This window comes from Trachurus trachurus (genome assembly GCF_905171665.1).
Source record: "Trachurus trachurus genome assembly, chromosome: 5".
Taxonomy (NCBI): Eukaryota; Metazoa; Chordata; class Actinopteri; order Carangiformes; family Carangidae; genus Trachurus; species Trachurus trachurus.
Genome location: NC_139896.1, coordinates 6,152,332 through 6,275,628, shown reverse-complemented (window position 1 = coordinate 6,275,628; position 123,297 = coordinate 6,152,332). Strand labels below are relative to the sequence as shown.

Below are 123,297 nucleotides of genomic sequence, written 5' to 3'. Positions count from 1 at the left end.
TTAAAATGTACTTCAATGTCAACACCAAAACAAACTGTTTTTTTTGTTTTGTTTTTTTAATCTACTGTGCATTTGTATAAATTGGCATCATCCGATAAATTTAGCTTCGACATCACAGGAAAAATGTTTATTTAAAGCTGAACTCCACCCCCCCCCCCCCCCCCACAAAAAACAAAAAAACAAAAATAACTGCGACATCTCAGTCATTATTATGAATCTGTTTGACTTGAATCAAACTTTCATCATAAAGAACCAACGACACCAAAGTTCACAACACTAGGATCCTTTTTTTTTTTTTTTAGGTTTTTTAGGTGAAATGCACCTTTTAACCTGTTTTAAAAAAAATTGTATTAAATGTTTGTGTAAGTGACAATCAAGCCACTTGTATAAAACCTTTGACCATTGACCCCCTCCTCCTCCTCCCCCCTCACAACGTTTCAGCCGCTCTCCGTGGCTGCTGATGTTGCACGGCTGCTATAAAGACACCAAAAACCAAAACATCTGACACCCGACATCACACGTTCACTCCTCCAGCTCCTCCGCTCGCGCTCGCACTCGCACTCGCTCGCTCAGAGACTCGATCATCAGATTTCTGACCCGTTGATGTTCGTTGGGGAAAAAAAGAAAAGAAAGAAAGAGTGTGAAGGTTTTTGGTTCGTGTTGTCCCCTAAAAACTTTGTTTCATGTTCTGTGTTGAAAGTGCTCGCCTGTAGTAAACCACAAAAGTAACTGGGATTTTATTTATAAGTAGGCCTACACGTATAAGATACACAGGGATGGATTAGATTAGATTAAATCAGATTTTTTTTAAAGGTAATTCAGCCAAAAGTGTCATGAAATCACAGAAAATTCCCCAAGATGATGATTTCACTACTCATACACAGTATTTATTTATCTTAAAACACCTTTTAATGTCTTATGAAGTTAAATTATAGTCCAAATACATTCATCTGGGTAGGTTCTTATGTTCAGGCTGTGTTTTTTCTGTCAGACCTTGACACTTTCGACTGCTGCAGAACATAAGAACCTACCCAGATAAGTCGTATTATAGACGAAAACAAATCTAACCGCTGCTACAGTATAATAGAAAACTTTACTTTTGCCATAGCTAGCTTTTGTATTAATAGTATTTCAATTTCATATGAACCAAATACATAAATATGGGACTTTACTTCGTCCTGCAAAAACACAGTATTTTATTTATAAGTACACAGATAAAATGGATTAGATTAGATTAAATCTGATTTTTTTTAAAGGTAATTCAGCCAAAAAGTGTCATGAAATCACAGAAAATCCCCAAAATTAGTATTAAAATGATGATGATACACAGTATTTCTTTAACTTAAAACACCTTTTAATGTCTTATAAAGTTAAATTATAGTCCAAATACATTCATCTGGGTAGGTTCTTATGTTCAGGCTGTGTTTTTTCTGTCAGATTTTAGAGATTAGAGATTAAGTTTATTTGACCTTGACACTTTCGACTGCTGCAGAACATAAGAACCTACCCAGATAAGTCATATTATAGACAAAAACAAATCTAACCGCTGCTACAGTATAATAGAAAACTTTACTTTTGCCATAGCTAGCTTTTGTATTAATAGTGTTTCATATGAACCAAATACATAAATATCAGAATAACAGAATAGATTCCATGTTCTGCTGCTCCTTTTATCTGGTTAATACTTTTATTTGCTTTATGTTGGGGGGAAAAAAACCTTATATTTGATTTTAATGACTTGTTAGAGTTAATTATTACAAGAGGCCAAAACCTGGTTCCTGTCTGGACTGTGTGAAGTTCAGGACGTATTTTAAAAGCTGTTTTTGTTGTTTTTGACTGTTTTTACTTGAATATCGACGACTCAAACTAGTTAAATGACGGAATATTTTTTATTTATTTGAGACAAAGAGAGTTAAAAACTGCACTAAAAACTGTTTTATTCCCTCAAAGAGTGAGAAACCAAGGCAGCAACCACTGCCCCGTGACAAGATGCAGCTCTGGTCGAGACAGCCACACAGACTTTAAAGGGATAGTTCACCCAAAATTCAAATAAAAAAAATTCGAGTCCTCCGTGCCTTCTCGGAGTTACGGGGGGGTCCGCGCAGCAGTATTTGTCCATATGACGGTTGTGAATGGTGCTCACTTTTCTTCGCCCAAAAAGACACACCAAAAAACATCCAAATACCTCCATAGTGCTCGTCTGTAATGTCCCTCTTGTATTGAAGCCCCAACATGAGAAATTGTTCCGCCGGTCAGTGCAAATTTGCGCTGACACAGGAAGAGCAGTGAACTGAGACACTGGGAGCTTCCGCTACAAACAAGCTTAAAATATAGATTTATTAAATTTTTTTCGGAACAATTTCTCATGTTGGGGCTTCAATACAAGACGGACATTACAGACGAGCACTATGGAGGTATTTGGATGTTTTTTGGTGTGTTTTTTTGGACGAAGAAAAGTAAGCACCATTCACAACCATTATATGGACAAATACTGCTGCACGGAGCCCCCCGTAACTCAGAGAAGGCACTGAGGATTCTCACAGCTCTTAGTTGACATGAGGGTGAGTAGAAATTTGAATTTTGGGTGAACTATCCCCTTTAAACTGCATCAGTCCCTCCTAGATTCACAGCCTTTGGGCCTTTTGACTCCAGCTGATCAATGATGGAAACACGATGATCAGTGAGTCGATCACAGACTCTCACAGTTTCAGGGCTGCAGCCGCTGACGTTTTTACTTTTTATAGCAATAGACACTGAGATTCAGAGAAAATAAAACAAAAGTTCAAGCAATAGCACTGATTTTTTTTTTCTATGTCAACATTTGCACATTTCCTTTTACTCACGATGGTCCCACCAGGCGTTGTTAGTGATAAAGATGGTTTCTGTGGTTCTGAATATTTTATTTTCCTCATTTTTATTTTGTTTTTTATGTTTTTTTTTAATCACAAATGCATTGCATGATAGTTTTCGTGGCGCTCTTGTTGTTGATTAGGCCTTGGACACAGTGTACAGTGGTATTGACCTGTGCATGAAGCTACACTTGCTCCTCAGTGTTATCAGCATCTTCCCCTCATGCAGATTCATTAGCCGCCCCCACACACACTTTCTCTCACACACACTCGCACACACACACGCTGCATTAGCATGTTTGTTCTAGTTGTTTCGATTTATTTCATGTGGTAGCATTACGTCATCCACTGTGTGTCTGGTGGTGAGAACACAAAAACCAGTTGTGGCGTCCGTCCGTCCGTCCATCCTCCTCCTCCTCCTCCGAGCATGAGCAATATGTACGGTCACTTCTTTATAATAAGAGAGGAACTCTTTAAAATCCTCATATGCTGTTGAAGAAAGCATGACAATGACTGTGTTATCATGAGCATTAATTTAAAACCATAAAAAGATTTAACCCTAATGTTATAATTTTATTTTTACACATGGAAAAGGAACTTCTGAATGTAAAAACAAGTTCAGTATCCATGTGACTTTTCAGTTTACTGATAGAAAAGCACACTATTTACAATTACAAGACTGTATAAAGCAATATATGGCAAAGTAATGTGTTTGTAATAATAAAGCACCGTGTTTAAAATATATGTGTGTGTGTTATCTTCAGAGAAACAGTGAGACAGCAACGATCTTCAAGGACAAAGTGGGTAAAACAGTGGAGCCTTTTAATTGATGCACTCTGCTCTGCTGTACAATTCATTCACTACTGACTTCGTTCTGTTTTTAGTCGTCCCTGAAGCAAAAGTGACGGTAATGAGGATCGCAAACCAGCGTTTTTCAGCTCGTTAGTGCTCTCCCATCTGCTGCGTCCCACCTGGACACTTCCAGCACCGGAAACCGAAGCGGAGAGAGAGACGAATGAGAGCGGTGGGGGATCAGAGGCCCAGGGTGGAAAAAAGAAAAACCCTCCACAGACACAGTCGGTGGGTGTGGGCTCTAATTAGAAGATCCATTTAAAAGCTTTATCACCTACTATCACACTTTTCCTGAGATCTTCACTTTCTTTTTTTAATTTTGTTTTATTTCCGCCTTCAATCAATCCCAAACTGGTGAAGTTTTATTAAACATCATATCCTCAGAAGTACTTAACATTGTGCCAAAAGGTTCTCAATGCTGGTGCCAACAACGCCCTACATTTTAATCTTCAGAGAAAAAAAGAAAATATATACGGTATGTACACTTTGACTGGGATGTTTCCACATTAGAAACGAGTCAGAGGCTATAATTACATGAATAGGTCCATCTCTCGAGTTCTTTGTACAGTATTTAAATACAATATAAAAACAAAAGTTGTGTGTAAGACTTTAAAAAAAAAAAAGAGAAAAAAAAATGCAAAATGAAATGTGAAAGCTTCCATAGTTAGAAATGATCAAAATAAAAATGAAAAAGACACTGGCTCTGGAGGAGAAGTCATGGATTTGAGTAGTTTGACATTTTGGGATTTGCGCCTTTTGCTTCTTTTTTTTTGCTTAAAGTTAAAGGGACAGGTCAACATTTTGGCAAATTGGCCCATTGCCTTAATCCCTATAGTTTTAGGAGTAGGTTCATTACCTTTAATTGTCGGTGCAGGCTATTTTTAGAACGGCGGAGCTGTTTAGAGCTAGAGTGCAGGTCACAACTTGTCCATGAGAGCGTTTTGGAATTGTTGGATTGTGTATTTGATGAGTTTTAGAGCTCACGGCTCTAAAAATAGCTTGCATCGACAATTAAAGGTAACTTATTCCTAAAACTATAGGGATTATGGCCAATTTGCCAAAATGTTGAACTATCCCTTAAAAGTAAAACACTGACACACACTCAGCAGATTAGTTTAACTTTACACGACGACTGCAAACGGGAGAAGAAACTCTGTACCAGCTCCTGAAATATCACTTAAAATATCTTTTCTCATTGTTTTACACCTGTGTTTTTGTTCAGATTAAAAGGAGCCATTCGTAAATTTTGCTGATACTTCATAGCCAACAGCTTTTTACCTTCTTACTTACAAATACACAACTTTAAACCAATGTATTTGACTTGTCTATAATGATTTTTTGGAGATCTGATTTCAAAATATAAAACACTGCATCCAACTATCACACTAGCACTAGAGTGACAGGATGTAAAACGATAAAGTCGACATCGTTCCGTCAATGCTGCACATTTTTCCAGGACTCTTCACGTCACGTCCCCACAAAGCAGTGACAGTGTTGTTGGGTATTTTGGGGTTTTTTTAGAAACAAAGACACATCCAGCTGTCAGATCACAGCTGGAGGATGACAGCTTGTCCCCGAAGTGGCCACTGTGTCTGCATAGTACATCATGGTAGAAGGAGAGGGAGACAAACAACACTAGTACAAGCTTCAGTGTGTGAGGCTGAAGGTGGGAACTTTATCACGAGGTAAAAATAAAATAAAAAATAATAATAATAACACCTTTCTGCACATGGAGCCTGTTGAGTTTTATATCCAGCTACAATATGAGGAAAAACTTGCTGTGAACTGGAGCATTTTACATTTTACAACTGTAGCATGATGGTCATGATGATATTTGCTGCACATCTTAATGTTAAATGTGTTATTTCCTGTGGGTGCAAAGGAGAAAATATACTGTAAATCTTAAAATATTCTTTAAAAAAAAAAGGGAACAAGATGCTCATTAATGAACTGAATTTTAACAAAGAAAAAAAAAATCTATCTATACTGTATTTGTAAGTTTCAGAGATAAGGATGTAAACCGACATGAGCTTCCACAACATGTGTCTTAATATGCCGAGTTAACGCTGTCCCACATTTAAAGGGATAGTTCACCCCAAATTCAAATTGCACTCATTATCTACTCACCCTCATGTCGACTAAAGGGCTGGGAGAAGTTTCAGAGTCCTCCGTGGCTTCTCTGAGTTACAGGGGGTCTCGGCGTAGCAGTGCATGTCAATATGACGGTTGCAAATGGATCCCAACTGTCTTCGTAACAAAAAGACACACCAAAAAACATCCAAATACCTCCATGCTGCTTGTATGTAATGTCCGTCTTGTATTGAAGCCCCGACATGAGAAATTATTCCGAAAAAAATTAAATAAGTATATGTTTCAAGCTTGTTTGTAGCGGAAGCTCACAGCACTTCTCTTCCCGGTCCGTCCAAATCTCGCGAGATTTGCGCCAGCGTCAGTGCAAATTTGGACGGACCGGGAAGAGAAGTGCTGGACATGCAGTGCTGCACAGAGCCCCGCTGTAACTCCGAGAAGGCACAGAGGACTCTGAAACTTCTCCCAGCCCTTAGTCGACATGAGGGTGAGTAGATAATGAGTGCAATTTGAATTTTGGGGTGAACTATCCCTTTAAAAGGACAGATATGAATAAATAGATCAGTTCATCTGATGTGTCCGACATCGACGCCGATGAAGTGTTCAAGTCCCGTTTCTTTAACTCTCCTCAGCGTGGCGTCGACAAAAAAAAAAGAAGAAATTTCACAGGTTCGACTTGGGTCCACTGTTGACGGGGATGGCCCTGAGCTCAGTCCGCATGCACAAGTACTCCCCGATGACAGCCATCAGCGCCATGCAGGCCACGTTGACCAGCCACCAGGACAGCGCCGCCGGCAGATGGGCGTTATAGATCCAGCAGCCGATCATGTGGAAGAAGTGCACGGTGACGGTGAAGTCCAGGCACTGTTTCCCTCGGCGAATGAAGAACCACAGGCCGAGGGCGCTGCACGGACAGAGAGAGACACGATGTCAGCAACTTTCTTTTTTTTTATGTTGCACGTACAGTAAAGATTCAAAGACGACCTCCTTCATCTAAACTGAAGAGGGTCGAATCTTAACAGTCTTTGTTTCTAATGGTGTTATTTTTAGTTGTGAATAAATCCTTAGTGACAAACAACAGCATTTCATTAAAGGGATAGTTCAACATTTAGTCAAATTGGCCCATTGCCATAATCCCTATAGTCATAGCAGTAGGTTTGGTTCGCTACCTTTAATTGTCGGTGCAAGCTATTTTTAGAACGGCAGAGCAGAGCCACGAGCTGCTCAGAGCTACGCTACGGAGGCTAATGGGATTTCTTGGTTTCCCTCATCAAACTCATCAAATACACAATCCAACAACTCCACAACGCTCTGGTGGACAAGTTGTGACCTGCACATTCACCACGCTATTAGATAATAACAGAACGTTACAAGACCAAGTCGTTTTAGAGGTAAATTCATGCAAAACCGCTGATGTGTGTTCCCGTCGGAGCCATTTTTCATCAGCGAGTTTACCTCTAAAACAACTCTGTCTGGTAACGTTGTGTTATTATCTCATAGCGTGGTGAATGTGCAGGTCACAACTTGTCCACCAGAGCGTCGATGGATTGTGTATTTGATGAGTTTGATGAGGGAAACCAAGAAATCCCATGAGCCTCCGTAGCGTAGCTCTGAGCAGCTTGCGGCTCTGCTCCGCCGTTCTAAAAATAGCTTGCACCGACAATTAAAGGTAACGAACCTATACTGCTATGACTATAGGGATTATGGCAATGGGCCAATTTGCCAAAATGTTGAACTATCCCTTTAAGCCATTTTCTTTTCTTGTAAGTCATGTCATGGGACTAAGAGCCTGTCCACACGATTACAGGTTTCAATGAATCCGTATACGTTTTTTAGTATACGTTTAGGTGTTTCGTCAAGACAGCAAGGCCTAAAACAATAACTTACCAGGTGAGAGAGTTCAAGACAAAAGCCATCATTGACAGCCTCCCTTGTATTGTTGCAAAGCCGAGGGCCTGAAACAGCAGAACAAACGTTTAATACTGGATCTTCCACCAATAAAAACACGCTGTTGGTTTCACAGAGAGAGAATATCTCATAACCGACCTCATAGCTGAAGATCTGGTCCAGAGACCGACTGGTTTGGACCAGACTGTCCACTCCCGCCAACCACAGGCCCAGGAAGCTGTAGTAGATGCACTGCATCAACACGATCTGACTGACGATGAGGACCGGGTCCCAGATGTAGCTGCGGAAGTGACTGGCCATCGCGGACTGAGGTTTGCACAAACAGGCCCAGAGGATGTGAACAGCTGGCTCCACTGGTTTCAGGCCGGCCCATCCGATGTGACCCGTGTGTGACTCAGAATCTGAAACACATGAAGTTACAGCCAATGAAATGCATTAGTCAACCGCTGCTGAAGTAAAAAAACAAAAAAAACAAATTCACATATAGGATGAGTTAAAGTTGTTTTTATAAACACAACATAAAGTTTGATGCTAGATCACTATATAAATAACTATGGGTGGGAATCTTTTACTATCTAACGATACGATTCGATTCTGATTTTTGGGGCTACGATTCGATTCAAAATCAATTTTCGATTCAAAACGATTTGATTCATAATGTTTCTGCTTCAGTCTATCGGTGTGCAAAGGATCCTCATGATCTACTCCTGTCTGCTTTGCAAGACAAAATGACTAAAGTGTCTTTTTCACATTTGAGTTTTAAACATTTATCCATGCTTAGATGGAAACTGTTGCATAAAAGCAATATCACATATTACTTAAGTAACAAACATTAAAAGTGCCTCTTTATTTTAAAAACAATAGTGCGGTTAAACAGCTGCCTTTTAAATTCTAAGGAAATTGATTTTCCTTAGAATTTGTTTCATTGTTTTATATTTTTAAATCGATTTTGGGACATTTTATATCGATTCTGAATCGTATTAAATGAGAATTGCGATTCTTATGTGAATCAATTTTTTGGCACACCCCTATAAATAACATAATAACCTTTTTCGGCTTATAATTAATGTGTAATCCTTAAGATGATTTAGACATTTGGTTTTCTTGGGTATCTGGAGAGAACAGAACCTGTGATTAGTTCAGTATTAGTTCACCACAAACAGTCCTTATTCTACCTGACATATAATCAATACAATCTGGTCCCATGTCACGTTTGCAGTTTAAAATTTAACATGTGAAACAAAACTGAGAAGAAGCAACTTTGCACCTGAGAGGTATTTATCATGTGATGGTGACTCTGTTTCCAAAATCACATCATGATTAGTGTGGCAGGATTTAAAGCGAGGGGAAATAAGTATTGAACGTGTCAATAGACTTGCATGGTGAGCATGCATAGAGGTAAAATGTTGTTCTTTTTTAGTTCTGGATAACGACACCAACAGATAAAACGGTGCATTCAGACACATAAACCAGCTGATATTACTTTGTACTGATAGGGACCAGGATTACTTTCTAAATACTGACTCCTGCTGCTTCCTTGGTTTTCCCTCTTTACATTTTTGCACCTCCTTCTTTCTTTTCTTCATGTGTTCAATACTTAGGCTATGTGTCATGATTTCACTTTATTACACATTACTTAATTTATGGACGTAAATGTTTGGATTTCTTTGTATGTGTGCATTTATCTAGGTTGTTGCCTACATCTGGTGAAAATTTCAACTCAACAGCTCTGTTAGAAATATGTTTTCTGACGCGTTCAATACTTATTTTCCTCGCTGTATGTAACGTTACATACAAGTGGGCTGTTGAAGTTAAATCCTTATCAATCATGTGAGATGAAGTCAGCAACATGAAGATAAACGCAGACAGAGTCACGATCCTCAGAGACAAAGACAGATGTTTGTCAGCCTACATCCACAAAACAACTGGATCATAGGCTACATGTGTTAGTTATCTATGATAATCGACCCAGTTTTAAATATATATATAGAGATAATCACATAAGATCCAGACAGAAAACACTTACTGTTGATTAAATTAGTCGCTTCAGTGCGTGATATGAGGATGTTATAGCTGAGAAAAGTTCATTTAGTTCAAGTCTATTCCTGATTAACCAAGATACACACAACAACCGTTCAGCTAAAAGCTAAAAGCTAAAAGCTAACACACACACACTGAGGCCGGGTACCACGTCGTTTCTGTGTCGTGGCTGTTTAAATCCGCGATGATGATGACACAAAAACCACAATGAACACAGACATTTCACAATCACACGTGTTTTTCCTTTAGTCAGCAGTAAAAACAACACGGGTGATGACCAACAGGTTACAGCTCTGCTAGCAGCAGCAGCAGCAGCAGCAGCAAAGCGGTTTTCTTTCGTCGTAACGTTAAACAACATCAACACTATTAAAAGACAGATTATACAAACCTGAAAAGACGAACACAAAGATCTCAGGGCGACATATTCATATAAAAAAACCCCTTTCGTTTCTTCACCGTTTTCAGAAGCTACACCGCTCTCTCCCCGGTGGGGCCTTGTTGTAAACCGACTGGCTAACTCTTGTTCACAACACGGAAGTCACGGCGTCCAACCCGGAAGTAAAACTTTAATAAACTTCCGCTGTATTTTCAACGTAAAATACCTGCATCGAGACATTTCTTTTTTTGTTTTTTTGTTTCTCCAAAACATCAAGGGAGAGAACATCCAATAATTTAGTATATTAATACACTACCTACATATATAGCGTTTTATAAACAAGATATACCTACTGCAAAAAACTAGACTACACCACTGGTCTGAACGGTCTGAACTTATCTTTTTTTGAGGTCACATTTGCATGTCATTTTCAGTTTTCCTACTACATTTCAGTATCATAGGAACATTTTTTTTTTTTTAAAGGAGCATTATCGCAAATCCAAATTCTTAATTCGGCCACTAGATGGAGCCAGGCGGAGCATATCAGATATAAACAAGTGGGCAGCTGTCAGAGAGAGAGAGCAGCCTCGTTTTATGCTATTACTGCTGTATTTGCGATAATGCTCCTTTAAGATCTGCCATGAATAGGCAATTGTTAAGCTCAACTGGGTAGATAAAGAAATGCACTAACTAAAATGAGCATAGAGGTCATGTTCTGCCATGATGATGGGCAGATGTGAGAGGAAGGATGAATGACTAAAAGGATTCATGTGAAGTACAGAAGAGTCTGATTTGATTTGATTTTATTTTTATTTGTCTCAAACAAGCACATCAAAAGACAAACAATCTATGTAACAAGAAACAAAACAATAATGATACTGTGCAAGTTTGAGAAGGGGCTGAAGGAAGCAAAGCTTATCAAGTTCAGCCCCCCTTACATTGTGATTCATGTCATACAGTAGCCTACTGTACATCTGTAGTTCCATACAGGAGGTCATTCGCAGAAACCCGATAAAAACTCCAAGAATGTTTCCTTTTCGCTTCTGCATTATCCTGGTCACAGGCGTCCACCCATGCCAGCAGCAGCAGCTAATACGACTTATCACTGATCCACTGACATGTGAGTGGTGAGAGAATGAGGAGGGACGGGACAGTTTTGCTCTGCTGTCATTCACCATCACCATGACCCTTGGACACCTCATTCTGTATTTCTCATAGTTTCCTCTTTTCTTTAACTCTAATGTGAAAAATAACACACCAAAAACAGCAGCACACACACACACACACACTTTATCAGTGTTTATGTTCGCACAACAATAAGCGCTCGACATAAACAATAACAGAAACAGCCCTGTGGAAGGACTGGATGCTAACACACAGTCACATGGAGTGTCAAACAAGACGACCGGTGTGAAAGTGAAAGACGAAATGTGGTGAATCTGTTTGTAAAGACGGATCAGTTTCCTCTAAAGGTGTCAGTTGCACGCCATGCAGACACAAAAAAATGTACATGAACATACAAAACATTCACAATGTCACCCTGAGCCGAGCGGAGGCGGAAGACAAAAACCCATGGAGGACAAAACAGCTGAACAACTGCTCCACTCCACATCCAATTATTGTCAATTTGTAAATTCAAAATTCGTTTGTAATCTGGTGTTCCGCTGTGTGGTTTGTGCCGCAAAGAGAAAAAAAAGAAAATGGGGGTAGTTGACTCAACTGGATACCATATCAGCAGTTTCAGGTAATGTGCTGCAGCAGTTGCTTAGTAATCATCATCAGAATTTCGTTTTTTTTTTCTTCTTTTTTTTCTTTTCACACACTCACGGCAATTAACATATGATCGTCTCCAAATCGGACGTGTGTCAGATAAGATTTGAATGATTCAGCTTCAGCCTTCAGGGAGTTTTTTTCATCAGAAGAGAAAAACTCACGTGGTGTCAATCACAAAAACAAATTAATCATCAAAAATGAATCACCATTTAGAGTTTTATTCTAATGTTTCTAAATAAAGCAACGAGCCAATAATATAAATTATTAATAATCGGCTTATTAGAACATATTATTGCCACACTGACTTCTTATTCATCCTACCACAGCTCTCCATTTCTGTGAACAGCTGTCTCATTAGTTAGTGTGACTCTGGTTTTATCACTCAGCAGTTTCTCTGGTCAATTCTGGTACACGCCAGTTTTGAGTGATACTTGTGGGCAAAGGGAAGAGCCACACTGACTAAGAGCTAAAAATGAGAGAAGCTGCTTGGTGAAAAAGATTAAAAACAAAACAAAACAAAACTGTATGTCACGATAAATGACAACTCAAAATCTCTCTTGCATACACAAAAACAAAGCCGCAGAGTGAGTGGGATATCTGCAGATGTAGAAGCATCTAAAAATGCAACTTTTACTTGTTAATTATTGGTTTGGTCTTATTTGAAGCCAATTTGAGGTGTTTGACTGTGTGGTAGTTATGCAATGCAATGATGCCATATCAAAATTACAAAAAGTCAGAAGTTTTTTTTTTCCTTGATGATCAATAGCTATAGGAGCCTAAATGCTATTTTTAGTTGATTAGTATTTGGATAATAATTTAAGTTTACATTTAAAAAGAGGTTGTTGTTAATTATGATAAAAATGGGTTATTTACATTATTTACAGGTGAACAGTTAATATTAAGTTACTATTTAATTCATTTCACTTAAAAATGTGTGGAGGTTAAAAAATCGCGCATGTAACCTTTAATGCAGATTGATACGTGTGTGCGTGATTCACGTGAAGCAGTCAGTCAGGTCAGTCGTCATGGAGTGGAGCCACACAGTTTTTTGACCTCTCTGCCTCTACCTCTGCCTTTACCTCTGCATTTACTCAGCATTTTCTAGATATTTGCTCTGGCCTTTTTTATTTTCATCATGCTGGATTGTATCTTGCTTTGTTTTTCGGAGTAAATTATGAAAAGGAACGAAAGAATCGTGTGGAGTTTTTTTTTGCCTTTGAAGTGGATGTTACGAGGGAGGAGAGCGTCAAGCTCATGGCTTCATTGATTAGGAACCTACATTAGTCAAAAAACTTGCTCTTCGTGGATTAATGGAACGTGGAACTGCCTGACGGAAAACGGAGGACAGAAGAAGGAAATGTCACGGAGATTTTTGGAAAAGAAAAAGACACAAGCTGCATGAGGGAGCTCGTCAGCCTGGCGTCGGATCGTTAATTGACGCTCGTCAACTCGCCGGCGCATGTGAGTAAAAAAAAAAAAAAAAAAAAAAAAAAAGGAAAAAGAGGATTGTTGTTCGGCTGAATAACAAAGTGAGACTTTGTGGTGCTTTGGCATTTTTATTGAATAAACGTGGAAATACTGGCTTACTATGGATGAACAAGACAGTGAAAGAAGGACAATAAAAATGACTGAGAAGGCCATTGAAGATCAAAGCCAGGAAGGAGCAGGCACGCAGGTACAAGCTATCACAGATAACTAGCTTGACAAAACATATTGAACAATTAATGGAAGACGATGCAAATGTGGACACTGTAAAAAATAAGCTCCGTGTTGATTTTACTGGCTTGCATCAGGAATTTGTGAACCTTAATTCTGACCTTCAGAAATTAATGGATGAAGTGGAATTTGTGGATGATCAAAGGAGCTGGTTTGATCCAAAGATTAAAATAATGGATGACTTTTTCTGGAAATGTGAGGATTGGATGAAAGATGTTTTGAAACGTGTTGAGCAGGCTGAAGAGTGTGACAGACAGGTAACACCTGCAGACAGTAGGTCTACATCAAACAAAAGTGACCACTAGAAGTCGAAGTAAAGCTACATCACATAGTGGAAGCTCACTTTCATCAGCGTCTTCAGTCAGATTAAAGGCGGAAATGGAGCAAGCATCGTTAAGAGCAAAGGCTGCAGCTTTACGGGAGAAATTGGCCATAGAACAGGAAGAAGCAGACTGGCATGCAGAGAAAAAATGCAGGGAGGCTCAAATTCAAGCTGAAGAAAAGCAGCGAGAAGCAGAGTTTGAGGCCCAACAAAAAAGAATCGAAGCTTCAATAAAGGCTAGAAAAGAAATGCATGCAATGCAAACTGCACTGGCTGAGTCTGATGCTAAAATGGAGGTCTTACAAAAATACGAGAATGTACAAGAAGATAGTGGCACAGTTAAAGCTTATGATAAGGATGGTAAAACAGACACAAAACCCATCTTTCAACCACCATCAAGACCCACCGTACCAACACCCAGGGTTAAACAAAATACTCCAGCAGCAACTGATCAATTGGCTACGTCTGCACCAAAGACTGAAATTAAAGACCCACAGGGACCAGTGCTTGATGGGCTTTGCCAAGCCATCTCTCAGCAAGCCAACGTGACAGAGTATCTCGTGAAGAGTCACAAAGCATCTAGACTTCCGGATCTGAAGATCCAAACATTTACAGGCGACCCACTGGAATACAACTCCTTTATTAGGGCCATTGAACATGGGATTGAAGGCCGCACAGGTGACAATCGTGATCGTCTTCAATTTTTGCTACAGTATACAAGTGGACAACCACACGAGTTGGTTAAGAGCTGCATCCACATGGAGTCTTCAGCAGGATATACTAAAGCAAAACAAATGTTAAAGGAGTTCTTTGGTGATGACTTCAAGATAGCGTAAGCATACATAAAAGAGGCTTTGGATTGGCCCACAATCAAGCCAGAAGATGGAGTTTCTCTTCAATCCTTCGCATTGTTCTTAACAGGCTGCTCTAACACAATGACAGATATTAGCTACATGGAAGACTTGGACAACACAGCTAATATTATAGCTGCTGCGCAGCGATGGGTCGGGTCCGGGCTACTTTTGGGCAAATTTAGGCAGTTCTGAGCAACAAACAGGAGAATAGGAAGACAAGACAGTTGACCTTATAATGTTCAATTTGCATCAGTTGAGGATTGAACCCACAACTTCTGGAACCAAAGACCGTTGTCTATCACACTGAGCTAATTGACAAGTGACAGTTCCATAGTGGCTTCACAAATTGAGTAAGCCATTCACTGTCGTGTAGGCAGATTTGAAACCACAGTAAAAAGAAAAATCAGTTTTTGAGGTAAAATAATATGTATTTGTCAAACATCTATGAGTCTAAGATGTTAGGAGCCTTCGCACATGGAACAGTCCAAGCTATTTGGATTTTTAAACTTAGAGGCTTTCTGTGATGCCACCATTAGGACAATTGTCTTGTGTTTCGTGTTGAGAACATCTGACATTTTGATCTGTCATCATCATCAACATCATCACCCTTACTGGGTCTCGAACTCACAACCTCTGACACCAAGAACCAGCTCCTAACTCGCTGAGCTAATTGGCTGGTAGTGAGACCTGCTGTGTAGCTTCATTTATCCACTCAGGTGAGTCAGTGCCCGGGCAGCTGTTGTGATGAAATGGTCAAAATGTCATAAATTCAGTCATCTAAACAAAAATCTGATAATACATAAATTGCATCTTGACAGCATGGAAATGTTGGTGATTTGTTTTTAATGATAAGTGTTTTGCTTCATAAGAGAAAATCTGATGTTTATAAATTCCACTCTCACATTGGCTGCAGTTGTTCCCATGAGAGCAGCATTCAAAATGTTCAAGAAAATTCAGTTTTTGAGATAAAATTCTGATATTTGCCAAACTTCATCAACCATGACTCCAGAATATTCTCAATTTTTTTCAGGAAGATTGTAAATGTATTTATCAAGAATTTGATGGTATATGTTTACAGTAGTGTTTACAGTCAAACGTTTTCATGCACTGTAGGCTCAATTTTTGCTTAATCAAAAATCCGAGAAACAAGTTTTGTGGAGGACAGTCTGGAGATGCTCTGTAGCAAGTTTGGTGTCAATTGAGCAAAAATTGTAGGAGGAGATACATTTTAAAAGTTTTACAGTTATTGAAAAAAACAGAGTGATGGACTTCATAATTTGTAATAAGTTTAAGTGGACAAAAGTTTCAGCAGTATTGAGGCAACATTGTGGTGAAGTTTCAACACTGTAGCATCTACCGTTGGTTTGGTAGGAATTTTTTAAGTTTTTAAATTTAAACGCTTATTGTGCCCCCCCTAGGAGGGGGGGGCACAATAAGCGGGGAAGACCTGCCAGACACTGTGGTCAAAAGTTGGAATAAGTGGATCTCAAGTTTGCCACAGCTTGAGAAATTTGGAGTCGACAGATGTGTCAAGTCGAAGCAGTTTGGTGCGCCAGTCTTCGCGCAGCTTCATCACTTTGCTGACGCGAGTGAAGATGCCTACGGAACCACAAGCTACTTACTGCTGCGCTTTTCAACTGGTGAAACTCAATCCACCTTGATCCTGGCAAAGACAAGGGTTGCGCCCTTGAAGTCCCCAACTATTCCCAGGATGGAATTGACTGCGGCCACGGTCGCAATAAAAATGGACAAGCTTCTGAAGAAAGAGCTTGAGTTGGAGCTTCACGATTCGATCTTTTGGACCGATAGCACGGCTGTGCTAAAGTACTTGAACAGTGAGAGCACCAGATTCAAGACGTTCGTTGCAAACAGGGTTTCAGCAATCCTGGATCACTCTCAAACATCTCAGTGGAGATACATCAACACCACTCTGAATCCCGCTGATCTCGTCTCAAGAGGACAGACTGTGGAAGCATTTTTGAAAAATGAGAGCTGGCTTTCAGGACCAAGTTTCTTACTCAGCTCACAAGACCAGTGGCCTAAAAATCCAGATCCTGGCATGCAGGATATCAACGACCCAGAGGTCAAAAGAGTGACTCAAGTGCATGTCATTCAGGCACAAGAGCTCGAGGATTCCATGGATCAGTGGATGAACCACTACTCTTCCTGGACAGCGTTGAAGCGCGCTGTGGGATGGTTTCTGAAACTTAAGGATTTACTGAAAGAGCTAAAGGAAAAGAGAAAGGAACTACAAGCAGTAGACGGAGAAAGCAGGATGACGGAATTCAAGAAAGCCGTTAAAGGAAAGTATCTGACTTGTGACGACTTGACTGAAGCAGAAACAGAAATTGTTAAGTATTGTCAGAAGCAAAGTTTCAAAGAAGATTTGGCTGCGTTAAAGGAACATCAAAGAGTAAAGAAAAGTAGCTCACTCTTTAAGTTAAATCCAGTACTCCAAGATGGAGTTATGAGAGTCGGCGGAAGGTTGAGCCGTGCGGCGATGCCTGATAACTCCAAGCAGCCAGCCATCTTGCCCAAGGATTCACACATCACAAGGCTGGTGTTAAGACACATTCATGACATTACAGCTCACGCTGGAAGTATCACATGTTGGCTCAGCTACGGCAGCGATTCTGGATCCCTGGAGCCAGTGGAGCCATCAGAAGGTTCCTGTCCAAGTGCGTTGTCTGTAAAAGACTACATGGAGCCGCAGGCAAGCAGCTCATGGCAGATCTACCTACATGCAGGGTCCTGCCAGACGATCCTCCTTTTACAAGAGTCGGCGTCGACTACTTTGGTCCGTTCCTAGTGAAAAGAGGAAGAGTCCAAGTAAAGAGATACGGCGTTATCTTCACATGTCTTGCTATACGAGCCGTGCATCTGGAAGTTGCATCATCACTCGACACTGATGCCTGTCTTAACGCAATCAGAAGATTCCTTGCCAGAAGAGGACAAGTAAGAGAGATGTATTCAGATAATGGAACCAACTTTCGGTCAGCCGACAGTGAGTTGAGAAAATCGATCAAGGAATGGAACACCCACAGGATTGAGAAACACTTGCAGCAGAGAGGTGTTCAGTGGAATTTCAACCCGCCGGCAGGTTCTCACCACGGAGGCAGCTGGGAGCGGTTAATCCGTTCAGTCAGAAAAATCTTGAACATCACAGTTAAGGAGCAACTGTTGGACGAAGAGGGTCTCCATACCTTACTTTGTGAAGCTGAGGCGGTCATAAACAGCAGGCCCATCACAAAGGCATCAACAGACCTCTACGATTTAGAGGCCCTCACACCCAACCACCTGTTGTTGCTCAAAGTCAAACCCGAGTTACCACCAGGAGTATTTGATAAGGATGACCAATATGTTAATCGCAGATGGAGACAGATTCAGTACCTCGCGGATGTCTTCTGGAAGCGCTGGTGCAAAGAATATCTGACACAGCTCCAAGAACGTCAGCGATGGTCTTCACCTGGAAGAAACTTCTGTGTCGGCGACGTGGTGCTGATCGTGGACGATACGTCACCCAGAAATTCCTGGCCACTTGGAAGGATTGTGGAGACTTTTCCTGATGGCAACGGGCTTGTTCGTCAGGTTAAAGTGAAGACCAAGACCAACGAGCTTTGTCGCCCTATAACAAAGCTATGTCTTCTTCAGGAATCAGAAGATAACTGATGGACTGTTATGAAGATCTCATCTTAAATGGGACTAAGAACAGCAAGCCTCTTTCAATAAGTGATGTTATAAATGTGTTATAGTAAATGTTATTCAGGCTCCTTTAATTTAAGTTGACACTTTTGGAGTAATTGTTTCAAGGACATTGATAACAATTAGGGGCCGGTAATATAGGAGCCTAAATGCTATTTTTAGTTGATTAGTATTTGGATAATAATTTAAGTTTACATTTAAAAAGAGGTTGTTGTTAATTATGATAAAAATGGGTTATTTACATTATTTACAGGTGAACAGTTAATATTAAGTTACTATTTAATTCATTTCACTTAAAAATGTGTGGATGTTTAGAGGTTAAAAAATCGCGCATGTAACCTTTAATGCAGATTGATACGTGTGTGCGTGATTCACGTGAAGCAGTCAGTCAGGTCAGTCGTCATGGAGTGGAGCCACACAGTTTTTTGACCTCTCTGCCTCTACCTCTGCCTTTACCTCTGCATTTACTCAGCATTTTCTAGATATTTGCTCTGGCCTTTTTTATTTTCATCATGCTGGATTGTATCTTGCTTTGTTTTTCGGAGTAAATTATGAAAAGGAACGAAAGAATCGTGTGGAGTTTTTTTTTTGCCTTTGAAGTGGATGTTACGAGGGAGGAGAGCGTCAAGCTCATGGCTTCATTGATTAGGAACCTACAATAGCTAATTATCAATAACACCAGCTCGCCTCTTACGAGGATAAACCCATGTGTGTGTAATGTATGATGCTGAAAGAGATTTTCCCCTTGTGTGTTTGCTGTAACCCGTTTCTTCCTGTTAGTCCCGCCCACACCTTTAAAATGGAGACAAGATGAGTCAAAAAGTATGCACTTCCTCTGAGAAACATACAGAGAAAAGGTCAAACTTACGTCAGATTGACTCCAGGCAGCAGCAGCAGCTCATCATCACCTGAGGACCCACTCTGCTCTTCTACACTCTCGTCTGCAGCCAGAAGATACCAGCTCCACCAGCTCCACCAGCAGCAGCAGCAGCATCATGAATCCTCGGTCTGTCCTCCTCCTCCTCGTCCTGCTGTCTCTCTTGAGCGCAGCATCTACGCCGATGTGCAACAACCAGTGCTGTAGATTCGTGGAGGGTTTCCCTGTCAGGCTCAAGAAGCTCAGAGAGGACTATTCCCAGATCAGAGACTACTATGTGAGTACTACTACTACTACTACAACCTGAAGCAGCAGCTGCTACTCTGCAGGAGGTGCAGCATCATGTGGACAGAGCTCAGCAGCCAGGCGTCCTGTCAGTGCTGCTGGACTGTCAGTCAGTCAGTCTGTCTGCAGCCTCACACTCACTCAGCTTTTGTTTTTCTTTCTCTTTAGGAAGCAAACAATGACTTAGACACATTTCTGCTGGACCAGACCGTCGAGGATTCTTTTAATGTAAGTTTTTTTTTTCTATTTAAACGCTCCAATAAGTTCATAAGTTGTGTTAAATAATATTAAAAGAGAGAGAGATAACAGAGAATACGCAGAGCCTCTAACTTCCGACAAAAGCAAGCATCCAGACCAGGGCAGAGCAGAGCAGAGCAGAGCAGCCTCCGACTAAAGAGTTAATGTAACCGGCTGGTCGCTTCCTTCCTCTTCTTCAGAGCCAGTTCGGCTGCTACGCCATGAACAACATCTTGGACTTTTACCTGAGCACGGTGCTGCCGACGGCCATGGCGGAAGTAACGGAGCACACCAGGAGCCTGAAGCCTCACATGGAGTCGATACAGCAGATCTTCGATCAGCTCAAGAGCGATGTGACCAAATGTGTGAGTATATATCCGCAGGCAGCACGTGTGTGAGTGTGTGTGTGTCCTCCTACGGCAGAGCAGCAGGAGATGTAAATACGTGCAGCAGTCAGTCAGTGGCGCGTGGGTTCAAGAGCTGAGGACGAGACTGTGTGATTGATTGATGTTGTTGTTGAATATTTTAGTGATCAAAGATAAGATTGATCCGAAACTTCGTAGTCTAAAGTCTCAGTTTTGACTGTAAACTGCACGTCTGCTCCACGAGGGAGTTGAGTTGTGTTCACTGCACCGAGGGGGGTTAATGTAGACACGTGGGTCAATTGACTGTGTTGCATCCAAAATCTGTCCCAGCATTCCCCAGTAGAAATAAAAATAAGAAGGAGGGAGGAGGAGTTTACGGGATTTTAATCTGGCATTAGATAGTAATTCCTAATTTTGCATCATCCAGGAGGGATGTAGAGAACATGAGGCTCATCAAGTGTTTAATATCTCATGCTGCTCATGTCTCTCACCACTTTTAAGGGATTGCAATAGACAAATCCCAAACTACAGCCCCTTAACTCATTTGGGTGCCAGTAGACACTCAGAGAAGGGTTTTAACCCCATGTTGTAACATCATCTTTCTCTTCTTTCTTCTGTCAACATTAATCTTCAGTGCAAGAATTTCTGTTGAGCACATGCATGCTTGTTTTTTGTTGTTGTTGTTTTACATTGCATGTTAATGAAGTGAAACATGTGTTTGTGTGCAGTTGCAGAGTAAAGGCCTGTATAAAGCCATGGGCGAGCAGGATGTGGTGTTTAACTACATTGAGGGATACCTGGCGTCCAATCGGCACGGAAACAGAGCGACCTCAGCCTGACGATGAACTCAATTACTCCTCATAATTGTCTTTGTCCTATGGACATAGTATGTTTTCTGTAGGCGACCATATTGAGTCTGACACCCATTAGACCAAAATGGTCACTGCTTTTATATATTTATTCATATTCCAGTGTATATTTGTTATGGATTTTATCAAAGTGTTCTACTTTATTTTTGCTAATTAAATAAATTGCTGACTAATAATAATGCACGCCTCCTTTGAATTCTTTTTTTATTTTATTTTTTAAGATGATGACAGCTGTTATCATATGCTGAGTGTCTCACATCCTGCAGAGCTGCAGTCAGTATGTGGGAACCACTAGAGTGTAAACTCAGTCGGCTGATGTACTAACCTCAAACGTGACCCATATACATTTACCATTTACCAGTTTGTTAATTTATTTATTTCATTAATTTATCGATCATAAAAACAAAAATAAAATAAAATACTGTAACTCATGAATGAAAGGGGGCAGAAAGAAGCAAACTTATATTGTCTACCCCTTGTTTCAAAGAATCAATTCACAACTCAGACAAAATACATCCAAGCAAAGAAGAAATGGAGGTAGAGGAAGAAAAACATCAACAAAACTCTTAACTTACTGTAACTGTAAGTAGCCAGTCTCACCCTATTGGCATATGCATATTTGCACACACACACACATACACAAGCTCACTTGATCACACTTTGATATTCACTGTATAAAAACAGAAGTAGTACTACACACAGCACAGGCCTGAGAAACTACTGTATCTGTGTGCCGTTGGTGTGTTTACAGAAACTGGGCCAAAGGTAGAGAACTGTTTGTCAGGGCTTGAAGTCATTGTCTACACCACCGCACACTGGGACGACTGTCATCATAGCTAGAGCCTTATTTTCCCCTATAACATTTAAGCAGTGGGTTAGGAGAAGTATCACATCCTTCTGTTCCCTCATTTCAAATAGTAGATTTCAGATTCACATTTGGACTGGAGAAGCAGGGCTTTCACATCCACAAAGCAAGAATGGGAGAGGGAGTCAGAAATGCAAATATCAGAGGAGGCCGGTTGGAAATATGTGAGACACAAGCAACCTCTGCAAACTCTGGCTGGAAGAATGTAGTGAGATTTTTCATAACTCCTAAGATAACAGCACTGCAAACAGGTTCACAGAGCCGAGGCCTCTGTTGGAGACAATGTGGAACCTCTGTGGCTAACCACTTTCATGTTTTTTGGGCCTGTCCAAAAATCCAATCATTTTGGAGGGAGGTGTCAACTGAGATAAATAAAACAATAGGGGTGGATCTAGGTTTCTCTTTTATTAATTAATATCTCGGTAAAACCCCAGAAACAGTCCCACATAAGGACAAATACTTATTGAAAATTCTTCATGGGATCATTCAAGAAATTTATTGTATGGAGAGTCTTACTTTTGTTTTAAGACTTCAGTTGGAGAAATGTATTGAACGCTGGGAAAGATGGATTGTATATGCACCCTAAATAACATGACTTGATACCATGATGTATATGTATGTATGTATGTATGTGTAAAAGAATATTGTTACTTTAACTGTGCCCATGATGATCTCATGTTCCTTTTAAAAAGTATATATATTTTTTTCCTTCTAAAACTGGCTGTGTCTGCCACAGGGTGCTACCTTTTCACATATGGACGAAGAACTAAACTGAGCATACAGGCAAACAGAGTGAATCAGATGATTCATAACTTGTTTCTGGACTGGAGATGTTGGAAGTGTTGCAACTGCATGTCACAACCATCCCCGGTCTCCCCTACTGTCGTTCGTGTACCGGTATGTGACCGCAGCCTTCGGTTAGAGCAGGTGATTGGCCCTCACCTGCTGCCAGTATCTGAATTCATGCATATTTGTGTGACTACAGCCAATAGACACAACATAGGAGTTAGTAATAGTCTTAATAGTCAAGCTCAGCATCATGGAAACCACACAAATCCCTCCCCCTTTGTTCCTAATCATGATGTGACTTTCAGGTTTTTCACTTGATGTTTTTCTCTCCGGCTGAAACTTCATCTCTCGTGTCCTGTGGCTCCTTGTGGTAAGATGGCAAATAATGTTTTATTTATTTATTTTTACTTTTTTAATTAATAGTTGTCTGTGAATGAACACAGACAGTACTGATGAAGAAATGTCATAAAATTTGGCATAAAAAAAATTAAAGTTAATGTTAAAGCTGCAGCAGTTTCTCTGTCTGGTGTTTCAGGGTTGAACAATATGTAGTTATAATTTTTTTTTTTTTTTAAGTTTTTTTTTTTTTTTTTGGAAACTCTTTGTCTATTAAAGGGATAGTTCAACATTTAGGCAAATTGGCCTATTGTCATAATCCCTATAGTCTTAGGGGTAGGTTCAATAAGTGAGACCAGGGATGGTGTGTAACAAAGTGATGGTTGTAACAGCAACTTGTATAAGATGAAAGAGCAGGTTCTTAGATAAAACGTGAGTCATTTCATCAATGTTTATTTCACCGTGCTGATATAGATATTCAAACAATGGCTGACAGGGGTGCGGACATTTATGTTTCAAAGAAAACAGGATAAATGCAATTCAAATTGTGGTTGGATATAGGTTAAAGGTTGAATATGAAGAATGAGCAGAATACCACCGTCTATTGATCAGAGATGGGAATTACAACAACAGAAAACTAATTCCAGCTGTCGGTTGCAGGACTCTATAGGGACGCCGCTCTGATCAGAGTAGCAGAGAAGAACTATGCAGGATATTTACCTTATGTTTCATTTTTACCTTCATTAAACAGCTTCGGACTACTTGTGATGTTAGATAAATGACTTGTAACTTGTTACAGAGAGAGTGGAGGCTCCTTCCACATCATGGCAGGAAACCAAACCTGCGATCAGAGCCTCTGACCCGGTGTCACAAACCGTAATCTCTTGTTTATGACAGATAAGACTACATTAATAAACACATCGTAACATGTATATGATAATCCATCGATCCACTGAATGATTATCAAAGGCTTCGTTGAAAACAAATGCACAGGACCGGGAGGAAGCTTAGCAAAACAGCGGAGAGGTGGCGGCTACTAGCTTGTACGATGTAAACAGGAAGTCATTGACGAACCCGTCAAAATATCTTTAATTAATTAATTCAGACTAAATATAATTTTTTATGGAAAAGCAATACTTAAATGAAAATATATTATTTTTGAAAAAATAGGCTAAAGCTTTTAATAAGCATTCTGCCATTCTCCATATTCAACCTAACCCAGACTCTTGTAGCCATGAACAAGTGTAACGGGTGTGCCACAGTCACGAGGTACCAGTAAGGAGAAGTGACAGGTTGTGGCGGTACTGGAACTAAACTCACTCACCCATAAAAGACGTGCTAACCAATTTGCCAAGCGGTTGTCAACCTCTTGGCGAAACGGTTAGCATCGCTCCAGGGTGAAACTGCCTTCTGTCGACGGCTGAAGGCAGTTTCACCCTGGAGCGGTTAGCATCGTCGCCCGCGGTGCGAGAGGCCGCGGTTTCGATCCTCGCTCAGGGCAGGTCGCAGAGTACACAGACACACCGGTTACACAACCTTACCCTACAGCTACGAATAAATCATTAGCACAAACAACCTGCATGAAAGATATCTACATAGACACACAATAACCGTGATGTAAGTTTGATGAGTTTAACTACAAAGCAGGCGAGGCGATGCTATGACAAAATGTGACAAAATTATGTCAAAATTAGTTTTTTCCCTCTAAAACTGGCTGCGTCTGCCACAGGGTTCTACTTCTTCATATGGAAGAAGAAGGACTAAACTGAGCATACAGGCAAACAGAGTGAATCAGATGATTCATAACGTGTTTCTGACTGGAGATGTTGGAAGTGTTGCAACTGCATGTCACAACCATCCCCTGTCTCCCCTACTGTTGTTTGCGTATGTGTTTGTCCTTCAGTGTCTGCGTTGATGTATGTTTGTGTGACAGCAGCCTATACTGACTACAGTCTATAGACACGACAGCACCGGTAAAGGTTTTTGTAATTATAGAAATAGTTTTAATAGTCGAGCTCGGTATCGAAACCACACAAATTGTTCCTATTATGATGTGGCTTCCAGGTTTTTCACTTGATGATTTTCTCTCCGGCTGATACTTCATCTCTCATGTCCTGGGCTCCTCGTCGTAAGATGTCAAATAATGTTTTTTTGTTTTTTTTGTTTTTTTGTTTGTTTGTTTGTTTGTTTTAAATTAATAGTTGTGAAAACAGACAACACTGATGAAGAAACGTCATATATTTTAACATTAAAGCATTTAAAGTTAATGTTAAATCTGCAGCAGTTTCTTTGTCTGGTGTCTCAGCCAGGGTTTAACAACAATCTGGCTCATGTAAACTTTAGAAAACTCTGGGAAATCTTTATTTTTATTTTTTTCTCGCCTGTTGATATAAATATAATTTTTTTTTTATAATGTCTGGAAATTCTTAGTCTATTAAAGGGATAGTTCAACATTAAGGCACATTGGCGCAAACTTTGCGCAATTCGTAGACTGTTGAGAAAAGTAATAACATAGCAATCCCGATCAAACCGCACGTTTTGAGAATCAAAATTTAGTACGGAAGAGGAATAAGAAGAAAAAAATCCACAATATAAACAATAGGGCTTGGGGCTTCGCCACTGCTCGGTGTGCTTGCCCCGTGGCCCTAATGAGCAGTAAACGTGACAGATTGTTGTAAAACCCTGACACCAGACCAGGCAGAGAAACTGCTGCAGCTTTAATATTAACTTTAAATGTTTTAATGTCAAATTTTATGACATTTCTTTGCCATAAAATTCTACGTCAAGATGAAAGAGCAGGTTCTGACCAGTATCGATACCGCTGACGTTTGAGTTAGGTAACTTGTATAAGATGAAAGAGCAGGTTCTTAGGTAAAATATGAGCCATTTCATTGATGTTTATTTCATACCACCATGCTGGTACAGTTAGTCAAATAATGGCTGACGGGGGTGGGGATGGTTGTAAAACCTTTTATCTTTGTTGTTTTATTAATTGTCAACCATCTTTCCTGGAATTTTACACGGATTATTAGCTGTGAACAAGTTGTGACCTGCACATTCACCACACCATGAAATAATAACGTATAATTATGTGACAACAACAACTCTGTCTCGTAATGTTACATTATTTCATAGCGTGGTGAATGTGCAGGTCACAACGTCTCCATGAGAGCTTTTTGGAGTTGTTGGATTGTGTATTTGATGAGTTTGATGAGGGAAAGGTGAAAGTACCATTCACCTCCATTGCATTAGCTGAGCAGCTCGTTTCTCTGCCCCGCAGATCTCAAAACAACATGCACTGACAATTAAAGGTAATGAACCAACCCCTATGACTATAGGTAGGGATTATGGCAATTGGCGAATTTGCCAAAATGTTGAACTACTGTATCCCTTTAACAGATTTCCGGAATCTTCAGCTAGTGAAAACGTGTGGGGTGGACATCGAGGTGATGCCAACCCATAAACATTTGGTTGTACACCTGGATGACAAGTTGGATATGGTCCTTTAACATGGATGCACGCTACTGCAGTCCTGCAAATCCACATCCTGGCTTCGTGTTGAGTCTAGTTTTTTTTCTTTATGTGCACACCAAAGAAACCACACAAAAAAGTGAGTGAGTGAGTGAGTGAGTGAGTGAGTGAGTGAGTGAGTGAGTGAGTGAGTGAGTGAGTGAGTGCTGCAAAATAGAATCTGAACGCTAGATGTCACGGTTCTACCCCCAAGTCTGATCCAATGCTTACCTTCTTCCCGACCCGGACATGTGCATTTGTTTTCAACAAAGCCGGTGAGAAATCAATCCATAGAGCAGTGGATAACCATTTGTTATGTTATCATCATGGTTTTATCTGTCATAAACAAGAGATTACGGATTAGTATTGTGTTGTGTCACCGAGACGAGAGCTGGGACACCGGGTCGGAGGCTCTGATCTTGCAAGGTTGTTTTTTGTCCAAGAGACACTAGGTGGAAGGCAGGGAGCCTCCATTCTCCCTGGAACTAGTTACAAGTCATTGATTTAACCATCACAATTACTCAGAGGCTGTTTAATTAAGGTAAAAAAAAATATTGTATAGTTCCTCTTTAATGTTTGATCCTCTCTTCACAGAACAGACAGAAACACTGTGATGCTGAGAGGTCGTACGAGCGTGACAATAACACGGCAGCTCACAGAGATGATGATGATGACGACAAAACCATGCTTCAGTTTACACAGGACACTAGCAACTGTGCACCGAGCAGTTCGTAAGAATAGTTTCTGTTCTCTTTTGTGCTCGTCTCTCAGTAAAGGCAGTAAATGTTACTTTTACTCCAAGTAAATCTGCAAGTTCACTGTCACGGACTTTATAAAGGCTCAGTTGTTAATGTATCTGATAATCTGAGGTATGAAATTTTACTGTGCAAAATCATCACAAAATGTGTTTTAGAACGAAACAACACAATAGTGGCTACTTGTCTGCATTATTACAACAAGTCTATTGTCGACATCCTCTCCACCAAGGAGGTTGTGGAGAAGATGTGATTAGTTTCACTTACAAAGTCAAAATTTCCAGATTTCCAGATTGCTTTTTGAACACTTCAAAACAAATGTATAACTAAACATCAAAATGAGTAGGTAATGAGTACTGAATCATTACTTAATCATTAGTTACCCTTTTTGTGTACCTTAAAGGAAAGTGAGACATCAAAATTAGTAGGTAATGAGTACTGAATCATTAGTTACTATTTTGTGTAAGGTACACAAACATTACAGTAGTTACTGATGAACTAATGAGGAACCAAAATAATCATTTGCCTCCCTGTGCACCAAAATAACTTTTGTCTTCACAGGCACCAAAATAAGATTTCACCTGCACAGGTACACCAAAATAACATTTTTTTTATGTCCACACACAAGAAAATGACATAGAATGTAAAAAAAAAAAAAGAGAGAATAAAAAAAACCTAGCATAGCATCGATGCTATGGTCGGTTAGCAGAATGTAGCATCGATGCTACACTTGCACATGTTGTACAAAACATTAAATAACTTATGAACCATTTATAATAAAGACCTGTTAACTGCATCTGAATCACGGGATTCTTTGCTTTCCGAGGGTCCTTGAATGGTGCCTCTATGAAAGCATGCTCAAGTGTTGCATTGATGCTAGCTCGGTTTAGCTCTGTTCCCTTACCATGTGGTTACATGACGCATAGGCCTATATCGTCCCTTGTTGTCATAGAGGCACCATTCGAAAAATCCCACGATTCAGATGCTGTTCACAACTCGTCTCTATCATAAATGGTTCATAAGTTATTTAATGTTTTGTAAATCATGTGCGCGCGTAGCATTGATGTAACGTTCGGTTAACCAAACTACGGTCAGTTTTAGAGGGCTAAATTCACTTTGGACAAAGTTATCTTACAGTAAATTTGAGGAGCAATCTTACCGAATTTGTATTAGAGATACCATTAAAATGTAGCCTACTTATACAGTCACCTCATCCTAAGGTACACAAAAAGGGTAAATAATGATTAAGTAATGATTCAGTACTCATTACCTACTCATTTTGATGTCTCACTTTATTATAAGGTACACAAAAAGGGTAACTAATGATTCAGTACTCATTACCTACTCATTTTGATGACTCACTTTACTATAAGTTACACAAAAAGGGTAACTAATGATTAATTATGTTCATTTTGTCTTCTCAAATATATTAGTTATATTTTTCTTGTGTTCAGACAATGAATGTCATCCGACGTGCTGCTGACGTGTCATTTATCAGCTATTTATCAGCTATTTATCGGCCAGCTGAAAAATGACACGTCAGCAGCACGTCGGATCATTAGTTCTTCATTAGTTCCTCATTAACTACTCTAATTTTGTGTACCTTATTGTAAAGTGTTACCAAAATCACACTGTATCTAACCCTTCTGATATGTGACGTCAGTGATACTTTTCTACCTCCTGCAGGTTCGGCCCGGTGGAGCAGCAGCTACGCTCCGGCCCCTGTGCTGGCAGCTGCTCCTGCTCGAGGCCTCGTAGACGAACAGATCGACATCAGAGGACGTTTCCTGCCTCCACACCGTCCTGTCACTGTGTGTGCACGGATGCACAGCGAGGACGACGACCTGTGGGAGGCGTTTGCACATTATAACACAAAAGCAGATGGAACTATCAACTGTGAGTCGCTCTGAAGATTGCAGCACAGTATATTCACTGTTATGGATAACATATGAAAAGAAACAAAAACAGAAATCTGTGCAAGTTTGAGGTCACTGCTTATTCCTCATCTTGTCCTATTTCTTACTTTCTTAAAGGATAATTACGTTTTTTTTACAATCTGGACCTTATTTCTAGCATAAAATATGATCATTTCCTAACCCAGATAACTTTGTTGTCATTACAAGTCGTTCCAATGAAATTAGCTCCAGCCGAGAGCCGCGTATATCCGTATAATGCGAGAACATGGGGCACGCAGAATGCCGCCTCTAAATAACACATTATCCGCTGCGAAACTCGTTAATTTCACCAATATTTTGTTATGATATGCTAGTGCTATTCCCCTCTGAGTCCGGGGTTAGCTGTTATCAACATCCGGGGTCTGTAGGTTGACCTACTGACCTCTGACCTGGATGGTGTCATCTCTGAGCGCCGAGCGCGGCTTGTTGCTACCGCTAATGCTACGGTTCGTTTCTGCGTGTTTCCGACTTGTCAGAACAAAATGAGCAGCTGGATGAAGTTCAGCTTCCACAGGCTTCCTCTCCGCAACCTGGACTCACTAAAGCTCCGGCTAGTTGAGATAAAAATGGACCCGATTGCCGAAGCAGAATGATTATTATCAGAATGAGCCGTGCAGCGCTCAGAGATGACATCATCCAGGTCAGAGGTCAGTAGGTCAACCTACAGACCCCGGATGTTGATAACAGGTCAGCCCGGACTCAGAGGGGAATAGCACTAGCCTATCATAATAAAATATTTGTGAATGAACGACTTTCGCGGCGGATAATGTCTGATATTATTGCACCGTTTTGTTGAGCTGCTCTTACCTGTTTCTTACCTGTGATCTTCCTTTTCTAACAGTGACCCAGGATCCCTCAGTTGGAGGTTCGTATTTGGGCTGTGAACCAATGGGACTCTTCTGGGCTCTGCAGCCGGCTCCGGGAGGACGAGAAGGTTTAAAGTAGGTGATAAAAACAAGCAGCTTCACATACAGCCTCCACCTATATTAGAAGTCTGTTTCTTGATCATGCAGCTGCAGCAGCTTTTTATTCCCTCGTCCCTAAGTGATGCTGTTTTCCATAGACTGAGTAAGAAAAATGTGGAGACTCCATTCGTGGTGCGTATGTCCTTACTGGATGGACACGTGTCCCCCAGCGAGGGGCAGAGCACTGAGCTGGCTGCTGCCACCACCGAGCGCTGGTACATGGCTCCAGGTGTGAGGAGGATAGACATCCGTCAAAACGGCGTCGTTGGGACGTTGTTCTTACCTCCTGGTGAGTGAGAAATTTAAAGTTTCATGATCAAATTCAGAGCTTTTATAAACACATGACATGAAACCTTCTCTTCTTCCAAAACTAAACAGTTGTTAAGTGATGACACCTGTGCTGTGGTTGTGTTTCAACTCCCTACAACCTGTGTTTACTATAATGCAGTGATTCCCAACCAGTGATAGGTGGAAACATTTATTAATTTATTCCCAAAATGATAAGTAAATATTCCCGGTCATTTCATAATGTTACTAAAATGGTACCTGCCAAGACCACAGTTACATGTCCAGTTACTGTTGCTCCAGACTCAGGAGAGGGTTTAGGGGAGCTGCACATTATGTTATTCTTATCTAAGTTTATGTTTAATTTAAATTAAAAAGAAACACATTTAAAAGGGGAATTATTATTTATACTATTGCACAAGTGTAAAATGTCTTTACACAACAATTTTTATTTCATAATTAGTTGTATTATGTTTTATATGAAAAAAGGTTGGAAACCATTGCTATAATGCACCGAGGAAACATCACAGTGCACAATGTGTTTTAGCAAATGAAATTTAGAGTTTTGCAAAAATGCGATCCACAACTTACAGTTCAGAAAAGCTGTGAGACAGGACAGGAGTTTGGTGGATGGGCGGTGACCTCTGTGTCCTCTGCTGGCGTCCTGCAGGTCCCGGTCCATTTCCAGCCATGTTGGACCTGTGGGGAATGGGCGGGTTTCTGGTGGAGTACCGCTCGGCCCTGCTCGCATCCAGAGGCTACGCCAGCTTGTCCCTAGCCTACTCAGGGCACAAAGACTTACCAGGCCCACGAGACCGCATCAACGTCGGGACTTCGTATTATACTGTAGGAAAAGAAAACACGTCTCACGCTGCATGTGGTTAGTCTGTCATTTTCCTGAGTTGATCCCATTTGTTCTGTTTGGACAGACGGCCTTCAAGCTGCTTCGAGATCATCCTCAGGTCTGTGCAGACAGAGTCGGGATCATCGGTCTGTCGTTTGGAGGCTTCGTCACTCTCTCCATGGCCACTGAGACTGATGTCAAAGTACGTCAGAGAGACCAGTGTCACCAGCTTCACCACAACACTACACACACCAGATACATGAAATAATGTTGTTTTTTATGTTCTGCTCTCCAGCCGTCCTGTTTGGTTTGTATTAATGGGCCAATGGCCAGTAACGTCAAATTCTCCGGAGACGATGCTGAAAGGTAAATTGTAATTATCCCATTATCTTTTAATAATAATAATAATGAATTTTATTTGAGAAACCGAAGAGGAGTGCTGCATGGAACGAAGGAAGAACTTCACTCTTATTGCCATTGAGTTTGAGCTTGTTGTTTGACATCCAGTTTGTAATGGTTTGTAGGCTGTCCATAAGGAAGCGTTTTTTATAGGGGGTGATGCAAAGTCCGGTATCGTCGGCGTAACAATGAAAGTGGATACCAAAATGACGGAAAATATTGCCATAAGGGAGGATTTACATTCCTCAAAAAAAGTCTGGAAACACTTTTGCAGCCCTTTAAAACACCAACTGGTGTTGTATTTTATATCGTTGGATATTGTAAGGATGGTGCATTTGTGGAATGAGAAACGCAGCTAAACGTGTGGGTAGCTAACCCAACAAATTATATATCAAAATGTGCGTCTTGATCGGGATCGATGTGCTATTACTTTTCTCAACAGTTTACAAAAACTGTGCAAAATTTTGCATTAAAGTCAATGGGACAGGCGGAAAAAGAGAGAGAAAAAGAACAATCATTGGAGTTTTTCAAATGACTACTGCCCAGGCGTACTTTCACTTAGATAATTAATTTGAACTTTAAACAGTAGACACAAGTCTTGTGTATTGGCGTATTAATCCACGTTTTGATAGGTCATATAGTTTTTGATCAATCCCTGATCAATGACCCAATATGAGATTATAATGGGTGTGTATTGCACAGAATGTTCGTGTCAGAGTGTGTGACATCATCGCTTAGAGTGGGAGAAGTTGTCTGAAATCGTCTGAAACTTTTCTCTTTCCACACTCCTCCCGGCCACAATTTACACTCACCACACATGATTTTTTCCAAATTTGTAGACAAACTTGTTCTCTCTCTCACCATGTGCTCAAAATATCAGAGAGACTTACAGAATTTGAATTGTCAGCCTCTAAGTGTGGCCACATCTGTCTCTGCTCCTCATTGACTCCAATACAAAGATTTTCTGAGAGAAGCAGAACGGACCCCTTTTAAAATCGCCAGTGTCTCCAAAATATTTACTGTAGAAACACCAAATCGTACCAAATCTTTCAGGAAGTCCTTACAGCACTGTTGATCTGTGTTTTTTTCTGATAGGAGTTACCGTTTTGTCACAGTACGCCTAAATGTGAGACCAGTGCAGAGGCAGAAAATTGCTCTTTTTCTAGACATTTCTGTCTGTCTCAGCCTGGGGGGCCTCTATCGTCATTGGCAACCACCTCAAGTTGCCGTGGTAACCTCTGAGCCTCAGGCCAGAGCTCGTTAACTTTATAAACAATCCACCTGAAGCTCATTAACATGTTTATAAACAATCCACCTGGAGCCACACACACCAACACATACAGGTAGCTTCATGTGATTACAGTTACACACACACACACACACACACACCAAAACACACAGCTAACATACACATGCGAGCATATGCGCGCACTCCTCTCCCACACACACAAACACACACAGTTAACTTCATGTGATTAAAGAGATACACACACAGAGAGACACACACATCACCAGCACACAGGTGACTTAATGTGGTTACAGCTCCTCCATATCAGTGCTTATAGAAAGATGATCATGTGTCTGTCTGATCAGCTCTGTCTTGACCTTAAGATCGTGAGTTTGATTCCCATGTTGACAGAGATGGTATGCCCGGCAGTAGCCCCCTCATGGTCCTATCAAAATATCCCAGAGGAATTTTTTTTAGTTCATCTAGGCTACCTGAGTCCCAGAATATCACAACAACAGTTTCACTCTCAAATTTCCTCTGTGAACTTGTGTTCATGTTTCAGTGAACAGAAACGTTGGACGTACGATGATCAAGGCTACGTCACTTTCAAAGAGGTCTCGTTGCCCTCCAACTTCCCCCCTGAGAACAAAGTGAAGGTGATTAACCCTTTCTGCCTCTGATCTTTGCACCAACACACACAGTTAGACCTGCATTAAGAAATAATGTATCAATTATCAATGGGTATCAATTTTGCAAACTCCAGCGTGATCGTGTCTTTGCAGATGGAGAACCTCAACTGCCCATTGCTGTACATAATGGGAGAAGATGATCTGAGCATTTCACTCTTCGAGAATGCAAAACTGGTGCATTGTCTCATTTACTTTGTTTTGTTTGAATAAGTTTGGTATGTTTATTGTTTTTATGACACTGTTTTACTGTTCATCAGATCGAGGATACTATTAGGGCCGCAGGTAAATCCCACCTGTTCACTCGACTGTCCTACCCCGGTGCAGGTCACCTGATCGAACCGCCTTTCGCTCCAAACTCAAGACTGTCCTTATGGAGCGTCAAACCAAAGAAATGTGAGCCTCATTTTCACTCAGTCACATCTTATTTATAGAATTTATACTTAAAGCAGAAGTGAGTGATATATTTGTGTTAATATAAGTCTTAAATAGTTATATCTTCCGACAGCAATCACTTACATAGAGTGTTTGGACTGAAACACGGGTCTCTCAGTCCCTCTGCTCTGCTCTGAGCCGAAGAGAAAACATTTATCGTATCCTACAGTTTTTATCCAATGAGGAGAGAGAACGGCATGCAGGGCTGTGTGTGCAGCCAAGGAACGCCGTGAATGTGGTGACGTAGCGACGAGGACTGTTATGGTGCGTTCAAGGAAACTCGTATTTTTCCGACCGTGAAGTGGTACCAGTTCGATCTGGTACGAGTTCACGGGTCGGAAGTTACGAGTGGCCGTTATAGTGACTTTCACCGGTAAAACAGGTCGGAAAAACACGAGTGGGTTGCCTGGAACGCTACAAAGTCGTAAGTTGTGACTTGAAGCTGTAATTTACGATTTCAAAAGCCGGCCTGGAACGCAGCATTAGCCAAAACGACTGGATCACTCACTTCTGCTTTAACGGTCGGACCTTTTAATTTTTTTTCTCCCCTCCTGCAGTATTCACCCTGTGGGGAGGTCATCTCGCTCCACATGCTGCTGCTCAGGAAGATATCTGGAAGAAGATCCTGGATTTTCTGGAGAACAACCTGAGACAATGAACCCGGTGGTGGTGAAATTGACTCGAAAAATACCTGAGGGAATTGAGGGAAGAAAAAAATCAAACTTTTTCTGTCAAAGAACCAGATTGTCCACAAGGGGGAGATGTTTGACTGTTCAGCACCAAACTGAAGCATCAACAGAGAAGGAAAAAAAACGTCCTTGTTTCATCAAACATATGCTGCATTAGTCATGATTTTTACATTTTTATTTTATGCAACTGTGACGAAGGTCTCGTCATCAGACACTCAAACAAAACAGACAATTATGCAATTCTCCACAGTTCAGTGAATGCATCACAGTTCTACTATTATCTTGGTCCTTCCTTCCTCTGTGCCAGGGTTATTTCCTTATTTATATGGTGAAAGCAGCTACCTGTGCAGATGGGTTAATGCTGTGTCTCTGAGTTGGAGGTGGGATTTTGTCTTTGGTGAAGTTGATTAATGTATGTGTAGGTTATTTCTATTGCACTGATGGGTTGTGTTTTTGATTTAAGGTGGAACCTGATTGTGAAGTTGTGGAGGGCAGAAATATACCGTAATTTCATATTCTTATTTGACATTGGTTGGTCTTGGGTTGGGAGGACCTTAGCGCTTATAAGGCTCTGGCCAATGAGGTGAGTGAGTGATGGTGAGAAATGGCCACACATCTGAATTGTGGATTTGATTTTGCTTTGGATTTTGTGGTTTCACTAGCTTTTTCCCTATAAATAAAAGCACAGCTCAAACACCATGTGTGACTCGACATCTTTTTTTTTCTTCTTTCTCCTGAACCAAAAACAAACGCACATTAATTGTTGTTTAAGTAAAACTTTAAACAACTTCCGCTGTATTTTCAACGTAAAATACCTGCATGGAGACATTTTTTCCCTCCCTGTTAAACAGTCAAATTTCAGCAAACAACAAGGGAGAGAACATCTCATATTTATTATATTAACACACTACCTACATATGTAGCATTTTATTACATTTAAACAAGTTGTTTTCATGCACGGACAACATTTATTTTGAAATTTCATCACACCGACATCCCAAAGTGGTCATGACCCTCCATGGCAGGGGTCTTAAACGTATTTTAGGCCAAGGACCCCCAACCCAGTGGTGTAGTCTATGTGTTACGCAGTATACCCACTGAAAATGCATTAATATTTCAGTATACCCACTACAACAAAACTATCTAACTATTCAGGCAAACAGAGTGAATCAGATGATTCATAACTTGTTTCTGACTGGAGATATTGGAAGTGTTGCAACTGCATGTCACAACCATCCCCGGTCTCCCCTGTGTATGTGATTGTCCTTCTGCATTGATGTAAGTTTGTGTGACAGCAGCCTATACTGACTACAGTCTATAGGAGCACTGGTGAACGTTTTTGTAATTATAGAAATAGTTTTAATAGTCGAGCGCGGTATCATCAAAACCACACAAATCCCTCCCCCTATGTTCCTATCATGATGTGACTTTCAGGTTTTTCACTTGATGTTTTTCTCTCCGGCTGAAACTTCATCTCTCATGTCCTGGGGCTCCTTGTGGTAAGATGGCGATTGATGTTTTTTTTGTTTTTTAATTAATAGTTGTGAAAACAGACTGATGAAGAAACGTCATATATTTTAACATTAAAACATTTAAAGTTAATGTTAAATCTGCAGCAGTTTCTTTGTCTGGTGTCTCAGTCAGGGTTTAACAACAATCTGGCTGTGTGTGTCTGTTCAGTATAGGTATGTATAGGTGTAAACTTTACTGTAGAAAACTCTGGGAAATCTTTATTTTATTTTATTTTCTCACCTGCTGATTTAAATATATGTAATTTTTTTTTTAAAGGGATAGTTCAACATTTAGGCAAATTGGCCTATTGCCATAATCCCATAGTTTTAGTGGTAGGCTCAATAGGAAAGACCGGGGATGGTTGTAACAGCATCATTTTCACCAACAAGGCACAACATTAGAGTTATGTGATCAATATCATGTGTACCCACTCACTCCCTGACATTGCATGTGAATTTGTATGGCTATATGAAGAAGTGTGTAGGTTTTACAGCCAAAAACCTTTTTTTTTTTAGATAAGAAACTAATCTTTTGCACCAAATCTAAATTTTGACCCGTATTGATACCGTTGAAGTTAAAATTAGGTAAAACTTGTATAAGATGAAAGAGCAGGTTCTTAGGTAAAATGTGGGTCATTTCATTTCAAACCACCATGCTGGTACGTCAAACAATGGCTGACAGGGGGTGGGGATGGTTGTAAAACCTTTTATCTTTGTTGTTTTGTTAAGTGTCAACCATCTTTCCTGGAATTTTACACGGGTTATTAGCTGTGAACAAGTTGTGACTGTCGTGTCGTGGGAAAGGGCGTGAAAAATTACGACAAGGTGTGCTAGCAGGTGTAACAGATGTGCACTCACTCACCCATAAAGGACGTGCTAACCCGACCACTAAGTCATTGACAACCTCTTGGCGAAACGGTTAGCATCGTCACCTGCCGTGCAGGAGACTAGGGTTCGAACCCAACCTGGGGAAGTCCGTACCGAGAAACATAATGCAGAGGGCCAGATATGACATCGGCTACACAGGATGTGGCCATTTATTAGCATGCATTCTCCACGCTATGAAAAAATCATGTATAATTATGTAACATTACGACTCATGAGGCCAATTCTCGGAACTACTTGCATTTTTGAAATTACTCCCCCCAGCAGTCATGTCTGGAATGTAGTTCCGGCATTTGCCCCGAAAACAACTCCTACCCTATAGGGATTATGGCAATAGGCCAATTTTTTTTTTTTTTTTTTAATTACAACTATTTAAATGAGACACCAGGCAGAGAAACTGCTGCAGCTTTAATATTAACTTTAAATGTTTTAATGTCAAATTTTATGACGTTTCTTTCTTTGCCATAAAATTCTACGTCAAGATGAAAGAGCAGGTTCTGACCAGTATCGATACCGCTGACGTTTGAGTTAGGTAACTTGTATAAGATGAAAGAGCAGGTTCTTAGGTAAAATATGAGCCATTTCATTGATGTTTATTTCAAACCACCATGCTGGTACAGTTAGTCAAATAATGGCTGACAGGGGTGGGGATGGTTGTAAAACCTTTTATCTTTGTTGTTTTATTTGTCAACCATCTTTCCTGGAATTTTACACGGATTATTAGCTGTGAACCTGCACATTCACCACACCATGAAATAATAACGTATAATTATGTGACAACAACAACTCTGTCTCGTAATGTTACATTATTATTTCACAGCGTAGTGAATGTGCAGGTCAGAACTTCTCCGTGAGAGCGTTTTGGAGTTGTTGGATTGTGTATTTGATGAGTTTGATGGGGAGCATACGTCAGTCCGACTGCCCAAAAGTCTGACGGCTCATTTCTCCGACTACCTATTCTACAGTGTTAAGGTTAGGTTTAGGGTAAGGTTAAGGGTTAGGGCCACTTAAGTCGGAGAAGTGGGAGGTCGGACTAATGGACGCAAAAATAAAGAAATGTATGGTCGGAGAAATGGGTAGTCGGACAGACGTCATGCGCCCGAGTTTGATGAGGGAACGGTGAAAGTAGCTGAGCAGCTCGCGTCTCTGCCCCGCAGATCTCAAAACAACTTGCACTGACAATTAAAGGTAATGAACCAACCCCTATGACTATAGGAATTATGGCAATAGGCCAATTTGCCAAAATGTTGAACTATCCCTTTAACAGATTTCCGCAATCTTCAGCTGGTGAAAAGTGGTGGACATCGAGGTGATGCCAACCCATAAACATTTGGTTGTACACCTGAATAACAAGTATGGTCCTTTAACACAGATGCACTCCTGCAAATCCACATCCTGGCTTTGTTATGTGCACACCAAAGAAACCACAAAAAAAAAAAAAAAAAAAACCTGTGTTGAGTGAGTGAGTGGCGCGTTTGTATTGTGTTGTGTCACCGAGACGAGAGCGGGGACACCGGGTCGGAGGCTCTGATCTTGCAAGGTTGTTTTTTGTCCAATAGACGCTAGGTGGAAGGCAGATAGCCTCCATTCTCCCTGGAACTAGTTACAAGTCATTGATTTAACCATCACAATTACTCAGAGGCTGTTTAATTAAGGTAAAAAAAATCTTGTATAGTTCCTCTTTAATGTTTGATCCTCTTTTCACAGAACAGACAGAAACACTGTGATGCTGAGAGGTCGTACGAGCGTGACAATAACACGGCAGCTCACAGAGATGATGATGATGATGACGACAAAACCATGCTTCAGTTTACACAGGACACTGGCAACTGTGCACCGAGCAGTTCGTAAGAATAGTTTCTTACAAAGTGTCTACAACCAGAGATAGATCTATAAAAATCACATATACTGTATCTAACTCTCCTATATGTGACGTTAGTGATACTTTTCTACCTCCTGTAGGTTCGGCCCGGTGGAGCAGCAGCTACGCTCCGGCCCCTGTGCTGGCAGCTGCTCCTGCTCGAGGCCTCGTAGACGAACAGATCGACATCAGAGGACGTTTCCTGCCTCCACACCGTCCTGTCACTGTGTGTGCACGGATGCACAGCGAGGACGACGACCTGTGGGAGGCGTTTGCACATTATAACACAAAAGCAGATGGAACTATCAACTGTGAGTCGCTCTGAAGATTGCAGCGCAGTATATAGGACGAATCGCCTTGTTGTTTACAACTACTTCCGGGTAGAAAACCAGCATTCGAACAATAGTGACGGACGAGAGTTTAGCTATATATATATACTTTTTCATGTCACTATATCGCCGTTTAGACTAATCTGTTGTTTGTAAAGTTTATAAAACCAATGATTGGACAAACATTACTATTTACGTGTGCACATTTTTGTAATTAGTCATGGTTATCAGAGATTAGCTGGGCTAACGGTTACTGTTTAACTTTAATAACTCAGTGACTCAAAAAACGGTCCATGAAAACATATTTTCTCCAGCGGATATCTGAGTAGCAACATGATTGAGCTAAATGGAGTAGTTTCATGTCGTGTCCGACAATGGGAGGGTTTTAACAGCGGACGTCCTGGTGTTAGCTTAGCTACCGCCGTTAGCTTAGCTACCGCCGTCAGCTGTCCCTGTCAGCTGCAGCCACTGATGCTTTCTAGACACCGTGATTCCCCCAAACTGAATAAATACAACACAAAACGCACACACAGAAATAGTAATGTTTCTTCAATCATTTCAGATTTGTCTAAACGGTGATAGGGCGTGAAAAATATGATATATATAGCTAAACTCTCGTTCGTTACTATTGATCTCATTCAAATTACGTGCTGGTTTTCTACCCGGAAGTAGAATGTAAACAACAAGGCGATTCGGTCTATTCACTGTTAGGCTACATGTATATTATCCATAACTTATGGATAATATACATATGAAGCCTATATAAAAAGAAATAGAAACAGAAATCTGTGCAACTTTGATGTCACTGTTTAAAAGCCACTTTTACAGATCTGCTTTTATGTGAAGTTATCAACTTCTTGTTATTCCTCATCTTGTCCTATTAATTTGTTCTAGTTCCCGAACATCCTCAGTCTCTTTGTTTTGTTCTTATGTTCCTTTGTCATAAATGTTGTATAAATATTTGTATCTCTTTCTATTACTTTTGTTTCATTTTGATATTATTGCACCGTTTTGTTGAGCTGCTCTTACCTGATCTCCCTTTTCTAACAGTGACCCAGGATCCCTCAGTTGGAGGTTCGTATTTGGGCTGTGAACCAATGGGACTCTTCTGGGCTCTACAGCCGGCTGGAGGACGAGAGGGTTTAAAGTAGGTGATAAAAACAAGCAGCTTCACATACAGTCTATGGTATGATCATTTTAAAAGGTCAAACAGCATCGTCCCTAAGTGATGCTGTTTTCCACAGTTTGAGTAAGCAAAATCTGGAGACTCCATTCGTGGTGCGTATGTCCTTACTGGATGGACACGTGTCCCCCGGCGAGGGGCAGAGCACTGAGCTGGCTGCTGCCACCACCGAGCGCTGGTACATGGCTCCAGGTGTGAGGAGGATAGACATCCGTCAAAACGGCGTCGTTGGGACGTTGTTCTTACCTCCTGGTGAGTGAGAGATTTAAAGTCTCATGATCAATTTCACAGCTTTTATAAACACATGACATGAAAACTTCTCTTCTTCCAAAACTAAACAGTTGTTAAGTGATGACACCTGTGCTGTGGTTGTGTTTCAACTTCCTACAACCTGTGTTTACTATAATGCAGTGATTCCCAACCAGGGATGGGTGGAAACATTTATGAATTTATTCCCAAAATGATAAGTAAATATTCCCGGTCATTTCATAATGTTACTAAAATGCTACCTGCCAAGACCACAGTTACATGTCCAGTTACTGTTGCTCCAGACTCAGGAGAGGGTTCAGGGGAGCTGCACAGTTATGACTGTTACTAAGTTTATGTTTAATTTAAAACTCTGGTCAAAGCTCTCCGGGAGGTGGGAGTTGAAGACCTGACAGGGGATTCTGCCAGACGTTCCCAGCAGACCCTCACGATACGCTTGGGTCTGCCAAGTCTGTCCAGCTTCCTCCCCTGCCAGCAGATCCAACTCACCACTAGGTGGTGATCAGTTGACAGCTCAGCCCCTCTCTTCACCCGAGTGTCCAAGACATACGGCCAGAGGTCAGATGACACAACTCCCAAGTCGATAATTGACCTCCGCCCTAGGGTGTCCTGGTGCCACGTGCACTGATGGACACCCTTATGCTCGAACATGGTGTTCGTTATGGGCAAACTGTGACTAGCACAGAAGTCCAATAACAAAACACCGCTTTGGTTCAGATCGGGAAGGCCGTTCCTCCCAATCACGCCTCTCCAGGTAACACTGTCGCTGCCCACATGAGCGTTGAAATCCCCCAACAGAACGATGGAGTCCCCGGTTGGAGCACTTTCCAGCACCCCTCCCAGGGCCTCCAGGAAGGCCGGGTACTCTGCACTGCTGTTCGGCCCGTAGGCCGAGACAACAGTGAGAGACCTATCCCCGACCCGAAGGCGCAGGGAAGCGACCCTCTCGTTCAGCGGGGAGAACTCCAACACATGGCGGCTGAGCTGGGGAGCTATGAGCAAGCCCACACCAGCTCGCCGCCTCTCACCGTGGGCAACTCCAGAGTGGAAGAGAGTCCAACCTCTCTCAAGGAGTTGGGCTCCAGAGCCCAGGCTGTGCGTGGAGGTGAGCCCGACTATCTCTAGCCGATACCTCTCAGCCTCCCGCACGAGCTCAGGCTCTTTCCCCCCCAGCGAGGTGACATTCCATGTCCCTAAAGCCAGAGTCGTTGTCCGGGCATTAGGTCGCCAGGGTCCCCGCCCACGGCTGTCACCCAAAACACATTGCAACGCCCCCTCATGGTCCTTCCTGTGGGTGGAGGCCTACTGGAAGGTGGGCCCACGTCGCTCTTTCGGGCTGGGCCCGGCCGGTGTTATGCCGAGAAGTTCCTGCTTGCCGAAATCTGCACGCCGCACAACAAATGTGGAACTGGATCATTCATTACGGGGACGGGGATGCAGTATTCGGCACAGCAGTTTTTGGACCTGCCGAGATTTGCATCCCCTGGCTGTTTTAGCCAATTACACTACTTACACTACTACATGTATGAAATGCATGTTCATATGTATAAACACCTAAACCGTACAATGTGCGTAACCCCAGCAGAGCAGGCACTTCTCGGCATGTGTTGAAAAGTGCCTGCTTGCCGAGATCTGCATGTCGCTCGTGGAATGCCAGGGGATGCAAATCTCGGCAGGTCCAAAAACTGCTGTGCCGAATACTGCATCCCCATGTGTTTCACTGCAGATACCTGGTGGTCAAATGGGGTTATGCACATTGTATTGTATTTAGGGGTGTTTATGCATATGAACATGAATTGCGTAGCAGTGTATTTGGCTAAAACAGCCAGGGGATGCAAATCTCGGCAGGTCCAAAAACTGCTGTGCCGAATACTGCATCCCCGTCCCCGTAATGAATGATCCAGTTCCACATTTGTTGTGCGGCGTGCAGATTTCGGCAAGCAGGCACTTCTCGGCATAACACCGGGTCCCGTGAGCAGAAACCCGGCCACAAGACGCTCGCCTGCGAGCCCCAACCCCAGGCCTGGCTCCAGGGTGGGGCACGGTGACGCCGATCCGGGTGACGTGAGCTTCCTTGGTATTACTTTTCTCATAAGGGGCTTTGGAACCGCTCTGACCCGTCACCTAGGACCTGTTTGCCTTGGGAGACCCTACCAGGGGCATTAAGTCCCCGACAATATATCTCCTAGGATCATTCAGGTGCTCAAACCCCTCCACCACGGTAGGGGTTGGTGGCGGTTCAAGTTGTTTAACTACATGAAGATGAGAATTCCAAAGTATGGAGCCTCTGTAAGCAAAAGAAAACTGAGTATGTGTAGTGCGGCAAAAAGGGGGATGAAGTTTACCAGTGTGTCTTGTGTTATAAGAATGGACCTGAGAGTTAACTGTAAAGAATTCATGAAAGGATTTGGGCAGCAAATGGGAAAGATGAATATATTTATAAATAAATATACATGATTGAAGTATATTAATATTGTAGACTGACATTATGTGAAGATTCTTAAACAGAGGGGCAGATGAAGACAAATAATTAGGGAGGGTGGCTAATCTAACAAATTTCTTGCGCGATTTGCGCCGCAAATCAGAACACAAGATCAACACGCAACTTGCAGTTCAGAAAAGCTGTGAGACAGAACAGGAGTTTGGTGGATGGGCGGTGACCTCTGTGTCCTCTGCTGGCGTCCTGCAGGTCCCGGTCCATTTCCAGCCATGTTGGACCTGTGGGGAATGGGCGGGTTTCTGGTGGAGTACCGCTCGGCCCTGCTCGCATCCAGAGGCTACGCCAGCTTGTCTCTAGCCTACACAGGGCACAAAGACTTACCAGGTCGACGAGACCGCGTCAACATCGGGACTTCGTATTACACTGTAGGATTAAAACAAAAACGTCTCACAGTACACATGGTTATTTTGTCATTTTCCTGAGTTGATCCCATTTGTTCTGTTTGGACAGACGGCCTTCAAGCTGCTTCGAGATCATCCTCAGGTCTGTGCAGACAGAGTCGGGATCATCGGTCTGTCGTTTGGAGGCTTCGTCACTCTCTCCATGGCCACTGAGACTGATGTCAAAGTACGTCAGAGAGACCAGTTTCTGTTCCTCAGCTCACAGCTTCACCACAACACTACAAACACCAGATACATGAAATAATGTTGTTTTTTATGTTCTGCTCTCCAGCCGTCCTGTTTGGTTTGTATTAATGGGCCAATGGCCAGTCTTGTCAAATTCTCCGGAGACGATGCTGAAAGGTAAATTGTAATTATCTCATTATCTTTTAATAATATTAATAATAATGAATTTTATCTGAGAAACCGAAGAGGAGTGCTGCCCGGAACAAATGAAGAACTTCACTCTTATTGCCATTGAGTTTGAGCTTGTTGTTTGACATCCAGTTTGTAATGGTTTGTAGGCTGTCCATAAGGAAACGTTTTTATAGGGGGTGATGCAAAGTCCGGTTTGGTTTGAGTGTAGTCGGCGTAACAATGAAAGTGGATACCAAAATGACGGAAAATATTGCCATAAGGGAGGATATACATTCTTCAAAAAAAGTCTGGAAACACTTTTTCAGTCAATAATTTCTCCCCTTTAAAACAGCAACTGGTGTTGTATTTTATATCGTTGGATATTGTAAGAATGGTGCATTTGTGGAATGAGCACCGCAGCTAAACGTGTGGGTAGCTAACCCAAAAAATTGTGTAAAAACAGAACTTTGTACTGTAGGGGATTTCGGCACATTTTTTGGGGCCGCTACCCACACGTTTAGCTGTGTTGCTCATTCCACAGATTGTTTGATTGACCAAGTTGTACTTCATTGCAATTGTGACTAATCAGGCTTTCCAATGATATGAAATACAACACCAATTGGTATTATTAAAGGGGAGAAATGATTAACTGAAAAAACATTTCTGAACTCTTTTTGACGGGTGTAGATGATAAAGGGTAGGGGAGCAATGATATACCGGTATACATGTAGCTAAGTCCATTGCTTTAAAGGTTGGGTCTGGAGTTTTGTGCCCAAAAATAAACATTAGACTTATACAAATGAAATCCGTCTTAATCATCACCTATGGGCTTCGTGTCACATTCAAAAACACAAACGCACCAAAATTCAGAAAACACATGAAGTGTTTCCACAGCCAAAAAAAAGTGATGGACCAGGCTAAAAACTAATGCTAAGCTAACAGTACATATTATTGATAGTACTGTATGTGAATAATCATGAGATATTGGTGTTATAATAAGACCAAACAAACGCAACACAACTTCTAAAGTCAAGAAGCTTTTAACTAAAGTGCCCAGAAATACTTCCTGTTGTGAATTTTTGCACCAAGTTTTTGTGTATTTGCTGATATTTAATTTAGATGCACCGTAGATTTTAATTTTACAGAGTAACAGTCCATTTAACTCTGCCAAGGAATTCATGTTTCATGTTGTGGAAGAACACATGAAACTTAATGATTTTCTGTGAATGGGGGTATTTCTTATTAATTATCTGTTGCTTGGCACTGACGTTAATGCTGGTCTTAACTGTCTGAAGTTGTTCTGCTTCATTTTTACACAAAAATTAATTTACCTGCACCAAACTGGGTGGAGGAATGGGAGAAAATAAAAAATATTTCACCTTGTTTTTTTTGGTGCAATAGCTTGGACTTTAGAAGAATTTTAACACCTTTAATTCAGAATCCCAGATTATCACGACAATATGCAGTTTCACTCTCAAATTTCCTCTGTGAACTTGTGTTCATCTTTCAGTGAACAGAGACGTTGGACGTACGATGATCAAGGCCACGTCACTTTCAAAGAGGTCTCGTTGCCCTCCAACTTCCCCCCTGAGAACAAAGTGAAGGTGATTAACCCTTTCTGCCTCTGATCTTTGCACCAACACACACAGTTAGACCTGCATTAAGAAACAATGTATCAATTATCAATGGGTATCAATTTTGCAAACTCCAGCATGATTGTGTCTTTGCAGTTGGAGAACCTCAACTGCCCATTGTTGTACATAATGGGAGAAGATGATCAGAGCATTTCAGTCTTCGAGAATGCAAAACAGGTGCATTGCCTCATATTACTTTGTTTTGTTTGAATAAGTTTGGTATGTTTATTGTTTTTATGACACTGTTTTACTGTTCATCAGATCGAGGATACTATTAGGGCCGCAGGTAAATCCCACCTGTTCACTCGACTGTCCTACCCCGGTGCAGGTCACCTGATCGAACCGCCTTTCGCTCCAAACTCAAGACTGTCCTTATGGAACACCAAACCAAAGAAATGTGAGCCTCATTTTCACTCAGTCACATCTTATTTATAGAATTTATACTTAAAGGGACAACGAGGAGTTTCTATTTGGTTATTAAAAAGTCTCACGTTAATGTAGATGAATCTACGCTACCCACACTTGTTAAAGCAGCACTAAGTAACTTTTCAACCTTCATAAAATATTTTCATAACTTTTGTGATGATACATCGACTTACAACAAGTTGAATGACACCTCTGTCGTGGTCTGAGGGGGTCTGTATCTCTTTCTCTGGCACTAAGCAGCTTTGAGGAGCATGGTAGGAACCTGGCTCTCACTTTACTTTCACTTTCACTTTTGCGAGTCACAACAAGGAGGGAACAGGCAAAACAGCACTTTAGCAATGGATTATGTTTGTGTTTTCACTTTGAAATGATCCACTGGAAACAGAAACTTAGTTTTGATGTCTTCTGTTAATTTTAATGCAGGATATTTACAGGGCTTCACGCTAGTGTTCATGGGAAATGGAGTCTTCCTTCAGGCAAAACACTACCGCTTTGGTCCACAGGCGCCGCCAAACTCAACCAAAACTGAAAGTTCTTTAGTACTGCTTTAATGGCTCCATTTTCGATAAATATATCGTTTTGTCTCTATCTTTATTCTGTTATTTTATTTAAAGCAGAAGTAAGCGGAATGTTTGTGTTAATATAAGTCTTAAATAGTTCTATCTTCCGACAGCAATCACTTACATAGAGTGTTTGGTCTAAATGTAGTATGAAAACACTTCGCTTTCCAAAACTCCTCATTGTCCCTTTAACGGTCGGACCTTTTAATTTTTTTCCTGCAGTGTTCGCCCTGTGGGGAGGTCATCTCGCTCCACACGCTGCTGCTCAGGAAGATGCCTGGAAGAAGATCCTGGATTTTCTGGAGAACAACCTGAGACAATGAACCCGGTGGTGGTGAAATTGACTCTTTGCGATAGAAAAATACCTGAGGGAAGAAAACACTTTTTCTGTCAAAGAACCAGATTGTCCACAAGGGGGAGATGTTTGACTGTTCAGCACCAAACTGCAGCATCAACAGAGAAGAAGAAAAAAACGTCCTTGTTTCATCAAACATAATATGCTGCATTGGCATCATCTTTACATTTTTATTTTATGCAACTGTGACGAAGGCCTTGTCACTGCTAATAGGTGGCACATGGTAAATCAGACACTCCAAGAAAACATAATTACGCAATTTCCCACTGTTACTGTGGTCAGTGAACGCACCACAGTTCTACTATTATCTTCCTTCCTCTGTGCCAGCAGGTGTGTTAATGGCCAGCCATACTGTGTCTCTGAGTTGGAGGTGGGATTTTGTCTTTGGTGAAATTGATTAATGTGTGTGTAGGTTATTGTTATTGCTTGTGTGGAGGGTAATTTGACTTTGGTTGGTCTTGGGGTGGGAGGAGCTTAGCGTTTATAAGGCTCTGGCCAATGAGGAGAGTGAGTGATGGTGACAAATGGCCACACATCTGAATTGTGGATTTGAGTTTGCTTTGGATTTCCACGTTTCACTATCTTTTTCCCCTATAAATAAAAGCACAGCTCAAACACCATGTGTGACTCGACATCTTTTTTTTCTTCTTCTTTCTCCTGAACCAAAAACAAACGCACATTAATTAATTGTTTTTTGTGACAATGACAAACTTTTTTTTCATCACTGAACAAATTATCCACTCCAATAATACTTCATTGAGCTGTAAACAATAACTTATCAGTAATGTTAATTTGTTTACTAGGCTGGGTTTATTTATGGGGCTACCGCGGTTAGCATAAACAGATAAGAGGTTGATCAACTCGCATTTGTACTGTTTCAGCTATAGGCTAACCGGTAGCCCCCTCAGAAAATTCCTAATATAAATTGATAATGTCTATGTATATCTTTGCAAAAGCCAGGTGCCAGTGCTTAGGTGCTGAAGAAAGCCATCCAATTGACTTAAACGTCGCATTCAAGATAATTTGATGTTTTTTACAGGGTTGTCCATCTCACAGGTGACTGACTTTTTTCATTTTTGTAAAAAAGATCTGTTAATTAATTGGTTGCAATCAGAGTGTGAAGAGGATTTCAAACAATTTTGTAAAAAAAAAATGCTCCAGAATAAGATATCCAACCCTACCTTTAAAGGGATAGTTTAAATTTTGGAAAATTCGCCTATTGCCATAATCCCTATTTAGGAGTAGGTTCAGGAGTAGACGCGATCTTCTCAGCTAACACAACAGAAGTACGTAATACACAATCCAACAACTCCAAAACACTCACATGCTCAGCGAACACAACTGGGGTAACGGTACATTGACCCCTGTCCCTCAAAACTCATCAAATACACAATCCAACAACTAGATGCAGAGTTGTTTTCTAGGCAAATGCAACCGGAACTACATTTCAGACACGGCTGCTGGGCGGAGTGATTTCAAAAGCGAAAGTAGTTCTGAGTATTTGCTTTATGTGTTGTAATGTTACATAAACTAATTATACATGATTGTTTCCTAGCGTGGTGAATGTGCAGGTCACAACTTGTCCACCAGAGCGTTTTAGAGTTGTTGTGTATTTGATGAGTTTGATGAGGGACAGGGGACCTGAACCGTTCACCTCCATTGTTTTCACTGAGCAGCTCACGTCTCTGCCCCGCCGATCTCAAAACAACATGCACCGATAATTAAAGGAAATAGGACTATAGGGATTATGGCAATGGCCGAATTTGCCAAAATGTTGAACTATCCCTTTAACACAGACGCGCTTTAGTGCATTCCTGTAAATCTGCACAGGCGACTCACTACTGCTCCTCCTCCTCCCTCTTTCCCTTCCTGTCGCGAGGTAAAACATGTCATTTCCTGTGTGTCAGCATGGGAATGGGAATGTGGCCGTTCGACACGAAATTCAAAACGACAAATAATGAAAAATTCCGTGAGAGATTTGTGGAGCTGATCAGGTTTAACCAGCGTTGTGTGTATGGCTTAGTCAGCTGTAGTCTGAGCAGTTATGTAGGACAAAGGTCAGATGTTAATTTGTAACAGAGGAACAAGTCCTACTCGACAGACTAGGTTTAATATTTAACAGAGGGACAGAGTGTCTGTGTAAAGACACGTGTGAATCTTTTGTGTTTTAATGTTTGATCCTCTGTCACCTCCTCTCTTCACATGATGCTGAGAGCTTGTATGAGCGTGACAATTTAACACAGCAGCTCACAGAGATGATGATGATGACGACGATGACGATAAAACCATGCTTCAGTTTACACAGGACACTGACAACTGTGCACCGAGCAGTTGGTAAGTGTAGTTTCTGTTCTTTACTGTACTCGTCTCTGCGGTTGAACAGTAAATTGCACTTTGACCCTGAGTAAATCTGCAGCTTAACTGTATTCAACTTGAAAGCTGCTGCTTGAAAGTTTGTGAACGCTCCAACCATATGGTGCCTGTGATTGTGGCTAAATAATTCAGTTTTGGACTCATCCAGGAGGTTTCCTCTGGTTTGTCCAAGTTTAAACAGGCTTTGTTCAAACTTTGTTCTTCCTGAGAGCAGAGGCTTCCTTCTATCAACTCTCCCATGAATTACATGTCTATTAATTTTTAGCCTGATTGTAGATGCATGTACATTAATGTTGCCGGAGAGGTCTGTAACCTCTTGCCTTTACCTGATTTACTCTTCTTTTGGTGCTTCTTGGTGAAAGTTTTGATGGCCGTCCACATCTGTCCTCTGTTTCTAGATGATTTACAGATCTTACAAAACTTTTCTTAAGGATGTTTCATATGATTGGTCTGCTTAATTGATTACTTGAGCACCCACATGTATTTCACCTGAGTCTATTACCTACTTCTACTTGACTAATATAGAATGTCTGTGACTTTTGCACAAACTCTGATTCCATGTTTCACATACTCTTTCACGTAAAAAAAAAATATGGTGGTGATAAAATAAGAAAATAATGATTGAACAAACTGCAAAATCTTAACTAGTCTAGGAATTCACAAACTTTCAAACAGCACTGTATCTGATAATCTGAGGTATGAAATGTTACTGTGCAAAATAATCATGAAAAGTGTTTTAGAAATGATTCAAAACTAAACAACACAGTAGTAGCTACTTGTCTGCATTATTACAACAAGTCAAGGAGGTTGTGGAGAAAATGTGATAGTCAAAATTTCCTGATTTCCAGTGCTTTTTGAACACTTCAAAACAAATGTATAACTGTATCTTTGAGCCAGACGCTCAGAGAAATGTGAATTCAGTCGACTTCTTAAAAAAAAAAAGATTCCACAGGTTCTGTCGTTGCTTTGAAGGAGTTTCAGGATGTAGTCTCTGAGTTTCACAGCTCTGACATCATAGAAAAGATTCATAAAAGCAACTTAGCAGAATTACAAAGTGTCGACAACCAGAGATAGATCTATAAAAATCACATATACTGTATCTAACTCTCCTATATGTGCCGTCAGTGATACTTTTCTACCTGCTGCAGGTTCGGCCCGGTGGAGCAGCAGCTACGCTCCGGCCCCTGTGCTGGCAGCTGCTCCTGCTCGAGGCCTCGTAGACGAACAGATCGACATCAGAGGACGTTTCCTGCCTCCACACCGTCCTGTCACTGTGTGTGCACGGATGCACAGCGAGGACGACGACCTGTGGGAGGCGTTCGCACATTATAACACAAAAGCAGATGGAACTATCAACTGTGAGTTTGCAGCACAGTGTTTTAGATGATATACAGTAGGCTATATTGTTTTAGTAAAGAAAAAACACAATAAGATCAAAAATCTGCAGCATCTTTTAAATCCTAATCCTAAAATCCAGTTTTAAACATCTGTTTTTACGTGATATCGTCATCTTCCTGTTGTTTTTCTATCCTCTTTTATTCCTCATCTTGTTGTTTTTCTTATTTACTGAACATCCTCAGTCTCTTTGTCTGGTTTTTATTTGCCTCTATGGCTGCCATTTGTCCCATTATCTTGATTTTATTTTTCACTGTCTTTTATATTTATATATATATATTTATTTATATTTATGTGTAAATATTTTATTATATTTAATGTAGTGTTGATTATATCTGTCTTTCCTCCCTCTAACAGTGACCCAGGATCCCTCAGTTGGGGGTTCGTATTTGGGCTGTGAACCGATGGGACTCCTCTGGGCTCTGCAGCCGGCTCCTGGAGGACGAGAAGGTTTGAGGTAGGTGATAGCAGCTACACATACAGTACAACACTTGCACACTTTATCATCACAGCCTAATTCAAACAAATCCACAATCTGACTCCATCTGTGTTAGAAGTCAGATTTTTTTTATGACACACCCAGAGCAGCTTTTTATTTCCTCCTCCACAGATTGAGGAAGAAAAATGTGGAGACTCCATTCGTGGTGCGTATGTCCTTACTGGATGGACACGTGTCCCCCAGCGAGGGACAGAGCACTGAGCTGGCTGCTGCCACCACCGAGCGCTGGTACATGGCTCCAGGTGTGAGGAGGATAGACATCCGTCAAAACGGTGTCGTTGGGACGTTGTTTTTACCTCCTGGTGAGTGAGAGATTTAAAGCTTGTGAATTAGTTCAACAGTTTTTCACAGCTGCTATGAAACACATTGTTTGAAACCTTCTCGAAACTGTGAACACCAAACTCAACAATCAAACTAAATTCACCAAACTTCCGACTCTTCTTCCAAAACAAAACAGTTGTTGAGTCTGAGCGATATCAACACCTGTGCTGTTTTTATTAGGCTACAGTATAATGCACCAACAGAACATCACAGTGCACAATGTGTTGTAGTGAATGAAATGTAGACGTTTGCAAAAGGTTTTTATTTTGTTTTATTTGTTAGGATCCCCATTAGCTGCACTCTAGAGCATTGCTAGTCTTCCTGGGGTCCACATTTAAAACCAATACATTTAAACATACATCTACAATCACAATACGAAAAAGACAAGACAAGTCAACAAAACTTATATTAAATCTGCACAATCGGATTGTCATCTACTGTACATCAAATAATGTATGTAAGATACTCCAATGTACAGTGGTTATAAAATAAAATAAAAGGGTAAAACAAATGAAGATGATGACAAGAAACCCTACGACCCTAAATAAAACCCTTTGTGTGTATGTTAGTGTGTATGCATGTGCACGTATGTTATTTTACAAATATGAAGGAGTTCCACGATTTCATTGATCTGTATTCTATAGTGTGCTTCAAAAAGTTGGTGTTTGGTGGTTTGGGGAGCAAGCTTTGGTGAAATGGACTCAGAAGACCTCTGTGTCCTGCAGGTCCCGGTCCATTTCCAGCCATGTTGGACCTGTGGGGAATGGGCGGGTTACTGGTGGAGTACCGCTCGGCCCTGCTCGCATCCAGAGGCTACGCCAGCTTGTCCATTGCCTACTTAGGGCACAAAGACTTACCAGGTCCACAAAACCGCGTCAACGTCGGGGCTTCGTATTTCACTGTAGGATAAGAAAACAAAAAACGTCTCACGGTGCATGTGGTTATTCTGTCATTTCCCTGAGTTGATCCCATTTGTTCTGTTTGGTCAGACGGCCTTCAAGCTGCTTCGAGATCATCCTCAGGTCTGTGCAGACAGAGTCGGGATCATCGGCCTGTCGTATGGAGTCTACCTCACTCTTCGGATCGCCATCGAGACTGATTTTAAGGTATGTTAGAGAGACCAGTGTCTGTTCCTCAGCCCACAGCTTCACCACAACACTACAAACACCAGATACATGAAATAATGTTGGTTTTAACGTTCTCCTCTCCAGCCGTCTTGTTTGGTTTGTATTAACGGGCCGGTGGGAAGTACCGTGAAGTATGCTGGAGATGGCAGCGCTGAAGTATTTGAAAGGTAAATTGTAATTATCTCATCATTATCTAATTATCAAGTAGCTCTATGATGAGTCCATAGCTTTCTATGAGTAGAGTTTCTACGGTGGCCCAGAGGGGTCCATGCAATGCAGATCAAGAAAACACATGTAAAAACACCAAAATTCAGAAAACATCTTAATGAGTTTGACAAAACATAAACTCAAGTGTTTCCAGACACAAAAGAGACTAAAGGCTAATGATAAGCTAACAGTAACTACATATTATCAATAATATGTGAATCATCATGTGATATTGATGTAATGATAAACCAAACAAACTCACCACAGCTTCTAAAGTCAAAAAGCTTTGAACTAAAGCGCCCCAGACTGGTCCGTAACTTTATTGTGTCCACAGAAACACTTCCTGTTGTGACTTTTTGCAGCATTGCTGGTAGTTGAAACCTCAGATTTTAGTTTTAAAGGTTAACAGTCCATTAAAGTCTGATGCCTGGTTATTTGTGAGCAGGATTGCACAAAAGTAATAAACCAATTAACACTGGACCTGATGGAGGGCCAGAGAAGAACACATACAATTTGGATGTTCTGGATGATTTTTCTGTGATTGGGGGTATTTCTTACTGCCATCTGTTGCTTAGCAGTTTTATTTTTACACAAAATAAAAGTCTTGATTTGCACCAAACTGGATGGAGGAATGGGAAAAGAAAAGTACTCCACCTTGGCAGAGATATTAGACCTATTAGTCATGAGTGAAACACAAACTGTTTTTCTGGTGTAATAACTTGGACTTTAGAAGAATTTTAACACCTTAAATCCATCTGTCTGAATCCCAGAATATCACAACCACAGTTCAAAAGGTAAAATGATTCATTTCCTCTGTGAACTTGTGTTGTGTTCATCTTTCAGTGAACAGAAACATTGGACGTACGATGATCAAGGCCACGTCAGTTTCAGAGACATCTCGTTGCCCTCCAACTTCCCCCCTGAGAACAAAGTGAAGGTGATTAACCCTTTCTGCCTCTGATCTTTGCACCAACATACACAGTAAGGCCTGCGCTGAAAAGCAATGTGCTATCAATTATCAATGGTTATCAATTTTGCAGATCGAGAACCTCACCTGCCCGTTGATGTACATCGTGGGAGAAGACGACCTGAGCACTTCAAGCATGGAGAATGCAAACCTGGTACATTATCTCATATTACTTTGTTTTTTGTTTGTTTTGTTTTTAATAAGTTTGATAAGTTTATTAGGGCCACGGGGCAAATGCACCGAGGGATAAGTTCAGCTCCAAAATGCGAACTGCAAAAAAAGTCCCATAGAGAATGAATGGGAGGAGGTAAAAAAAATGAACAAATTATTAGACTTTTTCAAATGTTTACTACTCCAGCATACTTCCACCTAAAGACTTGGTTTAAACTTTAAAATGTAGGCACAACTCTCGTCTGTTGGTGTATTATTCCACGTTTTAATAGGTATTATAGTTTTTAATCAATCACTGTTCCAATGACCATGATCATTTTTGGAGAAATGTTGAGATTATAATGGGTGTGTATTGCGCGGAATGTTCAGGCTAGAGTGGGTGACATCATCAGCTAGAGTGGGAGGAGTTGTCAAAAATTATGGGGGAAATTTTTCTTTTCACGCTGCTCCCGGCCACAAAATACACTCTACACACATGATTTCTTCCACAGTTGTAGACAAATTTGTCATCTCTCCAACAATGTGATCAAAAAAGCAGAGAGACTTACAGAATTTAAATTGTGAGCCTCTGAGTGAGGCAAGGTCCCTTCCTGCTCCCCATTGACTCCAATACAAAAACAATTTGTAGAAGGAAGGAACCCCTGTTTAATACTCACAAAGGTTTCCAAAATATTGACTGTAGAAACACCAAATTCATATCAAAGTGTTCAGGAAGTCCTCTGGATGGTCACAGTCTGCTACTTTTTCTGATAGGAGCGCACACACACAGACTTAATGCGATTACAGCTCCTCAATAGAGAACCTAAGCTGAAGCAGAAGAGAAGTTCGCCATGGGACCTTAATTCAGAAAAAAATCTCAATGTAAGTGAATGTGAGTCAAAATTTTATTACGTGATCCAATTGAATTATGTCATGAGCAAAGTATATGACCTTAAACTATTTAAAACATTGCGTTTCATGCCAAAAAAATCTGCATTTTGTCGTAAAACGGCAACGAAAGAATTTATTTTTGTGTGAAGACCGCTCTACGGAACGGACTACAGTAGGAAGATCGGGTGTCCCACAGAAGATACATCATCAACACCATCATCACGATACGCTTTCTGTTGTCTTTCTGGTTACGGATTTTCGGAATTTAATTTTATAATTGTTTTACAACAAACTGCTGATTTCTTGGCATGAAACGCGATGTTTTAAATAGGTAGAGGTCATATATTTTTCTCATGGCACAATTCAATCGGATCATGGAATAAAATTTTGACTCCCATTCACTTACATGGAGATTTTTTCCGAATTGCTGTCCCATAACGAGCGTTACTTCATGCTCTGCTTCCACTTAGACTCTCTATATCCTTGCTCAGTAAAAGATGACCATGTGTCTGTGTAATTTGCTCTGCCTTGGCCATGTTGACATTTTTTTTATGTCACTGACTTGTTGCTCTTCAGATCGAGGAGACTCTGAGGGCCGCAGGTAAATCCCACCTGTTGACTCGACTGTCCTACCCCGGTGCAGGTCACCTGATCGAACCGCCCTTCACTCCAAACTCAAGACTGTCCTTATGGAGCGTCAAACCAAAGAAATGTGAGCCTCGATTTCACTCAGTCACATCTTATTTATATAATTTATACTTCAACATTTGAACAGTCAGACCTATACTTTATTATTTATTATTTTCTGCAGTGTTCACCCTGTGGGGAGGTCATCTCGCTCCACACGCTGCTGCTCAGGAAGATGCCTGGAAGAAGATCCTGGATTTTCTGGAGAACAACCTGAGACGATGAACCTGGTGGTGGTGAAATTGACTCTTCTTTACGATAGAAAATACCTCGTTGTGCACGTGACGCGTCTGTGAGATGCTGCATTTAGCTGAGAGAGTTTTAACTGCAGAGAACTGTGGGAGGGAAAAAAAATAAAACTTTTTCTGTCAAAGAACCAGATTGACCACAAGGGGGAGATGTTTGACTGTTCAGCACCAAACTGCAGCATCAACAGAGAAGGAAAAAAATTTCCTTGTTTCATCAAACACATGGTGCATTAGTCATCATCTTTACATTTTTATATTACGCAACTGTGACGAGGGTCTCTTTACTGCTCGCAAGGCACATGGTGAATCTGACGCTCAAACAAAACACATAAATCCCCACTGTTATTGTGGTCAGTGAATGCACCACAGTGCTGCTGTTATCTGGTGAAAGCAGCTACCTGTGCAGATGGGTTAATGGTTTATTGCCATGTTTTGCACTGAGTTGGAGGTGGGATTTTGTCTTAATGTAATTTATGGTATGGTCAAATTCAGCGTTTTAGTAAACTCAGCATTTATAAGGCTCCGGCCAACGAAGCTCTACAGAGAGAGAGAGAGAGAGAAATGGCCACACACAGTGATTTGTGGTTTTTATTTTGCTTTGGATCTCCATAATCTCCTGGTTTCACTTTTCCCCCTATAAATAAAACCACAACTCATACATCATTTGTGACTCACACCATCTTATTATTATTTTTTGTCATAAACCAAAAACAAACCAACCTTTTTTTTTTGTGACAGCAACGAACACTTTTTTCAACACTGAACAAAAGATGTAATAAATAGGCTAATGTGCACAACATCGCCCTCAGTCATCACTTTTTTCTTTTAAAAGTCCCACTTCACACTTCACATCATTTCCTTGGGTGTTTTTAATGAGTACCTAATTTAACCGTTTAACTGCTGCCGGCACCCTGAGGATTGGGAGTGAAGAGTTCATGGCAGGCCGAGGTAACCATGGCGATGAGAGCGATGAACTCCTTGAAGTCGATCTCCAGGTCTCCGTTCTGGTCCAGGTCGGCAAAGAGCTCGTCCAGAGTGTCGTTCTCCTGGATTTTCTGATTGAACAGTAAATTTAACAAAGTTTAAAAAAAAAGAATATTTAGCACATTTTTCTTTTGCAGTAGCCTAGGCGACACATTGACAGTATAAAAAAACATTTCAGCTTTGGTTTGTGTGTGTGTCTGTGTTTACAACACCGGTTAGGATGTTTCACTCCCACACAGAAATGTATAATATATATCACATGTCCCTATATCAATACTGATGTTGCCATATGTCACTTATATTACAATAATATAAACATTCTCTGGACATACAGTTCATACAGAAAGTATTCAGACCCCCTTCAAATGAATTTAATTGAATTTAACATACAATAAAGCTGCAACATAACAAATGGTTAAAAAATGGAAAGGGGTCTGAATACTTTCTGTTTGCACTGTATATACGTATAATTAACAAATATCTACATGATTATTTTCAATTCAATATAAGATTTTGCAACCATATATGGTAATAATGCAGCATATATGACATTTATATTTCCTTATATGGTTTTCTTGTTAATTTAAAGCATTTTGGGAACATCTGTCCACAATATTAACACACATGCATAAACATACATATTTATATGGGCTACAAATACATGCAACTACAGGAAATAGTTCCAATTTTTAATAGGTTTCATGTATTATTCTTACATATACAGTATAAGAGAGCAGCAGCAGTCCAGTTATTGTCATCACATCCAAGTGTCTTATTCACAGCATCGCACATACACTGTAGTATATAAGAAACAGACACACTTAACATGCTGATAAAGAGTTCATTGTCCGTAACTCACCATGATGAAGTGACTCATCTCGTTGTCGATGAGCGACTTCAGCTCGGCTTTCTTCAGTTGGCACTTGTTACCGGTGTATTTGTGGAAAACTTTGATGATGGTGATCATACCGTTCTCCAGGTCTGACATGCTCTTCTTTGAAGGCTGCAACAAATCGCGCACACATTTACTCAACACATGCATCATATTAACAACACAGTTATGAAAACAAGACTGTATCAACGACTTCGAAGCGTTGAGTCCTTCTTACCTTCATCTTTAGCTGCATATATTGTCTTGTAAGGATCCTAAGTGTGAGCGGAGGCTTATCAAGCTCTGCCTCGCCCTGTTCACTGTGGACTGTATTGATCAACCACGTCCATTTACATCTACCACGCACTATGTAATGTACGACTAATGGATATCTGTGGTCAGAGATGTGACCAAAAACCATTTGCTCTCAAATGACTATGATCAAATTTCTCCTTTTTGTCTAAACTTCTGTGGGTTCAGTTTGGAGTTTGTAATATCTGAGCTTGTCCAACTATGTTCTGGAATAATTTCATGTTGAAATATGGTGAAACATGGTGAAATAAACATGCATGAGTGTGTTTTTTTAAATCAAAAAGTTAAGATTACTTCCAAACACTGAGACTGAGCTCTCAAGCTAAAAGAAAAAAAAGATAAATTAACCACTATATTGACATCTATATTATTTATTAAAGAGGATGTAGCTTCTGTAATGTTGCAAGAATGTCCTAATACAAGTGGGTGGTGTGTTTGTGGTCCACAGTTTTGCAAGACGACTTAGTGTAGAGATGGAGTTTGCTGCAGCTCTGGCTCCGTAATGAACTCTAACATATTTAGAGCTTCAAAATAATGTGATTATACTGAGATTAGGTTAAAGATCCAGTACGTGATACTCTCTCAACACAGCTATATCCATAGATAAGACTGTTCAGATATACTGACTTGAGTTGGAAATGAATTATTCCCAGATAAGTGCCCACCCGCCCACTCAAATGTCTGGATCCCAGGAGGAGGAAGAGGAAGGATGGGTGCCTTCACATCCAGATGAGAGCCATGATAACTTCTCACATATAAGGAGGTTTGTCATTATTTTCTAGTCAATTAAATTGTAAAGTGATGATGCAGTATGTAGGTTTTGGTATTTCTTTTTAATTGATGCTAGGCCTATTTTAGTCCACTTTGCTGCTACAACATGGCAAATAAAAAAAAAACTTATCTTATACAAATTGCTGTTTAAGGAGGTTTCCATACAGAAATATATTTATGCATATATCAATGCATGTGCATATGTCCTTTCTAAATTTATTGCATGTTTGTGTCTTTGCATTTGTCTTCTTGAAGGCCACAGTAGTAGTATCCTAAACAAAAAAATACAGAATATTTATGAAATTGAATAGAAATTGAGGATAAACTAAAGGGAATAGATTTTAATTATACAATAGAGGGGGGGCGGGGGGGGGACTATCTGTATATTTGCATATATTAGCATATCTCCTGCACATTTTTATGTACATTGACTTATATATATTTATTTACTATTCGACTCATTCTGTTGTTTAGACCATAATTATGCCCTGTTCAATAAAGCACAAAAAAAATCAAAAAACTTATATAGATGGAGCACTTTTTTTGTTACTGTTATATTCTATTAATTTCTGACTCTATCTTAATCACCGCTTTGTTTTTGTTTTTTCCTCAATAAATCTTTATTGACAATAATATTCAGTACAAGGGCAGTTATTAATGCACATACAAACAAATGAACAACAGCCAGGAGGGGTTATTCAAATAAATACAGCAAATAAACAGCACAAATTATATGTTTCAATAGCTTTCTTATTATTTGAGTGAGACACAGATGCTTTGGGTGTTCCGTTTCTCTTTGAAATGCCCAAAAAAAGAGAGGTTAAATAATATAATCCCTCCTTTTTGGCATTTCAAAGGGAATATAACTTATATTATAGATAGAGCACTTAGACACACACATGATACAATTTCCAACCCATGAACGTCACATTTCGACTTCTGCATCGAGTTCTTGAACGCACCCACCGAGGCTCTACTGTATTTCCGGGTTTGTCGTCACCTTGTGACACACACCGTGCGTGCGCTAGTGTCCGCACCTTGAGCCTGTTGGTTGTGTTCTGTGTGGCTGAGATGAAGCTCCCTCCCTCCTTCGTCTCTTTCTCTTTCCTCTCGGTAGGAAACTCGTCGTGACGTAAAGGAACCGGAGCGTCCGTCCGCCGGAGCGCAGCAGCAGCAGCGTTTATTATTATTATTATTATTATTATTATCGGCCTTTATATCGCTGTTTCTCGGACTCCTTTAGTCGGTCCCGTCGCCGCTGAGCTGGTGACTTCAGGTCGGACAGGCAGGAGAGAAAAACACAGCAGCCTCCACCGAGAGACAGAGAGAAGAGCAGGAGTGTGAGGTAGGTTTGGTTTGGTTTGGTTTCACTCATTTCATTTCACACCGAGGAGTAGTTTTTCTTTCCTCAAACACTGAAGCTACAACATCTGCAGACTGCTGTGCTGGCTGCACCGTGGAGGTCAGAGAGGAAATAATAAACATTATCTACTGTAATGGGGGTCATGGAGGCCTATGTGGAGCCTATATAGGTTTACAGTATCCACATAGATGGTACAGTATAGATCCTATAATGAGTCAGAGTGTGTGTGTGTGTGTGTGTGTGTGTGTGTGTGTGTGTGTGTGTGTGTGTGTGTGTGTGTGTGTGTGTGTGTGTGTGTGTGTCACTGTGAACACACCCTGTTTCACTCACTATGATTCACAGCTTTCTGAACTTCTGCAGAGTTTATGACTGTGATTGTGAAGTGCAAATATGTGCATATATTGACTTTATAAGTAGGAGTAGTAGCCTAGTCATCATATGTAGAAATGACATCATGCATGAAATCTATGAGAAACTTTATATCCAGCCCCATTTATTGTATGTTTTTGTATGTATAGGCTACTAATGTTGTAAATGTAAATGTAAATGTAGGCTACTTTATTTATACAGCCCTTTACAACAATCCTTTCAGGTGTACCAAAGTGCTTTACAGCAATCACACAATCAAATAAGATAAAAGTGTCATCATACATCATATAATGTTGACAGATGTTCCCAGAAAATAAAATACATATAAACGAATAAAATTCCTATATGCTATTTAGTAAATGTGCATGTATGAAATTATAGCTATCATTGACATGTATGTTTGTAAAATCTTGAACCAAATATACAAAAAATCATCATCATCATCATCATCTATACATGAGTAAAAGATAATTTGCATATATATAGGCTACTGTCCAATATAAATTAGATGTATGTACAAAATAATAAATAATCATAGATAAGTTTAACTATATTTAACTATGAGTGTCTCATATATGTTATGAATATGAACATATATTCTCCATATATACAGAGGATGTTTCTATTCTTATTTATGATATAAGTGACATATATGGAAACATCAGTCTTTATAATAGAGAATGTATAAAGGGAGATCGGGGCTGGTTGTAACACTTTTTGTCTCAGCTCCTATAACCTGTAGAGCGTTCATGGAAGGTCTCAAATTTTGACACACAGTCCCCTCATTTGTTCTAGCAGTGTCTTAAACTTCTCAAACTATATCACAGAATTCACAATTTGATGTCAAATGCAAACTAAAAACAGAGCCCACACCACAAAACATGCATCTATGTAACTTTATTATTGTGCATGTTCCAACACTAAAGCATCTTCCTGTGGCTCAGTATGAACAAAAAGAACTCATCACTGATTATGATGGTTAAATGAAGAACAGAGTCAGTTGTGTGTGTATCCTAACATTAGAAAGCTATATGTATTAAAGAACATTTTCTGAAGTTTTTACATGAATGTATGAATGGAAAACCCTCAGCATGAAGCAGATAATAATAATAATCCATGTAAAATTCCAGGAAAGATGGTTGAAACTTACTAAAACAACAAAGATTAAAGATTTTACAACCATCCATTCCCCTCCACCTGTCAGTCACTGTTTGACTAGTTAAATAAACATCAATGAAATGACTCACATTTTACCTAAGAAGCTGCTCTTTCATTGTATACAAGTTACCTGATTCAAACTTCAACAGTATCGATACTAGGGGTAGGAGAAAAAATCGATTCACATAAATATCGCAATATCCTTTTTGACGATTTTAATTTTTTAATTTTTTGAAATATTGTGCAATGTGCATTTGTTCGCCTTTTTTACATACAGAGAGTACAGGTTTTGAAAAGGGTTTAAGTTCACTTTATAATGGAGTATGTAAATTTGTAGGCTTCAATCTACAGTATTTGTGTGCAGATAAATGTTAAAAATGCAGACTAAAAATCGAGAGAATCGGCAATATCGTAGAATCGCAATTTAAATCGAATCGCCATCCAGAAAAATCGTAGAAGAATCGAATCGGGAGAAAAGCATATCGATAAAGATTAGTTTCTTACCTAAAAGATGTTTTTTGGCTGTAAAATCTTCACACTTCTTCACATTTATTGTCAGGGAGTGAGTGGGTTCACATGGTATCAATCACATAACTCTAATGTTATCTCTTGTTGGTACAACCCTTTGTCATATAACATTATATTGTATGTGCTGACAGCTGTTCCTCAGTGTGTGTGTGTGTGTGTGTGTGTGTGTGTGTGTGTGTGTGTGTGTGTGTGTGTGTGTGTGTGTGGACCTGTGAAACCACTTCCCTCCCTCATGCTCGTGTCTTTTTTCAGAAATGCCCTGTTTTCATTTTGGGGCTATAAATAACTCTCTGTGTGTCAGAGTGTGACCTTCCTCATCGCTGTTTTGGTCTCACTCTCACACACACACACAGAAACTCACATGAACGCACGCACACACAGTTTCCATTTGTTGACTAAACTCTCTCCTCCTCCTCCTCCTCCTCACCCACTTCCTCCTCTCCCTCCTCCTCTTTTTCCTTCACCTTCTCTTTTTTCTGCATCTCCTCCTCTTCCTTCTCTTTTTCTCCAACCTCCTCCTCCTCCACCTCCTCCACTTCGTCCTCCTCTTCCTCCTCCTTTTTTCCTCCTCCTCTTCTTTCTCCCACCTCCTCCACTTCCTCCTCCTCCTCTTACTTCTCTTTTTCTCCCACCTCTTCTCCTCCTTTTTTCCACCTCTTCCACTTCCTCCTCCTTCTCCTCCTCCTTTTCCTCCATCTCCTCCTCCCCTGCCTCCTCTTTTCTCCCACCTCTTCCTCCTCCTCCTCCTCCACCTCCTCCTCCTCTTCTCTTCTTCCTCCTCCTCTCCCTCCTCCCCCCCTCCTCCTTTTTTTTCCCACCTCCATCTCCTCCTCCTCTTTTTCTCCCACCTCTTCCTCCATCTCCTCTTTCTCCTCCTTTTTTCCTCCTCCTCTTCTTCTTTTTTCTCCCACCTCCCCCTCCTCGTCTTCCTCCTCCTCCTTCTCCTCCTCCTTTTTTCCACCTCCTCCTCCTTCTCCTCTTTTTCTTTCACCTCTTCCTCCTCCTCCACCACCTCCCCCACTTCCTCCTCCTTCTCTTCCTCCTCCTCTTTTTCCTCCATCTCCTCCTCTTTTTCTCCCACTTCCTCCTCTTCCTCCTCTTCCTCCATCACCTCCTCTTCCTCCTCTTTTCTCCCCCCCCCTCCTCCTCCTCCTCCTCCTCCCCTCCTCCTCCTCCCTCTTCCCACCTCCTCCCCCCCCTCCCCCCCCCCCCCTCCTCCTCCCCCCCACCCCCCTCCTCCTCCTCCTCCTCCTCCTCAGTCATGGCCGACCTCCTGAAGCTGCTGCTGCGCGTGGCGGAGAAAGCCGCCACCGTGGCTCGTGTGTGCCGACAGGAAGCGCCGCTCTTCCAGCTGCTGGTGCAGGAGAAAACCGGAGACGACAAGAACAAGAAGTTCGTCCAGGACTTCAAGACTCTGGCCGACGTGGTGATCCAGGAGATGATCCGGCACGACGTCGGGGCTCAGGTAGGAGGAGGAGGAGGAGGAGAAGGAGGAGGAGGAGGAGGAGGAGGAGGAGGAGGAGGAGGAGGAGGAGGAGGAGGAGGAGGAGGAGACACCACATGCAAACAATCAATCAAGATATAAAATAATGTTTGACCCACATTCATACAAGAATAAAATAAAAATAAAATAAAACATATTTTAAATGAATTGTTCAGCCTACAGTTTGTTTTCTCATCTCCCAGGTAACATCTAACCACACGTTTCATTATGTAAATAAAATATCCAGTTTTATCTGTGTGCATCTTTAATATGTAATAAAATAATATGTGCTTTTATTTGACTAAACAAAACTCTGCAGTTCCACATATCAAGAGCAACAGAAAACAAAGTGAAACTCATTTTCTATATATACTGTATATAGTATATATAAAAAAAAACAGAAAAAATGGATGCATGTAACAAATTAAAGTTATATGTTTATGTATAGATAGATAGATAGATAGATAGATAGATAGATAGATAGATAGATAGATTATTGTCATTGAAAGAACTCAACGAAATTTACGTTGCTGCCCCGCTGTGGTACCATAATAACATATCATATAAGATAAGATAAATATAAAACATAAAACACATAAAAACCTATCATATAATGAGACAAGATAAGTGTAAAAAACATATAAAACATAAAGCACATGAAAAGATATTGCACATTGAGGGCAGTGGTTTTCAATTATTTAATATATAAAAATATATGAAAATAAACAGCTTGTTTTGTCGTTACCTTTTTTTTTTTCCTCAGGTAACATCTAACATCTATTAAATAAAACAATATCTGCTTATATTTGACGAAACAAAACTTTGCAGCTCCACATATCAAGAGCAACAGAAAACAAACTGAAACTAATTTTCTATATAAAACAACAACCAACACAAAAAATGGATGCATGCAACATTAAGATTATATGTAAATGTATTTGTATAAAAAAAATAAGCAGCCTGTTTTCTTTAAAATAATATCTGCTTTTATTTGACTGAACAAAACATTGCACACATATAAAAAGCAACAGAAAACAAACTGAAACCCATTTTCACAACTCATAAATTCGCTTTTTTAGATCTCATCTGGGATATTTGTTTCTTTTTAAGTTAAATTATATATATTTAGCATAATTCTCAGCATTATATTCAGATTGTATAAATGTCAGTGACAGAGTGTTGCAGTGTAACGACGTCCTGTCTGCTCTTTTTGTTGCAGTTCCCTGAGATGCTCGGCTTCATTCAAGGAGAAGAGTCCAACAAGTTTGAAAATGGACTCGGTAAATATTTAATATTCTTACAGTGAAGTGAACACACTACGGCCTCTTGTGCCTTTTCCCGCTCAACTCTGGATGTTCATAACCTTCACCACCACAGTTTGGTCTGGAGGTGACGTCACAGCCTGTGCATCCTGTTTGACTTTAGACCACCGTGTGTTTGTGGAGTCAGTTTGGGTGAATCCACGAGCTCAAAAGGCTGCAAAAGACAGTGTTTGGATTCACTATAATTAATGCATGAGGCAAATATTTACCGGTACTATGCATGTCTGCTGCCCGCCGCTCACATTCTGCTGATAAAACTCCCATTTATCAATTCAATTCAGCTAATATGGGGTCAGTTTTAATCAATCTGTAAACATTATGGACTTAAGTTAAGATTTTTAAAACATTTACAGGCTGATAATTGTCAAAAATGCAAAATGTTACACACACAAAGCCAGATTGAAGACCGTCACACCCATGATTTCAACGAATTTCAGTTCCCTAAAATGTGAATAAATGAGTATTAATACATTTATTTCCTGCAGTTTTCTGCAAAGGTCAGTGTTCAGATTTAAACTCGACATAGTTTAACAACTTGCATTTTTCTTTTTAACACCATTACAGAGTCACAGTTGTATATTTCAGCTTGTTGTTTGGTTGCATGTTGGTCCTGCACTCTCAGGTAATAATCGGGCTTTAATGAAGTATTTTCCTCGTTTAAAGGGATAGTTCAACATTTTGGCAAATTGACCCATTGCCATAATCCCTTTAGTTTTAGGAGTATGTTCGTTACCTTTAATTGTCGGTGCAAGCTATTTTTTAGAACGGCATCAAACTCATCAAATACACAATCCAACAACTCCACAACGCTCTGGTGGACAAGTTGTGACCTGCACATTCACCACGCTATGAGATAATAACAGAACGTTACCAGACAGAGTTGTTTTAGAGGTAAATTCATGCAAAACTGCTGATGCGCATTGCTGTCGGGGTCAGTTTTTCATCAAGCAATCTCTGCATTTACCTCTAAAACAACTCTGTCTGGTAACGTTCTGTTATTATCTCATAGCGTGGTGAATGTGCAGGTCACAACTTGTCCACCAGAGCGTTTTGGAGTTGTTGGATTGTGTATTTGATGAGTTTGAAACCAAGAAATCCCATGAGCCTCCGTAGCGTAGCTCTGAGCAGCTCACGGCTCTGCTCCACTGTTCTAAAAATAGCTTGCACTGACAATTAAAGGTAAAGAACCTACTGCTAAAACTATAGGGATTATGGCAATGGGCCAATTTGCCAAAATGTTGAACTATCCCTTTTAATAAATTAATTTAACCAGAAAACAGATGAAAAAAGCAACAAAAATCTAATTTTCCTTGAACTGAACCTTCAGTTTTGAGCATCTGTGGGGTCAGAGTTGTTCCTGGTTGGTTTTAGACAGTCAGTGTGTGTGTGTGTGTGTGTGTGAGGTTAATAATAATAATCACTTCACCTTCATAGTGGAAAACTAAACGCTGAAGGGGCTAAAAATAAAACTGTGATTGAGTCGTCGTCGGCCAAGTTAAATAATCAGCGCGTAAAAGCCAACACTTCGCGGTGGCACTGTCTCTCTCACTGTGTAAATATTTGTAGCAGTGAGTGATCATCTGTGTGTGTGTGTGTGTGTGTGTTTACAGGAGAGAGCGTGACCGTCACAGTTTGCCCCACCGAGGAGGAGACCGCGGCGCTCTTGGCCACGGTGCTGGACGGCGACCACACGGCGGCGTCGCTCCTGGCCCGAGCCATCCACCAGAACCCGCCGACGGTCGACAGCAGCACCGACGGCCTGACGGTGCCGCTCAGCCCGTCTGAGCTCGGCATCTGGATCGACCCCATCGGTGAGTTGGTTTTCCCGCTTCTTCATCTTTAAAGGGATAGTTCCAACATTTTTGGCAAATTGGCCCATTGCCATAATCCCTATAGTCATAGCAGTAGGTTCGTTACCTTTAATTGTCGGTGCAAGGTGTTTTTAGAACGGCGGAGCAGAGCCGCGAGCTGCTCAGAGCTACGCTACGGAAGCTCATGGGATTTCTTGGTTTCAAACTCATCAAATACACAATCCAACAATTAGACTTTAGACTTTAGACATTTATTGTCCCTCTAGGGAAATTCTTTTTCACATGACCATTTACATTTCGTTTCACCAGACACATACAAACACACACAGATTACAACACAGTGTGACCTGCACAATGTGACCTGCACATTCACCACACTATGAGATAATAACAGAACGATACCAGACAGAGTTGTTTTTAGAGGTAAATTCATGCAAAACCGCAGATGCACGTTTCCATCGGGGGCAGTTTTTCATCAAGCAGTCTCTGAATTTACCTCTAAAACAACTCTGTTTGGTAACGTTCTGTTATTATCTCATAGCGTGGTGAATGTGCAGGTCACAACTTGTCCACCAGAGCGTTTTGGAGTTGTTGGATTGTGTATTTGATGAGTTTGATGAGGGAAACCAAGAAAACCCATGAGCCTCTAAAAATAGCTTGCACCGACAATTAACAGTAACAAACCTACTGCTGTGACTATAGGGATTATGGCAATGGGCCAATTTGCCAAAATGTTGATCAATCCCTTCAAAGCTCTGAGCGTTTTTTTTTGTTTTTTTTCACACGATCTGTATTGTTGTTGTTGTTTGTGATGCAGACGCCACCAGTCAGTACATCGAGGGCCGGGAGGAGGTTCTGGAGGAGGGTCAGCTGTCTCCCTCAGGTCTGCACTGTGCTCTGGTTCTGATCGGCGTTTACCTCCGCAGCACGGGCGAGCCGGTGATGGGCGTCATCAACCAGCCGTTCAACCACAAAGATGCTTCAAACGGAGGGTGAGTGGATGAAACAAAAACAACAACGGTCACATCTGGATTTTTTATTTAACCAGGTCGGTCCCGTTGAGACACAATGACCTCTTTTTCAAGGGAAGCCTGGCCAAGACAGCAGCATAGAAAAGTTACTACACTTACAAGACACAGAAATCACACAGCACACAGATAAATACATTACAAGATAGAAGCAACAGGACTAAAGGATTCGGATTCACATTGAAACAAGAACATGTGCGGTATGAAGCTGCTCCAATTTCTCTCACACGAGTTTTCAAAGATCCAAGGTTGATCAGCTCCTTTAGCTTTAGAGTTTTCTGCAGTGCATTCCAAGCAGCAGGTGCAGCATACTTAAAGCAGTGCTTACCAAGTTCAGTGTTAACTTTGGGCACGTTTAGTAAATAAAACTCATTTGAACGTAGGCGGTAATTGCTTTGGGATTTGGAGAGATAGTTAAATAAATAGAGGGGGAGCAGACCCAAAATAACTTCATAAATAAAAATATGCCAATGTATAAGGCGGCGTGCTGCCAGAGATGGCCACTCAACTCGGGCATATAAAGTGCAGTGGTGAGTGAGGGCTTTACATCCAGTGACAAACCTTAAGGCACCATGATACACGGTGTCCAGAGAGCGCAGACAATTTGCAGGGGCATACATATACAAGAGGTCGCCATAATCAAGTACAGGGAGGAAAGTGGCAGCAACCAACTTTTTCCTGGTAGAAAAAGAAAAACAAGATCTGTGACGGAAAAAGAATCCCAGTTTCAGTCTTAATTTTTTTACCAGGTTTTCTACATCCTGTATCCTGTAGAAACATCTGAAACCTTCATAAAGACGTCGGGTCAGGAGGAAACAGTCAGATGAGGAGGAAAGATAGATGATACTAAACAACAGGTGCAGACATAATATAATATAAAATAAACAAATTGGGGCAAGGAAGGCACAAAAACACAATTTACATACATGCAAAGTGTTACGTACAGCAACAACCTGCTGAATGAGTGAATCAAAACATCAAAAAGCTTCTAGATGGAAATTTCCATTGAGAGGTTTCTGAGCAGATCGTCTGCTGATCGTTGGTTCCATCTAGAGGTCGATCATCATCAATCAGTCGGTTCGGCTGATTGATCAGTGCTGATAGGACATTTAAAAATTTTTTTTGTTAAGTATCAGCTGTGATAGGAGCTGATGACGGGTCACACAGTCAGATTACATCATCTTTCTGCAGCAGATCTCCACACAGACAGTGAAGGTAACACCGCTGTGGACCTGAGATAATATGTATTTAAACATATTAACGCTGCCTGATACTAAATAAATGGTGTTATGTTGTTTTCTACAGGAGATGGTAGTGGGCAAAAAGGATAAAAAGGCGTTATTGTGTCTTTTTTTTTTTTGTACTTATGCTTAGTCCTTTCCTATTATGTATAATTATGCAGCTATGATAGGGACTGCTCTCAAAGAAAGTCTTGTTGTATAGAAATGTGCAATGACAATAAAGCATCTTAATCTGCTTTTTTCGTGGTATATCGGCCATTAAATCGCCTTTTTCCTGCTCAACACTATCATTTCATTATTATTATATCGGCCTTGTAAAAGCCACCATGGGTCGACCTCTAGTTTGACCCTCAGCTCCTCTGGTTCACATGTCAAAGAGCTGTTGCACAAGACACTGAACCAAAATCTCTTCTGTTCAGCAGGAGGTCAGAAGCAGCTAATAATTCATGTAAAATTCCAGGAAAGATGTTTGACAATAAAACAACAAAGATAAAAAGGTGTTGCAACCATCCCCACCCGTCAGTCATTGTTTGACTAGTTGTACCAGTATGGTGGTTTGAAATAAACATCAATGAAATGACTCATATTTAACCTAAGAACATGCTCTTTCATCTTATACAAGTTACCTCAAACTTCAACGGTATCGATACTGGTCAAAATTTAGATTTGGTCCAAAAGATTATTTTGTTTCTTAAAAAAAAAAAGTTTTTTTCTGGCTGTAAAATCTTCACACTTCTTCATACAGCCGTGCAAATTCACATGTAATGTCAGGGAGTGAGTGCGTACACATGATATTGATCACATGACTCTAATGTTAGTCTTAGGAGTAGGTTTGTTTCCTTTAATTGTCGGTGCAAGCTATTTTTAGAGCGGTGGAGCAGAGCCGCGAGCTGCTCAGAGCTACGCTACGGAGGCTCATGGGATTTCTTGGTTTCCCTCATCAAACTCATCAAATACACAATCCAACAACTCCAAAACGCTCTGGTGGACAAGTTGTGACCTGCACATTCACCACGCTATGAGATAATAACAGAACGTTACGAGACAGAGTTGTTTTCGAGGTAAATTCAGGCAAAACAGCTGATGCACGTTCCCGTCGGGGGCAGTTTTTCATCAAGCAGTCTCTGCATTTCCCTCTAAAACAACTCTGTCTGGTAACGTTGTGTTATTATCTCATAGCGTGGTGAATGTGCAGGTCACAACTTGTCCACCAGAGCGTTGTGGAGTTGTTGGATTGTGTATTTGATGAGTTTGATGAGGGAAACCAAGAAATCCCATTAGCCTCCGTTAGCGTAGCTCTGAGCACCTGGCGGCTCTGCTCCGCCGTTCTAAAAATAGCTTGCACCCACAATTAAAGGTAATGAACCTGCCAAAATGTTGAACTATCCGTTTAAGAAACTTAAATGGACTTGTGGAAATTTGGAGAAGGAAGAAAAAAATGTGTCTGCACAGGAGCTGCAGGAAGGTTCATCTGGTTTCTCTGGATTTTAACTATGATCTGATTATATGATGATGATGTTTCTCCGTCTTCTTCTCCTCTCAGTGTAAATATTCTGCGTCTGAGCTGTTGAGATGAAGACTCAAATATTCAAGTAAATATTCTCACCTGTCTTGTTCTGCAGGTGGAGGGGGAAACACTTCTGGGGCGTGTCCTTCGGCGACGTCAACGTCTGCTCCCTGTCCCGGCCCAAGGTCGACTCCGACGGCGGCGGCGGCGGCGGCCGAGGTCTCTCCGTGGTGCTGAGCTCCAGCGAGAAGCCGACGGTGAAGGACTCGCTGGCGTCGCTGTGCAGCCCCGAGCGGCTCGTCTACGCCTCGGGGGCCGGGTTCAAGATCCTGTGCGTCATCCAGGGCCTCGCCGACGCCTACGTGCTCTCCGAGGGCAGCACCTTCAAGTGGGACTCGTGCGCCCCCCACGCCCTGCTCCGCGCCCTCGGGGGAGGCGTGGCCGACCTGACCAAGAGCCTCCAGCCCGGCTCGCAACCCGGGGACTCGCAGGAACTGACCTACCACCAGCCGCACGGCGAGGGCAGAGGCGCCGACCGCTGGGCGAACCACGGCGGCCTGGTGGCGTATCGAGACTGTGCTCAGCTGCGCCGCATCGTGGAGACTCTGAGGGGGAAACTGTAAAACTGTAAAACTGTATGAGACATGTAACCAACACACACACACTGATGCAGTTATTGTTGCATATGAGATCGTATTCATTGTTTTTTCTATAAAAAAAAAAAAAAAAGAGGAAAGAAAGTTATGAAATATTTTAATTATAGTTAAAGGGATAGTTCAACATTTTTGTGAACTAGCTGCTCAGAGCTGCTCAGAGCTGCTCAGAGCTACGCTACGGAGGCTAATGGGATTTCTTGGTTTCCCTCATCAAACTCATCAAATACACAATCCAACAACTCCAAAACGCTCTGGTGGACAAGTTGTGACCTGCACATTCACCACGCTATGAGATAATAACAGAACGTTACCAGACAGAGTTGTTTTAGAGGGAAATGCAGAGACTGATGCAGAAAAACTGCCCCCGACAGGAACGTGCATCAGCGGTTTTGCATGAATTTACCTCTAAAACAACCCTGTCTCGTAACTTTCTGTTATTATGTAGGTAACAAACCTACTCCTAAAACTATAGGGATTATGGCAATGGGCCAATTTGCCAAAATGTTGAACTATCCCTTTAATACTGTCTTATTTTTAACCATATATATATATATATATTATGCAAATGTATATTTTACAGGGTAAAGTTCCAGTCTGGGCCAAATTATATTTGCAAATATTGTTTGTTTTGAGTCTTTTCACAGGTTCCCAAACTGGACTTTTTGGAAAACTTTAATTAAATCAAGTTCATTTGAGTGTTTTGGTTTCAAGATTCAGGTTAAACCGACTCGTTCGGACAGAAAAACAAGGTGTAACACAAACAGGTGACGCTCAAGAATCCAAAATATGAAAAAGCCAATTTTTTATCAAGTTTATCATCAAAAATCTGTAAAAATTCACTTAAAAAAATGAGAGAAAAAGTTTGGGAACCACTGATCTGTGTCTCGTTTAGACTGTGGTGGTGTGAGAAGAGTTTGGACAATCAAGATTCATTCAGTTTTAATTCACACCTGTGTGGTTGTTCTTCAACATTTATTATTTGTGAAGCTCAGGTCCGATAAAAGTTTTACTCAACATTCATTAATTGAAGCTTCATTTATTTTTCCCGAGACGTCGGCGCCGGCGCTCACTGCTGGACAGATGAGGAAGGTTATAACGTGACTGATCGACTGGGGTCTTAAAAAATGCAGACAGTTATGGAAAAAAGTGAGAATATTTCCAGCCCATTGAACCTGTTAAAGTCTCTATATTAAGTCAGGAAGAGAAAGAGAGAGAAACGGCTCCATGTAAGGAGCAGAGCGACACACACACACACACACACACACACACACACTCACACTCTTTCCACAGCACCAAGGACGAGTTAACAAAGGTCAGAGAGTGGAAAAGCCATATGAGGAGAAAACAGTGTGGGCTTAAACAGGAAAATGAAACATTAGTCTAATCTGCAGCAGGACGTGCGCTCTGCTCTGTCGCCGTGTTTGGGACGATCGGGGAGATTGACGATTGATGCCAGGGCCGTTGCTAGGAATTCTGGGGCCCCCTTAAAGAATACAAAAGTGGGCCCCTCCCCCTAACTTTTCCTTTTTTTTTTCTTAGACTACGTATGTATTATCGTTTTTTTATTTAGCCTTCTTTGTTTTGATGCTAATGCAGCATTACACTGCAAAAACTCAAGTATCTTTGCAAGAATATTTGTCTTATTTCTAGTCAAAACAAATCTCATTCTACTTAAAATAAGACACATCATATTAAAAGTAGCTTGTTTTTAGACACTTTTTTTTTTTACAGATTTTCACTTGGAATAAGTAGTGGAGCAAGTTTTTCTTCCTTATTACAAGCAAAAAAAACTTACTTTCACTGGCAGATTTTTCTATTTATTGTGAATTTAAGTGAAAATTATCTAAAAACAAGTTAATTTTTAGGTGATGAGTCTTATTTTAAGTGGAAAGAGATTAGTTTTGACTAGAAACGAGACATTTGGACAAGAAATAAGACAAATATTCTTGGAAAGATGTTGAGTTTTTACAGTGTACTATGAGTATTAGTCAGGGTCTTACGCAGAATAAATCAGTCATACAAAGATTAGACTACTGGGGTTTTTTTATGGGCCCCACTGGGCGCTGGGCCCCTATAATTATCATCACCTTTCTCCCCTATACAACGGCTCTGATTGATGCATCCGATAAATCAAAAGCATGAGCACAGAACAGAACAAAAAAACATTGTGCATATAGGAAATCATCTTTATTTTTGAAAACCAGAGAGAAAGCAGGAGGGGTGGAGGAAGGGGGGGGGGACGAAACCCAACAGCGATTTTTTTTTTGTTTTCGTTTTGTTTTTATTGTTTTGTTTTAAACTGTTTGCCAGCCTCAGGAACTTTACGCCACGTTACAGTTGATTCCCTACAAAAAAACCCTGATGATTGTCAGATATTTTTTGCAATACTTCTGCATATTCTGTTAAAAACTTGGAGAAAAAAAAAACAGCAACAACAAAAGAAAACGAACAAAAACAAAAAAGTGTTGGCTCTGTCTTTTCTTTTCTTTCTTTCTTTCTTTCTTTCTTTCTTTCTTGGACTTTGAACTTGCTACCTTTAACATACAGCACTGTACATTCTTAAGTCAAGGTGGACATGTGGAAAATAACATGTTCTGCTCAGCGTGGGTCCAGTTCCCCAGACTCGGACTAAAGTAAGTTATATATTTAAAAAAATGTTTCTCAAAATGAAAAGAGAAAATGCACAAGAAAATCTGGAACAAAAACAGTTTTTTTTTTATATTTTTGTCTCATATCTTAAAAAAAAAATCACATTTTACATCTTTCCTCGAGTTGTTTTTAACCAAAAATCAAGCAGAACTAGTTTTACTCTTGTTTTGTTTTGTGTGATTAAAACTTTTACAGTAAGTCAATCCTCGTCTGGGAAGCTGGCCAAAGATTAAACACAAAAAAAAAGGGGGGGGGGGGGGGGGGGGGGGGGGAGAGAGTAGGAAAACAACGTGTCACATGAAGAGAAGAAATGTGGTGAACTTAAACATCCTGGCTTCAGTGAACTCAACACTTCATCATCATCATCATCTCTTTAAGGCGAACACATGAACGCACCACGACGAAGGAAGGAAGTTTCAGATATCTTAAAGGGATAGTTCAACATTTTGGCAAATTGGTCCATTGCCATAATCCCTATAGTCATAGCAGTAGGTTCGTTACCTTTAATTGTTGGCTAATGGGATTTCTTGGTTTCCAAAACGCTCTGGTGGACAAGTTGTGACCTGCACATTCACCACGCTATGAGATAATAACAGAACGTTACCAGACAGAGTTGTTTTAGAGGGAAATGCAGAGACTGATGATGAAAAACTGTCCCTGAAGGCAACACGCATCGGCGGTTTTGCATTAATTTCCCTCTAAAACAACTCTGTCTGGTAACGTTGTGTTATTATCTCATAGCGTGGTGAATGTGCAGCTCACAACTTGTCCACCAGAGCGTTGTGGAGTTGTTGGATTGTGTATTTGATGAGTTTGATGAGGGAAACCAAGAAATCCCATGAGCCTCCGTAGCGTAGCTCTGAGCAGCTCACGGCTCTGCTCTGCCGTTCTAAAAACACCTTGCACCGACAATTAAAGGTAACGAACCTACTGCTATGACTATAGGGATTATGGCAATGGGCCAATTTGCCAAAATGTTGAACTATCCCCTTTAAGGTTCCTCCACTGCAGGGGGGGGGAGAGAAATCGACTCGAATCTTGTTTTACAAAACAAATGAAAATAAAAACGTCAGTAATTAACATTCATTTCTGACCCAAAAACAAAAAGCAGCAGCAGCAGCGGCGGCGGTGGCGGCGGCTTAGCGAGCTACACCTCCCACTCAGCTGCAGCTGGAGGAGTCTGGTTCAGCTCAGTCACTGATGACTGTTCAAACCCTCTGATGTTATTACAGGGGCGGCTGTGCAAATTAAACACAAAAGCAAAAAAACAGATGATGAACAACAGTATTCCTTACCATCTGTCAATATAATTATAATAACAAAAAAAACAAAAAAAAGTTCCTTTATCAGATGCCTGGTATCACTACAGTCGCACAATCTTCACATATCAGGTGTAAACAATGAAACAGGATTAACAGAATACTTCAAATTAATCTATGATGAAGATTTAACTGTGACTTTAATGTAAAAAAAAGAACAAAAAACAAAAAAAAACATGATTTTTTATGAAGTTGTTGTCGTTAAACAGCCGAACAGATTGAGATTAGATTCTCTGTGAATGTGCGACCTTGACATTTCGAAAGGTGAAGCACATCCAACACAACAACACTCACTAATGTTCAGATTATGAACATTATTAATTAGAAGCTGCAGAATTATTTATTATTTTAAACCGTTTATATTATAACCTTCGTGATGTATCATCAACTATGTAAAATTTTGGCCTAACGTGTCACAGCAGGCGAAAAACCGTAAAAGTGTAAGACTTTGAAAAAATATTAGTTGTTTCAGGAATAACTTAAACAACTACACTTATTATAAATCTATGCAACTGCTGCGTTTTTACTGCAAGTCCAGTAAAAGATCAGATTTATTATCAAAACACACACACACGAAAAAAAAAAAAGAGAAGAAAATTCAACATTTGTAAATCAAAGCAATGTCTGACGTTAAATTACATCAATATTTTCAGATGTATTATTATTATTAGCTGTCAGTGTTTTTAACAGGCCACCATTGAACACCAGTGGATCAACAGGGGGCAGTATTAATCTATTTCATCTTTTATTATCAACGTTTCAAAATGTCAAGGCTGAACTCACTCATGTGCTATGATTTAGATGAATTAACAACCAGCAGAACAAATAAACTCTTTTTTTTAAATCTTATCTCATCACTTGAACGTTTTGAGCCTGTTAACTCTTGAAAAACAAATCTTATATGTCTTATTTTTGCAGATGGCCACACAAACAAACTAACATCAGCACTGATCCCGGATGATGTGAGGACGGAGGAAACGACCGACTGCGACACGTTAAAACGCCATAAAAAAGGAAACCGAAAAATGAAAACCGAGTTATAATTAACCGTGTGTTTGTGTTTTTGTGTCTGTGTGCAGAATTTTCCTGTTTGTAATCGTGCTGATCCACAAAAAAAGCAAAAAAAACATGGATCAAATGTGTCAGTGGAGGCATTTTCTGAGAGTGTTTCAACCTTCTCCTGCAGAGAACCACACGAACACCAAGCTCTGGTTTAACTGGAAATACTGGTCACTCCCAGGTCACCGCTATCTCTCCCCACACACACACCCAGCTGCATGTTTGTTTGTGTAAATCTACATTAAAACAATGTGGGGGTTCAGCTGGTTCGGGTTCATTCTTGCTGCTGCTGCTGCTGCTGCAGATCTAACAGAGGAAGTTACAGTAGATCCACTCGCACACTCCACTAAACGTGATGATTAACACTGACACAGTGACGTCGCTCAGATCCTTTTTATCTTCTTCATATCGATTCGTCTCCTTTTCTCGACACTAGCCAACAAACTTTTTATATCCAAAAAAACAAAACAACCGTCAACAGAGAGAAAGAACTCAAGTGTTAAAATGCAGGTGAATAAAAATCATGCATTGCAGGATTTGGCAGGAAAATGATGAGACAATGTTTTTTTTTTCGTTACAGCATCCCGATGGAGAGGGGGAGGTGGGGAGGTGGGGCAAGGGGGAGAGGGGGTTGATGCCAAAGGCTACCGTCGACTTCCTGACCAAACTAAAAGAAAAAGGTGAAATGAGAGGTTAAAGCACCGTCACTGCCACCTCTTCTTCAGCCCTCGGTCAAATACTTTGTGTTCAATCCACAGGCTCGTTTCTCTCTTTCTTTCTCTCTTTCTTTCTCTTTCTCTCCTCTGGCTGATCTGAGTTCAGTCTTTCTTTACCCTCGTGAATCGTCTCTCCGGTTCAGATCTCGGCAGCCAACAGGCAGGCGAGAGAGAACAAACATGGCCATTATTTATTCATTTATTTATTCATTGTGTCCCTGTGTTTTCTTTTTCCCCGACCGACTTCACCTCTGGAACGGTTTCCGCACCTTCTTCCTCCTCCGGGGCGGTTTGCCTCCACTGGCGCCGGCGGCAGCAGCAGCAGCAGCAGCAGCAGCGGCGGCGGCAGCAGCAGCAGCGGCGCCGCTCTCGGCCCACGGCTCGGGCTCGGGCCGGTGACTCCCCGGCATGTGGAAGCCGGCGGCGCTCGGCGGAGGGGAGAACGGCGGCGGCGCTCCAGCAGCACCGGGCGGGTGATGGTGAGGGTATTGGTGGTGAGGGTGATGGGGCGGACCTGAGGGGAAGAAGCCCCCATTGGCGGCCATGTCGGGCGGCGGTCCTCCCTTGAAGATGCGGTTGAAGAAGTCCTGCAGGTCGGCGGGGTTGGTCGGACCCGGGGGGTGTTCGGACGGCATCCTGCCAGGAGAAGAGATCTCAAGTTTAATGACTTTAGGTTTCATGTATGAATGAATGAATGAAACAGCACTAGGTATGAGATTAGGGCCAAAGATTTTCTTGGTCGACCAATAATAGTCGTCATTTAAAAGCATATAGTTCAACATTTTGGCAAATTGGCCCATTGCCATAATCCCTATAGTCATAGCAGTAGGTTCGTTACCTTTAATTGTGGGTGCAAGCTGTATTTAGAACGGCAGAGCAGAGCCGCGAGCTGCTCAGAGCTACGCTACGGAGGCTCATGGGATTTCTTGGTTTCCCTCATCAAACTCATCAAATACACAATCCAACAACTCCAAAACGCTCTGGTGGACAAGTTGTGACCTGCACATTCACCACGCTACGAGATAATAACACAACGTTACCAGACAGAGTTGTTTTAGAGGAAAATTCATGCAAAACCTCTGATGCGCGTTGCGTTCAGGGACAGTTTTTCGGCAAGCAGTCTCTGCATTTGCCTCGAAAGCAACTCTGTCTGGTGTCTGTTTGATGAGGGAAACCAAGAAATCCCATGAGCCTCCGTAGCGTAGCTCTGAGCAGCTCGCGGCTACTCGAACCTACTCCTAAAACTATAGGGATTATGGCAATGGGCCAATTTTGGAGTTGGAGTCTCAAAATCAGCTGTAACAACATCGGAAAAAGTTGCTTTTGACCAAAAATAAAAAATAGGGACCTGCTGTGAAAAAGACTGACAGCAAGTGAGTGTCACGATTTCCTGTGTCTGGCCCTTCTTTAAAAGCCCTATAGCCCTTCATACTAACGCTTGGTCGACTATATGGCGGCAGCCCTATATTAGCTGATGATCTATTTAAACATAATCAATAATCATTATGTTCAACGAGAAACTTTACAAAATCCAAAAACGAAATATTTCAGAGCATCAATTTCCTTCACAATTAAATGTAACAATCTCAGTCAATTACAAATGTTTTTTGCAATATATGATACGAGAATGACTAAAATACAATCAAAACAAACTGAAATTAGGAAAACATGAAATACAAAGGTGCTGCTCCTCAGAGAAACTTTAGCATCTGCCTACTTCCACTGGTAAAACACCAGCTCTTAACACACAGGGAGCTCTGTGCTCTGACTGTGTAATAATCTTCTTTCATTTGCAGCTAATTCCTGAGTTGAGGCTCATTTCAAACCTCCTGTTTCTATTGTTCCTTGTGAGTCTGTTAAAAAAAACCTTTGCTTGGTTTTGTGTTCATCTCACACTGCAAAACAAAATACACATCATAAAGAGAGACACACAGCAGCAACTGCTTTAGACGCAGCTGAAGTTCAGTACAACAAAGAACAGTGAACAACACAAACCAAAGCACAAGAAGCTGTTTTGTCAGCAGAAACTGAAAAAAAATCACTTCACTAAAGAAAATTCTCCTGTTTTTCTCATTTAAGTTTGTCTTGATTCGTTATTTCAGTCATTTGTGTATCATATTGCAAAAAATCTTGGAGGATGTTTGGAAACTACCTCACTTGGTTGTATTTATAAAGTCTTTTTTCTTCTACATAAATTATCCTTGTGTATTTTTTTTACCTTGCTCAGTTCATACAAGTTGCACATTTACTTGTATTCATGCATATGCACATACGTATATATAGTTTTTTCTCTATTTAAATCATATTTAGTACATAACAATACATATTTTTGTTTTATATATATATTTGTGTACTGAGCAAAGTCTTTATATTGTTATTCCTTACTTCTTTACGTGTGTTGCAAGTGAATTTCCCACATGTGGGATCAATAAAAAGTCAGAAAAGTCAACCTGTATCTGACGGGTGGTGACAATAGAAAGCATGAAGCCAGGTGACGTACCTGTGTCGCGGGGCGCTGCTGCTGCTGCTGCTGCTGTTGTTCTTTGAACCGAAGGAGATGTGGTAGGGCACACGGTGCGTGTCAGGGGAAATGCCGATTCTCTGACAACCTGCCCACTCTGAAACAAGACGGCAGAGGTCACACAGAGGTCACACAGAGGTCACACAGAGGAACGGGTGTAAAGTATAAACTCAGTTCAACATGAACAGAACAGAACAGAACGATTTACTGGAGAGAGACATAAATAAAGGACTAAAATCTGAATGATGACCTGTGATGTCGTAGACTTTGCCGTCCATACAGGCGAAGTACGTGATGCGTAGGCCCAACATGCTGGACTCCGCCCACAGGTCCCCCTCCTCGGCGCTATGGCAACGGTTGCATTCGGCGCAGAACCGAGCCTCAGACGGTTCACGGTCCATCTCGAACCGCCTGCACACACACACACACACAGTGTCACGATTACTCATTTTCACAATTAATCGCCACAATTAAATAATCATAAAAGATTCCTAAACACCGTCACTTTCCAAAAAAGATTATGTTGGAAGTGAACCATGTCGGCAGATGTGCGCCAAAATACTTTATTCATCCCCTACATAACATAAAATTATAAGTATATGATATAAATGCCAAGTAAACGTGTATAGCTTAACAAATGGCATCATGCATTTAAAGGTGAATGCACAGATACTGGTCCATTTACCTAACATAACCTTGAATTGGTAAGAATTTAAATGTTAGCGTGTCGTTTGTAATTATTGTTATAAAAACGATTAAAAAAAAACTTAATGACTTTAACATTTCAAACACTTCCCCTGGGGGATTGATAACTGGTCCTATAATAGTGACTTAAATAATGAGTAATGCAATTATAGTTTGACTATATTTGATCATTTTACACATTCATAGTGTTGTAAAAATCAATTAATGCATAATAACCGTGATAATCGTAATACCTCTGACAATAATCGCACCAAGAAAATCTATAATTGTGACATCCATCCCTCGGTGGGACAGGACTGCGTGTTAATGAGACGTTTGTGTTTGTGTGGCGACGTACTTGTGTTTGCCTTCACACTTAGTGCACATCATGGTGTTCATGGCTTCCTTCAGATCGTCCTGCAGTTTGGTGAGAAACTCATTCATGGACCTCGAGAGCTCAGTTGCTGCCATGCGTTTCCTGCGAAAGAGAATTTATCTTCTTTTACCGTCACAGTTTTGCATAATAAACTGAAGCGAGGAGGAACAGTTTGAACAAAAGAACTTCACATCTGCAGGAAACACGGACGGATTATTATGTCAGTGGAAAACTAAAAAAGGCGCTAAATGATTTCTGAAGATACTTGATCTGTTTTGTTTTGTTTCCTTTTTTTCCCTCTGTGTACTCACAACTCATACTCTCGTCGTGTTTCTGGGTTACTGACGATATCCCATGCAGCCCTCAGTACTTTGAAAGCCTCTCCAGCTCGTGGGTGTTTATTCTTGTCTGGATGAACCTGAAAGAGAACGGACGGAGGAAAAGGTCAAAAAAGGAGCAAAAACATTTCTGTCTTTATTCGTCATTATTGCAGCAACGGAGTAATTTAAATAACCGTCCTCTTGTCCTCCTGGGTCAAGGAAGGAAGGAAGGAAGGAAGGAAGGGAAAGATGGGAGGAAGGAAGGGAAAGATGGGAGGAAGGAAGGAAGGAAGGAAGGAAGGAAGGAAGGAAGGAAGGAAGGAAGGAAGGAAGGAAGGGAACAAGGAAGGAAAGAAAGATGGAGGGAGTCAACAGATTCGTTCAAGGAAGGAAGGGAGGGAGGGAAAAAGGAAAGAAAGAAAGATGGAGGGAGGGAACAGATTAATTCAAGGAAGGAAGGGAGGGAAAAAGGAAGGAAAGATAGAAGGAGAGAGGGAACAGATTGGGTCAAAAAGGAAGGAAGAAGTAAGGACGAAGGGAAAGAAGGAAGGAAGGAAGGGAGGGGAAAAGGAAGGGGAAAAGGAAGGAAAGAAAGATGGAGGGAGGGAACAGATTCATTCAAGGAAGGAAGGGAGGGAAAAAGGAAGGAAAGATAGAAGGAGAGAGGGAACAGATTGGGTAAAAAAGGAAGGAAGAAGTAAGGACGAAGGGAAAGAGGGAAGGAAGGAAGGAAGGAAGGAAGGAAGGAAGGAAGGAAGGAAGGAAGGAAGGAAGGAAGGAAGGAAGGATTGTGGAAAGAAGGAAGGGAACAAGGACGGAAAGAAAGATGGAGGGAGGGAACAGATTCGTTCAAGGAAGGAAGAAGAAGGAAGGAAAGAAGGAAGGAATGAAGGGAGGGAGGGAAAAGGGAAGGAAAGAAAGATGGAGGGAGGGAACAGATTTGTTCAAGGAAGGAAGGAAAGAAGGAAGGAAGGAATGAAGGGAGGGAGGGGAAAAGGATTGTGGCAAGAAGAAAGGGAAAAGGGAAGGAAAGAAAGATGGAGGGAGGGAACAGATTCGTTCAAGGAAGGGAACAGAGGACGACAGGAGGGTTTAAATATAGAGATGGTGCCGATCGATCGGCAACTGATCGATCGGGTCGATATGATTAAAAAAACTGAGTGAAAAAGCATAGACAGCTGCATCACGATGACAGTAGCGCGGGAAGGGGGGAGCTGCCGGGGCTGCAGCCCCCCCTGTCAGAGCGCCCGCCACCCGTGCCGGAGTATCTTAAATGGTGCTGATTAAATAATGGTTTTAAAAAACGATTAAAGCAGAAGTGAGTGATATATTTGTGTTAATATAAGTCTTAAATAGTTATATCTTCCGACAGCAATCACTTACATAGAGTGTTTGGACTGAAACACGGGTCTGTCAGTCCCTCTGCTCTGCTCTGAGCCGAAGAGAAAACATTTCTCGTATCCTACAGTTTTTATCCAATGAGGAGAGAGAACGGCATGCAGGGCTGTGTGTGCAGCCAAGGAACGCCGTGAATGTGGCGACGTAGGGACGAGGACTGTTATGGTGCGTTCAAGGAAACTCGTAACTCGTGTTTTTCCGACCTGTGAAGTCATACCAGTTCGATCTGGTACGAGTTCACGGGTCGGAAGTTACGAGTGGCCGTTATAGTGACTTTCACCGGTAAAACAGGTCGGAAAAACACGAGTGGGTTACCTGGAACGCTACAAAGTCGTAAGTTGTGACTTGAAGCTGTAACTTACGGTTTCAAAAGCCTGCCTGGAACGCAGCATTAGCCAAAACGACCGGATCGCTTACTTCTGCTTTAATTAGGTGAATCGTGCCGCTACACTCTGGAACGTGGTCCTGATACATCTGAGTTTTGCTGAGCTCTCAGGCCTGGTCTCCCTGCCCCTCTCACCCACACACGAGCGTCCTACCGGGCTGCACAGCGCCCAGCCACTCTCCCCTCCAGAGCTGCGGGCGGTGACACACAAAACCATCTCGGCAACGACGCCGTGGGAAAAAGAAGAAGAAGAGGAAGCGCGAGGCACAACCTGACGGCCCCGACCTGACCTGACCGTGTAATTTCTACATTCTTGGGCTGAACAGGGCTCGAACTGGCGCGTCCAGTCGGGTTGGTTGAGCCGCTCTGGTCTAAGCCCATAGGGTCCATGCAGACAGGGAGCCCAGCCCGGAGGCAGAGGAGGGAGAGATTACACAGCAACAGGTGTGTCTGTGCGTGTGTGTGCGTGTGATGTGTATGATACCTGCAAACCCCGAGATGTGTAGCCTAATGTTTATTAAGAGAAACACATTTCAGGACCCTGACTTGTAGGCTGAAATATATTCATAGAAGGCTGAAAATAACAGGACATGTGTTATTATTCAGCAGTTTAGGGGGGAGCCTCCTTTCATGTATTTATATCTGACATATATTAGTGGTGGATCAGGAAAAATTCGAATATTAGGCCTATTCGAATATTTAACATGAGAGGGGTTAGAAATTCGAACCTGATTTGGGGGGGGGGGGATTGACAGCTGTTGTGTAGGTGTGTCTCTTGGTCTGGAGGAATAAAGTGAAGCAGAGTTGCTACTGGACACGCTATCTCGTCTCCTGTCCCGTTTATTGATTTTCTATATCAATACAGTATAGGGGAACCCAGAACGTCGTCGTCGTCTTTGTTACCTTTTGGTTTGTGTTGTGGCAAATATGTGAGCCTTTTGTGTTATTCGTATGCACAGTTCGGTAAGGGCGCGTATACTGTACAGAGCGCAAGTCTAAATAAATGTTGATGATTGCAAAGCAAAGACGTGTTGGATTCATTGGACCCGGAAGACGACGGACGCGTCAATTACTAAGTTCCGTACGTAAGTGTTTTATTTTAAAGGTGTACAGAAAAGAAAATTGAATTTGAGCCCACTTTGGGTCATAAAATTAATGTGTTAACTCATCTTTCAGACGTTGTAGGCCAAACTTTGTGCAAAATTCTATTTTTGAGTAAATCCGGGATGAAAGTGTGTATTTTTTTTTTCGCATTGGATAGTGCAGGCGCACGGATTATACGTCAGCCTGTACACGATTCACCAGCCACTGATATTGGATCCGTAATCCGTCATTCAACGTCTGAGACACGCACACACACACGGAGCTCGGTCTCGCCCCAAGCTTTGAATATCCCGCCCGCTCGATAACGACCAATCAAATTCGTTTTCCTCACTCGGGTAAACTCGTGTTGCAGCTCGTGACAACTCGGCGCGACAAACAGGACAAACGGCCATTTCTGTACACCTTTAAAGCAGAAGTAAGCGATCCGGTCTCACCTGGACAGCCAGCTGTCTGTAGGCCTTCTTCAGCTCGGCCTCGGTGGCGTTCACCTCCACGCCGAGCACCGTGAAGGGGTCGAGCTCGTCCTCCGGGACCTCGGCCAGCGCCAGCAGCCGCTCCAGCTCCTGACCCGACGGGCCCCGAGCCGCTGCCGCCCCGGCCGCCGCTCGGCCCGGCGACTCCGGCACACCGGTCGGAGCGGCACCGTGGCGACCGCCGCTGTCGCCTCCCTTCCCCCTCCATCTCATCCTCCTGAACCGGCTCATCGCTCTCTCCAGCAGCGACGCCGCCATCTTCCAAAACCGGGACTCCTGGAACGCCGCCCAGTAGCGCTTCCCCCGCTCGCCGCCGAGCCGGACCAACGCGCCTTTTGTCCAGCGGGAGCCGAGGAAAACCAGAGCGCAGAAAAGTCCGAAACACGACAAGGCCGCCGCCTTCGCCCACCGCGCCGCCCGGACCACTTTCTCCACCAGCTCGGCTCCCGCGCGCTTAGTCCACCTCAGAACCCGGCCGGCGTCCGCCTTCATCCCGGGAACGTCGGTGACCTTCACGAAGAGCCGCTGCCCGAGGGCGTACAGCTTCATCCCTCCCGTCTCCACGCCGACGCCGCAGTTGTGAGTCAATGTGACGATGATCTCGATCATCATGTGGACGCAGGAGACGCACCAGAGGCTCAGCGACTCCGACAGCAGCTCCTTGAACGCCGAGACCAGCTGGTTGCCGGTCCGCCGCCGCCCGCGGTTCTGCTGATGCTGTTGGTGGTGGTTGCGTCGGCGGGTCTGCTTGTGCCGACCGCCGCCACCGGATGCGACGTTGCCTTTCTGAATGGAGGAGGAAGAGGAGGAATAAGCGCTTTGCTCTGAAAACGAACCGCTGCTCTTCAGTTTGCACTTCCTTCCTCCGCTCCTCCACCCGGATTCTCCGTTCATGTGCTGCTGCTGCTCCTGCTCCTTCGCGGTTTCATCGTCTTCGCCGTCGTCGTGCTCTGACCCATCTGACGCCTCCTCTTCCTCCTCCTCCTGCTCCTCTTCTTCCTCCTCCTCAGCTTCCTCAACTTCCTCTTTGGCCTCTGTAGTAGCTCCACAATACTCTGTTTCTCCGATCCCAGAGTCTAGTTGCAGCGGCGTGGCTGGGATTTCCTGAGATTCGAGACCGGCTGCTCTCTCTCGCTCGTCGCAGTCGTCGTTAGTCTCTCTGTCCTCGCACTGACTCGGTTTGGTGAAATCACCGCCGCCGCCGCCGCCGTCGGGGATCTCCTCCTCCTCTGTAACGCCGGCGTCCATCTCCTTCTCAGCTGCCGCCTCTTCCCTCTCCATGTTCCTTCCTTTTACAGCTGTTTGACTGAAGACGCGTCGTTAAAACTTGGAAAAAAAACTCATGGAAGTTGACGTCCTAGATCCATTTTTTTTTTTTGCTTCTGTGGCAACATTTCTTTTCTTTTTTTTTTCCTCCCCAGACTCACAAGCAAAAGTGAGACTGGGGGCTCCTGAAGGTCTGTCCCGCCGGGTTCACCATGTCAGCTGCCACTTCCAGAGAGATTTTACACCACCAAGCAACTCACATCATGGATCAGGCTGCTTCCTGCAAGACAAACAGAACAGTCGACACATTAAAAACCTTCTGAAAACAAATTGCTAAATCTAAATGTGAGAGAAACAGGCCAAAGTATTTACATAGCTGTAACTATTATTCAACAAACCCAGTTATATTGAGCCACTGTGAAAAGTAATAATACAGTAATGATTAGGGGTGGGAGAAAAAATCGATTCACATAAATATCGCAATATCCTTTTTGACGATTTTTAAATCTAGGCCTTTTTTTTTTTCAAAAATCGATTTTTTTTATATTGTGCAATGTGCATTTGTTATCCTTTTTTACATACAGAGAGCAAAGGTTTTGAAAAGGGTTTAAGTTCACTTTATAATGGAGTATGTTAATTTATAGGCTCCTATAGTATTTGTGTGCAGATAAATGTTAAAAATGCAGACTAAAAATATAGCAATATCGTAGAATCGCAATTTAAATCAAATCGCCATCCAAAAAATCGTAGATGAATCGAAGCGGGAGAAAAGCATATCGTCCCTCCCAGCCCTAGTAATGATGTATCTGTACATTGTGGTGCTTCATTAAAGCACACTTTCAAATCAAAAATATAAAACTTCACAAGCCGTGACAGATTATATTTGAAAACTACAGGTTAGTTCCTTCAGTGGATTCAGAAACAAAACAAAATCTAGGCTACTAATTATTTCTGGGTATCGAACCATTGCGAAGACAAAACGAGACATTTATTTAAAGACTTAAAACTGGGGCCAACCTACCAACAGTAATAACATTAATCAGCCATGAAAGCTTTGGTTACTTACAACCCAGAGAGCAAAGATTGAGATTTAGTAACACAAACAAGGCACTTAAAAGTGTTCCCATTAACACAAAACTATATTTTTAACACGTTTATATTGAGATTTTTGTGTAAAATGAAAGCTTTTCTTCGATTATGAAGCCTTACTTTTAGGTTTTTGGAGGCGTTGTTCCTGTGTAAAGGAAATAAAACCATGACCAAATGACTAACACCATTCATTAATGATTAACTTACAGCTACACGGCCTTTTAATGTGGCCAGTCCGAAATAAAACTGAATACGTTGAGAGCAAAAGGCTCAGGCATTTCAGATTTACATTAAATCAAATTAAATTAAAGTGCACATCCTTTGCTTTGTTGTTTTGCTAATTCAGTTAGCCAAAGACAAACAGGCTTAGAGCAGCAGCAGCAGCAACAACAGCAACAGCTACACACATTTGACATTTCAGAGCTAGAAAACAAGGAAAACAAAGCGGTGAACTGTGTTTTTCCTTCTACAAACCTCGTGTTAATGTGACAACAACAGCAGCAGCAGCAGCAGCAGATGTTAATGTTAGCTAATGTTAGCAGCAGCCAGCTGGACCACAGACAAGCAGGCAGGCAGGAAGGCAGGAAGCTAAAATTAGCTAGTAGCCACTGGCCGGGCTAACCTGACTGCTATATATCGAATTAGTAATAATAACAAACGAGAATAAAAAGCGACAGCACAGCAGATGTGAGTGTTAACGCCTTTAGCAGCAAACCGAGCAGCTAGCAGTTAGCTACGAGCTAAGATAAACGCCTGAGTGACATAAATATAAATATAAAGCATGTTTTTTTTTAGTTCAGGACACTGCACGAGTCCCGTAAAAAAGCCACACTCACTCATTTTTTTTGCATTTTGCGCACAAGCAAAACCAGATGTCATAAAATGATAATATACCTCTGAGAGAAAAACTGTGTAACCTTGTTTAGTGAACAGACAGCCAAGTGTCCGTGTGTGTTGTTTTTTTTTTTTTTTCTTTTTTTTTTTGAAGCTACTTCTTCTTCTTCTTCTTCGGCTCCTTCTTTACTTCTTCCTGTTTCCTCCTCTCGTCTTTTTTTTTCACCTCCTCCTCCTCCTTACGTCTCTTACGTCGCTTCTACGTCCATTCTACGTCGGCTGTTACTGACGTCATCACGCAACAGAAAAACACTACTGCCACCTGTTGCCTAGAGGCGTAAATGGTAAACAGTTTTGGTTTTATCCATCCCAAGGTTGTTTTTTTAATCTAATTTTATTTTTATTTTATTAAATTCTATTACATTTTAATTTATTTTATTATTATTATGTATTATTATTACTGTTATTAAGCCTCTATTTCGAAAATGTAAAGTAGTAGTCTATAAACTGACAGAAGACAAAGCGAACAACAAAAAAATACAGAAAAAAACCCCAAATAGTATTATAATATTAGTATTATAATACCTGGGTCTCCACACCAGATAGTTGGACCAGTCCCAGCCTGGTCAGATGCGAGCATGAACTGATGAAGCCTCTTGGATGAGAGGTGAAACGTCTTCCTATAGACAAATAACCAAGTCCAGTTGCTTTCGATTGAAGATTTCTTTGAGATACCAAATAGTAGGCTATTAGAAATAGAAAACAAATAACATTAATAAATCATATTCATCCATACACAGTCTTAACATACTTAGTAGTAGTAGTAGTACAGTAAAATTCCCATTTTTCCAGGTAAAATGCAATTAAATCAAATCAACTGGACCTAGTTTTTGGTCTTTGAGGACATTTCGCTCCTTATCCAAGTTGCTTCATCATTTTGTGTACCAGACCGACTATAGTCTATTCAAGGCCCCTCAAGCCTCCATGACATGATTAGCACCCAGACCGTGATTAATCATTTTTTGCATGTTTTAGTCATGTAGCGTCTCACATAAGTGCTTGTATGTTTCTTTATAGTCATTTTGTATGGCTTTATGCTCATTTTCTGTCTGTTCTTCATCTAATAGTTGAGTTTGAACACTCACTTGTGGCTCAGGGGCCCTTTAGAAATATCATATAGACATATATCCTAATATAAAAGAGTGATATTGCCCTATATATCACATATATTACACTATAAATAAACATCCTCTGGCTATTTGAGGATATAGCCTGCATGTTCAAAACATATATAGCATTAGATTTCACCACCATATATGTTAATGATATTCACTTATATACATGCAAGTATATTGTACAGCACGTATGGAAATTCTACTTTCTTATATATCTTTAACATAAAAAATACTGTTTATATAGAAAATTGGTCCAATTTCTATCAGGGCTTCGTGTATAATCTTTAGGCTACATGATTTTGTTTTATACAGGCCTATAGGCTATATCATAGAAATGCAATATATGCACATGTATCACATTTGCATGTGGGCTGGGACACCCCCGTCCTCATAATTTGTGCTTTGTCCCTCAGGGGGGAGTTTTAAAGGGTTATACTCTACTAAATGTTATAATATTGCACTTCCTGTTTATTTGTGAAATGACCCTTTATACTGGAAATTAACGATAATAACAGTTGTTGTCAAAAGAGGGAAAAAAAAAGTACAGGAGTTTCATCTCCTCTTCCCACCTCTCCCATATATATGTTTTTTTTTAAAGAAAAGAAAACAGAAGCATCGTTCGTTCAGTCTAATCCACATGTGTCACATCTGTTCATTGTTCTGTGAATAAACCGACCCCTAGCTGCTGCTGCTGACTCGTTGTTCTGGGGGTCTTTGACGTGGTGAAACTCTGGGAACCCCCCATCCCCTCCGCACACGCACACAAACACACACACACACACACACACACACACACACACAAAGCTTCTGCATAATGGACAGATCTTAAAGACGTAGAGAGGGTTAATTTCAAGCCCCCACCACCACCCACCCACATCTCCAATTTGAAAGCCGCCTCTCTACCGGGAGAGGAAAGCTCTTTTTCGGTCAGATGGAGTGCTGCAGTCCGCCCCCGTCATTCTCCAGCCCACACAGACAGCAAAAAGGCAGCCAGCAACCAATACGGTGCGCCGGAGGAGGATTTCTGCCAGTGATTTCAGACGAGGTACGATATACGCAAAGGGGATTTACTACGCCAATCTGAGCCTGGGAAGCTTCTGCAGAGGAAAAAAAAGAAGAGAAGGTATAACGGGGGTAAGAAACGAATAGGATAATAAATAAAAAGTGCGATGTGTCTTTCTCCTCCTCAACATCTGGCTCGGGGGACACTTATGCCTCCGGTCGATGGCTTTTGTATCTGAACTGGAACCAATAATCAAAGTGTTTCTACTTTATCTTGTAGCTATAACGTGGCTTTTTTGTTGTTGCTGTTGTCTAATCCATCCATCCATCCAGCGACAGTTTTGTAGTTTTTCCAGTTCAATTTCTTATACGTTTTATGATCCGTTTCGCTCCGGCAGAACCGACCTGTGTGACATCGGTGGTTGGTTGGTTGGAGAGACACCTTTGCGTAATTACGCCGGTTCCTCTCCGCACATCGTCTGCTGCCTGACCTGAAGAAGGTAAGAGAGGTTTATACCCGTATACACTCGACACATTTAACCGCGGAAATTAACAATAAAAACGTATAAAAGTGGGTGGAAATAGTTTGTATCTGAAACACGCGACCTTGCTCTGACGCTAGAAACTTCCTTATGTTCCGTTTTGTGATTTTTTAATTGATGCTCCATCAAGTTAGATGAAGATTTGAGACGTTTGGCTGCTAGTCGGGATATTATCTAGTCTTTATCTTAATTAAAAAAAAAACCTTGTGCAGGATTTCTACACCTTCACATCCCCTCCGTCTCTTTTCTTTTCTAAACTTTCCAGAGCTGTAGCTGTTGTTATCTACCATGTCTCTGCCACGCACACTTGGGGAGCTGCAGCTCTATCGGGTGCTGCAGAGGGCAAACCTGCTGGCCTATTATGAAACCTTCATCCAGCAGGGCGGTGACGACGTGCAGCAGCTCTGTGAGGCGGCAGAGGAGGAGTTTCTGGAGATCATGGCACTAGTTGGCATGGCCACCAAGCCGCTGCATGTGCGTAGGCTGCAGAAGGCGCTCCGAGACTGGGCGGCCAACCCGGCCCTCTTCAGCCAGCCGGCCGGGCCCAGCGGCGCGCCCAGTCTGGGGGGCATCCCGCTCTTCAAGGTGGACGGGACCGGATCAAGTGGATCAGCAGCAGCAGGTGAGGTGGTGGTTTTTTTTAATTTAAATATCTTCAAAATACAAACATTAAAGGCACTATAATGTTTGTATAGGTAATATATAAATGCACAGTGCTGAATCAGCTATCTTGATCAATCTCTCTCAGTCTCAGTCCAAATAAGTCCAGCAAAGAAAATAACCTTAGGGCATTTTTGCTTTTCATGTAATGCAAAGTTTTTTTTAATACATTCTGAGTTCATTTATCCATCCATTGAAGTGGGGTTTCACTTTGAGGTAGGCTACTTAGATCTGTTGATGAAATGTTTTCCAAGGGAAATTAAAATATTCACCAAAAAGTCCAAGTTATTTTCCTTTAAAGCAGAAGTAAGCGGAATGTTTGTGTTAAAGCAGATATCAGCTTCACGGCCGTTTCGGCTAATGCTGCGTTCAAGGCAGGCTTTTGAAACCGTAAGTTACAGCTTCAAGTCACAACTACGACTTGGTAGCGTTCCAGGTAACCCGTAGCTCGTGTTTTTACCATCCTGTTGTCTGTGAAAGTTCCCTATAACGGCCACTCGTAACTTCCGACCCGTGAACTCGTACCAGATCGAACTGGTATGACTTCACAGGAAGGAAAAACACAAAGTACGAGTTTCTTTGAACGCACCATGAGTTAGCAGCCCCCGCCCTTGTCAGGCATCAATTGGTCCTCGTGCTACGTCACCACATTCACGCGCATCCCTTGGCTGCACACACAGCCCTTCATGCCGTTCTCTCTCCTCATTGGATAACACTTGTATCCCAGAAGAAATGTTTTCTCCTCGGGTTACAGCAGAGCAGAGTGACGGAGAGACTCGTGTTTAGGCTGAAATACTTCATGTAAGTGATTGCTGACGGAAAATAGGACTATTTAGGACTTATATTAACAAAAACATTCCACTGATATCTGCTTTAATATAAGTCTTAAATAGTTATATCTTCCGACAGCAATCACTTACATAGAGTGTTTGGTCTGAAACACGGGTCTGTCAGTCACTCTGCTCTGCTCTGAGCCGAGGAGAAAACTTTCCTTGTATCCTACAACCTTTATCCAATGAGGAGAGAGAACGGCATAAAGGGGCAGTCCTCTCTGTGTGTGCAGCCAAGGGATGCGCGTGAATGTGGTGACGTAGGGACGAGGGCGGGGACTCCTGCTAACTCCATCGGCTGACAAGAAGTTAGCCAAAACCACCGGATCGCTTTACTTCTGCTTTAACTGTAGTCCAACCTTGATCGACATCCAATTTAATGGGGGACAAATAATGTGTTTAGATAACAAAACAACCAGTTTTGAAATGAAGTCCAACATTGTACAACATACTCTCATTCAAAGAAAATATGTTCTACTGTTTCGATATAATTCTCACAAAAACCACACATATTATTATCCAAATTAAATCTAGTATGTTGGAAGTGGTTTGATGGATAAATGTCATTCAGTATTTTAAATGTGATCTCTTTTGTTTTCTGAGGGCAGCAGGTGGTGGTGGAGGAAGGAAGTCTGTGAGCAACGGTCACCCGGGGTCGCCCTGCGAGAGGGAGGAGCGGGCGTGTCTCACCCCGATGCACAGCGGCAGCCCCAGAAGCCCCTGCTCCCAGGCCTCGCCGCAGCCCCCAGACTCACACTACAGGGAGAAGCTGTCGCCCATGGACCCGCACTGGCTCAGCCCCGAGCCGGACGGGAACTGCACGTTGGCTTCAGCGTCCGGAGCGGAGGAGGAGCCGCCCAGTCCGCCGCTGCTGCTGCCCACATGCAGAGATGGACAACACAGTACTCGACCCCAGTACTTGAGTAAGAGTAGCTACAAATACTACTGGTCAAAATTTACTCCGTTACAAGTAAAAGTAGCTCAGTCGACATGTTACTCGAGTAAGAGTAAAAAAGTAGGCTACTTGCTTTTAAATTTACTTTAAGTAAAAGTAAGAGTAAGAGTAAATTTCTTATTTTTCACATCAATGAATTACTATAATTTTTTCTAAATGAATTTAAGGACCTTTTAACTCTTGTTTCTGAGAATTAACTCTTTGAATTATAGGGCTGGGACGATATGCTTTTCTCCCGATTCGATTCTTCTACGATTTTTTGGATGGCGGTTCGGTTTAAATTGCGATTCTACGATATTGCCGATTCTCTCGATTTTTAGTCGCAAATACTATAGGAGCCTATAAATTAACATACTCCATTATAAAGTGAACTTAAACCCTTTTCAAAACCTGTACTCTCTGTATGTAAAAAAAAAAAAAGCTAACAAATGCACATTGCACAATATTTAAAAAATTTAAAAAATAAAAATAAAAATAGATTTTTGAAAAAGAAAATTGATTTAAAAATCGTCAAAAAAGATGTTGCGATATTTATGTGAATCGCAATTTTTCTCCCACCCCTACTTTGAATCCACCTGCACTGATGTGCTTGCTTTTCTTTGACAAACACAGCTGTCCAATAGTATTTTAGAAAAAAAAAAAGAAAGAAAAAAGAGCAGACCTGAAAGTAACGAGTACTTTTCAACCTTCCTAGAAATTAACTCGAGTAAAAGTAAAAAATATTTGTCTTGGAAATGTATTCAAGTAAGAGTAATAAGTACCAAAGAAATCTAATACTCAAGTGAAGTACAAATCTTCTGGATATGTAAATTTACTCCATTACTGTCCACCACTGCTTTCTACTAAACTGTCCACGTGTCCTGCAGGTCCGTCCACATCCCCGAGCCCCTCCGGTTCCTTCTCCTCCGCAGCTACAGCTACAGTCCTGTCGGCCTGGCCGGGCGGGCAGCTGGACGGGGAAACGGCCCGGGCGGTGGTGGACAGCGTGGAGCGGCACCTCCGCACGCTGCCCCGGTCGGATGCTGCAGAGGTGAAGACGCTGCTGAGGATGAACAAGAAGATGGCGAAGACGGTGGGGCACATCTTCAAGATGGGGTCGCAGGACGCCAACAAGGAGGAGGAGATCAGGAAGTACAGCCTCATCTACGGACGCTTCGACTCCAAGAGGAGGGAAGGGAAGCAGCTCACACACCACGAGGTAAAAATAAGCCCAGGTGAAAACAAACAAAGCAAACAAAGGTGAACTTTGTGAGGACAATGCACATTAATGGACATAATAAAATGTAAAAGTGCCAGTGTTAGCCAATGGCTAGTTTCCGACTGTAGTCCTACTCCTGGCAAGGTGTTAAAAGCCATTAAAATAAACACATAACAAGGACATAACAACAGAATTCATAAAACAGGAAAAACACACATGTATCCAACAAGAAACCAACAGACAAAAAAACTACAAAGAGAGACAATTAACATGACGCTACTATGACAAAAGAAAAAAAACAAAAAAAGACTGTTTATGGATGGATAAGATGGATGAAGATGCAACAATGCAAGACCATGAGGACAGGGTTTCTTGATGGAGTTGTGCTAGGATGGATTGAGAACACAACGAAACCAAAATATAGTACAGTGTGATAAAGTGCTACAGTGCGCAATAAAAAACTGTCAGGGATGGATAGATGTCATCATGTCTGGATGTAGTTCTTCTCTTCACTCAGTGTTTTTTGTTTTGTTCTCCTCCTCAGCTGATCATCAATGAAGCCGCAGCCCAGTTCTGCATGCGCGACAACGCTCTGCTGCTGAGACGGGTGGAGCTCTTCTCTCTGGCTCGGCAGGTGGCGAGAAAATGTGCCTACACCTCCACACTGAAGCACGCAAGGTAAGAGTAGATACATCTGAGGAGAGGAGAGGAGCGATCTGTTCAGCAGCAGCAGCAGCAGCAGCAGCAGCAGCCAGAGCCTCAGAGCCTCAAAGCAGCAGCGTCATAAAAAAAACAAACACACATATGCATAAATGTTAATGAAACAATTTCACAGCTGAGATTTTTAAAAAAGCACATATTGTATTGAGCATATGTTGCACATGTAGCGGGTGCTTCACATGAGTCATCCTCCTCCCTCCCTGCAGTGTGCTGTGTTCATTGATCGTCTGAATGAACCTGGTTCAGATCACAGTGGGAATTAAACTCCAACCTCTCTGTAGTGTTGGTTTAATGAGACGACTGCAGCAGCAACACAGCAACGCAGCAACACACAGGAAGATACAAAACAATTTCACAGGGAAATTACTGAAACTACAAAGCACAGACAATATCTAGATTAAGAGAGAAGTACAATTCTCTGTTCCTTAAGGGTATAATAAGCATTTCAGATGCACTTTATGCTTTTATGGACTGATTTCGATTAAAAAAAAACATTAATTTCTCCAAATATGTACCATACACAGCCTTATCCAACATGTATATGTATATGCAATGTTGATAATTATGGTAAAAGCAAAATATAGTTGTGTTTAAATCAGGTTATGTCAACGTTAAAGTGACATTTGTCCATTTGTGCACCATAAAACACTGTTGAATTCTGCTTTGATGCGTTTACTGACTCTCTGGAGATTCCTAAATAAAATTCAGTTTTCACAGTCTTGATTGTTTCTAATCTCCTGGTCGCAGGTCGAATGCGGACGAGAACTGCGTGCTGCCCCTGAAGAGAGCGAGACACGAGGTGAGTGTGATTTTAACCCGCCGCGGCACTCTTCTTGTGTAAACGGTCACTTGTTTGAAGTGGTTTCATCATCATCATCATGAAGCAGCACTGGACTTCATTCAACGATGCTGCGTTTTTCAGGGAGTTCTACCCGAGGGCGTGTCGTCGCTGCTCGGCGTGGAGGGCTCGGAGGCTCAGAGGGCGGACGACGACAGTTTATCAGCAGAAAGTCTGGACAGCGTTTCACACGGTAAACAACTCTCACACACACACACACGGGTCTGAAAGGGATAGTTCAACATGTTGTCAAATTGGCCCATTGCCACAATCCCTATAGTCATAGCAGTAGGTTCGTTACCTTTATTTGTCAGTGCAAGCTATTTTTAGAACGGCAGAGCAGAGCCGCGAGCTGCTCAGAGCTACGCTACGGAGGCTAATACACAAAATACACAATCCAACAACTCCAAAACGCTCTGGTGGAAAAGTTGTGACCTGCACATTCACCACGCTATGAGATAATAACAGAACGTTACCAGACAGAGTTGTTTTAGAGGGAAATTCATGCAAAACCACTGATGTGCGCGTTGCCTTCAGGGACAGTTTTTCATCAAGCAGTCTCTGTATTTCCCTCTAAAACAACTCTGTCTGGTAACGTTGTGTTATTATCTCATAGCGTGGTGAATGTGCAGGTCACAACTTGTCCACCAGAGCGTTGTGGAGTTGTTGGATTGTGTATTTGATGAGTTTGATGAGGGAAACCAAGAAATCATGAGCCTCCGTAGTGTAGCTCTGGGCAGCTCGCGGCTCTGCTCCGCCGTTCTAAAAATAGCTTGCACCAACAATTAAAGGTAACGAACCTACTGCTATGACTATAGGGATTATGGCAATGGGCCAATTTGCCAAAATGTTGAACTATCCCTTTAAAAACGACATTTCTCTGTCCCCAACAGACGCCGGCTCACAGTGCAACCAGTCCCCGTCCCCCCGCCCCCACTCGGACGCGTCCAACCCGGCCAACTGGAGCCGCCACCTCATACAGCAAACGTTAATGGACGAAGGGCTGCGATTGGCCCGGATGGTGTCACATGATCAGGCTGGAAAGATCAGCCTAGGGTCAGAGGGGACTCACTCTGCAGGTGACTTTTCAAATAATGACTTAATAACGATCGTGTGCGTTCGATAACAGACGCAGAACAAAAGTCTGTTTTGATACGGAGGTACATTGGTGTCTTCTTTATTATTCCATCAAAAGAAAAGTTGATTTAAACAAAGTGTTTGAATGCAAAAAAAATATTTGAGACCCAAAAAATTGCATTTTAACCCTTTTTTTCTTTGATTGAAAAGGTTTTTTTTGATTGAAGTGAGTTTTTATTTGATTGAAAATATCTTTTCTTTTCTTTTGATTGAATAATAAAGACACAAATGTACTTCCACAGTTTGACAGTGTTTGCTAAAATTTTTCGGAAACACTGTGTGTGCAGCTTTATCAAGAAAATTGATCCCGCTCACATGTCTGTACATTTAGATATGAAGTTACCACCAACAGTGAACCAGGATCTGTTGATCTTGAGCTTAAAGTATCTTTAGGCACGAAACTGAACCTGAAACTGCTCCAGTGTGTGAATTTGCATATGAAAGATATTTGATAAACATAAATGTGCAATATGTCGGCAAAAGCGTTGTATTAAAATGGATTATTGCAACTAGTAGTGTAAACATTTGAGCAGTCGTTGAGACTAGACTTTGCTTTGTGGATGCAAAACTTGACCTTTTTTTTTTAGGTTGAAGCAGTTTCTACACTTATAGACGTGTAAACAAACACTTTTATACCTTCAAACAAAGCTAGCAGGCTGCTGGTGTTAGCGTCGTATTTATTAATGCAAAAAGACGTGAGCGTGGTATCGACCTTTTTCATCTCAGGCACATTCCCCCCTCCCAAAAAAAAGAAATGTCATCATCATATCATCTCTCAAAGTTGGAGACAGTTGGGGAGTGTTGGCCTGTTTCCAAAAAAAGATCAAACAAAAAAAAAAACACAGATGAGTTGATGTTTGGGGGGGTAAATTGAAAATGACAGACTGAGACTCCCTAACCTCCTCTGACAATGAATATTTTATATCTGTACAGCTTGAACTCCGGTGAGTCACAGTCTCTCTGAGGTGACGCCTCCCACCACGAGCAGCTGAACTTCAGCTTCAGCCTGTAAATTAGAGAGGACAAGTTAGAAAGAAAGGAAGGAAGGAAGAGAGGGGGGGAGATAACAGAGGGAGGTGGAGAGAGATATATCGAGACAGAGAGAGAGGAAAAGGAAGGAGGGATGATGGAGGGAGGGGAGAGGAGAGATACAGTCTGCCCTACAAAGGCAAAGTCTGCATCTGCATTTTTTCAATTTTTTGCATTTTTTTTTAATCAAAAGTGTGGCATATTCTCTTTAATCTGGTAGAATTTGATATTGGTACTGCTAAAATTTCCAGAGTTATTGGGCCTTTTATTTTTGCTGTCCATCCAAAAAAAACACTGTGAAACCAAGGCAAAGTGCAGTATCTGCAAAGAGTACTGTACTCCCTACATTTACTCTATAATTCAATTGGAGTAAAACCAAGGCAAAGTGCCGTATCTGTAGCTAATACTAAGCCAAAGTGCAGTATCTGCACCAAAACCAAGGCAAAAGTGCAGTATCTGCCATAAAACTGTCAAAATTGGTCACAAAATATGCCATAAAACCAAGCCAAAGTGCAGTATCTGCACCAAAACCATGGCAAAAGTGCAGTATCTGTAGCTAATACCAAGCCAAAGTGCAGTATCTGCACCAAAACCAAGGCAAAAGTGCAGTATCTGCCATAAAACTGTCAAAATTGGTCACAAAATATGCCATAAAACGGTCAAAATTGGTCAGAAAGACAAACTACAAAATACATTTACGGTAATTCAGTCCACCTTTATCTAATCAATTATAGACTAGGTAGTTATTAACAATTTGATGCTTAAACCTGACAATGAAAAACACAAAAAGCTGTTTTTTTCCCCTCAGTTTGGCATTTATTTTTACAGAAACTGCACTTTTGCCTTTGTAGGGCAGCAGCAGCAGCACTGTCATAGCACAACAACGTCTTCAAAAACCCTGTTACTGTGGAGTTTTCCTGTTGCATCACAAGAAAGGAAAAAAAAAAAAAAAAAAAGCAGCGATTGAGTGAGTGAGTGAGTGAGTGAGTCGTTCTGGGCTGTGATCGCCAGCAGCCGACGAAGACATGAAGCAAAAAGAGAAGGAAGCCAGCAAAGACATGTGGGGGTGGGAGGGGAGGAGGGGAGGGGGGGGTCTGATTCAGCCGCCCACAGAGAACTTCCTACCCACCCTCCCCTCCTCTTCTCTTCTCTCCTTTCTCTCCTCTCCTCCTCCTTCCTCCCTCCTCTGTGAGCAGCGACTGACGTCAGAGTGCGTTAGGAGCGTGGGCTGAAGGGCGGGATGGATGGGGCGTGGGGGCGAAGGAGTGGGAGGTAATTGGAGGGGCGTTGCATTGACTCACCAAGCGACAGTGTACAAAAATAAAACCTGTGGGCAGGGAAATGGCACAGTCTTTTTTTTCTTTCTTTTTCTTTTTATACATCATCATCTTCTCTTCTCCCTCTCTTATACCAAAAGGAGTGCGGAAATAACAAAAAAAATGAAAAACAAAACACACAAATGACATATGTTTTCATTTCTGACGTCGGTCGATCTCCCTCGTGTGTGTGTGTGTTTATCACTCGCTCGCTCATCCTCAAGTTTCCTACTTCTCATTAATCCGAGACGTCGTCTTCACTTCCTGTCGGCGTCACTCTCACTTATCTTTTTCCATTGTTGGTTTTTTTTTTTTTTATCTCATCAGCCTGTTTCCAACCTGCCCCCACTTTTTTTTGTATTATATTTATTATTTTGTATATGTTATTCTGAATATTATGTGCTATTAAAAAAAAATTGTGGTGCTACAAACAACAACACTGTTCATTCATATATTATTTTTATTATTATGATATTATTACCGTGCACACACATGGACACTTTCCAAAAAGGAGCGAATTAAGCCAATAAATATATGAATATTCTTTGATTCATAAACAAATAAAACAGGGAAACACTTTAATTTAAGGTACAGAATACAAAATGTGCTGAATGCACGTCATGAGTCTTTTTCCAGTTAGAATAAAGAAGTTTTGTTCAAGCAGCCAAAGCATATTATTTAAAGTCTTAAAACACTGGAGACTTGATGTTATTATTCAGCAGCAGCTTGTGTTGGTCATATAAACCACGATGACTTCACTTCATGTGGGAGATGCTGCCGCTGAATTCCCCAAACTATTATTCACAGATCTTAAAAACACTGGTTGCATCTTGATAATGTTGGACTACTAAGTTTTTAGTTGTGTTTTATAAGCCTTATCTTGTATCACAGAGACAGATTGAGAGTCCAAATTGAATTTAAAAATGAAGTATATTCTGATTAAGTGATATTTATCCTCAGCTGTGTTGCAAAAGGAAAGAAACTTATAATCTTAACGTATAAAATCGTACGTTTTCCTGTGTCCTCTGTGTTGCATTTCCTCCTGAACTCGTCTTATAAACTCCGCCTCTCTCCACAGACCATGACGTGAAAGTGGAGCGGCGCAGCTCGATAGCAGTGTGCAGGAGCAGCAGCCCTTGCATCACCAAAGACGACTCCTTCAACCACCGGGGGAAGTGAAAAAGAGAAAAAAAAACGTGTGTGTGTCTGTGTGTGTGTGTGAGCCGCCCGAGGTGATCGGAGGAACTCGCTGTGCTCACAGTTGTACTGACGCTGAACTTTTTCCACGAGTACTTCACTGACATCACGAGCATCTGATGACTCTTTATCATCATCATCATTATCATTATTGACCACGAAAAACCAAGTTACAGTCGATGTCAGAATTCACACAAAACCTGCTTTGACGTTGTGGGTCCAGCTCAGAAAAATGTTTTGTTTTGACTTTATATAGAGTAAATATGTAGGGGAGACACTTTTTGTTTTTTAATTTTTGAAACATGCAGATTTTAACTTATAGCTGAAAAAAAACAAAAAAAAAACACAACAAAAAAGGAAGTAAAACCTGATATTTATGTCACATTAACTGATCTATGGTGAGAGCAGAGCGGTGCTGTGTTGGAGAAGAAAGAAAGAAGCCACCTGGTTCAGAGGAGGAGGTGGATTTTGACACAGCAGGGGGCACTGCAACTTTGGAAATGAGCTTTTCTTAACTCAACTCAAGACGCCAACGAGCGACAACAAACTAGTTACACATTTTGAACATGTGACGACATTAACTGCAGTTCAACGGCCTCAGGAAGCAAAAAAGAAACAAACTAACCAGTCAGTGTAGAAGTAGAAGTAGAAGTAGGAGAACAGTGAAGTTTGATCTTTGGATACAGATGTGGAGCTGCAGCCAGTCTTCATCATCATTAACTCCCTCACATCTCGTCTTTAATGGTATTTTTTTATGCACAAATGGCTGAGACAGAGACAGAAAGCTTCAGGCTCATTTATTTTGGATCTAAACCCAAGAACAGAGGCGACTTTTATTGATCTGTAACTCGTGACGTCTGAAATCAGGGTTCAGACTCACAGCAGCTGCAGCAGTGTCTTGCTCAAGGGCATTTCAGCAGTTTGATATCATGTGCACGCTGCTGCATTGTACAGCTGTTTGGTTTGACTCCATTCAGAAAAAAAAAACACTTTTTTTTTCAAGCAACAGCGTGGAGAAGATTAGTGTCGTTTTATTTTTCGATGGGATTTTTCTTTAGGTGTAGCAGAAAACTGTGGGCTGTAGCGACGAATCGATGGTTTCTTTTTTCTTTTAGGCGTAGATATGTGTGGAGCCTCATGGTAGTTTTTAACTCTCTCCTTCACTTACACTTATAGATAATTATTAATGCGACAGATCTCAGTTTTACTTTAGAAACAAGAAAAAGACACAAAAAACAAGCCGAGGGTTAATGAAAGATCTTATGGTGCTTGACTTTCTTCTTCGTTTTCATTTCAGCCTGGTGGCCCCCTTTTAAGGAAATTGTTGAAATGTGAGATACATATACATGAAAAAAAAAAATGAAAAAAAAAGAAAAAGTTTCAGCTCATGTTGATAATTAATGATTTTTTTGTACCTTTAACCACAGAGTGTGTCAGTGAGGTAGCTTGCTGTGCATCAGTTACACCTGCCTGTCTCTTGAGCATTAGTAACCTCCTCAGTTTATTATTATGTTGCAAAACAGATTATTTATTTTGTTACATCTCGATAATGATAATAATAAATGTTATTTTATTGCTTAAAAAGCCTCCGTGTGCTGCGCTGCTTTCCACCAGAGAGTCGTGTGTTTCTTTCTGTCTTTCTTTTTTTCTAATGTTCTCGGCTGTTGGACGAAGCTGCGTCACACGGACAGAGACGCCTCCTGTTTGTTGCACTGACGCTGCATCGAGCCTCGACGCTGCGATGACTCACCTGTGCCAGTGATGTCATCAGGGCTCACACATAACACACACATATGCACACACACACACACACACACACACACACACATACACACACACATGCACTCACACACTCACTCCCTCACTCGATTTTCAGATACACACCATGAAAAATTAAGACGCACCCACCGGCCAAACCTCAGATAAACCCTCAGGAATTCAGCTTCAGTGATTTTTTAGTTTTTATGTTTCACAGTTGCAGCTTGCGTCGTCTCTCTAACACAGAAAACTAACAGCTGTTAAAATGAAGCAACAGTGTTATTATGATCATCATGATTGGTTTATACAGAAATATCAATAATAACAATTATGTAATGGGTTGCTACATTATGACATTTTGTACAGAAGTTCACAGTCCCCAGAGGATGTCTCGCATTCTCCTCCAGGGTCAGCGAGATATAAAGGCTGTCAGTTGATTAATCATGGAAAACATTTAACATTAATCAATGTCAATTCGTTCAAAAAATACATATTTTTATAACTTCATGAGAGCGTGGGATCATGGGAGTTCCCAAAGGACATAATGCATTATTGTAATAAAATGAGGAATTTCTCCAGATTTGAAAATAGCTGCGAACATTTGGGACGGCGTGACATGTCTGGTCTGTTCATTTCTAGACAGTTTCATCTGGAAAAGTTGCATTTTAAAGCAGATATCAGCTTCACGGCCGTTTCGGCTAATGCTGCGTTCAAGGCAGGCTTTTGAAACCGTAAGTTACAGCTTCAAGTCACAACTACGACTTGGTAGCGTTCCAGGTAACCCGTAGCTCGTGTTTTTACCATCCTGTTGTCTGTGAAAGTTCCCTATAACGGCCACTCGTAACTTCCGACCCGTGAACTCGTACCAGATCGAACTGGTATGACTTCACAGGAAGGAAAAACACAAAGTACGAGTTTCTTTGAACGCACCATGAGTTAGCGGCCCCCGCCCTTGTCAGGCATCAATTGGTCCTCGTGCTACGTCACCACATTCACGCGCATCCCTTGGCTGCACACACAGCCCTTCATGCCGTTCTCTCTCCTCATTGGATAACACTTGTATCCCACAAGGAAAATTTTCTCCTCGGGTTACAGCAGAGCAGAGTGACGGAGAGACTCGTGTTTAGGCTGAAATACTTCATGTAAGTGATTGCTGACGGAAAATAGGACTATTTAGGACTTATATTAACAAAAACATTCCACTGATATCTGCTTTAAGTACATTGTAAGCAGGGCCGGCCGCTGGCATAAACCCTCTATGCGGTTGTTTAGGGCCACAGCCGTTAGGTGGGGGGCCACATGATCAGAAAGGTACCGGGGTTCATTCAAGTCATTTAAGCATCCTGAGGTCTGCACGTGCGCTATGAGCTTTATATGTAATGTGAAGTCAATATTCAGCTTCTTTTATCTCACATTTGAGACATTTGGTGAAAATAGAACGGCAGAATGACAACATTTGTGCTCATATCCTATTTCAAGCACCAAAACAGTTCATTCTCATGACTGAAGGAGTGTTTTCACAAGGGATTTGAAATTTTTCAAAAAGCAGACCTCAAATTTCCAGCATTTGGCCTAAATTATTTATTTATACAGTGTTCTAGGACAAATTGGCCTCAGTGTGCTTACAGCGGAGGTTCTAATATTTAGACATAAAACACTTGAGTATTGTTACATCTGCAAGTATCTTAAAAAGATAAATTTAAGAAAATATGTAAAAGTCGAGAAAATGGCCTCAAACCTCAGAGGGCATAAACACGTCTGTATTCAGTTTTAACCAGTGATTTGGTGTTTGCGCTTAGAGTGCAGGGCCACAAACAAAAATCTTGTTTAGGGGGCCACCAAAATCCTAGGGCCGGCCCTGATTGTAAGTGTTTAATATTGGATAAAGACTATGCATCTTTATGCAAATGTAACTTAATCGTGCATGTACCAAAAACAATGACACATATTATCCAGAAAATCAAACAAATAGAGGCATCAAAAGTTGAATATCTGAATGAAAACACATCATATCTGCCAAACATGGAGGTGCTGGTATCGCTGTGAGCTCGTTAGCGTGCCGACACCAGCGCTGAGCTTAAAGTGTGACGGAGGCCTCTCAGCTGAGTTACTGAATTACACGTCCACGACCATGACGGGCGATTATACAACAGCAATTACGCCCGAGTTAGTTTTCTTTAGTGGGAGCGATAGTTAATGTGGAAACAGATGAAGGGAGGTGCTGCTGCCATCAATCAGCTGTCAGCACCGCTAATTTAGAGGAGTTAAATCTCGGGAGTCTATTCTTAGCTCCGACTCTCCTCTCCTCAGCGCTACAGGGCCGCTGCTGCAGACTGATGACTGACTTTTTTGTTTGATGCTTCACTGCAAAAATTTAAAAGATGATACATCGACCGATCATGAGATTATTTAGTCTAATCGTCGGCGTGACAAAAGAACAAAACAAAGAACCTGGATTTGTATGAGCCAAGGCAGACAGTGTTTACTTACAGTTTAAAAAGCATAAAGAAGAAATTCTCTCATTAATTAACTGAATCTGATTGAATTATTTTAATGTAGTAATGAGTCTCTGTGCTTCAGATGATCCACTAATGAAGGTTGATGCTGCAGAACAAAACACAGAGAACTGAACCACTGCAGCACAGGAGCCACGTTTGATGATGATGAGTCGGTGCAAACAGGAGATTAGTGATGTATTTAAAGGGAATAGTTCAACATTTTGGCAAATTGGCCCATTGCCATAATCCCTATAGTCATAGCAGTAGGTTTGTTACCTTTAATTGTCGGTGCAAGGTGTTTTTAGAACGGCGGAGCAGAGCCGCGAGCTGCTCAGAGCTACACTACGGAGGCTAAAGGGATTTCTTGGTTTCCCTCATCAAACTCATCAAATACACAATCCAACAACTCTACAACGCTCTGGTGGACAAGTTGTGAGCTGCACATTCACCACGCTATGAGATAATAACACAACGTTACCAGACAGAGTTGTTTTAGAGGCAAATGAATGCAAAACCGCTGATGCGCGTTCCCGTCGGGAGCAGTTTTTCATCAACAGTCTCTGCATTTACCTCTAAAACAACTCTGTCTGGTAACGTTGTGTTATTATCTCATAGCGTGGTGAATGTGCAGGTCACAACTTGTCCACCAGAGCGTTTTGGAGTTGTTGGATTGTGTATTTGATGAGTTTGATGAGGGAAACCAAGAAATCCCATCAGCCTCCGTAGCGTAGCTCTGAGCAGCTCACGGCTCTGCTCCGCCGTTCTAAAAACACCTTGCACCGACAATTAAAGGTAACAAACCTACTGCTAAGACTATAGGGATTACGGCGATGGGTCAATTTGCCAAAATGTTGAACTATCTAGTATCTACTATAAGTGCTTGTAGTTGAATTAATTGATATTTTTGTTGAAAAGGTGCCATAACTAACACAAACAGGAGAAGATGGAAGTCGACCAAGATCCCACGTTCACACTCATCAGCATTAAGACAAACTAATGTTAGAGTTAAAATACAAAAACTAATGTAACATTGACTGGTTAGTAACAACTGGATCAATTTCAACCAACAAGGATCCAATATCTCTCCATAACATACATATAACAACTGGTTGGGGGGTCGTACCTGCTCCCACCACATCCATCCATCCATCCATCCACCCACGTGATGTGTCCAGATGTGTGTTTTCAGGGGACGTGTGTGTGCAGATGTCGGAGGAACTCCCCCTTGGTGGTCGAGTCTCTGGGGAAAACCGCCTGGCAGAAGTCGCAGACGTGGGACTGGAGCACCACGTCTGACATCAGCATCCCGCCGGACAGGCTCATGAAGTCAGCGACCAGGGAGGGGCGGTCCGACGCCACCATCTGACACACACACACACACACACACACACAGGCAGAAAAAACAGTCTGTAAGGATCAACATCGGAAAAATGAAAGAAAAAAAAACTATTCTACTTTAAGGTCCTCAATCGCTCCTCATAGTGGGAAAATATGGGGAAATTATACATTTCCTGAATCGTTACAGTCCTGCAAGTATTTCAGTTTTTGTTATTTGTATCAGTGTAGTTCCTACATGTCAGAATGCTACAATGAAGAACACAATTTAGGTGAAAAATGTGGAAAAACATTTGTTGTTGACGTAGATAAAGAGGTCATATGCGCTCTTCAAACTAAGTATAAAAGATGTGTTGGGTTCAAAACACAGTTACAACAGTATCTTCCCATATTTCATGAATTTTGATTGGTTTGTGTTTGACCAAATAGTATCAAAGCCCTTTTCTTTTTCATTATGAAATGTAAAATACAGTCAATTTAAGTTTTTTTTGTTGTTGGACCCCAGGAAGAAGAATCATGGCATTAGCCAAATGCTAATGGGGATCCATAATAAAGTAAAGTAAAAATGCATAAAACGTCAGGGTAAAGGTCTTGAATATGAGCATTTATAGCAGAATATGCACCAGCGCCTAGAATGCGATTTGTTGCAGGGGCTGGTTAAAGGGATACTTCACCCAAAATCGATAATTCACCAATCATCTACTCATCGTCATGCCAAGGAAGGGTTTGGAGAACTTTCAGAGTCATCAAAACTCTTTTGTAGTTCCAGGCAACAGATTTTCATATAATGGCGGCGGATAGAGTTCACTTTTGAATCGTCCAAAACACACACTATGAAACATCCAGATACCTCCATACTGCTCGTCTGTACTGACCCAAGTGTCCTGAAGCCGCCACATGAAAAAGTTTGCGCGAGATTTGCTGCAAGATGTTCGTTTGAGGTTGTAAACCATTGGATGTCTGATGTAAACACAGAAGAACATCTCGCAGCTAACATCAACAGAGCCACTGGGAGCTACTGCTACAACAAGGAGAAAAACAGAGATCACATTAAGCCGGTGCATATTCTCATTTGTCCAGGTCATACAAGGACAAGGCTTTAAACTCCTTTGAAGGAACAACACCGAGCCACTGGTTCAGGTATGTGGACGACACATGGGTTAAAATCAAAACCAAAGAAGTGCAAGCTTTTACCGAACACATTAACTCAGTGGACAAAAACATCAAGTTCACCAGAGAGGATGTCAAGGACAATAGTCTGCCTTTCTTAGATTGTGACGTCCATATGAAAAAGGACAGGAGCCTCCACATTGGGGTATACAGAAAACCCACACATACAGACCAATATCTACTTTTCGACTCTCACCACCCTCTGGAACATAAGCTTGGTGTTATCAGAACTTTGCAACACAGAGCTGATAACGTGCCCACCAGCTCACAGGCCCAAGGGGCAGAACACAAGCACCTGAGAGGCGCCCTCACAACTTGTGGTTACCCTAACTGGACCTTTGTGAAAACTGCAGCTGCTTCCAGAAAGAAAACCAGCAAAGTGGTTGAGAAAGAAAGACAAAACAAGAGAAACAACATAGTCATTCCATATGTGTCTGGAGTATCAGAAAAACTCAGGAGGATCTTTAACAAACACCGTATCCCTGTGTATTTCAAACCCAGCAACACACTCAGACAGAGACTGGTACATCCCAAGGACAAAACACCACACACCCACAAAAGCAATCTGGTGTATGCAGTCCAATGCAACGAGGAATGCAAAGACCTCTACATTGGAGAAACAAAACAACCACTGCATAAACGCATGGCCCAACACAGGAGAGCAAACTCCTCAGGACTGGACTCTGCTGTCCATTTACATCTCAAGGAGAAAGCCCACTCCTTTGAGGACAGCAATGTCCAAATCCTAGACAGAGAGGACAGATGGTTTGAAAGAGGAGTTAAAGAAGCCATTTTTGTAAAAGTAGAAAAACCTTCCCTCAACAGGGGAGGAGGTCTGAGACACCACCTATCTCCAATTTACAATGCTGCCCTTTCATCCCTTCCCAGGAGACTCAACCATCTAGCCTCAAAGAACAACCACTGTTCACAAGTGGCAAGTGACTCCAACGACTGTCGTTAGAACACAATAGGGCACTAACGAAGTCGAAACCAACTTCCCACCAACGACTGTCACTCCAACGACCGTCGTTGGCACTTGGAGCACAAAAGGGAACCAGTGACATCATCACCCTTGTGAAACGCCCACACAAGAGGTTAAATAGTGAGTCTCCACACCAGATAGTTGGACCAGTCCCAGCCTGGTCAGCTGCGTACATGAACTGATGAAGCCTCTTGGATGAGAGGTGAAACGTCTTCCTAGACAAATAACTAAGTCCAGTTGCTTTCGATTTAACCTCCTTTGAAAGAGATCACATTATTTTTTTCCCAACAACTTTTTCAAGTGGCGGCTTCAGGACAGTTGGGTCAGTACAGACGAGCAGTATGGAGGTATCTGGATGTTTCATAGTGTGTGTTTTGGACGATTCAAAAGTGAACTCTATCCGTAAAGTGAACTCTATTCGTAACTCTATATATATTATATGAATACCCGCTGCCAGCCGGACCCCCCTGGAACTCCTAAAGCGTTTTGATGACTCAGAAAGTTCTCCAAACCCTTCCTTGGCATGACGGTGAGTAGATGATTGGTGAATTATCGATTTTGGGTGAAGTATCCCTTTAACTTCAATGTCACAACAAAGCTTTCACACCAAATTATCATCTATGGACATGCATCTTTTTCGGTACCGACACCCACCCTCGTCCTGTCTCTGCCAAGACGTTCAGCTCGTCCTGCAGAAGAGTCCAACGGGTCCAGAGTTAACAGGGGTGCGACCTTCACCTCCTCCTCCTCCTCCTCCTCTCTGTGACGAGGTGAATCCACACAGAGCACGGACATGTCTTCAACAAGGAGGTCAGAGATGTTTTTAGAGAGCTCGTTCACGCCACACTGAGCTGCTGCTGCTGCTGCTGCTGCTGTTCGTGCTTGAGGATTTCCGTGGCCGTGTGCAGGGATCTCATGTGTACACTGCACGGGGATGGACATCATATCACCGAGATCTCCATTAGGAAGAGCAGCAGCAGCAGCAGCAGCACCTGCAGAACGAGGGGTTTGTTTTTTTGTGCTTAATGGATCATGACAAACACTGTGTCTGTGAGCATTAGCAGGTGGATCTGTTAATGGACCTTGCTGTTTCTGCAGAGCTGCTGTGAGTTGATGCAACAGAGCCGCCTGTCGCAGGCAAAGTGACCTCAGGCGCAGGAACTCCTGGTACAGTTGGCCGTACGCTTCCTCCATCTCAGCAGCTCAGGGATCTGCAGCACAGAGGAGGAGATTACTCAGGGATGGACTGTTAACCTTTTTTTTCTTAATAAAGTATAGCCAAATAGCATTTTATACACAGAAGAAGAGTGGAGCATGTGCAGCCCTGCAGCTTTCTGAGGCTTCAGCACTGGGAAGTATAAACAGTGTGCTAACATGCTGTTCATTTTTAGTTGGTTTTAGATAAACCTGGCACAAGATTGGAGTTTGTGCAATATTGGATGCCCTTAAAGGGATAGTTCAACATTTTGGCAAAATGGCCCATTACCATAATCCCTATAGTCATAGCAGGAGGTTCGTTACCTTTAATTGTCGGTGCAAGCTATTTTTAGAACGGCAGAGCAGAGCCGTGAGCTGCTCAGAGCTACGCTACGGAGGCTCATGGAATTTCTTGGTTTTCCTCATCAAATTCATCAAATACACAATCCAACAACTCCACAACGCTCTGGTGGACAAGTTGTGACCTGCACATTCACCACGCTATGAGATAATAACACAACGTTACCAGACAGAGTTGTTTTAGAGGCAAATGCAGAGACTGCTTGATGAAAAACTGCCCCTGAAGGCAACGCGCATCAGCGGTTTTGCATGAATTTCCCTCTAAAACAACTCTGTCTGGTAACGTTGTGTTATTATCTCATAGCGTGGTGAATGTGCAGGTCACAACTTGTCCACCAGAGCATTTTGGAGTTGTTGGATTGTGTATTTGATGAGTTTGATGAGGGAAACCAAGAAATCCCTTTAAAGGTTGTTTTTACATTATGTCTTAATATACTTTTCAATACGTGTGTGAATATGAGTGTTGTTTACATTTCGTTTTTTACTGCACAATGATGATAAAGTCTTATCTATCTACAGTATATCTAACATCTACATGGTTTATTTATTTATTGATACATGAGGCTAATGGGAAAGACCAAGAGATGATCTGATGATGGAGCCACAACACATTCATGTTTTTCTTTCTTCGTGCAGTTTAATCAGTGTCACATATTTGGATTTCTTGCAATTCAGTTTCTTGACTGTAGCCTTTGGGGGACACTATGTCAGTGATATGTTCCTCTCACATCCTGCATCCTAACCCACTCTGCAGCTGAGAAAAACAGAACCAAAAACCTGTTGTGCTAAGTCAGTGAGACAAGATTATACATTGCGACTTTTATCACATTGAACGTTGCACATCAATGCTGATCTACTTACCTCTTGTGAGCCTGTCTGCACGCTCTGCTAAAAGGAACCGTCATTCCTTAGAAAAGCAGCGAGATGCACAGAGACTTCTCCCTCCATCTCCACCAGGCCTCCTGTTATTGTCAGGGAATCAGACACAGTGTTTAAATCCAGACTGAAAGCCCCATTTACTGAGCACAGCCTACAACAAATTTGTGACCGTGAAATCCATTCTTCAGATGAGGCTTCACACCAACCACAGTTATGACGAGTCCTTTTCTTTCCCCCTGTTGAGCTAATGGAAAATTATGCTTCACTAATGTAACAACGCACGCTGCACAGGGAACTGGTGAACATGAGGAAGTGGCTCTTTAAAAAAAGGGGAAGTGATAAGAATGAACCTCTCAGTTAGTTACACGACCATCATGAATCACGTGTTGTTGCATGAACTCTGAGGAGGAAACAGAGAGACGCAGCTGGATCTCTAATATCAGAGAGCACAAGAACGGCTTTTGTCTCGGCTCATGAAAGTCGCTTTGTCATGATGATTGTGAGATCAGACCTGAGTCAGAGCTGCGAAGGGTCAAGAAAGTTTCGGAAAAGTCCCTCAAATTAAATGCTTCATTGGTGACGGACGGTGGGATCAGTACAGGTAACGACGAGGAGGACAATGAATTCATTATGAGCACTGAAGCTCTGAGACTGGACATCTCTTTTTAATTTCAAGGATTTCATGACTGTCGTTATGAAAAGTTGTTATAATAAAATGTTATTTCATAGAAAGAAGTAGCAGACAGGTGTTTAAATCAAAGTGCAGTCACTCTGGGCCCAAAAAATAACTTGACTTACAGCAGCTCTGTCTGTCTGTAAGTAGGAAATGACTTCAACAAAATGTATAATTCATATAATTAATGCAGCTAATGCATGACCACAGATCCAGCCATCACCATCCTACATTCAAAATATAGAAAATATTAAATATTAACCAGAAAAAACACTTATTATGCAGCGGAATGAGCTGAACATAAACACAAGGTTGAGCTCCGACATAAAAGTGTCAGGAAACACAAACACAATAAAAGTTCCAATCAATAAAACAGCCACAAGAATAAATAAATAAAAACATTAAAAAAACTTAACAATAATTGAAATGTCACAATAAAAGTTTATACATCAACTGAAACAGGAAGTCCGGGAGTAATCTGGAGGTAAGGTATGATGTAAATATTGACTTAATGTTTTAGATTAGCCTATTCTGCAGGTTGCTCCATGCATGCAGCAGGTGCACAATAATAAAACTAGTAGTGCATTGACTATTGCTGATATACTGATGAGAGACAATTTATTATGGTACAGCAGCTGGATTATGTTGTTGTGTAGTTTCATCTGCAACAATTCTGTATGTTACATGAAGATTATTACACGTTTATTTGGATCTGTGATGTAATTAGAGTTATGAAATAATGGAAACCTTTAGTTTCCTATATAAAGTCATAAAACTAAATGTTTGTGTACTGTGGTAGTGCAGTTACTTTGATGTCCAATAGTGATTGATCAGAGAGGAAATGATAAAAGTCAAAAATGTCTTAGGAAGATAGAAAAGGACTGTAAATGAGTTTTCTCTGTTCAGAATAATGTTTATATCTGTCATTGACTACGGTGGCCCCAAGGGCTCGGTGCAGAAAAGCACAAACATGCTGCAAAATTCAAAAAACAACTTTGACATTACACATGAGAAAGAGTTGTGCAATCGGCACGTGTGTCACAGTGTCCCCTGAAAACATTTCAACTGTGTTGTGAGTTTTTTCAGCTCATGTGTTGAGGAACTGATTAACCTGTTTTTCTGAATTTGTTGCCCATTTGTGTTTTTGCAGCTAACTGTAGGTGCACTGAACCCTCAAGGCCACCATAGTGTTGTTTCCTGTTTCTAGAATAGCCTATCTCAAATTAAAAACTGTAAATAAACTCATACTCCTTCATCTCTATATAAAGTGACCCATTAAATTTAGTGATAGGTATATATTTGTTAACAACGGGCTTTTAAAACAACCATGAGCTACACAAACGAGTCCATGTGAGTTGTTTTTGTCTTTTAAATGTGGAAACAAACAGTCAAACTTTACCTTTAACTCTGTTTTTTGTTTTTTTTGCTCAGTTTCAATTTCAGTTTCGAGCGGAATTGATTTTCTTTCTGCTTCTCTTCACAGACAACGAGGCTCGTATCATGTGAGACACTCGTCGCCTCTGAATCATCTGTAAAAAAACATTTAAGTTTACTCACATTACAGTAAAACTGAGAGTTCACCCCAACGCCACCGACACCAGGAGCTGATGCGCACACACCGGACCTCCTCTTCCTCCTCCTCCTCCTCCTCTGTGACCTCATGGACAAGACGAGACGCGACCACATCCGCATTCCTGCGTGATGACGTCGCTGCCTGTCCCGTCAACCTGCCAGCTCACCTGCGTCAAACTCAGGTAAACCCGTGCCAAAAATTACAACAACAAAAAAAAAGAAAAACTTCCCGTTTAACGAGGCTACCCTTCAAAATAAAAGCCACAACCTGTCATAGAGACATGCACCTTGCATTCAGGGGAGGCCTTTACTTTGAAAATTGGTCTCATGAAAGGAAAAACTTCCACATAACTAAACCCAGAATATGTTTTTGATTTCTAATAGACTCTGCATGTTTGTTTGTTTCATAATAGTGCGTTTTAATTTCACAGAGCCAGAGGTTTTGTTTTGTTTTTTTGTTTTTTTGACCCACTGTTTCTCAGTTTTAAAATCACAAATCCTGGAACCTGGCTGTCTGTAAAGTCCACGTGTAGGTTTCAGTTGTGTTAATGTAAACTGTAAAAATTGTGAAATGAAAATGTAAACTCCCACCCAGCTCCGTAAAAACCACCTAAAATTTTATCTGTGACAAATTTGTCACATTAGTCATGGACTCATTTTTCCCTGCAGCTTCCTGAGCGTTTTCAAAGCTTTGGGAATCCATAATCTAAACTCATATAGATGTTGTCTGTGTGACGACCCGACAGAAATCATAGGTCCATGCCATTAATGTCACTACAATAATATAAAACGTTCTCTAATATATGAAGACATATGTGAATAACATATGAAATATGAAATACCCACAGTAAAATGTGCATATATATATTTTAAAATATCTATATGAGTATTTTTTTTATTTGATATAAGATTTTACAACCATACGTGTTAATGACAATTAATGTATATGTGCAAGTTTATTGAACAGCATATAAAAATTCAGTTTGCTTATATATGTTTTTCTTATTAGTTGTAAACAACTTTTTATGAACATGGAAAGATAGGTCTACAATATTAACACACAAAAACATATGCATAATGGTCCAATTTCTGATATATTTATTTTTACATAGGCTATTACATGTTATTATACGCTGCCCAGTGCAACAAAAAAAAGTCACACACTCTAATATTTAATTGGACCGCCTTTAGCTTTGATTATGGCACACATTCACTGTGGCATCGTTTCAATAAGCTTCTGCAATGTCACAACATTTATTTCCATCCAGAGTTGCATTCATGTTTCAAAGATTCTCAATGGGGTTAAGATATGAACTCTGTGGCCACATTAGGCCACGTTTCCTCCTTGAAGATGATGGTTCCCCATTATCCTTCTAGTTTTTAATAATGCGTTGGATGGTTCTTAAAGGGATAGTTCAACATTTTGGTAAATTGGCCCATAAAGGTAAATGCTGAGACTGGTTGCTGAAAAACTGTCCCTGAAGGCAACACACATCAGCAGTTTTGCATGAATTTACCTCTAAAACAGAGCGTTTTGGAGTTGTTGGATTGTGTATTTGATGAGTTTGATGAAGGAAACCAAGAAATCCCATGAGCCTCCGTAGCGTAGCTCTGAGCAGCTCGCGGCTCTGCTCCGCCGTTCTAAAAATAGCTTGCACCGACAATTAAAGGTAACGAACCTACTGGTATGACTATAGGGATTATGGCAATGGCAATTTGCCAGAATGTTGAACTATCCCTTTAACCCAGTTTTACTAATCTCAGTAATCTCCTTAGATGTTTTATTTGTTTGATGCCAATAATTTGACCCTTCTGAAACAGATTAACATCTTTTCCACGACCACAGGATGTGTCTTCCAACATCGTTGTTAAAGAAATGAGACTGCATCAGTTATTGGGTTAAATAAGTTGTTACCAGCTGAAACATAATCATCTATGCAGTAATTATACAATGGGAGGCTCTGACCTATTAGTTTAGGTAAATCCAAGTGGTGACGGGCCGTGTATATGTGTGTGTGCATATATTGAATTTATATGTATGAATGACACACACACACACACACATGTTGTGCTACGTGACAGTCTCCAAGGCCAAAGTTCAGCGTCACCAGGTTGTTTCTCTCTCCCATGCGTTGACAACGTAAACATCTCTTGATGGATCTTCTGTCGTCGTCACCGTGGCATGAACTATACGCTGATAAAAAACACTCGAGCCCTTAAGGAGGACTGAGTCCACCTTAAAACCACAGGATGTGAACCTGCAGAACTCGAGAAAGTTTTAAAACTTCAAAATAAAGTTATATTTGTCACAGTTTGTGTAACGTTTCCTACTGTTTTAGTACCAACAACCCTGAAAACATGGAGGTGCAGAGTACGGCTTCTTGTGTTTCTGTCCAATCACAATGAACCAAAATAATGAACTGAATGACACTAAAATACTTGCACCTCCACCTCCTTCCTGTCCTTGTTGGCTCACACACACACACACACACACGGTCATTTGATCCTTTCTAACATCGTTGGCTCAGGGGTCGTCGTGTTTTGGCTCAGGAGTCTCTTTCAGCTAAATGCCAATCATGCTGACAATTACAGCTCCAGCTTACGGATGTGTAGCAGGTATAATTAGGTTAGCATGTGAGCGTGCAATTTAAAAAACTGTTGCCAAACATGAGTGCAAACATTATATAGATCTGCAGGTAAGTTGTTATTATTATAATGTTTCACTTCATAAGACACAACATCTAATGAGGAGATTTCAGATTTCACGACAATCTTATCCAATCGTTGTGGAGATATTTCCGTCAAATGGAAAAAACTATTGATATCTGATCTGTGAAATTCATCATCTGGGAGGTGTGAAATGTCCGTGGAGAAAATTTCATGGTAATTGATTCAATAGTTATTTCAGTCTGGACCCCCATCACAGCGGTTTGCTCGATCGACGACAGACCGGCGGACAGACAGGTGTGTGTGAGCTCTTCATGAAGATGTGTAGTCATGTGTTTCCTCCTCGGGGAGCGTTCAACATGTGTGTGTGTCGTTCTCAGTTGTTGGCATTCGGCCGCTGAATGTGGCTGATACTGGTTTTAAAAATAGACCAACATTAAGGCGGTGAAGTCCGGTGGGTGGCGGAGCATCCCCCCCCCAACACCACCACCACACCCAAGGCCGTAACCATGGAGTCATTAGGGGGGACCAAATCTCTCTCTTTCTTTATAAATATACTGTATATATACCGTACTTTCCGGACTATAAGCCACTTCTCTTTTCCCACCCCGGTGTCCCAGCTCTCGTCTTTTGTTTATGACGGTTAAGACTAGACAAACACACGCTCTGTAACATCGTAGGCTAGAGGGTATGCACATGACGTCACGGTACTCGGAAGTCGCTGTGGAACGTCCACTGAGTGGCAAAAAGACGAGTGGCAGAGCCGCCAAAGTTTAAAAACGAGCAAGTAACGAAGCGATTTTCTCCGAGCCCATACAAGTCTGACATGTCTAGCTTTGCCAGCATGTAAAGCAGCATGACTTAACAGAGCTGCTGAAAATCTTGAGGATACGTCTCACTTTGACCGAGTTACATTCAAGAACCTGTTCTCAATGACGGAAAGTTTAATTCACTGGAGCGGTCATTTTTTTTCGATCGATCAGCTGTGTTTACAGTTTCAGGTGTCGTAGTTCTGATGTTTAGACATCCTACAGTTTGACTGGTCAGAGTTTTTCAGAATAAAAGCAGCTCGTGTTTTAGTGTCGGGAGTCACTGTCAGGACGACAGTAACAGCTGTAATCTCGTCCCTCTGCACTATAACACTGAGCCTGTCTGTCACTCTGCAGGTACCGCGGTCACACTGCGTGTTACAGGAAGTGTCCGTGCAGCAGACGGTTTTGTGGAGCTGGTTGTCGATTCCTTTTGACATCAATTTGTTTTGATATAAGATATTTTATCCAGTTTATGAGTCCACCGCTATCCGCCAGCATGTTGAGGGACGCTTGTTTTTGCCACTCAGTCCGATCGAACGGGGCGTTGCTGGGGCAACGTGACGTAAACGCATACCCTCTATATGTTATGTAACGTTATCCACCGCTTCATGTATTGATTTTTCGCCGGCTTTGTTGTAAAGAAATGCACATGGGCAAGAGGAGCGTAACGCCGGGTTCACACCGACCGCCGAAGCGCGAGCCGCGGCCCTCCTGTTCACACCAGGCGCTTATTTCTCCGCGCCAGTCGACAAGCGCTTCTGCCTCTCAGCTGTGTGTAGGTGTGTGTGTGTTCCTCTCTCGCACTCTGTTTAGATTAATAAACACAAATAGGCTACAAACGTACACACTTTGGACTCTGGTAGATTTGTCAATCTCAGTATTTTATTTTGAAAATTGCTTTTATTTTGAAAATTGACCGGATTGTCTCGTGTTTCTTTGTGTGACTTCCTGCCAGAATTGACGCGATCGCTCGCGGCTCGCGCACAAAATAGACCAAACGCTGAAACGATCGCGGCGCGGCACGAGCCAGCCACGGAGGATTACGGCGCTTCGCGTCTGGTCTGAACTGGTTAACAAGGGCGCCGAAAAGAAGCAGGCTCCGTTCTGCGGCTATTCGCAGCGCTTCGGCGGCCGGTGTGAACCGGGCATAACCAAAACAGCGGAAAAGCGAGCGGACTTGCACAGTTCCCTACTGTCTTTCTGTGTAAATATCTCGTGTTACAACATGAAAACCTGCGGCTTTTTTCAAGTGCAGCCTATATATGCATTTTCTTTTAACATTTAGCTAGTGCGGCTACTCGGGTGCGCTCTTTATGCTGCGTTCAAGACAACTCGGAAGTCGGAAAAAAACGAGCTCCGAGTTGTAAAAAATGAATTGAACGGCGTCGAACTCGGAAATTACAGGTCGGGAACTCGGGTATCATATCAGAGCTCCGACTTTCCGACTTGACGTCACGACAACATCAAAACATGGCAGCCCTCGTCTTAAACGGTTAGAATTGAGACATTTTAATTTATTTGTTGAGGTTTTAATGCATATTTTTGTGTAGTTATTGCAGTAGCCTATATGAAATACGTTTACATTAAGCTGTGATTGTTGTACGGTGTGAAATTGCGGTCCTCGTATGTGACGGAAATAACGTTTAACTGTTATCAAGGCTATAACATTATATGTGCACTCATCTACGGCGTCTCCTCTCCTCCAAAATAAACATCATTTACTGCTGCATTTATTTTCCGTATTCAGCTATGAGCCACAATATGCCAAACTTCCTTCAGGTATCCATGTTTTTTTTTCTCCCGAGTTCCTGCAGCGTGAACGCAATAATGTCGGAAGTCGGAAATTTCCGAGTTGGGAATCCCGACCTCCGAGTTGTTATGAACGCAGCAATAGTCCAGAAAGTACGGTAAAATCGCTAACACATGGGATACTTTTTTATTTTTTTATTTTTTAATCAGCTAGCTATATATTGGGGGGGACATTTTGAGCATATCTGAATAGGGGGGGGGGGGGGGGGGTAATTGTTATGGTAATTACGGCCTTGACCACCACCACACCCACCTCCTCCACTTAGGGAACAGAACTTCTTGCCCCCAGTGTCGATCCCCGACAGCTGAGTTCACAGGCAGCACCTTGTGATCTGTGACGGGTGCCAGCTCGCCGGGCCTCAGACTGCTTATGTAACTGTGTGTGTGTGTGTGTGTGTGTGTGTGTGTGTGTGTGTGTGTGTGTGTGTGTGTGTGTGTGTGTGTGTGTGTAGGTGTGTGTGTGTGTGTGTGTGTGTGTGTGTGTGTGTGTGTGTGTGTGTGTGTGTGTGTGTGTGTGTGTGTGTGTGTGTGTGTGTGTGTGTGCGTGTGCAGGATGGGCAGCAGCCTTCACCTCGCTCACACTGGGACAGTCACGTCTTCATCATGTGTGTTCTTATCCCAGAGGAGCCATTTTTGTTGTCACCTGCTACTTTAGCCTGATAAAAACAGCTGTTATCATGTTTGTCCTATAATAAATTGTGTCGTTACACACTCGCACCCACCTCGCACGCACACACACCGACGGTTGCTGACCTTGTGCTGCTTCACTATACTGGGGTTAATTTTCGTGACCTAATTAGGGGGATTAAAGGGATGATTTGTCATTTTGAGAGTCCTGGGAGTCACACCCATATAAACACACTTTGTCCTTCCTGTCACTCTGATTGTGAGTGGATCAAACAAACAAAACAAAACAAAATACAACCTGTTAGATGGCAAAATCGAAAACAAGACAGGTGCTGGGGAATGTTTTTTTTATTTTTACAAACAGGTGAAGGAGCTAAGACAAAAAAGTGCAAGTTCTAGCTTCATGTTTGACCTCTTGACCTTAGAGAACTTTTGCACAGGTTATATTATGCACATTTATATTTAGCACGGATTTTTTTTCTTGTTTTTTTCTACTTATTCTATTTTTAGTATAACATTTAGATGTATCTACATTTTCTTCATCTTACTGCTCATAGGGCACTCAAATTTTAGCTCTGTGTTGTATTGCTTTTTATGTTTTTCTGTATTTCTAAACATCTTATGCTGCTATACTGCTTGAATTTCCCTTGGGATCAATATAGTATCTATGTAATCTAATCTAATCTAGTGTGATGTCAATCTTCCTCTAATACTTCTCCAAATTGCTTGAAGAAATATTATATAATAATATACGGTATAACTTATTTTCATAGTAATATGGTTATATCTTTATCAGCTCTTGTCTGGAGAACTTTATAAGCAACAACAAAAAAATAACAGTGAACATAACAAAGAAGACGAAAACATCAATAATTTTGCATCAACACTGAGCCTGGATAAGAGTTTGTGCAGGACACAGGACACATGACACAGGACCAGTGAAGAAGCTTCATGCCTTGACTTCACACCGTGTGAAGATCTGCATGTTAATTCCTATTTTTAAACAGCTTCTCATGTGTCCAAGGACATGTGTGTGTGTGTGTGTGTGTGTGTGTGTATGTGTGATGTTTTATCACTTCCGAGGCTCTTAATGTGAAAGGTTGGTAGTTAAATCTGGTAAATCTGGTACAAGAGACAATGCACAGTTGCAGTCTTCATTAGCATCCTGTTTGAACTGTCAGAGTGTGAATTGTTGATTGATATAGTTATTTATATATACAGTATATGTTAAACCTTATACCAGCCATCTGTGCGAGCAGGGCCGTTGCATAGGGGAGAGAGGTGATGACACGCCGAGGGGCCCACAGCCCAATGGGGCCCAAACAGAAATAAAACCCAGGAGACTTATCTTTACAACTAAATTCTTCTCCTTATAACCCCGACTAATACTCAGACTAATGCTGCATCAGCATAAAAAAAATCCACAAAACAATATGCAATATTCACAAAATACGTTTTATTTTCAAGCCTCCCTGCAGCCTTCTTTTTAAAAATAGTTAAATCCATGTTGGAGCAAACTCTTGACACAGTTACTGCTAACTTAAGAACACAGAAAAGGTTACTGGTGCAAGCTGAAAACATTAATCTGGTACCAGAAACGAGTGAAGAGAGAGGCCGGGGGCAGAGCCAGACATCTAAAGATTTAAAAGATAAACACAAAGGTTGCAGGTTTCATTTAAACCACCGATACTTTCAAAGCTGCATTACAAAGTAGTAAAGTGCTATTAGGGGCATTGCCAAGGTACAATCTCTGTCAACATGGGAATTGAACCCATGATCTTAAAATGTTGTAGCCTACAGACAGAGCCAAACAGACACATGATCATCTCTCTCTCTCTGTCTCTCTGAGCACTGACATGAAGGAGCTGTCAACATGTCTGGATACTAGCTCAGTGGGTAATGGCATTGGCTTTGCATTGGGAGGGTTGGGGGTTTGAATCCCATAGCTAATGGTCGCCCTGCATGAGTCAACAAGATTTGCAGATGAAGAGTTTCATTTCTTAGGATGAGTAGTTGTGAAAAGTATTTGCTGTAGCTGGTGGAAGAACATCTCAGTTGTAGGACTGACGGCGTTTCTACTGCAGGAGTTCATGGTAAAGGGAAGGGCGGCTGTGTCTCCACTGCAGACTCTTGTGGCGACGTGCAACACTTTCAATCATTGCACAGTCATTGTGCAGCGTTTTTTGTTTTGTTTTGGGTTTTTTGTTTTGTTTTTCCGGCCATATAGACGCTTTCTGATAAAGCTGGGGTTTTTTATTGCCATTTTGATCGTTGTGTAATCGCGCAAACGCTCACCCTACTCAATGGCTACAGTACGTTTTCACAGGCCTGTAATGACATTAGAAACGAGAAAACCAAAAGTTTCATGAGACGTAGGCCGTCTTTACGCTAGAGGCCTTGATGCCCAATTCCGATTTGTTGCCTATGTCCGATTTTCTGTTTACATGTTCTATTGAAGTGACACGTATCTGCACTTATTGTACGCCTGCTTTGTTTGCCCTGCATGCGTAGACGCAGTTGGCTACCAAAACAGAGGAGGAGGAACACACACGGTCATCAATATGCAGCGCATTATTGATGACATCTGACTTGCATTGCCAGGGAATATCCTATCGGTTTAGATTGCAGATGCATTGGCCTGAATTTGATCCGACAATATCCGATATCATGTTCGTTTTTTCCCATTTACACGTTCATGTTACAGATCCGATTTGTGTCACTTAAGAGGAAAAAATCGTAATTGGGCGACCTGAACTTTGTAAAGACAGCCAGAGCGGAGAAGTGTTGAATCAGAATAACAGACAAATTGTCTGTATGAATCAAAAATGAAATCACACATGGAAGGGGCCCATACCGTAGATTTTCAGGGGGCCCAGAATTTCTATCAACGGCCCTGCATGCGAGTGTGTTTGCTGGTTTGCACCATGTGCCTGCCCTGACCTTGAACCCCCATTCCCCCCCTCCCCTTCCCACCTCAGCTCCACACACACACACACACACACACACACACACACACACACACATACACACACACACGCCACACCCTGTCCACCACCAGCCCCATCCTTGCCCGCCAACCCGTAGCACTTGATCCCTATGTAGGAGCTCTGTGAAGTGTGCACGCACACGCACTTCAGAGCTTGTGTGAGTGTGTGAGCGTGTGTGTGTGGGAGTGCGTGTGTGTGTGTGTGAGAGAGAGAGAGAGGGACAGTGTGTGGGCTTTGCTGTGAATAACCTCCGGGAACACCGCCAGGAACTGTCATCTGCTGGTGCAACACTATCCATCCTGTCAATCTTGTTTTATAATTGTAACATTCTCATATTCTCCAGCTGAGCAGAGAGAAGTTTCCAACATAGTGCGACACACACACACACACACACACACACACACACACACTAAATGCAGGATATCGTATTTTTATTGCTAACTTTAATACTTTTCAGGCAGCATCTTCAGATGTTATTACAGTAACCCTTGTTCTATATAAACACATTTGTAAACATGATGCTCAATCAGCTCTGCAATAATCAAACACTCTCTCACTACTTACTGCATCCTAGTCCCTTATAATATAGAGACTTAAAGGGATAGTTAAACATTTTGGCAAATTGGCCCATTGCCATGATAGCTATAGTCATAGCAGTAGGTTCGTTACCTTTAATTGTTGGTGTAAGCTATTTTTAGAACGGCGGAGCAGAGCCGCGAGCTGCTCAGAGCTACGCTACGGAGGCTCATGGGATTTCTTGGTTTCCCTCATCAAACTCATCAAATACACAATCCAACAACTCCAAAACGCTCTGGTGGACAAGTTGTGACCTGCACATTCACCACGCTATGAGATAATAACACAACGTTACCACACAGAGTTGTTTTAGAGGGAAATGCAGAGACTGCTTGATGAAAAACTGTCCCTGAAGGCAACGCACATCAGCGGTTTTGCATGAATTTTCCTCTAAAACAACTCTGGTAACGTTGTGTTATTATCTCATAGCGTGGTGAATGTGCAGGTCACAACTTGTCCACTAGAGCGTTTTGGAGTTGTTGGATTGTGTATTTGATGAGTTTGCAGCTCTGCTCTGCTGTTCTAAAAATAGCTTGCACCGACAATTAAAGGTAACGAACCTACTGCTATGACTATAGCGATTATGTCAATGGGCCAATTTGCCAAAATGTTGAACTATCCCTTTAAGGCCACACATACTCTTGAAGATCTAGTTTAGTCAACAGTTAGTATGGTGATTAAACTTTGCAGGTGTGATCTTCAGACTTTCTTCCAGCCTCTGATGTTGAAGTGAAAACAACTTAATGATCATTTGATGTGGTAGCATATCAGTTAGTAACATATCAGTTTAACATCCACAGAGTGAACTGCTCTCTCCTCTCCTCTCCTCTTCACTTTCCTTCCCCCTCTCTCTCTCTCTCTCTCTCTCTCTCTCTCTCTCTCTCTCTCTCTCCAGAATGATAATTCAGCAGGCTCACCATTCACTTATGAATCTAATCCTGCAGGGACTAAGAGCTCAAGACATGATGTGATGTGGGGCGTACAGTTATCACAGGGATGGCATGAGCAATGACGTCTGCCAACTCATTTATCACCAGACTCTCTCTGAGGGAGCGAGACCAGATCCAATTACAGAGGTTTCTATGGGCTCAACAATGGCCCCGGCTATAAATACACTCACAGAGGGTTTTCCACACTCGACAACACACCCACCCACACACACACACATAAGGCTACGAGGAGCGCTGCGCAACGTACGTGCATAAATCGAATGTGTGTTTGGACGAACAGGA

General features: G+C 41.6%; 9 protein-coding genes across 11 annotated transcripts; 5 read left to right on the top strand and 4 right to left on the bottom strand.

Annotated features, from left to right (window-relative positions):
* Positions 1–6,226: 6,226 nt before the first annotated feature.
* On the bottom strand, positions 6,227–10,283 carry sys1 (SYS1 golgi trafficking protein). Its single transcript, XM_083971138.1, has 4 exons — positions 10,126–10,283; positions 7,836–8,098; positions 7,677–7,744; positions 6,227–6,693 (listed from the first exon to the last, which is right to left on the bottom strand). Exons 2-4 carry the CDS (start codon positions 7,995–7,997, stop codon positions 6,453–6,455), a joined length of 471 nt encoding a protein of 156 aa, XP_083827264.1. The 5' UTR covers positions 7,998–8,098; positions 10,126–10,283; the 3' UTR covers positions 6,227–6,452.
* A 9,192-nt stretch (positions 10,284–19,475) lies between these two features.
* On the top strand, positions 19,476–21,083 carry LOC310985614 (interleukin-10-like; the record flags this gene model as incomplete). The annotated part of the gene is made up of 4 exons (XM_083971233.1): positions 19,476–19,634; positions 19,811–19,870; positions 20,080–20,244; positions 20,973–21,083. 4 exons carry the CDS (start codon positions 19,476–19,478, stop codon positions 21,081–21,083), a joined length of 495 nt encoding a protein of 164 aa, XP_083827359.1.
* A 4,933-nt stretch (positions 21,084–26,016) lies between these two features.
* LOC310985613 (acyl-coenzyme A thioesterase 3-like) lies at positions 26,017–34,823 on the top strand (the record flags this gene model as incomplete). Its single annotated transcript, XM_083971232.1, has 12 exons — positions 26,017–26,022; positions 27,208–27,340; positions 29,055–29,264; positions 30,165–30,264; positions 30,387–30,577; positions 31,244–31,419; positions 31,503–31,619; positions 31,713–31,783; positions 33,607–33,700; positions 33,827–33,907; positions 33,991–34,126; positions 34,723–34,823. 12 exons carry the CDS (start codon positions 26,017–26,019, stop codon positions 34,821–34,823), a joined length of 1,416 nt encoding a protein of 471 aa, XP_083827358.1.
* Positions 34,824–37,858: 3,035 nt separating this feature from the next.
* On the top strand, positions 37,859–55,944 carry LOC310985612 (uncharacterized protein; the record flags this gene model as incomplete). Its single annotated transcript, XM_083971231.1, has 22 exons — positions 37,859–37,864; positions 38,958–39,093; positions 39,213–39,422; positions 40,491–40,587; positions 40,685–40,875; positions 43,580–43,755; positions 43,841–43,957; positions 44,063–44,133; positions 45,638–45,731; positions 45,858–45,938; positions 46,023–46,158; positions 49,299–49,436; positions 50,624–50,833; positions 51,228–51,327; positions 51,481–51,671; positions 52,416–52,591; positions 52,680–52,796; positions 52,902–52,984; positions 53,868–53,961; positions 54,065–54,145; positions 55,609–55,744; positions 55,844–55,944. The coding sequence occupies 22 exons, from the start codon at positions 37,859–37,861 to the stop codon at positions 55,942–55,944; spliced, it is 2,742 nt and encodes a 913-aa protein (XP_083827357.1).
* A 916-nt stretch (positions 55,945–56,860) lies between these two features.
* LOC310985610 (protein S100-B-like) lies at positions 56,861–57,939 on the bottom strand (the record flags this gene model as incomplete). Its single annotated transcript, XM_083971227.1, has 2 exons — positions 56,861–57,022; positions 57,811–57,939. 2 exons carry the CDS (start codon positions 57,937–57,939, stop codon positions 56,861–56,863), a joined length of 291 nt encoding a protein of 96 aa, XP_083827353.1.
* A 2,093-nt stretch (positions 57,940–60,032) lies between these two features.
* inpp1 (inositol polyphosphate-1-phosphatase) lies at positions 60,033–71,444 on the top strand. The gene is made up of 6 exons (XM_083971711.1): positions 60,033–60,250; positions 63,583–63,788; positions 65,026–65,086; positions 66,739–66,939; positions 67,757–67,931; positions 70,831–71,444. The coding sequence occupies exons 2-6, from the start codon at positions 63,585–63,587 to the stop codon at positions 71,336–71,338; spliced, it is 1,149 nt and encodes a 382-aa protein (XP_083827837.1). The 5' UTR covers positions 60,033–60,250; positions 63,583–63,584; the 3' UTR covers positions 71,339–71,444.
* Positions 71,445–74,947: 3,503 nt separating this feature from the next.
* dnajc14 (DnaJ (Hsp40) homolog, subfamily C, member 14) lies at positions 74,948–87,757 on the bottom strand. The gene is made up of 7 exons (XM_083971226.1): positions 87,648–87,757; positions 84,337–85,921; positions 81,007–81,113; positions 80,678–80,797; positions 79,886–80,046; positions 79,615–79,732; positions 74,948–77,750 (listed from the first exon to the last, which is right to left on the bottom strand). The coding sequence occupies exons 2-7, from the start codon at positions 85,654–85,656 to the stop codon at positions 77,360–77,362; spliced, it is 2,217 nt and encodes a 738-aa protein (XP_083827352.1). The 5' UTR covers positions 85,657–85,921; positions 87,648–87,757; the 3' UTR covers positions 74,948–77,359.
* A 1,987-nt stretch (positions 87,758–89,744) lies between these two features.
* nab2 (NGFI-A binding protein 2 (EGR1 binding protein 2)) lies at positions 89,745–100,145 on the top strand (the record flags this gene model as incomplete). Its single annotated transcript, XM_083971659.1, has 10 exons — positions 89,745–89,873; positions 90,140–90,241; positions 90,549–90,905; positions 92,385–92,696; positions 93,595–93,926; positions 94,471–94,604; positions 95,394–95,445; positions 95,569–95,677; positions 96,378–96,563; positions 100,045–100,145. The coding sequence occupies exons 3-10, from the start codon at positions 90,572–90,574 to the stop codon at positions 100,143–100,145; spliced, it is 1,560 nt and encodes a 519-aa protein (XP_083827785.1). The 5' UTR covers positions 89,745–89,873; positions 90,140–90,241; positions 90,549–90,571.
* A 5,151-nt stretch (positions 100,146–105,296) lies between these two features.
* Positions 105,297–112,662, bottom strand: LOC310986244 (uncharacterized protein). Of its 3 annotated transcripts, XM_083972081.1 has the most exons (5): positions 112,573–112,662; positions 110,325–110,425; positions 108,988–109,117; positions 108,561–108,891; positions 105,297–105,781 (listed from the first exon to the last, which is right to left on the bottom strand). In XM_083972081.1, exons 3-5 carry the CDS (start codon positions 109,098–109,100, stop codon positions 105,605–105,607), a joined length of 621 nt encoding a protein of 206 aa, XP_083828207.1. In that variant the 5' UTR covers positions 109,101–109,117; positions 110,325–110,425; positions 112,573–112,662; the 3' UTR covers positions 105,297–105,604. The 3 variants fall into 3 exon arrangements, with proteins under 3 accessions (XP_083828207.1, XP_083828205.1, XP_083828206.1); XM_083972079.1 differs by having other exon boundaries at positions 108,561–109,117; XM_083972080.1 differs by lacking the exon at positions 112,573–112,662 and adding an exon at positions 110,549–110,621 and having other exon boundaries at positions 108,561–109,117.
* Positions 112,663–123,297: the final 10,635 nt, after the last annotated feature.

What these genes read in the sequence shown, in the direction of transcription:
- sys1 (XM_083971138.1), bottom strand. Translation starts at nt 7,997, where the DNA reads ATGGCCAGTCACTTCCGCAGCTACATCTGGGACCCGGTCCTCATCGTC. An exon ending in ACCAGATCTTCAGCTATGAG is followed by an intron (nt 7,745 to 7,835) that starts GTCGGTTATGAG and finishes CTGCTGTTTCAG; the next exon opens with GCCCTCGGCTTTGCAACAAT. An exon ending in GTCTTGAACTCTCTCACCTG is followed by an intron (nt 6,694 to 7,676) that starts GTAAGTTATTGT and finishes CTGTCCGTGCAG; the next exon opens with CGCCCTCGGCCTGTGGTTCT.
- inpp1 (XM_083971711.1), top strand. Translation starts at nt 63,585, where the DNA reads ATGGCCGACCTCCTGAAGCTGCTGCTGCGCGTGGCGGAGAAAGCCGCC. An exon ending in CAAGTTTGAAAATGGACTCG is followed by an intron (nt 65,087 to 66,738) that starts GTAAATATTTAA and finishes GTGTGTTTACAG; the next exon opens with GAGAGAGCGTGACCGTCACA. An exon ending in CATCTGGATCGACCCCATCG is followed by an intron (nt 66,940 to 67,756) that starts GTGAGTTGGTTT and finishes TTTGTGATGCAG; the next exon opens with ACGCCACCAGTCAGTACATC.
- dnajc14 (XM_083971226.1), bottom strand. Translation starts at nt 85,656, where the DNA reads ATGGAGAGGGAAGAGGCGGCAGCTGAGAAGGAGATGGACGCCGGCGTT. An exon ending in ACAGACAGCTGGCTGTCCAG is followed by an intron (nt 81,114 to 84,336) that starts GTGAGACCGGAT and finishes GTTCTCTTTCAG; the next exon opens with GTTCATCCAGACAAGAATAA. An exon ending in ACACGACGAGAGTATGAGTT is followed by an intron (nt 80,798 to 81,006) that starts GTGAGTACACAG and finishes TCTCTTTCGCAG; the next exon opens with GAAACGCATGGCAGCAACTG.
- LOC310986244 (XM_083972079.1), bottom strand. Translation starts at nt 109,100, where the DNA reads ATGGAGGAAGCGTACGGCCAACTGTACCAGGAGTTCCTGCGCCTGAGG. An exon ending in TTGGCAGAGACAGGACGAGG is followed by an intron (nt 105,782 to 108,560) that starts GTGGGTGTCGGT and finishes TGTGTGTGTCAG; the next exon opens with ATGGTGGCGTCGGACCGCCC.